General features: G+C 39.5%; 8 protein-coding genes across 11 annotated transcripts; 4 read left to right on the forward strand and 4 right to left on the reverse strand.

Annotated features, from left to right (window-relative positions):
• Positions 1–1,170: 1,170 nt before the first annotated feature.
• Positions 1,171–8,112, forward strand: rlim (ring finger protein, LIM domain interacting). Its single transcript, XM_058063804.1, has 4 exons — positions 1,171–1,340; positions 2,378–2,604; positions 5,062–5,166; positions 5,278–8,112. Exons 2-4 carry the CDS (start codon positions 2,436–2,438, stop codon positions 6,864–6,866), a joined length of 1,863 nt encoding a protein of 620 aa, XP_057919787.1. The 5' UTR covers positions 1,171–1,340; positions 2,378–2,435; the 3' UTR covers positions 6,867–8,112.
• Positions 8,113–9,103: 991 nt separating this feature from the next.
• Positions 9,104–12,785, forward strand: glod5 (glyoxalase domain containing 5). Its single transcript, XM_058063430.1, has 5 exons — positions 9,104–9,176; positions 9,314–9,406; positions 9,659–9,814; positions 12,148–12,303; positions 12,388–12,785. The coding sequence occupies exons 1-5, from the start codon at positions 9,123–9,125 to the stop codon at positions 12,514–12,516; spliced, it is 588 nt and encodes a 195-aa protein (XP_057919413.1). The 5' UTR covers positions 9,104–9,122; the 3' UTR covers positions 12,517–12,785.
• Positions 12,786–14,223: 1,438 nt separating this feature from the next.
• Positions 14,224–18,520, reverse strand: irg1l (immunoresponsive gene 1, like). Its single transcript, XM_058063520.1, has 6 exons — positions 18,409–18,520; positions 17,390–17,444; positions 17,117–17,304; positions 16,770–16,862; positions 16,290–16,495; positions 14,224–15,343 (listed from the first exon to the last, which is right to left on the reverse strand). Exons 1-6 carry the CDS (start codon positions 18,424–18,426, stop codon positions 14,413–14,415), a joined length of 1,491 nt encoding a protein of 496 aa, XP_057919503.1. The 5' UTR covers positions 18,427–18,520; the 3' UTR covers positions 14,224–14,412.
• Positions 18,521–19,126: 606 nt separating this feature from the next.
• si:ch211-153b23.3 (uncharacterized) lies at positions 19,127–24,966 on the forward strand. The gene is made up of 10 exons (XM_058063640.1): positions 19,127–19,283; positions 19,355–20,827; positions 20,900–20,992; positions 21,740–21,844; positions 21,915–22,024; positions 23,351–23,542; positions 24,037–24,199; positions 24,268–24,433; positions 24,518–24,612; positions 24,675–24,966. Exons 1-10 carry the CDS (start codon positions 19,127–19,129, stop codon positions 24,758–24,760), a joined length of 2,640 nt encoding a protein of 879 aa, XP_057919623.1. The 3' UTR covers positions 24,761–24,966.
• An 8,911-nt stretch (positions 24,967–33,877) lies between these two features.
• si:ch211-153b23.4 (uncharacterized protein LOC335392 homolog) lies at positions 33,878–42,693 on the reverse strand. Of its 2 annotated transcripts, XM_058063901.1 has the most exons (10): positions 42,377–42,693; positions 42,169–42,268; positions 40,938–41,051; positions 39,195–40,868; positions 38,210–38,309; positions 36,754–36,902; positions 35,997–36,109; positions 35,366–35,455; positions 35,156–35,278; positions 33,878–34,232 (listed from the first exon to the last, which is right to left on the reverse strand). In XM_058063901.1, the coding sequence occupies exons 1-10, from the start codon at positions 42,422–42,424 to the stop codon at positions 34,110–34,112; spliced, it is 2,634 nt and encodes an 877-aa protein (XP_057919884.1). In that variant the 5' UTR covers positions 42,425–42,693; the 3' UTR covers positions 33,878–34,109. The 2 variants fall into 2 exon arrangements, with proteins under 2 accessions (XP_057919884.1, XP_057919885.1); XM_058063902.1 differs by having other exon boundaries at positions 42,169–42,693.
• On the forward strand, positions 42,228–46,439 carry si:ch211-153b23.5 (uncharacterized protein LOC321177 homolog). Of its 2 annotated transcripts, none has more exons than XM_058063904.1 (6): positions 42,228–42,379; positions 42,715–42,780; positions 43,820–43,931; positions 44,021–44,192; positions 45,841–46,042; positions 46,121–46,439. In XM_058063904.1, exons 3-6 carry the CDS (start codon positions 43,824–43,826, stop codon positions 46,311–46,313), a joined length of 675 nt encoding a protein of 224 aa, XP_057919887.1. In that variant the 5' UTR covers positions 42,228–42,379; positions 42,715–42,780; positions 43,820–43,823; the 3' UTR covers positions 46,314–46,439. The 2 variants fall into 2 exon arrangements, with proteins under 2 accessions (XP_057919887.1, XP_057919886.1); XM_058063903.1 differs by having other exon boundaries at positions 42,231–42,379; positions 42,715–42,851.
• Positions 46,440–47,637: 1,198 nt separating this feature from the next.
• Positions 47,638–50,930, reverse strand: zgc:174917 (uncharacterized protein LOC565650 homolog). The gene is made up of 7 exons (XM_058063707.1): positions 50,703–50,930; positions 50,264–50,437; positions 49,330–49,558; positions 49,166–49,257; positions 48,050–48,189; positions 47,882–47,986; positions 47,638–47,786 (listed from the first exon to the last, which is right to left on the reverse strand). The coding sequence occupies exons 2-7, from the start codon at positions 50,391–50,393 to the stop codon at positions 47,700–47,702; spliced, it is 783 nt and encodes a 260-aa protein (XP_057919690.1). The 5' UTR covers positions 50,394–50,437; positions 50,703–50,930; the 3' UTR covers positions 47,638–47,699.
• A 3,871-nt stretch (positions 50,931–54,801) lies between these two features.
• On the reverse strand, positions 54,802–65,157 carry si:ch211-153b23.7 (TNFAIP3-interacting protein 1). Of its 2 annotated transcripts, none has more exons than XM_058063724.1 (7): positions 64,980–65,157; positions 59,952–60,093; positions 57,874–58,017; positions 57,699–57,812; positions 57,485–57,640; positions 56,138–56,233; positions 54,802–55,157 (listed from the first exon to the last, which is right to left on the reverse strand). In XM_058063724.1, exons 1-7 carry the CDS (start codon positions 65,102–65,104, stop codon positions 55,035–55,037), a joined length of 900 nt encoding a protein of 299 aa, XP_057919707.1. In that variant the 5' UTR covers positions 65,105–65,157; the 3' UTR covers positions 54,802–55,034. The 2 variants fall into 2 exon arrangements, with proteins under 2 accessions (XP_057919707.1, XP_057919708.1); XM_058063725.1 differs by having other exon boundaries at positions 59,952–60,088; positions 64,980–65,067.
• Between the last annotated feature and the right edge of the window lie 77,557 nt (positions 65,158–142,714).

Genomic DNA, 142,714 nt, shown 5'->3' on the forward strand with positions numbered 1-142,714 from the left:
CGCCAATTAACCTAGCATGTTTTTGGAATGTGGGAGGAAACCGGAGTTCCCGGAGAAAACCCACGCATGCATGGGGAGATTCATTCATTCATCATTCATTTTCTACCGCTTTTTCCTCACGAGGGTCACAGGGGGTGCTGGAGCCTATCCCAGCTATCTTCGGGTGAGAGGTGGCAGGGTCCACCCTGGACTGGTGGCCAGCCAATCACAGGGCACATATAGACAAACAACCATTCACACTCACATTCATACCTATGGACAATTTGGAGCCGCCAATTAACCTAGCACGGGGAGATGTGAAATGCAAACTCCACAACAAACAAAAAAAAAAAGACATACTGTATGGTACTTTCTTCTCACATGTTATACACAGGTCAAAGGCATAATGTTTGCTAATGCACTGCAAAAGATGATTTTGTGTTGTACAACACTAGAGTAAACAGAGCAGATCAAACAAATTAATAACAATGATCAAAACTCATTTCATAAGAAGAAATAATCAATAATTCATCAAAGGAATGACTGCATGCAGCAAAAGAATATCATAACAAAACTAAATAAATATACAAAGCTATGTTTTAAATATTCTAATACTGCAAAAATGCATTTAATTGATGTTGTGGCTGCTAGTCAATATTGTGAATTACTTCGGTTACCGGTATTGTTTATAAAATACTGATCATTACTTAGCTTTCTGTACACACCTTTGAGTTAATATGATGTACTTTGGCACACCTAAACAGCGCCACTACTTGTCGAAACCAGGAATGACAAGAGAATTCGAGGTCTGTCACCCAGTAGCACCCACTTCAGCAACCGCCGTACACACAATGTTAAAGATTAAACAGACTAAATAAGTGTAATGATGTGGGTTATACGTAACAGGGGGCAGGATATTGAGGTAATATTACCGTGTTTGGTATGGTGATTTCATAGTAAATCTGTTGGTGAATTAATGGAAACAATACATACGTGCATAACCGCATCGTGACGCTGCAGCTAAACTGTGGCGGAGTCGGTTCAAAACAAACAACATACTCCTATAACATAACCTATATAAAAATAGTTACCCCGATTTTTGACTTTCAGGTACTGCCTACCCCCCAATGTGCCAAACATTGAAGTACTCAAACAGCCTATCTGGCGTCATTCTGTCTGCCTGCAAGACAAGGTTCGGGAAAAATAGAGTTTGAACGTTTCCGGAAGATCGCTGAAGAGTTCCTCAAAGAAACAAAATGGATTCCTGAAACTACACTTAGCTGAGCAGTCGAGCGTTTTTAAAGGTTACAGGACTAACAAGTTGGCCTTGTGAGCCTATATTTCATCCCATCACCGAACAGGTAATGTAACAGTGACAATTTGTGGAGCGGATTATATTTCCTGTTTGGGATATTTTTTACCGAACTCATTTGATCCCGTTTGTTAGGTACAGGTTGAGAACGTCATTGCTAACTGGCTTATGCTTAGCTAGCGTTCGATGACACCACATTTTTGTAATTCTTAACAAATCCATGCCGTTAAGTAAGTACAGGGGTTGTGTCAGCTTGCTCAGATTCTCCTGAATATGAGTCGACGTCAATGTAAGGATGTTAAACGCTCTCGTCAAGTTAATCGCCAACATAGCGTTAATTGTCAGAAGGCCTGCTGGTAGTTTATGTGGCTAGCTGCTTCTCCGCTACTTAGCTTGGCTCGTTAGCCATTTCACCTTACCTTTCACCTAAGCGGATGCGATAATTGTTAGAAATATATTTAACTGACGATAATAGTAAGTCATACCGATTCAACACACACAGGCAGTGACAGTTCGAAGATGATATCACCCGTGGGTAATGTAAACGTATAGCTGTCTAATGTAAGCGAAGCTGCTAGATGCCATTTTGTTTTGTTTTTTATTTTATCTCGGTCATCATGACGCTCTTTCCTTTAAATCCCAAACTCCATGTAATGTGTTTTTCACATTCCATTAAATCACTTGGGCATTAGCTGCCAAACACACAGTGTGATCTAGTTTTTTTGTACGTATAGCTCAGTATTGTGGGTCGGCTAACTGATAGGTGCCATTAGCATTGTAGTTTTTGGACCGAATAGAAAGATTATTTACAGGGTTTGCGTTTATTATCGCGTCTTTGGTTTCCTCCATCACCACCATCAGCAGTGAAATAGCTTGTTTACTGCTCCATGAAAACACAGCCATTTAAAAGATCTAAAATTTCCCTCATATTTAATTTCTACTTCTGAAGCCTGTCTCTCGTACATTTACATGTAATTGTGGACTGTGTCCATGTTTTGGAATTGTACCAATTGATATTTGTCATTTTAATCAACATCAATCACTTTTTATAGCATTTTTATGAATGTAATCTTCCTTGTCCTGCAGCATCTAGATCTTATTGGAGACTGGAGCATATCCCTCGACCTCTTCCCCTTCTGAACCAATGGAAGGGTCCGACAGTTCAGAGCAGAGCAGCAGTGACCAGCCTGAGTCACAGCGCAGACGGCAGCTGGATCGTCTGGACCGAGAGGAAGCCTTCTACCAGTTTGTCAACAATCTCAGTGATGAGGACTATCGTCTCATGAGAGACAACAATCTTTTGGGAACTCCAGGTAATATATATTTTTCAGATTATAAAATCATACATTCATGATCAGGGCCTGCGACCAGTCAGCTGGGATAGGCACCAGCATGCCCCCGCCACCCTGATGAGGATTAAGCAGCACAGAAAATGAATGCGAAGTCACACATCAGTAGAACATACAGTGGATAAATAATAAAAATAGCGTATCAGGAACTAAATCAGAATTGGCTACTCACACCTGCAGTGTAAATCCAGCACTGACATAAATACAGTTGTGAAAAAAATGATTAGACCACCATTGTTTCTTCAGTTTTTCTTCCTATTTCATGCCAGGCACAACTAAAGGTACCTTTGTTTGGACAGATATAATTATGACAACAAAAATAACTCATTTGAGTTATACTTTTGGGTAGAGCAATGCTCTAGCTGTTGATGTAATAACGTGGTTATAAGTTGCTAGATATCCATTCTTAAATTAAACTCTTATGAGCTATTATTATCATTATATCTGTCCAAAGAAATATACCTGTGGTGGTACCAGGCATTAAAATGGATCAATACTGACAAAAATAGGGTGTGCTAATATTTTTTTCCATGACTGTATGTCCTAATTCATATGAGTGTGCTGTTGAATTCACGATCAGTTCCCCGTTTTAAATTGTTTGACATTTATTTCTTAGTATTTTCTTTCTCTGAATATTTTATATATTTTTTTTATGTCACAAATTGATAAATATTTTACGCTAACCTGTGGCAGATTCCAAAACATTTGACATGCAGGGTTTGCTTGAATGGTGATTTTATTGCTCAGGTTTGAGGTTGCGATTCTGTGGGATGATTTTTTTGTTCTCATCCACACACATGCTGTACATACCATGTTCAGGGCCATGTGCTTACAATCCCACTGCTTTGATTCCTCATAGTTGTATCTGCTTTAAAGAAACTTCCAATGGTCTTTGAGTTTCTTCATGGACAGTTGACTTTCTTCTTAGGAATGAATAGAAACTAGACTGCATGATGATGTGAATGGAGATTTTTTTTTGTGCAGTCCTGATAAAGAAAAATTATTTTGGCTTCTTTCCCATTATAATTAATGTTGATTATCAGTTGTAAATATACCTGTCACGATAGCATAAGTTATTGCAGACAAACAATATTATTGCCAACTGTATTTTGAGATTTATGTCATAATCTGACATAATGTGAGTACACAAATAAATAGAATTTCTGTATTTAACATTGTAATGAGGAGTTTTTGAAAATAAAATTAATTGAACAAACGTTATGTAAACAAGAGACCCAAAAAAAAGAAAATAAGTCAGTCACCAATGCAATTCAAATTGTAATGTAAGATATTTTTATGGCACCCTTATTTTGTTTGCCCAGTTGGACAGGATGCAGCTTTTATTTTGTGTTGAGAATGTCTTGACGTTTAAGATGGGAACAAGAATAAACGTGCAAAAACGAATGCAGACACCGTGAAAGGCTTACACGGTAACACGTGTAAAAGGCAACACAATATAAAAACACTCACAGAGCCTGAGTCGACACACAGCTCTACTAGCATGCTCTGCTAAACTAAGGTTACCCAGTCATCTTCCAGTCACACTCCGTAAGAGGTGTTTTCTACCAAATTTTGCCAGTGTTTCAGTCCGCCGTATTAACATGTTTAATTCGGGCGGGGATGTGGTTTGTGATGACATTTTGCCACGATTGAGCGGTCCGCCCGGGAAATGCTTCCCCACACAAATACTCGTCACAAGGACATGTTAGGTAGTGAGAGAGAGAAGGAAATCAAACATGCACACCCTTGTCAGTATATCGAGCCAGGCATAATGATTTTTTTTTCTTCCTCTTTGCCATTTGTTAAAATCTCTTCTTTTTTTCACCTGAATCGAGCTGAGAAATAAGCTCTGGAAGATTGGATTTGTCACTATGCTGAAAACGCCATAGCCTTAGCGCTTTACTGAAGATACACAATCCATTTCTGTCCCTGAACAGTAGGAAGGGGAATGTAAGTTTGGAGCATCCTTTAGTGGATCACCCTGCAAGGCGAGGGCATTGATTGGAAAGTGTCATGCCCTGGTAAGTCTGAAGGTTGTTTTTTTTTAAGTATTGTCCTGCTAAAACCTTTATGGACCACTGTCGTATAAAATATAATGTATTGACAGTGACAGTTTTTTTCCTCAGTACATCTCTTTTTTTCCCTGCACGATTCCCAGTTTAAGTGTTAACATTTTTTATTGTTGTTGGCGCTTAAACAAATAAGTTATGGTTTTGTATTGTGTTGTAATACATACATTTTTGGTAATCCAAATTGACCAGATATCTGATTTTAGTGCAAAAATGTTCACCTGGTGTCTGAGAAGCTTGTTTTGTGGAGTTGTTCATGTGACACAAAATAACCTTAAGAAAATTGTTCAAGTTCAAGTCAGACAAAACTTTGATAACATGCGCTTGTTTTGTGTTTCTGTAATGCTTTCAGGAGAAGCAACAGAGGATGAGCTGTTTAGTAGACTTCATCATATTAAAAATGGTGCAGAGCAACAGAATAACACCCCCAGGGCTGAAAATGGAGAAGATCCAGCGGGTACGTTTTCTTTGTTTTGCCCATTTTAAATTTAAGTGGAGAATATTGTTACACTCCTAAATGTAAGCATATATAGAAAATATTTGACATGTTCTTGTTTATCATTTTTAGAGCAACCTGAAACCTCAGAGGATCCTGCTAATGGAGATAGCCTCCTTGAATGGCTAAATACAGTGAGGCGCACAGGCAACACAACCAGAACTGGTCATCGTGGAAACCAGTCATGGCGGGCAGTTAGTCAAACCAACCCAAACAGTGGAGACTTCCGTTTCAGCCTGGAAATCAGCGTGAACCGCAACCTAGCTGAGCAGCAGGCCGCTACCGAAGGAGAGCAACAAACTGCTGAGTCTCGAGCAGTGGAGGAAAATGCCGAGACGCAGGTTCTCATGGAGACGGGAGTGGTAGAAGAACCAGTTGTTGAGGAGATGGCGGTGATAGTAGAACCAGAGCCCGAACGGGAAGAGGTTGTTTCAGAGGAGACACTTGCAGAAGTCCCCAGCTCACCAGCTGTTGTACCACTTCCACCCACACTTTCTCCTTCTCCACGTAGAGGGCACAGGAGAGCCCGCAGTCGCAGTTCTGAGCCATGCAGGACCAGGGCTCGTACGGCCAGGAGCCGCTCTCCCCTTCGTTTAGATGAGCTGGACGAGCTCCCAAATCCACGCTTTGCGCAAACGTCTCAAGGCCCCAGCACAGAAACCAGTGCTCCACCCGCGCCTCAAGTTGAGGGTAGTTCTCGGACTCGACAACATGTTCTTTCGAGACAAAGTGCTCCCGAGAGTGACATTCAGCAGCCCAGTGTCGAAACTGAGCAAACCCCTGAGACCCCAAACGTCACCTCTAATGAAGGAGAAACCGGAGCAGAAGGAGGCGCAGCAGGACGACGGCCGCCGACTATCATGCTTGATCTCCAGGTGCGTCGTGTGCGTCCGGGTGAATACCGCCAAAGAGACAGCATCGCCAGTCGTACGCGTTCACGTTCACAGAACTCCAACAACACGTTTCTTTACGAAAGCGAGCGTGGTGGATTTCGTAGGACTTTCTCGCGCTCGGAACGCGCCGGTGTGCGGACGTACGTCAGCACAATTCGTATCCCTATTCGCAGAATTTCAGACGCAGGTTTGGGTGAGGCGACCTCAATGGCTCTCCAGTCTATGATTCGGCAGATCATGACAGGCTTTGGTGAACTTGGCTACCTCATGGATTCAGACTCGGATTCTTCCGATTCCAACCGCGGAGCCAACGCGCCGGCGGATGTGTCTGAAACCCCCAATCACCCAGAGGGTACCACTCCTCCTGCTCCTGCTACAGACGAACCAGCCGCAGCTGCTGGTGTCAGAGTCGAGACTCTTGAGATTGATGGTGCCAGTCCCCCCCTCAGCCTCGAGGAGCCCAGCTCATTACCCCTCCTTCGACTAGCTCACTTCTTCCTGTTGAATGATGAAGATGAGGACCAGCCCCAAGGGCTGACCAAAGAACAGATTGACAACCTTGCCATGCGCAACTTTGGCGAGAGCGATGCCTTGAAGACTTGCAGCGTCTGTATAACGGAGTATGCAGAAGGAAACAAGCTCCGCAAGCTTCCCTGCTCCCATGAGTATCACGTGCACTGCATTGATCGCTGGCTATCGGAAAACTCGACTTGCCCCATCTGTCGCAGGGCTGTCCTGGTGTCTACCAATCGCGAGAGTGTCGTGTAGTTCATAACAGGCCTTAATGCCCCACCCCCACATTAATGATCGAATAACCCAAGTTTATTAACCATTTAAAGTAGAAGGATATTTGTTGAAATGTATTCCTTTCATACCATTTTGGATTTACTGTGATGTTTGATTTGGGCTGGTCCATGCTGTGCCACTGGCGGAGGCCAGTGTTGCTGTGCTTTCATTGATATAAAGGTGAGTATGAACATTGTTAGTTATGTTTTCATTTTCTTATCAGTGGAGAATCGCCACTGCACATGGCCATCTCCTTCCCGGTTAATGAGGTTTCCATGAATATCACACTTTACCCACCCCTCTAAAGCAAATGTTTCATTGTAAAAGATAATTGTAGAACAAATATAGTTATACCTTTTTGAGATGGCCATTGTGCATTGAGAATGCCACTGCAACTTTGCGTAGAACTATGCTATTCTATCTTTCCAAAGTTATACACACACACACACCATGGCTGCTGTTTGAACCAACCTTTAGTCACCATACTGATTTATGCACTGGGCCAAGTTGTGTGTAAAAGGAAGCCACTAGTATATATAAAGACAACTATGTGATTATATAAAAGCTGTGCACAGTTTGGGCAGCTCAAATCTGCACCATTCTTTTTTTTTATTGGCTCTGAAACAAAGCCTTATATACTATAAGGTGTGTATTGGTACAGTTACAACAGTACAAAGTATTAGCTGTAAATAAGCTTGTATAAATAATTTTGAATCATGCTTTGTATCAGTGGTATTATTTTTTATTGTATTGTAAATAATTTCTGTCATGATTAGGAGCATATTGGCATATTATCTTATTGTCTACCAGAGCAACCCTTAATTTACATAAAACAGCTGGTGTCAATGTGTGAGTGAATAATTTAGTGATTGTGACAGCCAAATGAGACATTGTTGGCTCGCCACTCCAAGTGACATTTATACAGCCGTATTTGTTCACTATGTGTAATTGTTTTATAAAAGTAGGTGGTTCTTCAGGCAAGTCACCTTTTGGATAATAAAACTTTTGGCCATTAAAAACACAAATTACATTGATACCACAAATTAGGGATGTCTCAATATTGGTAGTAGGTTGGTTTGATTGTGTTGTCAGCATGTTAGTCCCTGGTCCCCTTTTACCTGTTTACTACTATTAAAGAGAAATGTGCCCTATCCCTATCCTTTCATCACATGTAGAAGACAATTACATTTATCTGTAAATGAATTGCACAGTTATTTTTTTCAACGTATCTATTGCAGGTCTACTTAATTCCTACATAAACATCTTTTTTTTCTAATGGAGTTTAAATACTCAAAATGGAGGTTATTGAGCGAAATGCCTCAATTCAAGACAAAAAAAAATGCTGACCAATGTACAAATTATGACTGGCAACATTGCGTTCCTGTCTGTATCGGGTTTATTGTCATGGGTGGTCGGTGGCTAAACACCATAACAGTGTGCAATACATGCTAAAGTACACAATATGAACAATTATAGAAATAAATGCTATTATTAATAGCTTAAGTTCTAAATTAAGATTTGTTGCATTTTTTTAAATGTGTTTGAAGTTAATTTTTTGTTCATTTTAGATGTAACTTGAATTTTTATAGCACTGTTGATTGACAAGGACCTTACAGGAAGAAGATGGCATTCTGCTTCCATCCTATGTGGCATGTTTCTTGTCCCCATCCATGCCACGGTTATTAATTACTCTTGGCTTTGCAGACCAACCAACAAATGAATGCAACATTTTGTCATTGTTGAATACTATAAACTGTGTATAAACTATATAAACTTGTGTACAAACTATATGAACTATGTTCCTTTTTGGGGCCATGCTTGACATTGTTTTGTGACCCACCCAATTTGAATGGGTGAAAAAAGGAGACTAACCGCAGAATTAAACAACTTGTTATGCTACTGAAGTATTGGAGGTATCCATTCTGTGAAAATACTTTATATACTTGACATTTAATAATACTGGTTGCTGGATGGTGATCATCTATTATACGACTACATCACCCCCTACCGGTTTTATATGGGCAAACCTATTCATTGTCGCTACTGATGGCAAGATGGCGCTTCAATGAAGAATGGAAAACTCCCCACCGAAAAAAAAACATTTTTTCTTCGATTGTCCCCATCACAAATCAGCAAATCAGACATTCAAACAGGCATAGGAGCATATATGTATGTATGTCAAACCTTTCACCGAATGAAGGCTACCTGGAGCACGTGGTACAACTTGCGACGTCATCAATGACGTCACATCACCTAGCCCAAACACCCCTTAGACTATCACTAATTAGTACAGTAAGTTTGGACAGTTTATCATGGTGTTGAGTATTTAACACATTAATATGTGACCTTTGTCCCAGCAACCGAAACATTGTTAAACTAGAACTACACAGTAATGTTTTATTGCCTTTTATGTGAGCGTTTCTGTTTAGGGTTGCCCAACAAGGAAGTGGTTGTATCAGACAAAAATGGCACTGCAGAGAGCTGGTAGTCGACTTTGGTCCATCCAGAGGACCACTCTTCAGGTATATATATATATTTTTTGTAATAGCGAACATTTATTCTATTACAATGAAACAGTCAATCGTTTATAAATACGACATGAAATGCGACTAATCATTTATAGCGCTTTCGCTGAACGCACGAGCCTTCCGAAGATACGAATGGAACACATTCATTACAACTGGTTACATGCTACATTGCTAACAGGAAGCGATTATAATACATTGTGTTTCACTCATAAATGTTCCATGAATGTAATAATTGCTTCCTTTCAGACTGCCTTCTCTCAAAATCAAGGAACTGTTAAGTTCAAGGCAACGTGTCCAGTGCAAGTGAGTCATGTGGACCATTTGGTTCTGACTGTGAAAAGTGTGTCGGACACCATCGACTTCTACACATCAACTCTGGGTATGGAGGTCGTCACTTTCAAGGTATGGACGAGGAGATGCGTTAGTTGCAGTCATTTTGCTTTTAGAATACTTCAGGTGTAAGTACTCCTTTTTTGTAAAGCAATTTGGATTACCTTGTGAACAAATTGTACTCGAGAAATATTGTCTTCAAGGTCTTTCTAAGCTGACATCATTGTTGCAACATTGCTTCATTATTGCAATGCAAAGTCTAATAAAGCTGAAGTAACAGCTGTGTATACCTCCACAGTGGAGCCATACCTAACATATAAATTACTCTTTACTTTTCCCCTCCTACCTTTACTTCATAACAAGCAAAAGAAAATAAATAAATGACAGGATTCTGCCCAAAGCTCAGAGTGTATTAGAAACAGCATCCAGAGGCAACAGCTCTGTTTCTAAACAGCCAATCATAAACATGCAGAACAAAAACACCCTGCAACAGAAAAACAACAGTATGCTAAAGAAGATAGAGAACATATTTTGAGAAATGTTAAAAATACATTTGCTGTAACTATTCACTACTTTATTTCCATCCTGTGCATTAATGAGCAATACAGGAGCAGCTTTATTTGTACTTTTTGACAGAAAACATTATGGAATCGGGGCTGCACGGCGGGTGAGCGGTTAGCGTGCAGACCTCGCAGTCTTATTTTGGTTTGTCGACTGAAAAACATGTCAATTAGCATGTTGGCTACACAGTCGGGAGATCGGTTTGCATGTTTATCCGGGTACACCGTTTTTCCGTCCACATTCCAAAAACATGCATGTGAGGTTAATTGAGTGTGAATGGTTGTTTGTCGGCTGTAGTGGTTAGCACGCAGACCCAAGTTCAATTCCACACTCGGCCATCTCTGTGTGGAGTTTGCATGTTCTCCGGTTTCCTCCCACATTCCAAAAACATGCTAGGTTAATAGGTGACTCCAAATTGTCCATAGGTATGAATGTGAGTGTGAATGGTTGTTTGTCTATATGTGCCCTGTGATTGGCTGGCCGCCAGTCCAGGGTGTACCCCGCCTCTTGCCCGAAGACAGCTGGGATAGGCTCCATCAGGATAAGCGGTAGAAAATGAATGAAGATTACGGAATCACTTGACATTAACCAGCTCAGAACCTACAGGGATGATGCATGCACCTGCATTAGTGACCAACCAGATACAGAGTAGATGGTGCTGCAATTCAAATAAGTCACTGTTTGCTTCCTTAACATAACATAACATACTTACATATTACACTTACATACTAACACAACATTATCACAACCACCAGGACTGGCCTGGGAAAGAATGCCTTCAAAACAATTCATGACATGTAATTTCTTAGGTTAACTTATTTTTTAAATTGAATTAGAATCAGTGACAACGGCAGTGCTGCTATTCACACTTATGTACAATAGATAGCGAGTAAGTAATTACACAGTATGTAATAATTAGTGTGGATCTACTCTGCATTATGAATCATTTTCTTAGTAGCGGACAAGGATGTGCTGGTTCTTAGATATAAGAGAATGTCCACCAGATGGCAGAATTTGATTGCATTATCATTGACTGATTAGCATGGGGTGTCCAAGGAGAGGCCATTTACAGCCTGTGGCTGTGTTTTTATTTTTATTTAATTTTGTTTTTATTGTCCCTCTGCAAATTCAAAAGAAAAATTACACAAAAAATCACCATAAAATATGGAAAAAAGTAGAAGTTTTCCAATAATTAAAACAAAATATTAGGATAATAAAGTCAGAATTTTGAGGAAAAAAAAGAATGAAATTGAAATATTAAAGACAGAAAACATTATACCTGAAAATTTTAATATTATGAAAAACAAACAGAAGTAAACTTATACTTTTAGGAAATGTATTCATTCATTGATTTTCTACCGCTTATCCTCACGAGGGTTGCGGGGGGTGCTGGAGCCTATCCCAGCTGTCTTCGAGCGAGAGGCGGGGTACACCCTGGACTGGTCGCCAGCCAATCACAGGGCACATATAGACAAACCATTCACACTCACATTCATACCTATGGACAATTTGGAGTCGCCAGTCGCTAGCATGTGAGGTCTGCGCGCTAACCACTAGACCGCCGTGCAGCCCTTAGAATAATATTATAGTCAAAATATTATGACAATAAGAAGGAAAAAAATATATACACTAATGATTGTCAAGATGAGTTGGAGGCTGTTTTTCTTGAAATATGAAACACGTCTCAGCATATTTATGGTTTGGTTCAAAAAATTAAAACTGGCCCCCTGCATCTTTTAATTATTTTTGTTTTAGTATTTGGCTTTCAGTGGAAAAAAAAGCTCTGCTTTGATCACTTTAAGACACCTCTCTCCCCACTCATACGTCATATCTCCTACACTTAGGGAAACCGTAAGGCTCTGGGCTTTGGGAAGCAGAAGGTTAACCTTCACCAACTGGGACAGGAGTTTGAGCCTAAAGCCAAGAATCCCACCCCAGGCTCTGCCGACCTATGTTTCGTCACCAAAACCCCTCTGACGACTGTAGCTGCACACCTGAAGGTACATTTGCCTTACCTCTTGAGGCTCAATAATTTTGTATATTAGTACTAAACCACTCCCTGTATTGCTGTGTCTTGTCTGTAGGTATGTGGAGTCCAGATAGAAGAGGGCCCAGTGGAGAGGACTGGAGCAGTGGGCACAATCACCTCTCTGTACTTTAGAGATCCAGATAAAAACCTCATTGAAGTGTCCAATTATAACCAGGAAACATGAAAGAAGACTAAGGTGACCTCTTGAACATCTTTGTATTCTGAAATCTACAACCTCTGCGTTATAATGAACAATAGTAAACACATGCACTTGATTTAGAGAGTAGTAGCTGGTATTGGCAGGGTTTTTTTGCATTACTCCCTGCTACTGATAGTGTATATATATATTTATATTCTCTGGCTATTTACTCACCTACGTATGTCTGTATTATTGTCTTTTTAGTGCCTTTACATTTACTACATTTCCATTCAATAAATGTCCTTTGTCCTTTACTGGTTTCTCATATACAATATTATGATTATGAAGTCAGACACATTGCATCATTTGGAGTTCAACTAAAAACATCTTGGAAAAGCTGGCATTCAGGCCATCATCATGTGAGACGTCAGCTCAGTGAGTACCAAAAACATGATTTTCATGTGACATAAGTGTACCATAAAGGTAGAGGAAAAGAGTGATGATAACCATAGAGGTGGAATTGTAGCCTAAACACAACAAAGGAAGTGTCTGGTACAGTGGTGCCTTGGTTAATGTCATTAATTCGTTTCAGAAGGTCCGTCTCAAACCAAAACGGACTCTAGCCAAAGCAAATTTTCCCATAGATAATGATGTAAATCAAATCAGTCCACTCAAAAATGTCACAAAACACATTTTATAGACAGAAATTATCGTTTTACATGCAGAAAACGGTGAACATTAAACATCACTTTTACCTTGTTTTGTTGGCCAAAAAAAACAATACCACAAAACCATCAATTACAGAAATTACATAAAATAAACACATCCTGCTGCAAAACCGAAGATTAGCCACCTGTGAGCCATACAATGTATTGAGCGATTTGAGCAAAATTTTTGGTTGTTAACCAAAAAACATGCTAACATGGCGGACATTAACCGAGGTATCACTGTACTATGTAAAACCAACAAAAGGAAGTGTCTGGTACAGTGGTGCCTTGGTTAACGTCATTAATCCGTTTCAGAAGGTCCGTCTCAAACCAAAACGGACTCTAGCCAAAGCAAATTTTCCCATAGATAATAATGTAAATCAAATCAGTCCACTCAAAAATGTCACAAAAACACATTTTATATACAGAAATCGTTTAATGTTCACCATTTTCTGCATGTAAAATATCACTTTTACCTTGTTTTGGTAAAAACAAGGTTAAAAAAAACACAAAACCATCAATTACAAAAATTACATAAAAAACACATCTTGCTGCAAAACAGAAGATTAGCCACCTGTGAGCCGTACAATGTGTTGAGCGATTTGAGCAAAAATTTTGTTTGTTAACCAAAAAAAACGCTACCATGGCGGACATTAACCGAGGTATCACTGTACTATGTAATGTCTAAATACAAGCAATTAACCATCACAAGGCTTTCTCAATTACATCAATGTATTTCAAAGGCCACTAGGTGACATCATTGCTCTTCTCATTGTCTGTCCATTATGCGTCTGCCAGGCGTGTTTCGTTTTTAGAGTTAGCTTACTTTTATACCTATATGACAGTTAGAACTACTTGCAATGCAGTCATACACTGACCATTATATCCTATAAGAAAAAAAAATAGAATATTTCAGCAACTTGGAAGTCAACCATGTTGGTCTTTGGCGGTACCACTTTGGTGTTTTTCTCTTCTATGTAGGTGATCTCCATCAATAATTCAAGTCCAAGATCATTGTTTTGAATAATTTATTAATAGAAGCAAAGCATTTTTACGTATAAATCAGTATTTATACAGGTCATTGTTCAATAAAAAGTGCAGTAAAAATTATGGATATGTTTGATACAGCAACATTTCATGTGCATAAATGCCCCTTCACTTCATCTCCAAGTCATCTTTTGCGATGTAACAAAATAATGCATTGCTTTATTTTACTCAGTTGAACCTTGTCTTTTCACTGCAGTTGTTGGAGAAGAAGGGAGCAGTCCTTGTTAATGTCCAGTTCTTCCACTACTTCAATCAGCCTCTCTACTTTATCTGAGGGAATAACGGCACCTGCGTTATTCCGGAACTTCTTTCTCAGGCTCTCTTGGGTCAGTGGTTTGCGCCAGTGACCATAAAAGGTGTCACAGCGCCCCTTTAGGATGTCCCCCCCAACAAGTGCTACCTGGACTTCACCATACATGTGGTTGAAATTGGCTGGGTTGTCATGAGGGTGCTCCACACGGACTCGACTCAGCAGCTGGAGGAGTTCAGGACGTGCCATGGTGGCAGGGGAGAAGGACTCCACGGTCACTTCACCATCTAGGAGGGCACTACAAGCGTTGAACTGGAAAGAATGCCGGGCCTGGTGATCCGACTCTGGGAAAGGCCTGTTGATGTATTTTGATAGGGGAACTCGGAGCAGGATGTCCTGAATCTGAGCTGGAGACACAGTTCCAGGACCTAAGCCCACAAGATGCTTGTGTACTGAGGCTGCAGCATCTGCCACCCAGTGCATTCCGAGATGTGCCGGGAAGCGCTTGAAAGCCATATCCTGTTCTTCTATCAAGAACACATGGCCGTCGTTGTCGTTCGGTGACTCCAAATGATGCGGCACGTAGTCTTTGTAGAAAGCATTGAAACCGGCCACTCCTTCAACGGCGTCCAGGACGAGTTGACTTGCCTCAAGTCCCTGAGACGCCAGTATAGCAGCTTCCATCCCCAAACGGGAGGCATTGCCGATGTGGATGGGTTTGGACTGGGTGGCAGCGTTAGCCATTGGGGCTCCTGATAGAGAAGCGGCAATGGCTAAGGCGTGACTGCACTGGGATGGACTCAACGACAAGAGGCAAGCACAGGCGGCTGCGCTTCCCATGGTGCCCACAACACTGGGAGGGTGAAACCTGGTGAAGATGCACATAAATTAAATTCCATATATATTTCATAAGTGCATATAAAATTTTAGACACAGCATTTTGCACTATTATTTATTTTGTTGTTTGTTTTTATAATGGGGTTTTAGAGCCAAATAGACAAGAAAGAAATAATTCTACCATAAAATATTGCATATAAGGCAGGGGTGTCAAACTCAATTTACTTGGGGACCACTGGAGCTAGGGTCTGGGTGAGACTGGGCCGCATCAGGTTTTCCAAAAAAAAACGCATTTATTAAAAACAGAAAAATGAATAAACTTTGCTTTGGTTCCGATTTTCTACAAGAAAAGCTCTGATAAAACATTCCACTGTTGTCAAATATCTTACTTTTTATTTTTCTACACAAAATAAGATGAAAAATAAATAAATAAAATCAAGAATAAAGAAAATCAATCAATCAGTAATAAATAAATATAATAATAATAATAATAAAACGGCAAATAATAAAAACTTAAGAAACCACATATAGTTGGTGGGTAGACAAATTATTTTTTTCAGATTAAAATTAACAAAGCATTATTAGAGCCCTGTAGACAAAACACGACTATAGTCACATTTATACTTTTTTTATTTACAACATATTGCGCAACTGCAGGGTCTTGAGACACATGCTAACTCGCAAACTAGAGAGCTAGCCACCTAAACAGTAGCCTTCAAGTTACTTCCTTTAAACTTAAATAGCCAAAAACTTACCACTTCCACACGGATAGGGAGGATAACTATTAACAGTTATTTAACCTTTAACATGAACATTAATCAAACGTAATAATTTTTTCTGGGTACATGATACCATACAGCATCCATATCAAACTTGCGCGTATATCAAGGCGGGGGCCTCAAACTAGTATCCTGCGGGCCACATTTGGTCCGCGGGCTGTGTGTTTGAGACCCCTGGTATAAGGTATATACACTCACCTCTTGGGGATGTTATGGGCCTCATTAGAGAACCTCATCAGACGGCCCTGGATCTCAACTCCAACATTAAAAGCCAGCAGGAAGTCCAGGCCACTGGGTTTACCATTGGCAGGCATCATGTCGCTGAGAGCCAGCACAGCAGGAAGCACCGCTCCTGAGGGATGAGTGGCAGGATGCCACGTATCATCAAAGTCCATGGAATGAGTCTGTATCAAAGTGGGATAAAAACCAAGTGATAATTTATTGATATACATTCTTAAAAGACCGAGAAATCTTACACTTTGAGGTCCTGATGATTAATTAAGAGAGAATTCCAAGCCGCATTTCCAGGCTTAATTGTTGGAAATTTGAAGTGAGGTCACTCAGGGTTTGTCATCAACACCTTATGTAAGACTTGTTCCTTGTACGAGTGTCAACAATTCTAATGTAGTTTGTACATTAATGTCTGCTGTTTGTGCTGTTCCAGCTGTTTGTGCTCACCGCCACTCCGTTGACAAAAGCCGCCAGTGTTGGCGAGAGCTTGGTGCCCTTGCGTCCGTAGACTGAGCTGACATCATGACTGGCGTACATGAGCTGGAGAGGGAAAAGGTGGTGGCAGGTAAACACTTGGAGTCATCATTCACACCCACACACACACACACTAAAGACCTTCAAATGTTTCATCACTCATCAGTTACTGAATATGACATTCACTGAAGTCCATTTATGACGACAAATAATTTAATAAGCAGAGATTTTCCCCTTCACATCTGTCCTCATGCTGCCTAAGTTTAGATAAGACGTTAATGAAAATATTTTAATCTGTTTTAATATTCCCACAGGCTCACCTGGCAGTGCTGCAGCGCAAGTTGAAACACTTCTGTTGTGCTGCCAAGGAGACCAACACCGATACTGTCCAGCACCATCCTCTTACTGCGATCAAGGGCCATAGGGGACAAGTGCTGAGGCTTTACTTCACTGATGAACTTTCCAAAACTGGCCGTGACCGTGTCCTCGGGGGCGGGGTACTTCAAGACTTGATGGGTAAAAGAGCGGTAAGAGAAGCGTAATGAGGGAAAAAATGACGGCAAAGGGTTTTCAGACGTTGCATTGACTTGTACCTTCCACTGCAGACTTGTGCAGTCCTCTGACGGTCCAGATTGGTCTGACGGTTTTCTGCAGAGATGCATAAGATACTTGGGAGTCTGCATTGAATTGAAATAGTTCTAACTCTACCTCTACGGCTAATTGCCGTAACACTTTCCAATGAGGTTGCTTATGATTTCACAGCAGGAGCCATCGCTTTTCCTGGTTATCAATGGTTTCCTCCTTTTTAGCGGTAAGTGTTACCAAATGGGCGGCACGGGGCGGTGCATGTGTGGGTTTTCTCTGGGTACTCCGGTTTCCTCCCACATTCCCAAAAAACATGCTAGATTAATTTAGTTTAATTTAGATTAATTTAGATTAATCGGCACCTCCAAATTGTCCATAGGTATGAATGTGAGTGTGAATGGTTGTTTGTCTATATGTGCCCTGTGATTGGCTGGCCACCAGTCCAGGGTGTACCCCGCCTCTCGCCCAAAGACAGCTGGAATAGGCTCCAGCACCCCCGCGACCCTCGTGAGGAAAAAGCAGTAGAAAATGAATGAATTTAGATTAATTTAGATTAATTGCAGACTCCAAATTGTCCATAGGTATGAATGTGAGTGTGAATGGTTGTTTGTCTATATGTGCCCTGTGATTGGCTGGAGACCATTCCAGGGTGTACCCCGCCTCTTGCCCGAAGACAGCTGGGATAGGCTCCAGCACCCCCGCGACCCTCGTGAGGAAAAAGCGGTAGAAAATGAATGAATGAATGTTACCAAATGATTGTCCCTGACTACGGCTTCTTGAAGTAAATTGTAGATTCACTCGATTGTTTATGTCAGCTGAATTGAAATAGTCTACCTCTACTTCTACGACTAACACTTTTGAAAGACAGGAGTAGGAAAGAATTCCTAGCCTGAGGCGAGGGTGCTCCGACAGGTGAGTCTAATCTGTGTCCCACATGCGATCATATTATTTCATACTAAATACTGACACAAATTAATAATTATTTTGACATTACACAGATATATAGAGTAAAAAAAAAACAACGTACCTGTAAAATGGAACTCATGGTTTCAAACTGGTCCAAGTTTCTTCACTTCTTGACACCGATGGGATGCTGACGCTGCTCAAATGGAGTAGTGGACCAGCCTTATATAGTCTACGTGGAACAATGACTACACGAAGGTGGAACAAGGAAGGTTTTTTACATTTTCCATCAAGCATTGTCAGGTCAGAGGAAGGACTTTCCAAAATACGTGTGTGTGTGTCATCATTAACACTTTCAATCAACATTCTTTAGAAGTAGAGGTGGACTCTACTTTGCCACATGACATCACCTATCATGTTGCACAATGAAAAAAAGCAAGGTCATGTGGTGAATTCTCGTCAACCCCTCCCATCTGTAGTGTATTTATTATGCATGCTCAAGGTGAAAGTCAACATTTCTTACACGCATCTTCATCAGGTAGGACCTTATTTATGTTTACATTCTATGAGGAAAACAAATATAGGTTATTTTTTTATGACAATATAATAACGTGTAATAATTAACGAGGTAAAATACATTATTATTTGACAGATTCTCAAAAATAAACTGGTTTTTCAGGTGTTTGTTCAAGCTGTCATGTAAGAATGTATATAATCTGTGTATGTGTGTCGTTGTTATGAATACTTTACGAAACAATGTATATATATCTGATGTTATCAAAGAAACATATTTTTTTTTTGTTCTTTCAGTGTAAGCGATAACAACGTGGAACATCGAAGCCATGACCACAATAGATGGCTTTCCAGCCAGTTTCTACAGCGAGCCGGGGGTTTTAGGAATGTTAGCAAATGGAATCAGCGCCTTCCTCGTTCTTCTACAGAACTTTGGTAGAGCTCACACTGGAATCGAACCGCAAGGCGTGGAGAACATACTTGCAGGTCATTTGTGATTTATTTAGAAATATCATAAATTGCAAACTGATTTTTTGTTCATTTGATCATTTATTTAGGCGTCCATCTTATCCTGATTGGTGGTATCTGTCAACTGGTGGCAGGTCTTCTGTCCTTCAGAAAATACGATCATCTCAGTGCCACTGCCTTTGTCGGATATGCTGCTCTTTGGGGAAGTTTTGGCGCCACCCGAATCTACTTTGGTGCTTTGTCCAGCACCCCCACCGTGCCACCGACAATAACAACGAACATGACAACGTTGAATGCAACCACAGAATTCCCAGTCTGCTATTTATGTCTGTCCCTAAGGGAGTCCGCTATCGCTGGCCTTCTCCCGTATATCCTCCTATCGTTTCTCCTCGCCTTTTGTTCAGCCACAGTCAACTACATTATGCCTTTTGTTTTTGGCGCCATAACTGCCACTTTAATTTTTGAAGCAGTCGCTCTGGTGTCAGGTTCCTGGTCTCTCGTGGTATCCGGCGTTCTTGAATTGCTCATTCTAATGTTCGCCATCTACGGTTCAGCGGCATTGCTCGTTAAAGGTCTGACTCAACGTCTCGCCCTCAAAGGCTTCGGTACTCCTCTATTTAACGTTCTTCTGCTCGGTACTGCCAGTTCAGGCAATAATCAAAGCTCTGGAACCGAGAAGAAGAAAAACACAAAGTACGCAGAACCCATGGCGTTGGGTTATTTCTGCGACACGGTTGCACCGTTCATATTTGCGTTTTACAGCTTCGGATTCATGACGTCTTTCGGTTTAGGAGTCGCTTGGGTGTCGATCAATTCAGCCGCACAGCTTTTCTCCAGCTACTACTCCCATCTACGCCAAGATGGCTATCATACAACAAAATTTGGTTTCCATGCCACTTATTGGCTCATTAAGGCTTGGGAAGAGTTTGTAGCGTCGACTCTGATCGTGGACGACGACAACATCACCTCAGGGAGAAACCCGATGGTTGGAAACTGGTTCTTTGTGGTGGCAGCACTGGTGCTTTGCATTGGAAGCCTGAACATGGATGTTCTGGAACTTGCCCATAACATACTTTTCCTCCTCCTCACAATCTCCACAATCCCTCAGATTCCAATTAATGACTATTACATATTCTTTGGAGTCGCTTGTTCCATCTTCACCGCAGCTTCCCTGTACGGGACTTTCGCACGGCTAATCAACACCATTGCAGAGAAGTTGCTAATCCCTGTTGGACCTCAGCCTATCTCCGTTACTCGGCTGAAGAGAGTTTTTAAGTGGTCCAGAGAACCGAAACAAGAGTTAACTGTCCAAACACACCAGGCTTCAGACTCCCTGTTTTACCTCTTAAATGGAGTTGGGGCTCTGTCTGCTCTCCATGCGAGTGTGAACAGCAGGAACCCTTCATTCCTCCATCTGACGATACCCTGGGTCCTCATCTCTGGTGCAATCATCCAAGTCTATGTCAGTCGACTTAAAGCCACGGGAGCAAACCAGTTTGGCTCTGTTATCTCGTCCATCTATGCGGCATTGTGGGCAACATGGACCTGGTTTAGATTTGCAGGTACGGTATGTCGTTTCAGACAATGTTCACATTTGTTATGCAAAATTCTGATCCTTATTTTTGGATTTCTAGGTCAGCTACTTCAACTTTCCAATGAGGTTGCTTATGATTTCACAGCAGGAGCCATCGCTTTCCTGGTTATCAATGGTTTCCTCCTTTTTAGCGGTAAGTGTTACCAAATGGGCGGCACGGGCGGTCGAGTGGTTAGCGCGCAGACCTCACAGCTAGGAGGACCAGGGTTCGATTCCACCCTTGGCCATCTCTTTTACCCGGGTTTTCTCCGGGTACTCCGGTTTCCTCCCACATTCCAAAAAACCATGCTAGATTAATGTAGATTAATTTAGATACTTTAGATTAATTTAGATAATTTGTGTGGAGTTTGCATGTTCTCCGGTTTCCTCCCACATTCCAATAACATGCTAGGTTAATTGGCGACTCCAAATTGTCCATAGGTATGAATGTGAGTGTGAATGGTTGTTTGTCTATATGTGCCCTGTGATTGGCTGGCGACCAGTCCAGGGTGTACCCCGCCTCTCCCCCAAAGACAGCTGGGATAGGCTCCAGCACCCGTGACCCTCGTGAGGAAAAAGCAGTCATTTAGATCAATTTAGATCAATTTAGATCAATTTAGATCAATTTTGATTAATTGGCGACTCCAAATTGTCCATAGGTATGAATGTGAGTGTGAATGGTTGTTTGTCCGTATGTGCCCTGTGATTGGCTGGCAACCAGTCCAGGGTGTACCCCGCCTCTCGCCCCAAGACAGCTGGGATAAGCTCCAGCACTCCCGCGACCCTCGTGAGGAAAAAAGCGGTAGAAAAAGAATGAATGAATGTTACCAAATGATTGTCCTTGGAAAAATAACTACGGCTTCTTGAAGTGAATTGTGATTCACTCGATTGTTTATGTCAGCTGCATACAGGAACCTGGTCTTGGTGTTCCTCACGGCAACCATGGAGGTGATACTTGTTTGTTTTCTACTTTCAACTCTTCAGCGACTTCCATATCAACTAGAAAGTGAGTAAACAAAGTTTCAAACACTTGTGGTAGTTATACTATTAATGGTAATCAATGCTTTGTTTTATAGTGGCCATGCTTGCAATCTTCTCCATCATTTGTCTATATGGAGCTCTGGCATCATTGCTAAATGGCATCTTCTCCCAGATATTACTACCATTGGGTCCTCCTTTGTTGAAGGTAAGCAGTCAGATTTGAAATAAAGTGTTGTGTTGATACATTACATTTTAATGCATAAAAAGAAAAAGACTTTTTGACTTTGTCAGGAAACTCTATTTCAACAAAATAAAACCAAAAAATATATATTTTTACTACATTTTAAAATGGTCTGCTTGAAATTATGACCACTGTATTGTTAGGGTGGGTTTGGAGCCGGTTATAATAATATGACTATAAAGCAATATTTTGAGCCACAACTGAAATCATAAGTGTACAATTAGCCAACACAATGACAACCAGCTCCTCTTCTCATCATGTAAGCTTCAGGGGATTCTCATTTTGACCGCTTTTCCAGTATACCAGCAGAAAAACAAGGTCCAGACATGTGACGTGAAATCACTCATTTGATTGGCTGATTTCACATTTACAATTTGGATCATGGAAAGAATGGCAAGAAGTACAGTGAACCAAGATCTGGACCTGTTCTGCTTTTTCATTTCACTTTATACTAAAGTTCTGTTGCTGAAAACAATCACTTTTTCTACCTTTTCTTCACATTAATATATATGGGTCAAAATTCACCCCAACACCATAGATGTTTCTTTAGTGATTCATACTAAAATGAGAAAATAAATCAAACTCATTGATTTAAGAGATATATATAGATATATAGAGATAATTTTTATATCTGACTGCTGTGCTCCGCCCCGCTTTTTCTCATGTTTTAACTGTGTATTAACGAATGAATGTTGTATTTTGGTGTGTCTTCTACTCTGTTTACTTCGCAGTCGGGTCTGGAAACAATTAATCACGCTTTAACTCATGTTTTAACTTCGTATAAACTAATGAATGTTGTATTTTAACATATTTTTTACTCTGTTTACTTGTTTTTATTCAACTCCATTCTTCTGTGTGTCTTTGACACTCAAAGTGTCTTTGAGTATTTTGAAAAGCGCTATACAATTAAAATGTATTATTATTATTATATTATTATTATATTCTATAGCCCTCAGTAATAGCCAGGTAACAAAAGAACCTTCAACTTATTAATATGATTCTTTTGAGGTTCATATGACCATTTTTGGAAATTAAAATGGAGGGGTATAGTGACAAAAAAAGGCCTCCATGCCCACACCAAAAGTATTAAAACCAATATTTTCATGTATGAGGAAGCCTAAGAAGGTAACCAAGACATGAGAAGCAAATTTGATGGTTATTGTTTTTAGTGTATTTTATAGCTGATTTAATACATGGGTCAAAACCGACCCGTTAACATAAGACATGATACCAGAAAGCTAACACAAGAGGAACGTTAAAAGAAATATATGTGTTTTTTTCTTTCTTTAGGAGCAAGTGAAACAGAACAGTGAACCAGAGATGCCTTGCCCATTGGCAAACTCCAAACTCACCTCTGGGCTTCTGAAAATCGCCGGCATTCTGGAACAGGGGGGAGTATGCGGTATTCCCACAGACACAGTGTACGCTTTGGCCGCATCGTGCAAGAATCCGCAGGCTATTGAGAAAATCTATAATATTAAGGTATGAATTCAAAATAAGCTAATTCAAGTTCAATTAGTGGGTGGCATGAATGGTTAGCGCGCAGACCTCACAGCTAGGAGACCAGGGTTCAATTCCACCCTTGGCCATCTCTGTGTGGAGTTTGCATGTTCTCCCCGTGCATACGTGGGTTTTTCCCACATTCCAAAAACATGCTAGGTTAATTGGCGACTCCAAATTGTCCATAGGTATGTGAGTGTGAATGGTTGTTTGTCTACTGTATATGTGCCCTGTGATTGGCTGGCGACCAGTCCAGGGTGTACCCCGCCTCTCGCTCTCGAAGACAGCTGGGACCAGCACCCCCGCGACCCTCGTGAGGAAAAAGCGGTAGAAAATGAATGAATGAATGAATTTAGATTAATTTAGATTAATTGGCGACTCCAAATTGTCCATAGGTATGAATGTGAGTGTGAATGGTTGTTTGTCTATATGTGCTATGTGATTAGTCAAGTTTATGCTTTTTCGGATTGTTTTAGGAGAGACCAGCAGAGAAGCCCATTTGTATTTGCATCTCAAGTGTGAAGCAACTGGTGGAAGCCAAACCGCCCTTCAGTCCTCTACTCTGGGAGTTCATGCGGAATGTTTATCCTGGAGGTATTAGCTGCATTGTCAGCAAAGGCGATTGGCTCTCCAGATTGGGTACGTTTTCTACCTCGCTATCAACAAAATAACCACTTCCGCATTAAATAAAAGTTTATTTTGTGCAGGGGTGGGGCCGGCTTACGACCGAGTGGGCACCCGGGACAGCATCATGATCCGAGTCCCCGACCACAGCGTGACCCGCCACCTGTGCGATATCACCGGACCCCTCGCTATTACGTCAGCCAACCCCAGCGGGGAAGCAGACAGCACCCACCACAGAATGGTCATCGAGTAAGCTCCACTTGCATGATGTCCACGTATTCTTATGAAGGTCACATTCTGACCACTTCCACCGGTGTTACGTTTTTCTCTCAGCCGACTAGGATACAAGATTCAAGGTGTGCTGTGCGACGGCGAAACGAATGAAGTCGTCGCCTCAACTGTTGTCAACTGCCTCAACATTGATGAAGGTACAATGCAGATTCTTCTCACATGCTCATTTCAAGTCTAACCTGATCTTCTCTATCCACAGGCACCATCTCCATTCTCAGAGAAGGATGTGTCCCTGCAGTTAAAGTCAGAGAGATTTTCGACAGAGTGAAAAGTACAATGGCCTGATTGTTATCCACCAAGTTCATCTTCTTCATGGAGAATGTTCTTCTATCTGTCAATGTCAGGGTTGAAATATTTATGGAACGCTAGCACCATGCTCCTCAGTAGATGGATTGCTCCAGAATGTGTTACAAAAACAATAAACCTCAGAAAAGATTGCTTATATTTGTACTTATGGCGATTTGACATTTTATTAGGAATATTGTTGTGGTTGTGAGCTTCATGTAAATAGTTAATTTTTCTTGATTAATTAAAATGAATGAATTAAAATCACACACCTCCAAACATATTCCCTGTCTATAAATAAACACATGTCACCGATACATTGTTGTCTCCAGTCGATTACTTTTAGAGCATTGTCACAATCATGACATACAATTCTGCGATAATAATCTAATAACATATAATATAACATATAATAATAATAATATTAGAACATTTTATTTTGCAGTCAATTGATTGAACCATTTCTCTAGTTAAATGTGTCCAACACTTTACAATGAGGTACACAAAATGACAACCGCTACCCATTAGTTTCCCATTAGTTCCTCAGTAACTACTCTAAATGTATGTACCATAGTGTTTCAGTAACTATTCTACCCATAGGTTCCTCATCAGTTCTTCATTAGTTCCTCAATAACTGCTCTGTTTCGTGCCTTAATTACTCAGTAACTACTCATTAGTTCCGAAGTAACTACTCTAAATTTATGTGCCTTTGTGTTTCAGTAACTATTCTACCCATAGGTCCTCATTAGTTCTTTGTGAGTTCCTCAGTAACTACTCTGTTTTGTGCCTTAATTCCTCATTAACTACTCTACTCATTAGTTCTTCATTAGTTCCTCAGTAACTACTCTAAATGTATGTGCCTTAGTGTTTCAGTAACTTTTCTACCCATAGCTTCCTCATCAGTTCTTCATTCTACTGCTATGTACATCTGTGTAATACTTTGCTTTTTTCATTCAGTATAGTTACTCCAGACCCCATTCACTGTGCAATATCTGATCAACCTCCATGTGCAATATTAAGGCTCTAAATGCAATATATTAAGTTCTATGTGAAGTATTTCTATAATGCCTCATATTAACTCACTAGCAAGATCTCAGTGTATAGACTGGTCATATATATCATCTCGTCTCATATTATCTACATACTGTATTGTATATAACTCTGGGAAAAACTGTTGATTTTTGTTAATACTTGAGTCGTTATATTGTTTATTTTTCTATATTGTGTATTTTGTACTGCTTAACTGATTCTGTACTCTTGCTGCTGTGCAATACAAATTTCCCCACTGAGGGACGAATAAAGGCATATCTTAATCTTAATCTTAATCTTAGTTCCTCAGTAACTACGCTGTTTTGTGCCTTAAGTCCTCATTAACTACTCTACTCATCAGTTCTTCATTAGTTCCTCAATAACTACTCTAAATGTATGTGCCTTAGTGTTTCAGTAACTATTCTACCTATAGGTTCCTCATCAGTTCTTCATTAGTTCCTCAGTAACTACTCTGTTTTGTGCCTTAGTTACTCAGTAGCTACTCTACTCATTAGTTCCTCAGTAACTACTCTAAATGTATGTGCCTTTGTGTTTCAGTAACTATTCTACCCAAAGGTTCCTCATCAGTTCTTTATTAGTTCCTCAGTAACTACTCTGTTTTGGGCCTTAATTACTCAGTAGCTACTCTACTCATTAGTTCCTCAGTAACTACTCTAAATGTATGTGCCTTAGTGTTTCAGTAACTATTCTACCCATAGGTTCCTCATCAGTTCTTCATTGGTTCCTCAGTAACTACTCTGTTTTGGGCCTGAGTTACTCAGTAGCTACTCTACTCATTAGTTCCTCAGTAGCTACTCTAAATGTATGTGCCTTTGTGTTTCAGTAACTATTCTACCCATAGGTTCCTCATCAGTTCTTCCTGAGTTCCTACTCTGTTTTGTGCCTTAATTCCTCAGTAACTACTTTACTCATTAGTTCCTTGTTAGTTCTTCATTAGTTCCTCAATAACTACTCTAAATTTATGTGCCTTAGTTTTTTAGTAACTATTCTACCCATAGGTTCCTCATCAGTTCTTCCTTAGTTCCTCAGTAACTACTCTGTTTTGTGCCTTAATTCCTCAGTAACTACTTTACTCATTAGTTCCTCGTTAGTTCTTCATTAGTTCTTCAATAACTACTCCAAATTTATGTGCCTTAGTTTTTTAGTAACTATTCTACCCATAGGTTCCTCATCAGTTCATTAGTTCCTCAGTAACTACTCTGTTGTGTGCTTTAATTCATCATTAACTACTCTACTCATTAGTTCTTCATTAGTTCCTCAGTAACTACTCTAAATGTATGTACCTTAGTGTTTCAGTAACTATTGTACCCATAGGTTCCTCATCAGTTCTTCATTAGTTCCTCAGTAACTACTCTGTTTTGTGCCTTAATTCCTCAGTAACTACTCCACTCATTAGTTCCTCATTAGTTCTTCATTAGTTCTTCAGTAACTACTCTAAATGTATGTGCCTTAGTGTTTCAGTAACTATTCTACCCAAAGGTTCCTCATCAGTTCTTTGTTAGTTCCTCAGTAACGACTCTGTTTTGTGCCTTAATTCCTCAGTGACCACTCTACTCATTTAGTTCCTCATTAGTTCCTCAGTAACTACTCTAAATGTATGTGCCTTAGTGTTTCAGTAACTATTCTACCCATAGGTTCCTCATCAGTTCTTCATTAGTTCCTCAGTAACTACTTTGTTTTGTGCCCTAATTCCTGAGTAACTACTGTACTCATTAGTTCCTCATTAGTTCTTCATTAGTTCCTCAGTAACTACTCTAAATGTACGTGCCTTTGTGTTTCCGTAACTATTCTACCCATAGGTTCCTCATGAGTTCTTCATTAGTTCCTCATTAGTTCTTCATTAGTTCCTCAGGAACTACTCCAAAATGAAGTGCCTGAGTTCATCAGTAAATATTCCACCCATTAGTTCCTCAGCAACTACTCTGTTTTGTGTCTTAATTCCTCAATAACTACTCTACTAATTAGTTCCACATTAGTTCTTCATTAGTTCCTCAGGAACTACTCCAAAATGATGTGCCTTAGTTGTTCAATAACTACTCTACTAATTAGATCCTCATTAGTTCTTCATTGGTTCCTCAGCAACTACTCTAAATTTGTGCGCTTTATTTCCTCAGCATTCCTCTACCCATGAGTTCCTCATTAGTTCTTCATTAGTTTCTCAGTAATTACTCCAAAAATGATGTGATTTAGTTCCTCAGTAACTGTTGTACTCATTAGGTCATCATTAGTTCCTCAGGAACTACTCACCATGCACTTCAGACCTGATGGGGTGGTTTTTCTTTGTGCCAAGCCCATACAATGAGGAAACTAGACAAGATACCAATTGCTCTTACAGAGAAGGAGAAATGACAGTCAATTTTTTTTCCTCTTTGTGGTTTTTATGGGAAGGAAGTAAATTTTATTGTTTTACAGACATTTTAGAAAAACAAGCATACTTTTAGTAGAAATACATGAAAAATACAAAAAAAAGACCTCCACCAAACCATGTAGAAGGGAAAGAAAGACCCCACATTATGGTCAGGATCTGCAAAAAAAAGGGGCTAACACAGGATTTTATTATTACAGTTTCATGGCCTCAAAGGAATGTTACCCCCCCCCACCCCCACCCAAGAATTTTAATGATAAACCAGGAAGTAGCCTACTAACTAACAGGTTAACAAACATAAGTTTATCAATTCTGAGGGCATTGAACGGTGGGTCGCAAAAAGTACACAATATTTTTTTTTCTCAATGTCATGATTTTTTCCAAAAGCATTTTCCAAAAAGAATTTCAGTCCTAACTACAGATTAGCACAGGACATCATACTCCAACACTTGTGCTTTGAAGTACTTGAAGCAAAATGAAATCATGTATCAAAATTAATCAAATATTTTTGACTAATAAGCGCTGCAACTTTCTATGTTATACTCATTCATTCATTCATTCATTTTCTACCGCTTATCCTCACGAGGGTTGTGGGGGTGCTGGAGCCTATCCCAGCTGTCTTCGGGTGAGAGGCGGGGTACACCTTGGACTGGTGGCCAGCCAATCACAGGGCACATATAGACAAACAACCATTCACACTCACATTCATACCATGGTAGTATATTTATTTTAGGTAACACAGTGGCTTATAAGACGACTCTCAATAGGTTTATACCACTGCTGCCCTAAATGAACAACATTGGTAACTTCCCAAATCTTGATTTTTATGATTCTGTAATGGTTCATACACCAGCATACTCTTTTTGGTGATTTGGTAATGGTAATGGTTTTATTTCATTTGAACATGCATCAGATTACAATTGAGTGCATCCCATAATCAGTTCACAGTTCCACATGTCTAAAAGGAGTAGGAAGAAGCAAAGCTTATTAAATCTACCCATCCATCTGGTACTTTTACAAACAGTAACTGTTACATTTGTTCACTTCCTGCTTTCCATAATACAGTTTAAGGTTGTTTTTTTTTAATAATGTACCTCGTACCAAAGTACAAGGTGATATGACCATCCAATGACATAATGTGTACCATAGTAAGTGTCAATATAGTGATATATATAGCACATCATGACTGGTTCAAGACTCTTCATCCTTGTATTTAGCAAACATCAACTGCTTGTATTGTTTCTTGAATTGGCTCATCGTTGTGCATTGTTTACTTGTGTTCACAGTTCCACATGTCCAAAAGGAGTAGGAAGAAGCAAAGCTTATTAAATCCTACCCCTCCATCTGGTACTTCTACAATCAGTAACTGTTACACTTCCTGCTTTCCTAATATAATTTAAGTTTTATTTTATTTTTTTTTAATTTTATTATTTTTTATTTGTATTTATATTTTATTAATAAATTTTATTAATTAATTTAATTTATTTATTTATTAATAAATTTTTATTAATTATTAATTATTATTTTATTTATTTATTTATTTTCCATTATTTTATTTATTTATTGATTTTTTTCGGTGATTTGAGGTTATTTTACAAGCTGATATGACCATCCAATAACATAATTACTCAGTCATATATTTGGATGTAATATATGCTTTGGATCATTCCTAACCCCAAAAAGACTGAATGAAGTCGGTAAAGTGAGACAGAAATAAATCAAGTGGGGGGAAAAAAACATGTGTATTTGTATTATGCTGGAAGTTGAAGAAAAAACAAACATGTTTATACATACACTAGGTGTATTATTACAAAACACGGCTAATTAAAAATGTTCTTGGCATGGATGCACTCTGGTCATAGTGTGTCATTGTGGTAAGACGTGTCAGTGGAATAAATTGAATCCAGACACAGACAACTCTGAAGGGGGGGACGAAAAAACCTGCACTTCCTTATGGGCAGGGTGAGGTTATTAAATGCAATGAAAACAATGAGTGAGATAAAACCTTTACTTTGCATGAAGGCTGCCATTGTTTGATTGAATGAGGTGAGGTTTCACTTCCTGGTTATTTTTCTTGTTTCTTAAGTAATTACGTAACGTAACAAAGCTATTTTTATTTCCGTTAATTCATCTACATTTTTTAGACATTACACTTGGACACTACATTGACTGCGTACAGTCGTTCCTCGTCATTTCCTGGTTCCGGTTTCACAGCTTTACTTTATCAGGTTTTTTTCACAAATACACTATGAATGAATAAATTGTTATTTTTTGCGGTTAAAGGGGAAGTACACTTTTTTGCGACTATATGCCCATCATTTATGATCCTTACATATTTATTTCCCTTCCAAAAAAAATGCTGACGGCAAACGAGCATCTTGTTGAGTCTTTGTAGCGAAATTGAGAAACTAGCGATTTGTTTTTTGTTTGTTTCTTTAAGCTTTTTTATTTTTGAGTCGATTTTTCACTACAGCACTTTATATTTTCCGAGTGTCCTTCCTGACGAATACCAATGCTTACCAGTGGAGATTCGAACCCAGGTCGTTAGCTCCGAAGTCCAGATAAGATAAGCTAACCACAACACCACGGCGACTCAGATTAGCGATTAGTCTGCGATATACAAATAGTTTACAACAATACGATAATATCCTTGTAGCTTCGTGAATATACAAGTCAGTTATGTAAATAAAACACTTTTGGTGTTTTTTTTTTAGTTTTTTGTGAGGGCTAGCTCATTGCTAGCTAGCTCATATTAACTCATTTTCTCGAGTTTCAAAAAAAATTGTGAATGGTGGGCCAAATTCCCCCCAAAAAGTGCAGTTCACCTTTAAATGTTGTTATTTATCGGTGTTTTAGAATAGTCGACTGTTAGATGATTCGATGCGGAGGAGTTTGAATCGACTGTCAGTGTTAGCAGTGTTAGCCTATTTTCTGCTAACTAATTCAATCCCATCCATTTTCAAAGGACAAATTATGGCTATATAAACATGGACCAATATATAGTATGTATATACAAGTCAGTTCTGTAAATAAAACACTCTTGGTGTTTTCTTTTTAGTTTTTTTGTGAGGGCTTTTAGAGTCAAATTAGGTATTTTTGACATCCATAGCTACTAGCTAGCTCATATTAACTCATTTTCTCGATTTACCAAAAAAACGGGATTGTGAATGGTGAGCCAAATTCCCCCCAAAAAGTGCAATTCACCTTTAAATGTTGTTATTTAGCTGTGTTTTAGAATAGTCTACTGTTAGATGATTCGATGCGGAGGAGTTTGATTCGACTGTCAGTGTTAGCAGTGTTAGCCTATTTTCTGCTAACTAATTCAATCCCATCCATTTACAAAGGACAAATTATGGCTCTATAAACATGGACCAATATATAGTATGTATATACAAGTCAGTTCTGTAAATAAAACACTCTTGGTGTTTTGTTTTTAGTTTTTTTGTGAGGGCTTTAGAGTCAAAGTAGGTATTTTTGACATCCATTGCTACTAGCTAGCTCATATTAACTCATTTTCTCGATTTACAAAAAAAACGGGATTGTGAATGGTGAGCCAAATTCCCCCAAAAAAGTGCAATTCACCTTTAAATGTTGTTATTTAGCAGTGTTTTAGAATAGTCAAGTGTTAGATGATTCGATGCGGAGGAGTTTGATTCGACTGTCAGTGTTAGCAGTGTTAGCCTATTTTGGCTCTATAAACATGGACCAATATATAGTATGTATATATTGGGATGTTCCATAATTATCGGCCTGATATTAGCATACAAATGTGTTCCCTGTAGTAAAAGACGATATCGAGAATGTGGCAAAAATATTGTTGCAAAATTTATATGACACTGCTGTGTAAAGCAGTCATTATTTCTTCATGAGTTCTTTAATAACTACTGATGTTTATGTTGAATATTGTATGTTATTGTCAAGTGAGACCAGTGATCTTTTACCACACATTCGCTATTGTTTTTTTTATCGCCACTGAAAAACTTTAAACAACTGAAAAAATTAAAAAACACAGGAGGTGAACAAACTATCAGGAATGTCTGAAACACGGGAAAGGACTTGGATTACATAAGAGCCTGCTTCTTCCTGCTCCTTTTCGGTCATATTGAATTGTGCAAGTGTAAAAGTAACCTGTTTATCACGTTCTCAACAACATTGAGAAACAACCTCTCCCTTACATAATGTATTAGTAATAAAAGGAAATGATGTTAATGAAGAATTTACTGTAGTGTTCTTCCTGTCAATACCAGTTTAATATCCTCACTTATGATATGATTACAGTTCTCAAATACACAAATAACTTTGCCGACAAACAGAATAAGTGCAGACTATCATTATTTTATACAGTAAATATACATATGTGTAAACGTAAGTTACATGAGCCAAGTTCTGGCACAGCACCGTCGCAAATATTTGTTTAAAAGGGACTTCATCGTTATTGGGTTCTGTTAATCAGATGAATGATTACAAGGAAAATGTAGCTATTTCATGTCTCAACGTAGGCATTTGGGTATTTTTGCAGTCTCAGTAACGAGAAATATCATTAGAGCTGCAACAATTAATCGTAGAGTCGATGATTAATCGATGGTCCTGTTAATCAACAACTATTTGTGTATTTTTGTTGTTTTTTTATGGGTGCACAATACCAATAAATTCATTTATTCATTTTCTACCGTTTATCCTCACGAGGGTCACGGGCATGCTGGAGCCTATCCCAGCTGTCTTCGGACTGGTCGAAGAAGCCAATCACAGGGCACCTATAGACAAACAACCATTCACACTCACATTCATACCTATGGATAATTTGGAGTCGCCAATTAACCTAACATGTTTTTGGAATGTGGGAGGAAACCGGAGTACCCGGAGAAAACTCACACATGCACGGGGAGAACATGCAAACTCCACACAGAGATAGCCGAGGGTGGAATTGAACTCGGGTCTCCTAGCTGTGAGGCTTGCGCGCTAACCACTCTTCGGCCGTGCAGCCCTACCAATAAATTCATTCATTCATTCATTTTCTACCACTTTTTCCTCATGAGGGTGGCGGGGGTGCTGGAGCCTATCCCAGCTGTCTTCGGGCGAGAGGCAGGGTACACCCTGGACTGGTCGCCAGCCAATCACAGGGCACATATAGACAAACAACCATTCACACTCACATTCATACCTATGGACAATTTGGAGTCGCTAATTAACCTAGCATGTTTTCCGGAGGAAACCAGAATATCCGGAGAAAACCCACACATGCACGGGGAGAACATGCAAACTCCACACAGAGATAGCCGAGGGTGGAATTGAACTTGGGTCTCCTAGCTGTGAGGCGTTTCAGCGCTAACCACTCTTCCGCCGTGCAGCCCTACCAATAAATTCATTAATTCATTCATTTTCTACTGATTTTTCCTCATGAGAGTCGTGGTGGTGCTGGAGCCTATCCCAGCTGTCTTGCGGGGTACACCCTGGACTGGTGGCCGGCCAATCACAGGGCACATATAGACAAACAACCATTCACACTCACATTCATACCTATGGACAATTTGGAGACGCTAATTAACCGAGCATGTTTTCCGGAGGAAACCAGAGTCCCCGGAGAAAACTCACACATGCACGGGGAGAACATGCAAACTCCACACAGAGATGGCAGAGGGTGGAATTGAACTCGGGTCTCCTAGCTGTGAGACAATCATCAAATTGGTGGTTCATGGTTTTATTATACAGCGGTGCTCTTTATTCTTTATGACATCTTTGTCGTATCAGGAAATAATGTGTGGACTGATTTTTTTTTACTTTGATATAAACATTTACACAATACAACTTGGTATGAAAACATATAATATGTATTGTTTATTTACAGAATAATACATAAACAATTCTTCATCACTTCACCATAAAATTCAAGCTCTCGATGTATAATAAAAATAAATTCTGCTTCATGTCGACTTTTCAGACTCTGCTGTCCTCAGCTGAAGATGTCTCTGTTTCCGTTTCTGGCTGATCAGCTTCAAAAGCTGGGTTGGTCTGCCCCTCTGTGTGTCGCTTCTGAACCTCATTGAAAATCTGAAGAACCTTCCGAGTGGACAAACACAGACAGACAATTAGTCTGAGTGCTGGCATGTATACGGAGCTAAAGTGGTAATGGTAATGGTTCTATTTCATTTGAACATGCATCAGTACAGTAACTGTTACATTTGTTCACTTCCTGCTTTCCATAATACAGTTTTTTTTTTAATTTACATTTTTTTATTTTAATTTTTTTTTTATTTTTAATTTTTTTAACATTTAAATTTTTTTTTTTTACATTTTTAAAAAATATATATTTTTTTAAATTTTATAAATTTATTGTCATGTACCGAAGTACGAGGTGATATGACCATCCAATGACATAATGGGTACCATAGTAACTGTCAATATAGTGATATATATAGCACATCATGACTGGTTCAAGACTCTTCATCCTTGTATTTAGCAAACATCAACTGCTTGTATTGTTTCTTGAATTGGCTCATCGTTGTTTTAGCTGTTTGAAGATCAACTATATCAGCAAGTTTAAGTATTTGTGATTTTAGAAATAAGGAGTTAGTATGTTCTCTGTAGGTGGCATTATGAATTATCCTTACTGACCTTTTTTGCAGTACATTTAGCGAGTGAAGATTGCTTTTATAGTTATTAGCCCATATTTCCACACAATAAGTAAGATATGGTAGAACCAGAGAGCAATAAAGAGTGTGGAATGATTTCTGATTAAGAACAAATTTTGCTTTGTTCAATACTGAAATATTTCTTGCCACCTTATGTTGTATATTTGTAATATGAGTTTTCCAGCTTATATTTTAATCTATTGTGATCCCCAGAAATGTATTTTCGTTCACCCTTTCAATGTCCACACCGTCTATTTGTATTTGCTGGTGTGTGTCCTTTCTGCTGTTAACAAACAGCATGATTTTAGTTTTACTTAAGTTCAAGGACAATCAGTAAAGTATGTCAATTACCTTCGATTTCGGGATCAGACCCACTCTGAAGAAGCCAATGTGTCCTGTATCAATCTTAGTGCAATCTACCACAGTGGATGCAATGTTCTCTGGAGAGGGTCCATCACATAAAACACCATCCACCTCACAAAGGAAAATGCCAAAAAAGTCATTTACCGGCACGTCACTCAAAGCAGCAGTACAAATACAGTCAGGATTTACTATCTTCACCTTTTTACCCAACTTGGCATAAACTTGGTTATGATGAGTAGTGTCTGCTTCTCCTGTTGGGTTGGCTGAGGTCACAGCCACGGGCCCCACCTGAAAAAAAAAACACCCACTTTCAATCACTGGCGGAATCTAATGACATCCAATAGAAGAGCTGCAACCAATCATCAATAAAGCTTATTGTGACTTGCTGTGGCACACATCTGGCAAAATGACTCACTTTTTTAATACAACTTGGTTTTCAAATACAATTTCAGTACAAATAGCCACATAATATTGACATTAAAATCTGTGGCAGTAGGCAACCTCTTGGTATCGTAGCTGTTCTTAAACCTGAATGGAATGTTAATAGGTGCATTCATTTAAGTAGATTCCGTGGGAAAATTTGGTCTTGTATGTTGAATACTTTGAATGGGGAGACATTTTCAAGTATTTTCAAGTCATCAAACTAAAGTCTGAGTCGAACCCCCCCGAGTCATTGATGTCAAAGTCCAAGTCTAAAGGTACCAACATTATTATGACTTCAGTCCAAAACCTCTGGTGTCCATAGCTGATTATGCAGGTATTTGGTGCGTGTATGTTCTTGCAGGGGGTTTAAAGGCTTGGCTCAATGATTATTGTTTGTGTCCCTTACTAGATCAATGAGGTGGGTGGCCACCGAACAGTCTGGGTTCCTGATAGCGATGCTTTGGGGGGTCCCTATGTGTTTGGCAGCGTCTCCTAAACCAAAGGTGTCCATCCATGGGCCTAAGTGAGAGAAAACATCAGATGTAGACGAGTTTGTAATGGTAATGGTTTTATTTCATTTGAACATGCATCAGATTACAATTGAATGCATCACATAATCAGTTCACAGTTCCACATGTCCAAAAGGAGTAGGAAGAAGCAAAGCTTATTAAATCCTACCCCTCCATCTGGTACTTTTACAATCAGTAACTGTTACATTTGTTCACTTCCTGCTTTCCTGATATAGTTTAAGTTTTTAAATTTTTTTATATTTTTTTAAATCTTGAAATGTTTTAATTTTTTTAATTAAAAGAATGTATTAATTTTTATTAATTAAAAAAATTATTATTTTTTTATTAAAAAACAAATTAATTAAAAAAAAATGTTTTTTTAATTTTTTTGTCACGTACCAAAGTACGAGGTGATATGACCGTACAATAACATTTGTTCACTTCCTGCTTTCCATAATGCATTTTTTTAACCTGCATATATATATATATATATACATATATATACCTTAGAATTCACAACTACCCATAGACCCAATAAGAAATAACAAATTAATATCTGCCATTACTCTACTTCACCTATAACTCTATTTGATTACAAGATGACTGTTTTATATGAAATGTAAACTACAGAAAGACACAAAACAACACACTCACCTCGAGGTATAACCATACTGATGGATGACGGCCACGCGGCCTCCATAAAGTCCAGCAGCAGGGGGCTCAGCAGGTGTCTGACCGGGTCAAGCTGCTTGATGGAGGACAGCCACATGGACATGGGACGGTCCTGTGCCTGCTTCTTCACCCTGTAGGCAAGCACGGCAGTTAGAGAGAAACGATAACACCAGGCGGCCTCTAATAGAGAGCTCTAACAGACGCTGTGCCTCACTTCATCATGGGGGGAAATTTTAGCTGTGCCCTAAGGTGTTTTTAGTTTCCTTTACTATAGGGATGTTTACACCGAGCAGAACAGATTGTATTCATGTGGGTGCAACTTATGGTAATGGTAATGGTTTTATTTCATTTGAACATGCATCAGATTACAATTGAATGCATCCCATAATCAGTTCACAGTTCCACATGTCCAAAAGGAGGAGGAAGAAGCAAAGCTTATTAAATCCTACCCCTCCATCTGGTACGTTTACAATCAGTAACTGTTACATTTGTTCACTTCCTGCTTTCCTAATATAGTTTACGTTTTTTTTATGGCTTATGAAGCCATATCTAGGCATTCTATCGACACTGAAAAAATACATTTCATAAACAGTAATCCCTGTTTCTTGAGGTGAATTGGTTAGATTTTGTGAATATTGCTTATTTATAAATCAATAACCACCTTGTGATTGGCTGGTGACCACTCCAGGGTGTACACCGCCTCTCGCACCCCCCGCGAACCTCGTGAGGATAAGCGATAGAAAATGAATAAATCAATAAATCAATAACCTGTTCACTACCATCTAAATACGAGTTTTAATGTTATTAGAGCCCTCTTGACATGAAATAACACCCCTATAGCCACCTTTACACTCGTAATACCTAATATCGTAGGTATAACCAGAGAAAATAAGCAATTGATGACAGGAAGTGATGTCGGCGGAGGCAACTGTAACCCATATCACTATTATTATTATTATTATTATTATTATTATTATTATTATTATTATTATTATTATTATTATTATTATTATTATTATTATTATTATTATTATTATTATTATATTGTGCCTGTTGTGATGATTCAAACCATATCTGGTTTGTCTCAGATTATTACAGTAATATTACTGACACCTACTGATGAGTGTAGAATTCTGCATATCACAATTTGAATGCGTCTTCTTAATGCCTTATATTTGTATTTCAGTTCATTTATTTTATGCTTGAAAATGTCAAATTTCGGTTTTAAAAATTGCCAAACATTTGCTTTACTTTTGCATTTTAAAAAATGTATAGACTGTATCCAACCACAAAACAACTTTTGTCCAGCACCATTATTGTTACTGTAACAATATCAAAATGTTTTTTCAATATCGGAACATAATGGAAGTGTTCTGGGTCTGGAATATGCGTGTGATTTGGTTGGGAGATCAGCATAGAACAGGAAGAGCAAACTCACTTGTACGCCTTGACAACAGCATCAGGCCTGTTACAAGCTGCCACCAGCACATAGACAGTGTCAGTCGGCATGCCACATATGCCGCCATTTTTCATGATATCTGCAAAGGAGTAGAGCAGGAGAGTGGTAATGGTAATGTGTTTTATTTCATTTGAACAGATTACAATTGAGTGCATCCCATAATCAGTTCACAGTTCCACATGTCCAAAAGGAGTAGGAAGAAGCAAAGCTTATTAAATCCTACCCCTCCATCTGGTACTTTTACAATCAGTAACTGTTACATTTGTTCACTTCCTGCTTTCCTAATATAGTTTAAGGTTTTAAAATTTTTTTATTAAAATTTTTTTTTTTTTTAACATTTAAAAAAAAAATTACATTTCTAAAAAATTTTTTTTTATTTTTAAAAATGTTTTAAAATTTTATAAATTTATTGTCACGTACAAGGTGATATGACCATCCAATAACATAATGGGTACCATAGTAAGTGTCAATATAGTGATATATATAGCACATCATGACTGGTTCAAGACTCTTCATCCTTGTATTTAGCAAACATCAACTGCTTGTTTCTTGAATTGGCTCATCGTTGTGCATTGTTTGAGGTCCTTACTCAATCCATTCCATAGTTTGATTCCACATACTGAAATGCTATGGCTTTTTAACGTAGTCCTAGCATATAAGGGTTTCAAATGTAGTTCTTCCCTGAGATCATATTTCTCCTCTCTTGTAGAGAAGTATTGGATTACATTTTAAGGTAATTGGTTATTTTTTAGCCTTATGCATTATTTTAGCTGTTTGAAATTTAACTATATCAGCAAGTTTAAGTATTTGTGATTTTAGAAATAAGGAGTTAGTATGTTCTCTGTAGGTGGCATTATGAATTATCCTTACTGACCTTTTTTGCAGTAAATTTGCTGCAAAGGTCAGAGTACTTCATGAAATATGAGAGCCATATAAAAAATTTAAATATACAATATCACCTTACCTGCTATCTGCTGAACTGATGTCGCCTTTCGGGCTGGCAGATGCGGACAGACATGTGCGCCACCGCCGACCCCGCTCAGCCTTATCAAAGGTCTCCCCAAGGGAATCTGAGGGGACTGGAAGGTGCTGTTGAAAATGTGAGCCCCAAAACAATAAAAGCTAACAATGCCAAAGATGATGGTGACTCCTATATCATAACCAAAAGGCAGCGCGTCCAGCGCATCCAGCAGGAAGCTGATAATGATGAGTTGGAAGGTGAGTGCATACACAAACCAGGCGATGTTCACAAACAGAGCCGCGGCCGTCACCAAGGCGTTAAACATCAGGAAGGCGATGATCCCCACGGCTACGTTAAACCCTCTCACTTCGCCGTACAGCCCGCCATATCGTGTCAAGCCCCACACGGTCCACATCACCCCGTAGAGGGTGAAAACTGTACTCTCAAAGGTTTTTCCTCTGGAGAAAGCGACTGAGCCGCAGAGCAGCTGGAGAACCCCACCAGCGACCACCACCCATGGGAGCACCAACACGGACAACACCGCCCTGTCACTTACTGTAGCCGTGACAGCAAAAGTCGCCAGGACACTACAGGCGTGACCTAACACCTCTGCATCGGCATATTTGGAGTACCCCAGATGAGGTGCGTGAAGCTCCTTATCATGGGTGCGAAGAGTGAGCCTGCTCATCTTGGTTACTAGAGCTTTAAAAATGTCCTTCCCTGTAGGGATCATTTTGGTTGCTACTATGTTGTATGTTGTTATTATAAGCACAAATGCAGAAGCGACAAATATAGCAGCTTGTACACCTTGCGTGCCTTCCTGGAAGAAACCTTGAGGCTGAGCAGCAATGGCTATACAGTAAGCAACAAATAATAAACAGTATATTGCCTCCAGTAAGCTTTTTTGAAAGCTGAATATAGCCAGGATGAAGAACAGTATGGAGAAGACGGCCGGGAAGGGAATTGGTGAGAATGGCTGTATTGAATAAAAGGATAGTAGGGCGCTGTAGCCCTCTGCAAATCTCAGGACCGCCGTGAAGCCATAAAAGGTAGCGGAGAGCGGATCCATGGCTCGGTAGAAGAGGACACACAAGCCAATCTGGAACACACCGGCTGTCCACAGCCAGGGGACGTGACCGACAAAGAGCCGAGGAACCACACCCAACAGAGGACACGCTAACACTGACGCCGCTAACAAGTTCATCACCACACCCACTGACGCTGCGTCAGCACATTTACAGCGTGTCTCCAGCTTGTCACTGTTTTTTGTCTTTCCGGTGCCTGGGAACTCCACTTTGCCGTGCGTGATTGTGGACAACAAACGCCCCGCACCAAAGTATCCACCCACTAGACTGACGAGAAGGTAATTCGCAGCCGTGGCAGACTGGCCGAAACCTTCAGCAGACAAGCCGGCAATTTGATGCCCGCACGCTAAGCTGATGTTGATGGCGATGATGAAGAGAACCGCCTTTCTGACGAGGAGCGCTATGCTACCTATGAAAAACAGAGCCAAGGCAAACGCAGCCAAGCCAGGGACTAATGAGGATCTAAGATCTTCACGCTCAAGCACCCCCTGCCCTGTCAGGATGTAGACCAGACTGGAGCCACACCACAGGGCTGAGACTGTCAGACACAGGGAGGAGAAGAGCCGTGAACTGGACAAGCTCCGACACACACCTGGAACACAGCAGAATCCCGTTTGGTTTCATGTAACAAACACTTTGGAAGGCAAAAGTGAAAACAAACCTGCATAAGCTACGATGGCAGCCATGATGAGGAGCAGCACCCCCAGGGCAGTTGGGGGGATGAGGTCTTTTTGGGGAGTGCTACCATAGTTGTTGACCAAAAGTAGCAGGGAACCTTTAAATCCAGAAGGTATGATGCAACATATTAGTACAATATTTAATTATTTTATTTATTAAAATAGTTTACAGGCTGAAATGAATGAATGAAAATAGTTTGCAATAAATAAAAAAATAAACAAAAGAACCCAAACATCAATATAAACAATATTAGCCTACAAGTGTTTATTTTTAATAATTTATTTATTTATATAATATATGAATAATAATTTATATAATAATGTATTATTTTTATTTAAATTGGTCATTTTTAAACTTTGTACAATAACAATACGAATGGGGGCTCAACTGCAACTGTACATAATAATTATATTATATTATATTATATTATATTATATTATATTATATTATATTATATTATATTATATTATATTATATTATATTATATTATATTATATTATATTATATTATATTATATTATATTATATTATATTATATTATATTATATTATATTATATTATATTATATTATATTATATTATATTATATTATATTATATTATATTATATTATATTATATTATAGGGATCAGGAAAAGATGCAACATATTAGTACAATATTTAATTATTTTATTGAAAGGCTGAAATGAATGAATAAATGAAAATAGTTTGCAATAAACAAAAAACAAAAAAAGCATATAATATAATATAATATAATATAATATAATATTATATTATATTATATTATATTATATTATATTATATTATATTATATTATATTATATTAAAAATATACTACATTAGTGTGAATGATTCACAGCATTTAGGTGTTATTTTGGTGCATTGGTATGCTTGATTCTTGAGAAACATTAGACAAATATTATATGGATTTCCTGCCACATCAAATAATAATAATAATGGTAATATAAAAAGTAATTATAGGCATATAACAGCATTGGACTAATGTAAGTACACAGGGATCAGGAAAAGTAACGTTTTTCAGACAAATTATACAAACTATATTATTTTATATTTTACAAATAATAACACATATTTATGTCACTTTCAAGCTCCACAGTCTTTCACATGTTTTTGCAAGGTGGTTTAGCTCTTTCATCATCCATAAATATTAAGTTTTAATTCAAATATGTATGAATAACTCCTTTAAGAAGGCTTACCGCCAGAGATGCCCAGTATACCCACAGACACATGCAACGGCGCCATGGCAGAGTGAAGCTGTGAAAAAACGCTCCAGGATCCCTGCGCTTTATTCCGCCGCTTGTGACGTCATCACGCAGCACCAGGAAGTATCGGTTTACCGGAAAAAAAAAAGTACGTCAAGCGGGAAATAAAAGTGGAAACAATGACGCCCCATAAAGTATTTACCAAGTGAGTGATTATTATAAAAGAGATATTATAACATATAATTAACATCTAGAGTATGTCATTTAATATTTAATTAAACCCTTCAATAGTCGGCCCGTTAGTGCCAGTTCATTTTTTATAAAACGGTACAGCTATAAGCAGGTAAGAAGCGAGTAACCTAGAAAATAATTACAATGTTTTTTAACCTCCTCACAAAAAAATAAAAATAAAATAAAATACTGCTCACGGTAATACTTCAAATAAGACGTTTAAAACGGCTAACATGGCAAACAAGGAACTCCCTACAAGGCATGACTCCGCATTTTCTGTGTTGTAAAAAAAACTTTTCCTGTGAATAGATGACGTCATCCTGTCTAGTGGGAGGAGTCTGGAGAAACAAATAAAAAGGAGAGGGGACCTCACAGGTATCACATCTCTTCCTTCCACACACACAAACTGTGCTGCCGGGGATACCTTTTTTTGCAGACCTTTGAAGGTGAGGATTGTTATGTGTGTATTTGTTAAGATGTGATTGTTTTTGTACAGCACACTCTTAAATACAGTAGGTCTTTAGTGTACTGTTGTATGTCAAAATGGACCTAGTTGAAATACGCCTACTTGAAATACCCATCCATTCTGTTGTGACATTGACACTAACTGTTTGAAATGAAGAAGGTGTAATGTCATAACAACAATGTTGGCGCTAAGACATACTGTTGCATAGAAATACTAACGCTTTTTGGACAATATCTGCATTGTTTTTTGCCAAAAAAGCCAAAAGAAGACATCCCAAAAAAATATAAATCAATGAGAAATAAAAAAAAACCCAACAAAAGCAAAAAATTTTAAAAAATAAATAAAATAATCACTAATTTTACAAGAATGAAGTAAAAATTTAATTGAAGACAAAAAGTCCTAATGTTATGAAAATCAAACAAACAAAAAAGTTTTGAGGGAAATTTTTAAAAATATTTTACATTTTTATTTTACTTTTTTTTAAATATTATGGGAATAAGGTGAAAATATGGGAATAAAGTCAAAATATACAAGATACTCTAGAAAAAGAAAGTGAAATAGTTGGATAATTAAAAAAACAACGGTAGAAATGGAAAAAAACAGCGATCATTTTATAAGAATAAAGTCAAAATATGAAAATATAAAGGTTGTATTCTAATCAGAAAAAAACTATATCCAGTCGCACTGAAAATGTTTGGACTTTACTATTCTGTGATCAACCTAACCTGACAAGCCTCTTTAAATAATTGAATCGTGAAATAAACTCAGAAGCTGTACTGAAGTTAAGTTATGCCTCCTCTGCTATCTACTCGGGCTTTTCAAGGTCAGGCAGATGATGATGATTCCTTGTTAAACTTATTCACTGGGTTGCTGTTGGTTGTCATAAACATCAACCCGCCTGAGACTGCAGCTACGTAACTATGTGTGTGTGTGTGTGTGTTTGAGCAGTACCATGGCAAAGCGTGTCGCTGTTATTCTCTCGGGCTGTGGCGTGTACGATGGCACAGAGATCCACGAGGCCTCTGCCGTCCTGGTCCATCTGAGTCGAGCCGGAGCCAAAGTAAGCGGTAGTAAAACTAAAATGACAGTACTGTGTACTTTCCTAGCATGCAAAAGCTTTGAAATGATAACATGTAATCCTTCCCCCAGGTACAGATGTTTGCTCCAAATGCAGATCAGATGCATGTTGTCAATCATTCTGAGGGGAAGCCTACAGAGGAGAAGAGAAACATCCTACAGGAGAGCGCCCGCATCGCCAGGGGGGACATTACAGATTTGGCCAAGTTAGATGTTTCAGCTTTTGATGCTGTCATCATCCCTGGTAAGACTTGGTTACATTAGGTTTGCAGCTATTATTACTATTTATAAGTCGGGGGTTTTCACAGTGTAGCCCAGGGGTCATCTGCGGTGTGCGGCTGTCTGCACCACATTCCAGAAATATTAGGGATGTATGATAAATATCAGCATAAAAAAATCGCTTTTTGGACAATATCAATAATATAATATATAAAAAAGCCAAAAGAAGACATCCCCAAAAAATATAAATCAATGAGAAATTTACAAAAAACCCAACAAAAGCAAAAAAATTAAAATAATCACTAATTTTACAAGAATTAAGTAAAAATTTAATTGAAGACAAAAACTCCTAATATTATGAAAATCAAATAAACAAAAAAAAGTTTTGTGGGAAATTTTTTTGTGTGGTGAAGAATTTAAATATGGGAATAAGGTGAAAATATGGGAATAAAGTCAAAATATACAAGATACTCTAGAAAAAGAAAGTGAAATAGTTGGATAATTAAAAAAAACAACGGTAGAAATGGAAAAACAGCGATCATTTTATAAGAATAAAGTCAAAATATGAAAATATAAAGGTTGTATTCTAATCAGAAAAAACTATAGCATTTTAGTAGCATAGAATTTAAATATTAAAGAAAAATATGTTTTTTTTAAAGTCAATATTATGAGAGACAAAAGAAAATAAAGCTGTAATTTTTGGCAAATTATGTTTGTGTAGAAGTTCTTCATGATACTATGATTATTTAAGCCAGGGGTCTCAAACTCAATTTACCTGGGGGCCACTGGAGCTAGGGTCTGGGCAAGGCTGGGCCGCATCAGGTTTTCCAAAAAAAAACAAAACATGTAATAAAAACAGAAAAATATACAAACTTTTTCAGTGCTTTGGTTACGATTTTCTACAATAAAAGCTCTGATAAAACATTCCACTGTTCTCAAATATCTTAATTTTTATTTTTCTGCACAAAATAAGATGAAAAATAAATAAACAAATCAAGAATAAAGAAAATCAATCATTCATTCATTCATTTTCTACCGCTTTTTCCTCACGAGGGTCAATCAGTAATAAATAAATATAATAATAATAATAAAACGGCAAATAATAAAAACTTAAGAAACCACATATAGTTGGTGGGTAGACAAATTATTTTTTTCAGATTAATATTAACAAAGCATTATTAGAGCCTGTAGACATGACAAAACACGACTATAGTCACATTTATACTCTTTTTATTTACAACATATTGCACAACTGCAGGGTCTTGAGACACATGCTAACTCGCAAACTAGAGAGCTAGCGACCTAAACAGTAGCCTTCAAGTTATTTCCTTTAAACTTAAATAGCCAAAAACTTACCACTTCCACACGGATAGGGAGGATAACTATTAACAGTTATTTAACCTTTAACATGAACATTAATCAAACGTAATAATTTTTTCTGGGTACATGATACCATACAGTATCCATATCAAACTTGCGCAGGCCGCACTAACATTAAACTTTCATATCAAGGCGGGGGCCTCAAAGTAGTGTCCTGCGGGCCACATTTGGCCCACGGGCAGCGTGTTTGAGACCCCTGATTTAAGCAAAAGGTTGAAATAATTTCTAACATTTACTGTACATTTGTATCTTTTTATCTCTGACGTATTATCTCCTTGGGTTTTCTTATTCAGGTGGTTTCGGTGTAGCAAAAAACCTAAGCGACTGGGCAGTAAACAATAAGAACTTCACCATCAAACCGATTGTGGTGAAGATTCTCCAGGACTTCCACAAATCTGGAAAGCCGCTGGCCTTGTGCTGCATCTCCCCAGTCCTTGCTGCCAAAATCCTGCCCGGTTGTGAGCTCACAGTGGGTCAAGACACCGAGTGTGACATGTGAGTGATTGTACAATAATTGTCATCACATATTTTATGTAAGCAAGTTGTAATATGCCCTCTCTCGTCCCCTCTCAGGTGGCCGTACGCCCAGACAGCCTGCGCCTTAAAGGAGATGGGCTGCAAGTACGTGAATAAAGATGTGGATCAAGCACATGTTGACGTCAAAAATAAACTCGTCACCACACCCGCTTTCATGGGCAATGCCCCCATACATAAAGTTTTTGATGGAATCGGCGTCATGGTTCAAGAAACTCTTAAACTTGCTTAAGATGTCTTTATGTTGTATTGTATTTGTGTTTTCTTTCTTTGGTGTTGGGAAACAATACACCGATATGTGCATCATTACAACAGGACATCAGTTATGGAGTTTATGAATAAACATGTTGGCAAACCATTGCATTGCCTGATTCTTATGTCAGAACTTGTGAATAGTGCTGAAACAAAACAATGAATGCAAAAAAATATAATTAAACTAAACAATACAATAGATTGTCCTTGAAGTTTTGAAGTAAAACTAAAATAATGCTGTTTGTTAACAGCAGAAAGGACACGCACTAGCAAATACAAATAGACGGTGTGGCATATAATATAATTGTCCATAGTTATGAATGTGAGTGTGAATGGTTGTTTGTCTATATGTGCCCTGTGATTGGCTGGCCACCAGTCCAGGGTGTACCCCACCTCTCGCCCAAAGACAGCTGGGATAGGCTCCAGCACCCCCGCGACCCTCTTGAGAAAAAAGAGGTCGAAAATGAATGAATGAAGCACCAGATTCATTAAATGAATTAAAATTCAAATAAAAATTCATTAAAAAATTCATTAAAAAATTCATTAAAAAAATCATTGAAAAAATCATTAAAAAATCATTTAAAAATTCATTAAAAAATTCATTAAAAAAATCATTTAAAAATTCATTTAAAAATACATTAAATGAAATTAAATGTTAATTAAATTAAAATGTAAAATGCGATTGGCTGGCGACCAGTCCAGGGTGTACCCTGCCTCTCGCCCACCAAAGACAGCTGGGATAGGCTCCAGCACCCCCGCGACCCTCGTGAGGAAAAAGCGGTAGAAAATGAATGAATGAATGAATCACCAGATTCATTAAATGAATTACAATTCATTAAAATCACAATTAGAATTCATTCAAAAAATCATAAAATTTATTAAATGAAAGAAAATGTTAATTAAATTAAAATGTAAAATGCGATTGGCTGGCGACCAGTCCAGGGTGTACCCCGCCTCTCGCCCAAAGACAGCTGGGATAGGCTCCAGCACCCCCGCGACCCTCGTGAGGAAAATGATTCATGATTCATGAAATGAATTAAAATTCATTAAAATTAAAATTCATTTAAAAAAATTCATAAAATTCATTAAATTAAATTAAAATGTAAAATGCGATTGGCTGGCGACCAGTCCAGGGTGTACCCCGCCTCTTGCCCTAAGTCTGCTGGGATAGGCTCAGGCATGTTATATTCCAGTCAAAGCGATACTTTTTTGAAAATTGCTGTTTTTTTGTTCTTAGCAGTACAAATGGGACTCATAACAGAATGGTACCCTAGTGTTAAAAATGAATTCATGCTCAGGTTTGGTGATTTTAATTTTATTTATTTCAGAACTCAGTAGCTACATTGTACTCTTGAAAACAACACTTTTATTGTGTTTGGTTTGAGAAGTGCTTGAATTGGTCTGTCCCGCTAACCAACTGTGTCGCATGGAATTTCCTGGGACGGTCAGGATCCTAAAAAACAAGATTAATCTCAGTTAATACATGAAGACCATAAATGAATGCAGCACAGATTAGAATATAGTAATGTACGTATATGCTTGGCTCACCTCGGTGGGGTAAGCATAGGTGGGAACGTAACGAATCACAAAGCCGCAACGCCTCTTCTGGGATGTGTTGGCATCACTGGCGTGCACCAGCAGCCCGTCGTGGATCTGTAAAGATTGTTGACAGGATGTTTAAGAATATTCCACCCATGAAAAGTACATTCAACTTACAGACATCTGTCCAGCCAAGAGAGGGCAGAGCACAGCCTCCTCAGTTTGAAGCAGCTCCTCTGGGATCTCCTGGTTGACTGTCAGCATGTTTCCAGGCCGTATGGCTTGGTGATGGGGCAACAAGCCAGAACAGTGGCTTCCTAGGAACACGTTTGGAATGGCGACCGTGACTGAGTTGGCATATACATATGAGAGAAGTGTATATAACATTCATTCATTCATTCATTTTCTACCGCTTTTCCTTAAAAGGGTCGCGGGGGTGCTGGAGCCTATCCCAGCTGTCTTCGGGCAAGAGGCGGGGTACGCCCTGGACTGGTCCCCAGCCAATCACAGTATATTAATTAATTCATTTTTGACCGCTTATCCTCACAAGGGTCACGGGAGTGCTGGAGCATACCCCAGCTGTCTTTGGGCGAGAGGCGGACTACACCCAGGACTGGTCCCCAGCCCATCACAGTATATTCATTCATTCATTTTTGACCGCTTATCCTCACAAGGATCACAGGAGTGCTGGAGCCTACCCCAGCTGTCTTTGGGCGAGAAGTGGACTACACCCAAGACTGGTCCCCAGCCAATCACAGTATATTAATTCATTCATTTTTGACTGCTTATCCTCACAAGGGTCACGGGAGTGCTGGAGCCTATCCCAGCTGACTTTGGGCGAGAGGCTAGACTACACCCAGGACTGGTCGGCAGCCAATCGCAGTATTGCAGTATATAATATTCATTCATTCATTCATTCATTCATTTTCTACCGCTTATCCTCTAGAGGGTCACGGGGGTGCTGGAGCCTACCCCAGCTGTCTTTGGGCGAGAGGCGGGGTACACTCTGGACTGGTGGCCAGCACAGGGCACATATAGACAAACAACCATTCACACTCACATTCATACCTATGGACAATTTGGAGTCGCCGATTAACCTAGCATGTTTTTGGAATGTGGGAGGAAACCGGAGTACCCGGAGAAAACCCACGCATGCACGGGGAGAACATGCAAACTCCACACAGATAGCCGAGGGTGAAATTGAACCCTGGTCTCCTAGTTGTGACGTCTGCGTGCTAACCACTACACCTCCGTGCCGCCCAAGTATATAACAACAAAAAGCTATTCATCTACCTGGTATAACCCGAAGTGCTCCATTCTCTTTCACCGAGTCATCAAAAGCGAGCCACACAGACAGAACGGGCCCACCAGCGATACCCCAATACCTGACAACATGAATTACAATCAGAAATTTTCATTGCATGGAAAAAAAAACAACTTTTCTAAAGTTCCCGTACCTCATATCTTGATGCCAGGCCACATATGGCAGCTCCTCATCCTCATGGCCGTGAGTGCTGCTGCGTTCAGGTGTTGGATATTTGCAAATAAAGCGGGAATCCAGCAGGATGACATCAGGGCCTACAATGGCTTGCACCACTTGCAAGATCCGGGGGTGTTTGGTCAGGTCCATTACCCAAGGATACTGACGGTGAATATTATGGAGGCTGTACGCGGTGTAGTTCTCACCTGGAGGTAAGAGCACAAAATTAGGGCATGTCGACATGAGGATGAGACTCTAACCCGTGTTTTTGCTACTCTTTTAGCGCAGGCACGGATTAGCCTCCTATTTGCTTATTTTAAACTTTGAGTGGGGAAGAATGACAAAAGTAAGAAAGCAAAAAAATTACCACTTCCACACAGAATGAGCGGATGACTTTTTTTCACTTTATCAACCAATCCAGGGTGTACCCTGCCTCTAGCCCAAATACAGCTGGGATAGGCTCCAGCATATGAGCGACCCTAATCAAATCATTCATTCATTCATTCATTTCAAGAGAGGCGGGGTTCACCCTGGACTGGTGGCCAGCCAATCACAGGGCACATATAGACAAACAACCATTCACACTCACATTCAATTTGGAGTCGCTAATTAACCTAGCATGTTTTTGGAATGTGGGAGGAAACCGGAGTACCCGGAGAAAACCCACGCATGCACGGGGAGAACATGGAAACTCCACACAGGAATTGAACCCTGGTCTCCTAGCTGTGAGGTCTGCGCGCTAACCACTAGACCGCCGTGCCGCCCCCACTTGCCACATAAAAACAAGTAATGGAATAATATGTTCAAATGTGAGATAAATGTCTTAAAAACATTTGCAAAACTCGTAAAACGCAATTTCGGTTAGTCACATTTTTTAATTATTTTTTTTATTTATTTTTATTTTTTTTTACCAAATTCTTTCTCCAGTTGGGAAAATGCGAGCGTGGCCTCCCTCAGCTCGGTCTCAGTCAGCACAGGTAAGCCTGAGAGGAAGCCCTGCTGCTTGTAGGTTTCCTGGAGCTGCCCGTTGGATGTAGTCATGTCTGCTTGGACGCTTTTATTACTTCACCTTTTCTCTTTCCAGCCTGAAAATTTAAAAAAAAGACTGTTTTATGTATTTTTCATGACATGACATAAGGGTCCGCCTGACTTTATAGGAAAAAAACACACAGTTTATTTGTGGTCTCATACTACTCATACTGACCAATAGCAACTCCAATAAACATCCCTCCTTTTTTTGATAAAGACCACCCAGGGTTATATAGTCGTATAACCCCCACCCTAGTTCAAGTACCTCATACTCAGTAGCAAATAAGGCAACACCAAAAAAAGGCAACAGAGTCAACCCACCTGTTTGTGTGTCCAGTCCCTTTGCGCTCTGAGTCGTGCTCTAAAGCAGCGTATGTCAGCCATTTTATACCATGGAGGGAAATTCACACCCTCTTTCATCATGCAGATGGCAACTTCCCTTTCAGCACATTATTATTGGATGTATATCATCCCATCTCTTACAAGGAAGAGTGACATGAATACTACTCTGACGCAGGTGATGACACACCTGGCTTAGTTCATGCCTTAGATTGCCTTACCTATTTACCAGGAAGTACATTTGTGCTTCCTGGTGGCTTCCTGGTGGCTCACTCACACATTTATGCTGATTTATTAACAGAATGAGGCCATCATCACAACCTTATGAGCCTAAGGAAAAACGTTAACCTTTACAGGACTTATTAACACTAGTGAAATTAAACTTGGATATACTTTAGTTTTAAATGACACAACACAAAGACATTATAGTGAGTGAGTATGGTGGTGCATGAGTGCTGCCGACACTGAGGAGCTGCGGTTCATTTTGGGGGGAAACTTGAGCTCCGACATGTATTTTATATATTTCCATTTCAATTCTTTCCAATATATTTTATATATTATATATATTTCCAACATGATAAGGGGCCCAAAAACTAATTTTGGGAATTTTGTGATTAAATCATTTTGCAATATTATTAGAGTTATTATTTTCAGGCAATATGAATATGAAAAAAATTCTAAAAAAAAATTTTTTTTTGTATTTCAATTTTTTTATTGTGTGTATAAGTAATTATATTTCTAAACACACTTATATTACTTTTTCATATCATGTTCTAATGTAACCTGACACTAAATAATTATTCACTTATTACACTGGAAAACTAAATAAAACTAAAACTAAATAAATTGATAAAAATCTAATTAATACAGTGTAAGTCTATTCAATTGTATATTGAAATATGGAAAACATGAATATGAAAAAATTTCTAAAAAAACATAAAAATAAAAAAAACATAAAAATAAAAAAAACATAAAAATAAAAAAAACATTTCTTTTTGTATTTCAATTTTTTTATTGTGTTGAATGAGTAATTATATTTCTGAACACGCTTTGATTTCTTTTTCATACCATGTTCTAATGTAACCTGACACTAAATAAATAGTCACTTATACACTGGAAAACTAAATAAAACCAAAACTAAATAAAGTGATAAAAATCCAATTAATACAGTATAAGTCTATTCAATTGTATATTTAAATATGGCAAAACATGAATATGAAAAAAATTCATAAAAAAACATTTAGTTTTGTATTTCAATTTTTTTATTGTGTTGTATGAGTAATAATATTTCTGAACATACTTTGATTTCTTTTTCATATCATGTTCTAATGTAACCTGACACTAAATAAATATTCACTTATTACACTGGAAAACTAAATAAAACTAAAACTAAATAAATTGATAAAAATCTAATTAATACAGTCTAAGTCTATTCAATTGTATATTTAAATATGGAAAACATTAATATGAAAAAAATTCTAAAAAAACATAAAAATAAAAAAAAACATTTCTTTTTGTATTTAATTTTTTTTATTGTGTTGTATGAGTAATTATATTTCTGAACATGCTTTGATTTCTTTTTCATATCATGTTCTAATATAACCTGACACTAAATAATTATTCACTTATTACACTGGAAAACTAAATAAAACTAAAACTAAATAAATTGATAAAAATCGAGTTAATACAATCTAAGTCTATTCAATTGTATATTTAAATATGGAAAACATGAATATGAATAGAAAAAACATAAAAATAAAAAAAAACATTTTTTGGTATTTCAATTTTTTTTATTGTGTTGAATGAGTAATAGTATTTCTGAACACGCTTTGATTTATTTTTCATATCATGTTCTAATGTAACCTGACACTAAATAATTATTCACATATTACACTGGAAAATTACACTGGAAAACTAAATAAATTGATAAAAATCCAATTAATACAGTCTAAGTCTATTCAATTGTATATTTAAATATGGAAAACATGAATATGAATTAAAAAAAAACATAAAAATAAAAAAAACGTTTTTTGGTATTTCAATTTTTGTATTGTATTGTATGAGTAATAATATTTCTGAAGACGCTTTGATTTATTTTTCATACCATGTTCTAATGTAATCTGACACTAAATAAATATTCACTTATTACACTGGAAAACCAAATAAAACTAAAACTAAATAAATTGATAAAAATCCAATTAATACACATACATGCAACTACACATGTTACATGGTTTCTTACTTGCAGCTTCTTTTATGTAGTACCAATGTATGAAAAAGTGTTGAAAATGAGGTTCACCAAGCAAGTAACACGGTCGAGACCCACCATGGTCGACCCCTTCCTGTACCCCCTTCTGTGATGATGCATTGGAACAGCTTTGAAAAAGGTGGAGGAGCGCAAGGTGTCTAACGTCATCAGTCATCACAGAGGAGTGGTTTCTGGTAAAAAACCTGTGTAACTGTGATGAAATCCATGCCCAAGAGGATTAAGGCAGTGTTTGGTAACAATGGTGCACTGTGACATTCTCGGTTAGGTGTAGTCACTTGCCTTGTTGGCTATTTAGAGAAAATAATGGCGGTGACTCATTTCTTTCATTAATTACTTTAAAATTGTTGTCATAGTTACCACATTAGCATCATGGCCACTCACAACGCTCTTTTATAACTTTACTCTGCAATTTCAACATCATGTACAGTACGTATCTCCATTAGTCCTCGAAACATCAGGTTCCTCATACTTCCTGATTCGCCGACGAGGTGCATTCACGAACAGTATGAACTTTGAACCTCACAATAACATTTTTAGAATCCAATATGTGTGATCTAATTCAAGAGAAAGACAAGAAAAGTGGATATTAGTGTATACACTGAATAGGCATTTGATTCCAAATGTGAAAATTGTGAATATTTCATGGTGTTATATATGTAAATAAATTATTTTCTAGTAAAACAACCCCATTTTGTGTTGTTTAGGTAGTTGAGCTGTCACAAAAGCAAAAAATATTTGTGTCAAAGTGAAAGTTATGCTTGAAATATATCTGGTTTTCTCCATTTTTTTTAGTCGGGAGCTAATATTTTCCTGAAACTTACCTAAAGAATGGAAAATAGTAGAAACAAACTTTATTTTTGTGGTGAAAAACAGGAGTGGTGTATGGTGAATGAGTGGTTAGTCCAAGCGTGCAGGCCACACAGCTTGGAGACCCAGGTTCGATTCCCCCTCTCTGTGTCGGGTTTGCATGTTCTCCCCGTGCGTGTGTGGGTTTTGTTCGGGTACTCCGGTTTCCTCCCAGATTCCAAAAACATGCTAGGTTAATTAGCGACTCCAAATTGTCCATAGGTATGAATGTGAGTGTGAATGGTTGTTTGTCTATATGTGCCCTGTGATTGGCTGGCCACCAGTCCAGGGTGTACCCCGCCTCTCGCCCAAAGGCAGCTGGCATAGGCTCCAGCATCCCCTGCGACCCTCGTGAGGATAAGCAGTAGAAGATTTTGCTTGAAATGTATCTGGTTTTCTCCCTTTCTTAGTTGGGAGCTGATATTTTCCTGAAACTTACTTAAATAACATAAAATAGTAGAAATAAACGTTTTTTTCTGATGTGTGCCTTGAAAGATCAATCAAAATCATCTGAAATGTCCGGTACTGAAGGGGTTGTCTTTTGAAAAAATGACTGAGATTGAATGAGTTAATGTGGAAGTAATTATATGATACATTTCCCTCAAACCATTTGACAGGCCTAAAAAATAACTGCTGGTCTACATCATCTTGTTATGTATCTTCAGAGTGACGTGGTTCCATCACAATAATATGAGGCAACGTAAATTTCCTCCGAAGTAACACGAGACCGAAACCCATGATGCCGCAACTCCTGTTTAACAAAGAAGAAATAATGCCTTTTGTTGATAACTTTTAATAACAACAATGAAAAGGAAACAAGAGATAGTGGCGCAAGCACTGAAGCATTTCAATTTATTTATTCACGGTGAAACTCCATATGTAGTACATATTTAAGATTAATATACTCTAAAAAACTCTATATTTAGTACATATTTAGGATTTAGGATTGACCAGTGTCAAGGAAATTACATTCAGACAACAAAGTTAGCATATAGCAGGATATAAAAGTGTTCATTCATGTGTGAAAAATATGTTTTCGTTATCTTTTAATCTTACTTGAGTTTGATAAATAATAAATGCAAAAAATGAGTGAGTGCCACCAGTGTATATTCCCGTTTGGATGCTGGAGAAAAGAGAGGGTGGCGCTACTTCATTCTCGCTTCGTAGGGCGGCCATTTGTCTCCCTCTTGTGGCTGCAATTAGTTATTGCAGCGATGCACTCTCGCCGGTTCCCAGTTAGCAGGTGTTTTTTTCAACAGCAGCCTCTGCAGCATCTGTTTGTCAGAGCGCTCACGTCGGAAGTCTTCCTCATACACTTTGAGCTGTGATTAAACAACATAGAATTAAAATACAATTAAAAACATAATTCCAAAGTAAGATAAGAAAAATAATTTATTTAAATGTGGTCAGATTTTGAGCGAACATGAGAGTTAAAAAAAATATCACGTCTCTCCATTGTAAGTTTGGCGCCATCTGTTGGTTGGAAAGTCTACATGTCTATAAATCCCGTCCTTTTTCAGAAATTTTGGCAATGGTAATGGTTTTATTTCATTTGAACATGCATCAGATTACAATTGAGTGCATCCCATAATCAGTTCACAGTTCCACATGTCCAAAAGGAGTAGGAAGAAGCAAAGCTTATTAAATCCTACCCCTCCATCTGGTACTTTTACAATAAGTCACTGTTACATTTGTTCACTTCCTGCTTTCCATAAGTACAGTTTGTTTTTAAAATTTGTAAAGAAAAAAATAATTAAAAAAAACGTTTTTAAATTTTTAAAAAATATTTTAAAATTTAAATTTTTTTTTTATTTTTTAATTTTTTTTTTAAATTTTTTTGTCACGTACCGAAGTACAAGGTGATATGACCGTACAATGACATAATGCGTACCATACTAAGTGTCAATATAGTGATATATATAGCACTCTGTTCTCTGTAGGCGGCATTATGAATTATCCTTACTGACCTTTTTTGCAGTACATTTAGCGAGTGAAGATTGCTTTTATAGTTATTAGCCCATATTTCCACACAATAAGTAAGATATGGTAGAACCAGAGAGCAATAAAGAGTGTGGAGTGATTTCTGATTGAGAACAAATTTTGCTTTGTTCAATACTGAAATATTTCTGGCCACCTTATGTTGTATATTTGTAATATGAGGTTTCCAGCTCATATTTTCATCTATTGTGATCCCCTTTTCTTTGTGAAGTTTAATTATGAATCACATGGGAGTATAATAAGTTGCACTGTGTCATTTTGTGTAGTTTTTCTGGTAATTATAGCCACCATGTTTCAACACAACCTGCTCTTTCAGTAGTTCCACTTGTTGGCGCATCTCCTCTCTCTTCCTTCTCAGTCGGCGGTTGTCCTGCAGGGCGTATTTGTGGTTGTTCTCCATCTGATATCCATCCGCATAGATCTCAGTCAGTAATTATCATGACCAACACAATATATTAATGTAATTTCATCTCATGAGCTCCCATGTATAGAAACTGCGCACCAGAGCAGAGCAACCACTTGGTGGTGCATTTGACCGTCTAATTCTAAACACTTTCTCCATAGCAACAGTTGACTTTAGAGCAGGGGTCTCAAACTCACGGCCCACGGGACGAGCTAGTTTGAGGTCCCCGCCTTGATATGAAAGTTTAATTTGTTTAATTTGTTTAATTTGTTTAATTTGTTTAATTTGTTTAATTTGTTTAATTTGTTTAATTTGTTTAATTTGTTTAATTTGTTTTTTGATTTGCTTATTTATTTTTCCATCTTATTTTGTGTTGAAAAATAAAAACTAACATTAAACATTTATTTAATAATTTAATAATAAATAAAAATTCATTTGTTCATTTGTTTAATTTGTTTTTTGATTTGCTTATTTATTTTTCCATCTTATTTTGTGCTGAAAAATAAAATTAACATTAAACATGTATTTAATAATTTAATAATAAATAAAAATGTATTTGTTCATTTTTTTAATTTGTTTTTTTTATCTGCTTATTTATTTTTCCATCTTATTTTGTGTCGAAAAATAAAAACTAACATTCAACATTTATTTAATAATTTAATAATAAATAAAAATTAATTTATAATAATAATTATAATATAATAAAAATATAATAATATATAATTTATTATAATTTAATGCTTTATCAGAGCTTTTGCAAAGAACCAAAGCACTGAAAAAGTGGAGGGTATAGCAGAAGCATTGAAGACTATTATATTATATATATTTATTAATATTTAATATAATTAATATTTATTAATATTTTTATTATATATTTCTTCTTTATTTATTATTTATTATTTATTATTTATTATTTATTATTTATTATTTATTATTTATTATTTATTATTTATTATTTATTATTTATTATTTATTATTTATTATTTATTATTCATTATTCATTATTCATTATTTATTATTTATTATTTATTATTTATTATTTATTATTCATTTTTTATTTTTTATTTTTTATTTTTTATTTTTTATTTTTTATTTTTTATTTTTTATTTTTTATTTTTTATTTTTTATTTTTTATTTTTTTAACCTGATGCGGCCGAGCCTCACCCAGACCCTTGCTCCAGTGGCCCCCAAGTAAATTGAGTTTGAGACCCCTGCTTTAGAGCATCTTTCACCACATAAGAAACTCACCAGACACCCGTCTTTTAGATCCTGCCCCTCTTGCTGGGGGCCGCGATTGGGGTGTTTGCCCTGCAGCAGCACATCCAGCCTGGAAGACGCTGGGGGCACGTACGTTGAGGGGGAGCTTGAAGATGAGGGATCGGGGTTGTTTGCCCGGACGTTGCACTGCAATATTAAACAATAGCTGCATCATATATAAAACATCATCCAAAAGTGAAAGTACCTTTTGGATGGGTTGCTGGTCTATTCTGCTCTCCTGCAGTCTGATATATTCTTGGAGTTCTTGGTTCTTCTTCAACTCCAGCATGAATGCCTGCTCGTAGTAGGACTTTGCACTCTGGACCAAACAATCCAAACTAGTGACTACCTCCTCGTTGTGCATGTTGGTGTTTGTTTACCTTCTGGTTCTCTGCTTTAAGCAGCAGTTTGCTGTTTAGGTCTTTGAGGGTGGTGTTTTCCTGCTCCAAAGTCACCAGCCTGTGTTGCAGCCTCTGCGTGGTTCCACGGTACATCTGGTCCCACTCCTCGTTCAGCTTCATTAGCTGCAACGCAGCATTTGGTTATTAACACCATCCACAGTATCCCACAAAAGAACATCTTCTCAAGAGATGGGATGTGGATGTCAGACAACTTCTTCCTTCCACATGAGGATGCTCCACAGGTGCTCAAGTCTGGAGACATACTTGGCTACTCCATCCACCCTCAGCTTCATCTTCTTCAGTGAGGTACTTGTCATCTTAGAGGTGTGTTTGGGCTCCTTATCCTGTTGGAAAACTGCCATGCGGCACAGTTTCCCAAGGGACAGGGATAAGAATGCCGAGCTGCCGACATTGGGTGTCCGTCATGCAGTCTATGGCGTTTTTTTTTAAATGAAGGAATTCAAATATTGTGCAAAATAGATTTGATTTAGGGCGGCACGGGGTTCGAGTGGTTAGCACGCAGACCTCACAGCTAGGAGAGGGTTAGAGGGTTCAATTCCACCCTCGGCCATCTCTGTGTGGAGTTTGCATGTTCTCCCCGTGCATGCGTGGGTTTTCTCCGGGTACTCCGGTTTCCTCCCACATTCCAAAAACATGCTAGGTTAATTAGCGACTCCAAATTGTCCATAGGTATGAACGTGAGTGTGAGTGGTTGTTTGTCTATATGTGCCCTGTGATTGGCTGGCCACCAGTCCAGGGTGTACATGATCATTACGTGATCATTAACCTGGGTAATTCCGGTACCGGTACTGTTTTATCCACCATCACACCCCCTAACCCTAACCCTAAGTCAGTGAGTCTCTTAACTAGCCTTGTGTACACATAAGATCTGGAATAATGAAGACCGGATCATTAACCTGACTAATTCCGGTACTGGTACTGTTTTATCCACCATCACACCCCCTAACCCTAACCCGAACCCTAAGTCAGTGGGTCTGTTAACTAGCCTTGTGTACACATAGGATCTGGATTAATGAAGACCGGATCATTAACCTGGGTAATTCCGGTACCGGTACTGTTTTATCCACCATCACACCTCCTAACCCTAACCCTAACCCTAACCCTAACCCTAACCCTAACCCTAACCCTAACCCTAACCCTAACCCTAACCCTAACCCTAACCCTAACCCTAACCCTAACCCTAACCCCTAACCCCTAACCCTTAACCCCAAACCTAACCCTAACCCCAAGTCAGTGAGTCTGTTAACTAGCCTTATGTTCCACATAAGATCTGGATTAATGAAGACCGGATCATTAACCTGGGTAATTCTGGTACCGGTACTGTTTTATCCACCATCACATCCCCTAACCCTAACCCCAAGTCAGTGAGTCTGTTAACTAGCCTTGTGTACACATAGGATCTGGATTAATGAAGACCGGATCATTAACCTGGGTAATTCCGGTACCGGTACTGTTTTATTCACCATCACACCCCCTAACCCTAACCCTAACCCTAACCCTAAGTCAGTGAGTCTGTTAACTAGCCTTGTGTAAACACAGGATCTGGATTAATGAAGACCAGATCAAAAACCTGGGTAATTCAGGGACCGGTACTGTTTTATCCACCATCACAACCCCCTAACCCTAACCCCTAACCCCTAACCTTAACCCCAAACCCTAACCCCGACCCCGACCCCGACCCCGACCCCGACCCCAACCCCAACCCCAACCCTAACCCCTAACCCTAACCCTAACCCAAACCCTGTCATATTGGCTATTAACCAGAGGGTGAATTCAAATGAAATGACAATAAATAAAACCTAAACCGGATGACAGAATCATATTTCTTTCTTCTAAAAAAAAATCAGAGTAGCTCAAGGTTGAATGATTTGTGTGGAGGAAAAAAAAATGTCATTTCATTTAATGATTCTTCACACCTCAGCTGCAATTTTTCACACACCGCCTACGTCCCCCTCTGGTTTTTTAACAGGAAGCCGTGTCATTTCCAGCATGGACTGTACGTACGCTAAGACCACCACAGCACAGAAAAACTGTACCTCTTTGTTGACTCTACGGAGCTCTGTGTTCTTGTTGAGGAGCAGCAGCTTCTCCTGATCGGTGGAGGTGATGCTCATACTCTCAGTGACATGCTGGTCCTCGGACAGTGACCTTTCACCTTGTGGACACGCAGCGTCTGACCTCCACACACACACACACAGACAGTTCCAGTACAGATGACCTTTCCAAAGTCATAGTGGAGAACATTAGCAGAGGATTTTCCATTAATAAAAGCAAACACATATATGCACAAAAGAGCCTCGGGGTACTTTTCAACACCCACTCGCGTAGAGTGAGTGCACTTTCAGAGAATAAAACCTGAGCCATTATGTTCACCCACACACACACACACACACACACACACACATATATGTGTTCGGTCACATTAGGCACTCAAGACACGCACCATCAAAATATGTTTTCATAGAAAACGGTCAACTAAAAAGCTGCATTTCGGATAATAAAAATAATGAAAAAATTAGCAGGGATGGATTATGCAGATGAGGGCGGCACGGCGGTATAGTGGTTAGCGCGCAGACCTCACAGCTAGGAGACCAGGGTTCAATTCCACCCTCGGCCATCTCTGTGTGGAGTTTGCATGTTCTCCCCGTGCATGCATGGGTTTTTTCCGGTTTCCTCCCACATTCCAAAAACATGCTAGGTTAATTAGCGACTCCAAATTGTCCATAGGTATGAATGTGAGTGTGAATGGTTGTTTGTCTATATGTGCCCTGTGATTGGCTGGCGACCAGTCCCGGGTGTACCCCGCCTCTCGAATGAAGACAGCTGGGATAGGCTCCAGCACCCCCCACGATCCTTGTGAGGAAAAAGCGGTAGAAAATGAATGAATGAATGAATGTTTACCACCCCGGGCTGCACGTTGGTCGAGTGGTTAGCACGCAGGCCTCATAGCTAGGAGACCTGAGTTCAATTCCAACCTCGGCCATCTCTGTGTGGAGTTCTCCCCGTGCATGCGTGGGTTTTCTCCGGGTACTCCGGTTTCCTCCCACATTCCAAAACCATGCTAGGTTAATTAGCGACTAGCACGCAGGCCTCACAGCTAGGAGACCCGAGTTCAATCCCACCCTCGACTAGTTTGCAAGTTCTCCCCGTGCAGGATGTATCCCACCTCATGCCCGAAGAAAGCTGGGATAGGCTCCAGCACCCCCACAACTCCCGTGGTAGAAAATGAATGAATGAACGAGTTATCCTCCTATTTTGTGTGGAAGTGGTAACTTTTTGGCTTTTTTTGGGATAGGTTCCAGCACCACCGCGACCGAGTATTAAAAAAAAAAAACGGTATTCCAAAAACATGCTAGGTTAATTGGCGACTCCAAATTGTCCATAGGTATGAATGTGAGTGTGAATGGTTGTTTGTCTATATGTGCCCTGTGATTGGCTGGCCACCAGTCCAGGGTGTACCCCGCCTCTTGCACGAAGACAGCTGGGATAGGCTCCAGCACCTCCCGTGACCCTCGTGAGAATCAGACCTAGTAGCAGTTTTTTATTTATTTGCTGGCTTATCTTGCGGTGGATGTGTTGTGTTTTGTTTTGTTGCACCGTGAGCAAGTATGTCATAAGATAAGATAGATAAGATACGTCCTTATTAGTACTAAAGGGGAACGTTTCTACCTTACATACAGATACTATGGACAATTTAGAGTCGCCAAAAACATGTTTTTGGAATGTGGGAGGAAGTACTCCACACACAGATTCAAACCCATATCCTCCCTGTGCCCTGTGATTGGCTGGCGACCAGTCCAGGGTGTACCCCGCCTCTCGCCCAAAGACAGTTGGGATAGGCTCCAGCACCCCCGTGACCTTCGTGAGGAAAAAGCGGTAGAAAATGAATGAATGAATGATTATGCAGATCATGTAGTGGTCTTGTCTGCCCTTTTTTGGACACACACACCCACACACACACACACACACACACACACACACACACACACACACACACACACACACACACACACACACACACACACACACACACACACACACACACACACACACACATCTTCAGGAGGAACACACACATCTCTGCATGTAACACGCAACCCTGAGCATCTTCACACAAGCATGCTGTAGGACTCACTGAGATAAAGATAAAGACCAGGAGGAACTGCAACCCTCATCTCCCTTAAGGCCGAACTCCCCCGCAAATACACTTGCTTTCATCCACTTACTGCACGTGTGCACTCCACCGCTCTGTGAGAGTTGCATAGCTTTTAGGACTGCACTGTCAGGTCACGGCAGGGAAGAAAAAACATGGAGGTCTTTTAAATGCCACGTTCATATATTCAATCATTTGCCGCTTGTTAGAATGTCCTGCGGAATTTACACAGGAGTCTTAAGAATCAGTATGAAAAATGGATTCATCTCACTGAGTGGTTTGCATGTTGGAGATCGGGAGGATATGGGTTCGAATCTCTGTGTGGAGTACTTCCTCCCACATTCCAAAAACATGTTAGGTTAATTGGGGACTCTAAATTGTCCATAGTATCTGTATGTAAGGTAGAAATGTTCCCCTTGTAGTACTAATAAGGGCGTATCTTATTTATCTTATCTTATGACATACTTGCTCACGGTGCAACAAAACAAAACACAACACATCCACCGCAAGATAAGCCATCAAATAAATCAAAAACTGCTACTAGGTGTGATCCTCACAAGGGTTACGGGAAGTGCTGGAGCCTATCCCAGCTGTCTTCGCGCAAGAGGCTGGTCGCCAGCCAATCACAGGGCACATAAAGACAAACAACCATTCACACTCACATTCATACCTATGGACAATTTGGAGTCGCCAATTCACCTAGCATGTTTTTGGAATGTGGGAGGAAACCGGAGTACCCGGAGAAAACCCACGCATGCACGGGGAGAACATGCAAACTCCACACAGAGATGGCCGAGGTTGGAATTGAACTCAGGTCTCCTAGTTGTGAGGCCTGCGTGCTAACCACTTGACCACCGTGCAGCCCGGGGTGGTAAACATTCATTCATTCATTAATTTTCTACTGCTTTTTCCTCACGAGGGTCGCAGGCGGTACTGGAGCCTATCCCAGCTGTCTTCGTTCGAGAGGCGGGGTACACCCTGGACTGGTGGCCAGCCAATCACAGGGCACATATAGACAAACAACCATTCACACTCACATTCATACCTATGGACAATTTGGAGTCGTCAATTAACCTAGCATGTTTTTGGAATGTGGGAGGAAACCGGAGTACCCGGAGAAAATATGCAAAATCCACACAGATTCCCAAGAGGATATTCGAACCCAGGTCTTTCATGCTAACATGCTAGCCACTCGTTACATTTATTCCCAAATTATTCCCATTTGATTTCAAACAGTACTTACTCCCTTAATGCCCTTAATGTCCCTTTAATACACTGAGTGGTCATGGGCGTATGATGGAGCCTATCCCAGCTGACTTCGGGCAAGAGGCGGGGTTCACCCTGGACTGGTGGCCAGCCAATCACAGGGCACATCACATCACAAAAAGAGATCTGGGTTTGTTTCTCCGTTTGTGCATCCTTTTGTGGAGCTTGCATGTTCTCTTCATGTCTTTGTGGGCTTCCTCCCATTTTCCCCCAAAATATGCATGTTAGGGTAATTAAGGATTTTTTCATCAATCATCAATTTTGTGTGGGGATCTGCTGTATAAGCCATTTTGAAAGTGCATGTAGCCTACACCATTGTCCCAAGACCAAAGCCTTGCCATAGTGAGTCAGAGCTTTGTCCATCTGGGACAACACAGCACACACTGATCTAGATCTTTTTTTTTTTTCATTCCTTTCTGCTTCCTTAGACAGCTGATAAACACTGTGACCCACTTTAACAACATTTCCAATCATACGCTGTCTTGGAAGGACACCGAAACGCCACTGCCTTGCACAGCAATATGTTAAATACCCTGTCATGTGACATGATAAAGAGGGTCTAGTTTACCTCTATGACTGCATCATAAAAGCAGAACCATGGTGAGGTCATTGGAAAGTCTTCTCTTTACTTATGTTCTATGTTTTATAAACTATATGTGACTGTCCATAACAGGTGTTGGCAAATGGATACATGGATGACAAGATGGAGATAGATAGAACATAGTCATGACTCTAGCGTGTTGAATAACGTTGTAATGGTAATGGTTTTATTTCATTTGAACATGCATCACATTACAATTGAATGCATCCCATAATCAGTTCACAGTTCCACATGTCCAAAAGGAGTAGGAAGAAGCAAAGCTTATTAAATCCTACCCCTCCATCTGGTACTTTTACAATTAGTAACTGTTACATTTGTTCACTTCCTGCTTTTCATAATACAGTTTAAGTTTTTAAAATTTGTAAAAAAAATTAAAATTAAAAAATAACATTTAAAAAATTTTAAAAAATATTTTTTATTTTTTTTTAATTTTTATTTTTTTTAATTTATTTTTTGGTCACAAGGTGATATGACCATCCAATGACATAATGGGTACCATAGTAAGTGTCAATATAGTGATATATATAGCACATCATGACTGGTTCAAGACTCTTCATCCTTGTATTTAGCAAACATCAACTGCTTGTATTGTTTCTTGAATTGGCTCATCGTTGTGCATTGTTTGAGGTCCTTACTCAATCCATTCCATAGTTTGATTCCACATACTGAAATGCTATGGCTTTTTAACGTAGTCCTAGCATATAAGTGTTTCAAATGTAGTTCTTCCCTGAGATCATATTTCTCTCTCTTGTAGAGAAGTATTGGATGACACTTTTAGGTAATTGGTTGTTTTTAGCCTTATGCATTATTTTAGCTGTTTGAAGATGAACTATATCAGCAAGTTGAAGTATTTGTGATTTTAGAAATAAGGAGTTAGTATGTTCTCTGTAGGCGGCATTATGAATTATCCTTACTGACCTTTTTTGCAGCGCATTTAGCGAGTGAAGATTGCTTTTATAGTTATTAGCCCATATTTCCACACAATAAGTAAGATATGGTAGAATCAGAGAGCAATAAAGAGTGATCTATGTGGCTTATACATACCATATGACTTCAGATGATTTGGGTCCATTTGTGAAGTTATTTTCTCCTCTCATTGATGATTCTATGGGTTTGTCCGCAGCCGCTGTTGATGACGATAAAAAAGCATGCAGCTCCTCTCCATCCATGGCTGATCAAATGGTCATACCCAAATAACAAAGAGTGAGTTTTCTCCTCACACAAGCTCTCAGGGGGAAAGTAAACAGCCAGTGTCAGTATTGCTGCGTAACAAAAGAGGAAGTCGCCGAGATCGGTGGGGCCGATATGATTTAAAGTTTTGAGAAGAGGAAATGACATAGACAATGAAAAGTTGTTTCGGCACAAAACTTTGCGGTTTTCACATCGCCATGGTGACTGATTATTGGCATGTTTAAATGAGGAAGAAAATATGAAGTACAGTACACAGACACTTAATACTATTACATACAAATACAGTGCAAATTTACTTATCACAGTCGGGTATGGAACCAATTAATCGTAATAAACGAGGTATTACTAGTCCTGTTAAAAGTACACCTCTATTGCTTATAATACTATCACTTTTTTCCACATTTATGGAATGCCTTGCTATGAAAATATAGTTAACATGCATGGTTGACTTTACTTCAGATATTCCACCAAAAGCGTTGTTCTGCATGATAACATCGTTGAAGGAGCTGTACCAAACGATAATGGTGTGTCATTTATTCATGACAAATAATGAAAGGGTCTCCTCTCTGCGGCAGGTTAATTAGAAAATCACACGCTCATCCGAGGGACAATCAAGCAAATTAAAAAGATTTTTGTTAATTATTTTTCATCAGGCTAAGCTGTCTTTTATTTGCACGAGGTAAATTAATTTGCCGACATTGTTTGTCAGAATCCAGTTGATTGAAGTAAAGGAGTGGCCTAAGAAATGGCTAAAGACGAGAAGAGGCAGTGAATGTTCAGAGAGTGATAGGATATGTTTTTTTAAAGATCGGATGAAAGACAAGACAAGTAAAAACTGCCAGGAAGTACCCTTGAGCAATATGCTACGATGCAAAGAGACAGCTGTTACATACTTGGATTTTTTCTTCCATCCATCAAAGAATAGCAAAAGGCAAAGAATGGAAGCTGAAGAACAAGAACATAGAAAAACTAAGCCATCTATCTTCTACTGATGTGGGTCAAGTTGCAAGGGTCAGGAAAACCCAGAATTCCCTTTCCCCACCAACTTTGTCCCGGTCCTCCCGGCAGATCCTGAGGCATTCCAATTTCCAAGGCAAAGAATGGAAGCTGAAGAACAAGAACATAGAGAAACTAAGCGATCTATCTTGTACTGATGTGGGTCAAGTTGCAAGGGTCAGGAAAACCCAGAATTCCCTTTCCCCACCAACGTTGTCCCGGTCCTCCCGGCAGATCCTGAGGCATTCCAATTTCCAAGGCAAAGAATGGAAGCTGAAGAACAAGAACATCGAGAAACTAAGCCATCCATCTTCTACCGATGTGGGTCAAGTTGCAAGGGTCAGGAAAACCCAGAATTCCCTTTCCCCTCCAACTGTGTCCCGGTCCTCCCGGCAGATCCTGAGGCATTCCAATTTCCAAGGCAAAGAATGGAAGCTGAAGAACAAGAACATAGAGAAACTAAGCGATCTATCTTGTACTGATGTGGGTCAAGTTGCAAGGGTCAGGAAAACCCAGAATTCCCTTTCCCCACCAACTTTGTCCCGGTCCTCCCGGCAGATCCTGAGGCATTCCAATTTCCAAGGCAAAGAATGGAAGCTGAAGAACAAGAACATCGAGAAACTAAGCCATCTATCTTCTACCGATGTGGGTCAAGTTGCAAGGGTCAGGAAAACCCAGAATTCCCTTTCCCCACCAACTTTGTCCTGGTCCTCGCGGCAGATCCTGAGGCATTCCAATTTCCAAGTTGATCCGCCGTCCTGCTGAGATCGTGTCGAAGTATCCTTGGGCAAGATACTGAACCCCAGTTGGTCCTGATCATCATCAGTAGTTAAATGTAAAACAGTTCGTTCCTTGGAGATGGAAAAGTGAAAAGACCGTTTACCAGTCTTCTGGGTCTTCCCCGAGGCCTCCTCCCGGTCGGACATGCCTGAAACACCTCCCCACGGATATGCCCTAGTCACCTCATCTGGCTTTGAGTTTCTCCTGGATGCTTTTCACCGTTTCTCTAATGCTAAGAGTCTACTGGGTCGGTGCCAGTTGGTGCCAGTTCGCACCAATGCAATTTGCTGTGGCGCCTATTGTCGCCAATAAGGTGCCTAGTGGCATGTGGCTCAAACTGGCTCGTGGTGGCCCGTAAGGGTGGCAAGAAATGAGTTTGGTGGCAAAAAATGTCAAAATGTCAGAATGTTCGTGGTAAGGGGTCTACCAAGTGGAACCAAATGTTACAAAGAATCCGCCTATTGGAATCCACAGGAATGTAATGGCACAAACGATCCGTCTATTGGAATCCACTGGAATGTAATTGCGCAAACTATCCGCCTATTGGAATCCACTGTAATGTAATGGTGCAAACTATCCGCCTATTGGAATCCACTGGAATTTAATGGTGAAAACTATCCGCCTATTGGAATCCACTGGAATGTAATGGTGCCAACAATCCGCCCATTGGAATCTACTGGAATTTAATCGCGCAAACAATCCACCTATTGGAATCCACTGGAATGTAATGGCGCAAACGATCCGCCTATTGGGATCCACTGGAATGTAATAGCGCAAGACAAGTTGCGCCAATGATGCTAGGAGTCCACTGGGCCAGTTGGTGCCAGTTGGTGCCAGTTGATGCCAGTTGGTGCCAGTTGGTGCCAGTTGGTGCCAGTTGTTGACTATGTGATTGGCGCGTAGTGGGGCGTAGTGGCTCGTTGTGGCGCCAATCACATAATCTTTGGCGCGTACTGGCACCAACTGGCGCCAGACGGGCCCAGTGGACACCTAGCATAAAAGAGACCCCAGAAGTAAACTCATTTAAGCTGCTTGTACCCACAATCTTTCAGTCACTAACCAAAGCCTGTGACCATGGGTGAGGGTGCACAAGAGTTTTGTATTTTGTAGACTTGGAGAAGGCATTCGACCGTGTTCCTCAAGGAATCCTGTGGGGAGTACTCTGGGAGTATGGCGTACCGTACCACCTAATGCAGGGGGTTAGGTGTCAGAGCTTGGTCCGCATTGCTGGCAATAAGTTGGACTCCAGTTTCTAGTGAGGGTTGGACTCTGTTCATTATTTTTGTAGACAGTATTTCCAGGCACAGGAAGGTCACAGAGGTAATCTGGTTTGGTGTCTGCAGGGTTGGATCTTTGCTTTTTGTAGATGATGTGGTACTGCTTGCTTCATTGGGCCGTGACTTTAAACTCACACTGGATCAATTCACAGCTGAATATGAAGCGGCTGTGATGGGAATCCGCACCTTCAAGTCTGAGTCAATGGTTCTCACATGAAAATGGGTGGACTACCATCTCTCTGGGTTGGAAATGAGATCCTGCCCCAAAGTGGAGGAGTTTAAGTACCTCACAGAAACTAAGCCTCCACAATGTTAGCCTTCAACTAACATCAAGCAGGGAAACATAACATACTTTTGTGGTGTTAAACACACAAAAGCCTCTTTTACACTGCTTTAGCTGGGATTGTAAAGCTTTTCTGTTTTGCATAAACAACAGAGAATGAGTGACAGAGAATTTAGAGATTAAGTGTTCTGCCATTATTCAGTTCTATAAAGTAGATTTTTACAATGAAAAGGGTGCCAAAATATCCAACTGGTAACCATGTCTTTGAAACTACAGAACTAAATGGTTAGCTTCTCTGATTTACTTATTCTAAACTTAAGAAGGCATGTGGAAGAAGGACAACGTAAGACGCCAAGAACTTAAAAGCACAATAGAGTAACGGAACGATGTTTTAACCACAATGCAGCGAGGTACGATTCTACCGAACTGGTAATCGGTTCAGTGTTGCTCAATCCTTGTGAGGGACGTTGGTGCCAAGTAATGGTAATGGTAATGGTTGAATTTCATTTGAACATGCATCAGATTACAATTGAATGCATCCCATAATCAGTTCACAGTTCCACATTTTTTTTAATTTTTAAAAACATTTTTTTTCATTTTTTTTTATTTTTAATTTTTACAAAATTTTTTAAAATTTAAATAGAGAAGTATTGGATGACATTTTTAGCTAATTGGTTATTTTTAGCCTTATGCATTATTTTAGCTGTTTGAAGATGAACTATATCAGCAAGTTGAAGTATTTGTGATTTTAGAAATAAGGAGTTAGTATGTTCTCTGTAGGCGGCATTATGAATTATCCTTACTGACCTTTTTTGCAGTACATTTAGGGAGTGGGTTGATTGACAATTGGGCAGATTGGGGAGTCTGCTGCCTTGGAGCATATTGAAAATAGGTATATAGTCAGTCCTCACGGTTAATCGGTTCCAGACCCAATCGCGATTTCGGTTTACGGTTACGGTTTAGAAGCTGATGGGGCCTCACAGATTGGCAGAATAATAGGGTGCCATGGTTTAAGTCCAAGTCCCCACATCCGAACATCACATGCCTGTATACATGCACATTGTTGACATATCTGTGTGGACCTCCTGTACCACTATAAGACTGACTGCTGGGCAGAAACACAGGAGAAACACTACCAATTGACTATGACTCCATATTGACGAATATCGTTCTCTTAGTTCAACAAGTTTGCATCAGTTTCACCATCTTCTATCTCGAATTGTTACACTTATCTATCTAAAACCTGATCAGCAATTCCGTAGTCAAAACCAAAAATAACTGTAAAATAACCAGACACAATATGGTGAAATATGCCAACATCAGTTTTTACTACTACTCCATGTTCAGCCATATAATAATGTGTTCATTAATATTATCCAGTAGCTTGGTCTTGCTCTGCTGATTCCATTCTCTCGTATCTTCCATCTATCTTGGACGCCAGTCAGCGTATTGCTGTGCCAAGCAAAGGCTTTACTGGACGGCCCCCCCAAACTGCACTGCAGTACCTTTATTGACCCAAGACTCCGTCACAGCCAAGGACAAATGGTCTGCTGCTTCAGAGGGGATTAAGAGGGAGCATAACACAGAAGTAGATAGTTCATTTATCTGTCTGAACTTCAGCAGCAGTTAAAAAGACATTGGAGTTTGGGATTTTGACCGCATGGGGACAAATTAGCCCTTCGACAGATCTGCTCCGGTAACAGTTGAATGAAGTGTGCGTTTGTATGAGGAGCTCATCCAGGGTCAGTGATTTAAAATGACAGCTGTTAGAGATTCTGACAGAATGCATCTGTGTTGGTCCCAAATAGCATCGATTCAAACAGGTCAGCTGTAGCGTGAGGGAAGTCTGAGATTTCAGGGAAACGTCAACAACACATTCATCTCTCCCTTCGTGCTTTTCTGTCAAGAGGAGTGACTTGTATGCTCGCTATTTACCCCAAACACGCAATCCAAATGGGCTTGTGTAAGGCCTGCTTGGGGACCTGCTGGATGGAGTAGCTTAAATATTCACAAGCATGTCAAAATGACATGTTTTAATGCAGTTATTATCATATGCATGCATGAGAAAAGCCTTACATCCTAAATCAGGGGTCTCAAACTCAATTTACCTGGGGGCCACTGGAGCTAGGGTCTGGGCAAGGCTGGGCCGCATCAGGTTTTCCAAAAAAAAAAAACTGCATTTATTAAAAACAGAAAAATATACAAACTTTTTCAGTGCTTTGGTTCCGATTTTCTACAATAAAAGCTCTGATAAAACATTCCACTGTTCTTAAATATCTTAATTTTCATTTTTCTACACAAAATAAGATGAAAAATAAATAAACAAATCAAGAATGAAGAAACTCAATCAATCCGTAATAAATAAATATAATAATAATAATAAAACGGCAAATAATAAAAACTTAAGAAACCACATATAGTTGGTGGGTAGACAAATTATTTTTTCAGATTAAAATGAACAAAGCATTATTAGAGCCCTGTAGACATGACAAAACACGACTATAGTCACATTTATACTCTTTTTATTTACAACATATTGTGCAACTGCAGGGTCTTGAGACACATGCTAACTCACAAACTAGAGAGCTAGCGACCTAAACGGTAGCCTTCAAGTTATTTCCTTTAAACTTAAATAGCCAAAAACTTACCACTTCCACACAGATAGGGAGGATAACTATTAACAGTTATTTAACCTTTAACATGAACATTAATCAAACGTAATAATTTTTTCTGGGTACATGATACCATACAGCATCCATATCAAACTTGCGTGGGCCGCACTAACATTAAACTTTCATATCAAGGCGGGGGCCTCAACCAAGTGTCCTGTGGGCCACATTTGGCCCGCGGGCCGCGTGTTTGTACAACTTGAAATTTGACAATAAAAAACAGTGAATCATCATTGTGTATGACATAATATAAGAACGTGCGTTGCTTTTTATTGTCTCAGGTTTTTTTTGTGGTTTAGACAATTTTGTACAGTAACAGTATACAAAAACTGCATAACAAAGCAAGTAATACTGATGGAGAAAATGGAAGTATGATATTTCAGACCTCCAACACAGGGAATGTGTACCGTAAAGTCCGACGTATAAGCCGCTAAAATTCTAATCTTGTGACATCTCCGTTACTTCAGAACTACTGCTAATTGCTTAAATACTGTGCCACTTGCACGTCCTTGGCAGTACACTCAAAACGAGCTTGTCAAACCATTGGAAATTTACAGGAGCTCATTATAGATAGCAGTATAACAACATAACAGTCGAACGGTGCCATCTTTCAAATAACACTAAATTCATCACACAACACCTTAACGATCAAAAGATGTATCTCAAAAAAAATAATAATGAGGCACTGCAATGACATCAGCCTCTTTCTAGACTTTGGGCTATGGGTCACTTGGCTCCATTTGGTGGACACAGGCAGCATTGCTACACCATCCACCATTTTTTTATGCTTTTGATGAAATGGTTTTCTCAAACTAAATGCATTATGGGAAAACAACTTCTCTTGGTACATGTTTGTATGTTTCTGAGGTTCCGAGGTTGTTAAGTTGCTGTTTGATGAATGTATTGTTATTTGTAAGATGATACACTTAGTCAGAGTCTTATACTGAGTGATAACCTCCCGTCCTGCAATTTCCAGTGGGTTGATAAGCTTTTTTGTTTTGTCAAAAGTCATGATTGGCACCTGCCAGATCAAGAGCTGACTGGTCCTAATAAACATGTGCGAGCCATTTTATGAAGTGCAGCCTCAAATCTAGTTTTTCATCTAAATTTTGCGAGTGTTGACTATAGACCGTCTACAGACTGCTCAAGACCATATTAATTGAAATCCTTTTTCACATTACAACTAAACACTATATTTGTTTTCACAAGCACATCTCCATAATTGCATAATTAGTCTCTCTATGTGAAAAAGACAGCTTTTTCTCCAATTAACCTGTCCAGTGGAAAGAAATGCAGCAACACCATCCAGTCAGTTATTTGCAGGTAAAAAAAAATAATGATTTCGTTTTTATTCCCTCAGGTCCACTAGCATTAAAGCTTTTACGAGGAAGTCAGACAGGCCACAGATAATGGTTCTGTGAGACTAATTCCCGCTGTCATAGCACACAGGCATTGTTTCTTTGGGGTGCGGAGAGCTGAAAGTGGCGTTTGCCTGCTTGCTTATTTATTACAAAACCAATACAAGTATTTATGTCAGGAGCTGGGAAATAATAAATTAGGGCACTCTAGCTTATAAATATGAAATCCCTGGGAATTTTTTGCTGGATTTGATTGGAGAGGAAAGCACATAATCAGACCACGGATGCACGTATTGGAGTAAAGGAGTCATCGGTATCATTACATCATCTCATCTCAAAAAGAGTTAGCAACAGAGAGAGGTCAGAAATGATTCATGCAGAAATGGACAGTGAGCAGGTTGCAGCCGTTGCATCATGGCATCGAACATTCAAATAGAGCTTTATTAATAGCGATGTTGGTGGATAGGAAGTGGAAATGTGTGGAAAAAAATCTCAAAGAAAAATTTGATGTAATTTTTTTCAAAAATCCTGAGAAGAGGTTCCATTAGATGGCACAAGGCAGGGAAAGTCAACCAACAGAGAACACTGCTGACATGTCGCTCAATGTGTTTAATCAAGCAAAGAACCACAAAGGGGAAAAGACTGTATAAAGAGTACTGATTCATTGATTTAGCTAACCTCCAGGCATAACAGGCATTCCCGGCTTTCCTGACCCTGACACTCATACCCATGGGTATCCGAACTGTCCAATTCAGGAGTCTTTCTTCCCATAGTTTAACTTACAATTCTATTATTAAATCTCTGAAATTCCTGGTAGAGTATTGAACAAAATAACAAAATGGAAACGAGCCAATTTTGTTCATCATTGTTTTAATCAAGTCTAACTATTATGTGTGATCTGGAAAAAAGTTGAATCTCTCAAAGCTTTTTAAGACAGACTGTAAATCTCCCCTCATCTGCTAATACCCGTGCAGCTTTTTTCCGAAGCTCTTCACAAAAGCATAAAGATGAGGTATTAGCTCCACCACTCCTTCGCTTCCATCGCACACTTCCATCGACATAAAAGTAGGCAATATAAGATGTCATTGTCTTTCATGGGACAGTAACTTTTCAAAGAGACGCTTCCTTTAAGCAATAAAAGAGCTGAAATCTCTTAAGGTTGAGTGTATGACTAAGATGTTGATCATATGCCCAATGACTGATATTAACGTTCTGACCCAAACATAATATTCGAGACCTGTTTTGGGGATTTTTCTTAAAATCCCGTTTTCAATATGAGTGAACTAACAAGTAGATAACTGGATAAACAAATCCATTATTCTACATTAGGATCACAACTCTGTGTCACAGCTCCATGCCTGAAGGGTGCTGGCATCATCTGTGAGTGACAGGATAAAAAAAAGCTCTGACTTGTTTGGGTAGAAGTCATTTAGCATCATCCGTTGGTTTTCCTGTATAGCTCGCTACAATTCAGGACGACACATGTTTTTGAGACTCAATATGTAATTTCCAAAAATCGAACAATGTGGCCGTGATGAATCAAGGCAAATGTTTGTTAGAATAAAATGTAGAACTTTTTTTTAGTCCAACATTTAATATTTTTAATGTTTACGTTTTACTGCACATTCCCCATTGACTATTTCGTTTGATTATAGCGGTACATGTAGACAGGAGATTGGAATATTCCTTTCCATGTATACACTGTTTCCTGCCTCCTCCTTTAGAGGATAAATACACTGATTCTTGCACCAAGTTATCAAACCAGAGCTGTACTATCTAGACCAGGGGTCTCAAACATGCGGCCCGCGGGCCAAATGTGGCCCGCAGGACACTAGTTTGAGGCCCCCCGCCTTGATATGAAAGTTTATGTTAGTGCGGCCCGCGCAAGTTTGATATGGATGCTGTATGGTATCATGTACCCAGAAAAAATTATTACGTTTGATTAATGTTCATGTTAAAGGTTAAATAACTGTTAATAGTTATCCTCCCTATCCGTGTGGAAGTGGTAAGTTTTTGTCTATTTAAGTTCAAAGGAAATAACTTGAAGGCTACCGTTTAGGTCGCTAGCGCTCTAGTTTGCGAGTTAGCATGTGTCTCAAGACCCTGCAGTTGCGCAATATGTTGTAAATAAAAAGAGTATAAATGTGACTATAGTCGTGTTTTGTCATGTCTACAGGGCTCTAATAATGCTTTGTTCATTTTAATCTGAAAAAAATAATTTGTCTACCCACCAACTATATGTGGTTTCTTAAGTTTTTAATTATTTGCCGTTTTATTATTATTATATTTATTTATTACTGATTGATTGATTTTCTTTATTCTTGATTTGTTTATTTATTTTTCATCTTATTTTGTGCAGAAAAATAAAAACAGTGGAATGTTTTATCAGAGCTTTTATTGTAGAAAATCGGAACCAAAGCACTGAAAAAGTTTGTATATTTTTCTGTTTTTAATATTTTTTTGGAAAACCTGATGTGGCCCAGCCTTGCCCAGACCCGAGCTCCAGTGGCCCCCAGGTAAATTGAGTTTGAGACCCCTGATCTAGACTGACTAGTGTTTGTTCCACCTAGCCTTTGACCATGAACTGATGAAGCCTGCTCAGATGAGAAGCAAAACGTCTTCTAAGACAACCTGATGGATGCCCGGAGAATACAATGGTCTGGATTAATGGGAATATTCACCGGCACACTGAATCCAATTCATTCATACACCATGCCTCATGGCAGTCAGTGGCATTAGTGCCGTGTCTTCCATCTGCTCCGTGTCCTCCCTGTCCGAAAAAAGGGAGTAGACGGAGTCACTAATGCAAGCCTGGAGCTTTTCCTTATTTGTCTTATTGCCCCGTGACCGGAGCCAGAAGCATTAGCTCACCACAGGCTCTAATTGGGATGTGTCTAATAACTGAGGTCCCCAGGGTGTGCTCTAATGAATAGAGAATATCATTAAAGCCACCGTGACGGATATTGGCTCGCAGAGCTCCAGGATTTGACTCCCCCTATCTGTGTCTCTCCACCACATTGCGGTCATGCACAAACTCAACTGTAAACAATCCACGGATGCGTTCTCACTATCTTGATCCATTATTTACTCTGTTAAGAGATACCTGGTGCTGTGTCAGCGTCCGTGTCACCAGGTGTATGGATCAAAGATGGAGGAGGGAACAGCTGCTGTGCTCCTCAGTGAGGGGCACCTACAGGCATCTACTGTATCTCGCTGTCTGCCATTCTGTCATGGCTCACATGGAGATGCCGATGGAGTCACCTCTGCTCCTGCCCTCTCCTCGCTCTCCATCTGTCTGCTGCATGCTGTTAACTGCCCTTCAAAACTACGATGTAAATTGCATGCGGCACCATCTGCATGGAAATATGTTTGTATGAACTTCATTCAGTTCAATTTTGCCGTAATGTTTTCCAGGTAGGCATTGTTGCCTCCCAGCATTTCTTTATGGAATTAGCTTGTTGTGTCCCTCGCTTGTGTGGATTCCATCGTAGCAATGTGGCGCCTTTTATAGTCAAACACATCACTTCAGGACTCTTGATGTGTGTCATTGTTGGCCTTGCCAACTTGCAAGTTTCAATGACATGCACCAGACAGGCATAATAATAATAATAATAATAATAATAATAATAATAATAATAATAATAATAATAATAATAATAATAATAATAATAATAATGACAATAATAATAATAGCAATAATAATAATAATAACAATAATAATAATAGTAATATAACAATATTATATATATTAATACATACATACATATATATATATATATATATATATATATATATACATATAATTAATAATAATAATGATAATAGCAATAATAATAATAATAACAATAATAATAATAATAACAATAACAATGGTATTAATAATAATAACAACAACAACAACAACAACAATAATAATAATAATGATAATAATGACAATAATAATAATAATAGTAATAATAATAATAATAATAACAATGATATTATTATTATTATTATTATTAATAATAATAATAATAATTGTCCATAGGTATGAATGTGAGTGTGAATGGTTGTTTGTCTATATGTGCCCTGTGATTGGCTGGCCACCAGTCCAGGGTGTACCCCGCCTCTCGCCCAAAGACAGCTGGGATAGGCTCCAGCACCGCCGCGACCCTCGTGAGGAAAAAGCGGTAGAAAATGAATGAATTAATGGCAAATTTCCACTGATTATATCACTGAAGATGACTATAGGGGTGTTATGTCATGTCTATATTCTCTAATTCCAAAGATTTTCTATTTATAAAGAAGTAATCCTACTTAACAGAAATTCACATCCATGGTCAGGTGTCGTACTTCGGTACGAGGTACATTATTAAAAAAAAACAAACAAACAAAAAAAACCCTTAAACTGTATTATGGAAAGCAGGAAGTGAACAAATGTAACAGTTACTGATTGTAAAAGTACCAGATGGAGGGGTAGGATTGAATAAGCTTTGCTTCTTCCTACTCCTTTTGGACATGTGGAACTGTGAACTGATTATGGGATGCACTCAGTTGTAATCTGATGCATGTTCAAATGAAATAAAACCATTACCATTACCATTACCAGGTCTGGAATCAATTAACATAGGTGAGGGTGGGAACATAGATCAACTGCTACATGGATCTTCACCAGGACAGTCCGCTCCGACAATCTTTCAAAAACCTTGAGATACTTGAACTCCTCTACCTGGGGTAAAGGTTCCAATGTATAACTTAATATTGTTAAAAAAATAAGTATCTGCAAAGAAAAACTGTCCAAATGTGTTGTTTATCTGGTGTGGCATGTTTGTGGCATTCTTGAGAAAATGGCAGAGTCGCTTATATTTATGCTCAGAATCTAGTGAGATATAATATGATAAACAAATGTGACTGACAGAGGGTGTGACCAGCAATGGCAGGCTCTAACAAGGAGAGGATTCTTGAGGAGAATGAGGAAGAATGAGAGAGAAAAGACAATTAGGCAGAAGCAAAGTTGGACTTAAACCGGGATGCTCTGGTGGGATTAGAGGATGAAATAGCATGTGTGCACCAGAGAGTTTAATGACCATGCAGGGGTGACCTAACCTTCAAAGCTTTAGTGAGTGTTTCTGTATTTGCTTGTGCATTTTTGCATGTGTTTTTTTTTTTTGCATCATGTCAATGTGGTCTAAGGGTTTTCTGTCATGGTCATGCTTCAGGGTGACTGACAGCTCATCCATAAACATGGCAACCTTGCTTATTTACCAAGTAAACAGCAGTAAATACCACCGCATGGTTTTAGCCACTAAGTATTCTGTGAAGTGAAACTCAAGGCATCCAAGGCTCTCTGGTTCTACCATATCTTACTTATTGTGTGGAAATATGGGCTAATAACTATAAAAGCAATCTTCACTCGCTAAATGTACTGCAAAAAAGGTCAGTAAGGATAATTCATAATGCCGCCTACAGAGAACATACTAACTCCTTATTTCTAAAATCACAAATACTTAAACTTGCTGATATAGTTCATCTTCAAACAGCTAAAATAATGCATGACGCTAAAAACAACCAATTACCTAAAAATGACAATAAATAAAAAAAAATAATAAAAAATTAAAAAATGCAAAAAAATTAATAAAAATTAAAATTGTTTTTTCTTTATTAAAATTTTTTTTAAATATAAAAAAATTGTAATAAAAATGTAAAAAATTAAAATTTCAAAAAAAATGACAAATTCAAAAAATATTAAAAAAAAATAAAACCTTAAGCTATATTAGGAAAGCAGGAAGTGAACAAATGTAACAGTCACTGATTGTAAAAGTGGTACCCATTATGTCATTGTATGGACATATCTCCTCGTACTTTGGTACAAGGTGCATTATTAAAAAAAAATATATATAACTGTATTATGGAAAGCAGGAAGTGAACAAATGTAACAGTTACTGATTGTAAAAGTACCAGATGGAGGGGTAGGATTTAATAAGCTTTGCTTCTTCCTACTCCTTTTGGACATGTGGAACTGTGAACTGATTACGTGATGCATTCAATTGTAATCTGATGCATGTTCAAATGAAATAAAACCATTACCATTACCATAGTTTAAATGAAAGGAGAAATATTTTAGCAGTATATGCATTCAGGGCATAATAGTTGTTATAAAAGCCATCATTGAACATTTGGACATCACAGGACGCTACACTGCAGTGCACTGACCTTGGCTGTAATTGCAGCAGCACCTATTCTTTTATGCATTGGTCACCAGCATAGAGAATTCAAATGTCAAGCAGGCCTGAGGGGGAAGAAGCAGCGGTACCTCACTGTACTTTATCAGCTTGGAAGACGTCCAAAATGTCTGACATTCAGTCTCACTGCTGATAAGAATCCTTTGTTCACACACACACACACACACACACACACATGCACACGCTGACCCAGACCCCCTTGCTTTTCGTTCCCAACTGGGACTCTCGTCATGGTGACTGGTTAAAAATAAGTCACGACGCACAAAGTTGACCCGAGTTGCACTTCGTCAAGTCTTGTCAGACATCACCCGTAAAATGTTCTTGACTGTCGTTCTTTCTTTTTCAACACGATATATAGCTTGTTGTGTTTGGAACACGTCAACACGTTCACATAGACGTAAAAACACGAGTGAAACCCAACAGGCACACATGCACACACACGCAAACGCTTGTCACTGGAGGGGAAACATCGCACACGGTGAAAGGAGAGTTGATGGCGATACCCACAGGGAGTTACTGATGTGCAGCAGTGAGGAACAACTGAGACGTTTCAAGGTTTGACATGAAGAGGAACGCGACAGGGTGAGTTTTCTAACTAATTTACTGGAGCCTATCCCAGCTGATTTCGGACGAGAGATTGGGTACAAACTGGACTGGTCACCAGCCAATTGCAGGGCACATATAAACAAACTTCCGAAATTTCCGAAATAGATGCTATAGTATCTCATGTTTTGAAAGAAATCATATGCAACAATTGTGTTTCGATCTCACAAACCTTAGGTAAGTTTAATCAAATGTAGAATTACTACAAATCACACTGGGAACACACGGCGCAAGTTGGACTGCAAGGTTTATAGAGTGCGTAAAGCGCTTCATGCACAGTTTCTGCCTCTGTGGTGTTTTTATGGGATGCTAGAATTGTATTTCTCCAGAAAAATGTGGTACACCTGCACGGCGAACGAGTGGTTAGCACACAAGCCTCACAGCTAGGAGACCCGAGTTCAATTCCACCCTCGACTATCCCTGTGTGGAGTTTGCATGTTCTCCACGTGCATATAAGGGTTTTTTCCGGGTATTCCGGTTTCCTCCCACAGTCCAAAAACATGCTAGGTTAATTACTGACTCCAAATTGTCCATAGGTATGAATGTGAGTGTGAATGGTTGTTTGTCTATATGTGCCCTGTGATTGGCTGGCCACCAGTCCAGGGTGTATGAGATTGCTTATGATTTCACAGCAGGAGCCATCGCTTTCCTGGTTATCAATGGTTTCCTCCTTTTTAGCGGTAAGTGTTACCAAATGGGCGGCATGGGTGCTTGAGTGGTTAGCGCGCAGACCTCACAGCTAGGAGGACCAGGGTTCGATTCCACCCTCGGCCATCTCTGTGTGGAGTTGGCATGTTCTCCCCGTGCATGCGTGGGTTTTCTCTGGGTACTCCGGTTTCCTCCCACATTCCAAAAAACATGCTAGATTAATTTTGATTAATTTAGATTAATTGGCGACTCCAAATTGTCCATAGGTATGAATGTGAGTGTGAATGGTTGTTTGTCTATATGTGCCCTGTGATTAGCTGGCCACCAGTCCAGGGTGTACCCCACCTCTCGCCTGAAGACAGCTGGGATAGGCTCCAGCACCCCCGCGACCCTTGTGAGGATAAGCGATAGAAAATTAATGAATGAATTAATTAATGTAAATGAATTAGGGCTGCACGGTGGACGAGTGGCTAGCATGTTGGCCAAAACCGTCAGGAGATCCGGAAGGCCGGGATTCGAATATCCTCCTGGGAATCTGTGTGGATTTTGCATATTTTCTCCGGGTACTCCGGTTTCCTCCCACATTCCAAAAACATGCTAGGCTAATTAATGACTCCAAATTGTCCATAGGTATGAATGTGAGTGTGAATGGTTGTTTGTCTATATGTGCCCTGTGATTGGCTGGTGACCAGTCCAGGTTGTACCCCGCCTCTCGCCTGAAGACAGCTGGGATAGGTTCCAGCACACTTGTGAGGATAAGCGGTAGAAAATGAATGAATGAATGAACATAGGCCCCTTACACGCAAAGGAAAAAGCAATGTAGGATCAAAATTCCCATGAAAATGAATGAAACCAGGACAATTTCGGAAGTGAAGCAGACAAAGATGACTCTTTTTTTTATATTCGCCATCAACCATCTCTGTTTTTTTTTTGCTTCTATTTCCTTTCTTTTCCTGCCACAACATCCTGTATTGTTCGAGACTTTGACTTGACAAGCGTCACATGATTATATTTGCTTTTTCTTTGGCTTTTGGTATGAAAAACATTGAAAACCACAACATTTTCATCACTTTTAAGACAGGATGTGTCATGGGAGAACAGGACATTTGGTCACCCAGCATGGACATCATTGCTATGTGACATCCACAGAGCATTCGGGTAACTGTGTTGCTTCCAGTCACATTTCAGATATGCGATGTACTATTCATTAGGAGAATGTAGCACCGCTTTTAATGAATAAGGAAGTTGCTCTCTGCCTACCGGATATCAAGACGGGTTTAGTGAACATGTCAACTTCACACTTAATGATACAGTATGTTGGTCTTGTGTTTACTACTTGCTTCTTCTGTTCCCACATGTCTTATTACCACTGACTTTTAAATTCAAATAAACAATATACACAGTAGAAGTATCACAGACTCATTAATTCTGATGCAGAAGGTCTAAACAAGATACAAAACAAGGTATCATCTGCAAATAATACCTGCTTTAAATCTTAAATGTAACTTTGGAGATATCATTGATGTACAAGTTGAACAATTTTGGCCCCAGTGTTGATCCCTGGGGAACCCCTCATGTAATATATGAACTTGCAGATATGTATTTTCCTAGCTGTACGTATTGATTCCTGTCAGTTAAGTAGCTTTTGACCCATTTCAGAATTAATCGTCTTATTCCGTACTTATTGTAATTTAGTTATTAGGATGTCATGATAGCGTTAGTGATTTCCTGCGTAATTTTAATCAGTGGCATGGAGGTAGAAATATTAGCTCTGTATCCATATTGACTTTCTGATAATTATCTAATTAGTTCGCATTAATAATAATATTCCAACCTGTTGTTAAATAGCGTCTCAATAATTTTGGAGAATTGTTTTTCATTTCTTGGGGGAAATCTTCCGGTCTGAAAAGATAAATTGCTGATATACATCAGCGGTTCTATGATCTCGTTAACTACCGTTTTTATAGTGTCCATTTCCATTCCATTATAATCAGCTGATTTTTTTGCTTTACAATTTTTTACAATGTCGATGATTTCCTTTTTTGTTACATCTGTCAGAAACATAGAATTAGGATTCCTTTCTAATGTTTCATTCCTTTCCTCGCTTGTTATTTGTTTTTGGAATCCCTTGACAAAGTAATTACTGAACTTTTCAACCATCACATCCATATCATCATTATAGGTGTTTCCGACCATGAAATAATTAGTGTAGTCTGTCTTCTTGTTACTTTTCCTGATAATACTATTTAGTATGCCCCAGGTTGCTCGAATCTGATGCATGTTGAAATAAAATAAAACCATCACCATTACAAGGCAGATTCAATATGTAGTTTATTTGCAAATCAAATAACGCGGCACATTTCCAGCTGAGCTACAATTGTTGTTGTGGAGTGACTGGGGAGGGTCCGCGGCATGGCAACCTAATCATATAGCCTGTCATGGATCATAGATTACAAATAATTGTTTTCCTGTATAATGGGAATGGGGAAAATTAGCCGTGATTAAAGTGAGTAGGTATGCTAGTAGGACGCAGCACTTTGTATAATGTCTAAATTATGCTTGACTGAAGCTGTGAATGGGGCTGTGAAGAAGAAGGAAAAGCCTGGCTTTGTAGAAGGAAAAGCCTGGCTTTGAAGGAAAAGCCTGGCTTTGGACCTGCTGGCTTCCACACAACTGGAAGCGTGGAATTGTCCTTAATGAGTTCTTGGCTCTACGAGACATATGTGTCGTCTCTTACTAGTAACCAAGTGACTACTGAGCCAGCAAGGCCAAGTCGACATGCCATGGCTCCTCTCATTCCGTGTGGAAGTGGTAAGTTTTGGGCTTCTTTTTTCTTCTTCCTCAGCCAGTTTGAAACAGATTCTTAATCAGAATCAGAATCACAATCACAATCACAATCAGGAGTAACCAACTGACTACTGAGCCAGCAAGGCCAGGTCGACATGCCATGGCTCCTCTCATTCCGTGTGGAAGTGGTAAGTTTTGGGCTTCTTTTTTCTTCTTCCTCGCCCAGTTTGAAACAGTTTCTTAATCAGAATCAGAATCACGAGTAACCAACTGACTACTGAGCCAGCAAGGCCAAGTCGACATGCCATGGCTCCTCTCATTCCGTGTGGAAGTGGTAAGTTTTGGACTTCTTTTTTCTTCTTCCTCACCCAGCTTGAAACAGTTTCTTAATCAGAATCAGATCAGAATCAGAATCAGAATCAGAATCAGAATCAGAATCAGAATCAGAAATGGTTTATTGCCATGTATGATGAAACACATACTCGGAATTTGTTTTGGTGAAGTAGGTACAGACACATCTATTAAAAAATGAAAATACAAAATATACAGAATAAACAGTATAAATATATGTACACAGTTTGTTTTAAGTTTAGTATAAGTAAATTGGAGAGGCTAACTTACTAATTGCTAATTGGAGAAGCAATCTTCTGTTATGTCGCTGCAGTGATCTCATAGTCTGGCATTGTGATTTTAAAAAAAATTGCTTGAAAATGCTTAATTTAGGCAGAAAATACTACAAATAAACTACGTATATTGCAACACAAAACAGCATGATTTATTGATATATTATATATTAATAAATATTATTATATTTTTGGAAAACCATGAGCGTGAAACTGCTAAATTAAAAAATGTTATTTATTTAGTAAACAGTGCTTACAGTAATAAAATATTAGAAGAAATGTGAGGGTGTTGTCACTTTTGTAAGGTACTGTTATGAGAGCCAAATAGGAGAGAAGCAATATTCTTTCCAAGTGGTTAGCACGCAGGCCTCACAGCTAGGAGACCCGAGTTCGATTCCACCATTGGAGTTTGCATGTTCTCCCCGTGCATGCTTGGGTTTTCTCCGGGTACTCCGGTTTCCTCCCACATTCCAAAAACATGCTAAGTTAATTAGCGACTCCAAATTGTCCATAGGTATGAATGTGAGTGTGAATGGTTGTTTGTCTATATGTGCCCTGTGATTGGCTGGCCACCAGTCCAGGGTGTACCCTGCCTCTGCATGCCCACAACCCTTGAGGATAAGCGGTAGAAAATGAATGAATGAATTAATGTTCTTTCCTTCCTTTTCATTAGCGTTTTGGTCAAAGCGGTGAATGATTGACAGCTCCTGCAGCGTAATGACATGAATCCTGTCAGATCATGACTACTGTTGCTTTCCTCACAATTTACTTCCTGTATTAACACAGGTCAAGTTGACTGCGTGCGGCACATAACGACTTAGTGGCTATCAAACAACGTCAACGCTACTGGCAGGCTGTTGCAGACTGAAGAATAATGTTCAACTTATATTCATGATATGTCTTTAAACAAGAGGAATAACCTTTTTGTTTTACTTTTTCGGAGCTAAGATCAATATTCATTTCTAGGAATGAAATGAAGGCTGAGTTGCCCGTGATGAGAAATGATGTGAAAACGATATTGAGCAGACAGCACTGATATGCAGATACGGGACCTCTAAAGTTGCTACATTTTACGGCTACAGTTACGGCAGCTCCGTATCTTCTGTTGCGTTTTTAGTGTTTAATAGTGCTCTATTTATTACTTCCTATTTATTACTATTTATTATTATTATTATTATTATTATTATTATTATTATTATTATTATTATTATTATTATTATTATTATTATTATTATTATTATTATTATTATTATTATTATTATTATTATTATTATTATTATTATTATTATTATTATTATTATTTTGTGCCATACCGAACCCTTAAGCAAGTGTGCAGCCGTGGATGTTCATCTTGTTACATTTGTTTGTTTTTTTTCTTCCTTATTTAAAAATTGAACATTTTCATAGTCTGACCTTAGAAAACCTTTTTACGATCTTCAATATGTGGGTTTTTATAGGGATTATTGTGGCTGTTGTGAGATCGTTAAAACCCCGCGATACAAGCTTTTTGTTCTGGTGATCAAGTCTGGTGCTTGTGTGTCTCACCCAACATTACTGACACCTACTGACTAGTGTAGACTGCTACATACCAGCATGTGTTTTCTGAAGGCCTTATATTTGTATTTAACTATCCATTTTTATACTTTTTTTTTTTTTACATTTGTAGCTGTTAGCTTTGAGCACCCCTTCACTATGTGGTGCGATCCTAGATCCCCGCGGAGATACAAAGGAGGAGAGGCTGCATAGCTGGGAGTGAACAGCGAAAAAGACGGTATAAAGGTTGCTGTATACCATGCTTACCGTCTGTCGTCATGGGGAACACAAAATGGAAGAGCTAACGGCTAACTCAGCTACAGAGAGACTATGGTAAGGCATCATGATTGAACATTTTGTAAATTGATATTCAAGCTAATATATCGGGATATGAGGTCCAGTCGTAACATCTCCTTTATTATTTTCTATGATATTTTGTGTTTTATGTTTCTGTTTCATTGTCTTTCTTTGTGCCCGTGTGTTCGATGCCTTTAGTGACTTTAGTGTTTAGCCTTGGCAGTCCCTCTTAGACTTTCTTTTGCTTTGGTACTTTGCACTTTTTGTGTATCATGTCGCTCCTTGTGAGCTTATCTTTTGTTCAATAGAACACTATATTGACACAGTAGCAGGGGAGGCATCCGCCATATTGACTTTTCTGAGGGGACGCTCACTATGGCTGTGTCCGAAACCGCATACTTACTACTACATACTTCCAAGCCCATACTATCCACACTCCATACTGCATACCCAATCCATCAGACAGTAAGTAAAGCGTTTACACTACAGCGTACTACATGATAACCCACAATGCATTGCGCTCCTACTTGAGCCGAAATTTCACTTTCACTTTAAACTCTTTAAATACATCACTTTATTGAGATTTTTTTTGTAATCAGGCGAGGAAGTGGCCGTTTAGATCCAGAGTGTGCCATTTATTTGTCCAAATACCAACCGTTTACAATTTCGTTCAGATGAATTTGGCAAAATTTAAGCTAGCCAAAGTGAACAACGCACTTTCGGTTATTTTCACAAAATAAAAACACCCCCTTACTTTTCTCATACAAAAAACCATAGTGATAAATCACTACTTTTACTTTGAATACAAGAAGCGAACCTACTTGCAATAGTTCCTGTTTGACACCGCTTGACATCCTGCTGCTCGGTGTTCAGACAACATTTTTTTTTTTTCGCGGTGATGTCACGTCGAGTTGCATCCTGGGTAATTTGGGTGTGAGTAGTAAGCTGATGATACATACTCAACATTTCTTGCCAATGCAGTACACATCCGGGAACTTCTCGCATACTCAAAAATGGCATACTACCAGTGTAGACACACTGCATACTCAAAAGAGTTAGTATGAGTAGTAGGTAAGTATGTGGTTTCGAACACAGCCTATTTCACACTTTAAATGATCATCATAGTAGTACCAGGATCCTTTATGGTAATGGTAATGGTTTTATTTCATTTGAACATGCATCAGATTACAATTGAATGCATCACATAATCAGTTCACAGTTCCACATGTCCAAAAGGAGTAGGAAGAAGCAAAGCTTATTAAATCCTACCCCTCCATCTGGTATTTTTACAATCAGTAACTATTACATTTGTTCACTTCCTGCTTTCCAGAATACATTTTAAGTTTTTTTTTACTGTTTTTTTTATAATGTACCTTGTACCAAAGTACAAGGTGATATGACCATCCAATGACATAATGGGTACCATAGTAAGTGTCAATATAGTGATATATATAGCACATCATGACTGGTTCAAGACTCTTCATCCTTGTATTTAGCAAACATCAACTGCTTGTATTGTTTCTTGAATTGGCTCATCGTTGTGCATTGTTTGAGGTCCTTACTCAATCCATTGATTCCACATACTGAAATGCTAAATGCTGAATTATCCTTACTGACCTTTTTTGCATACATTTAGCGAGTGAAGATTGCTTTTATAGTTATTAGCGCATATTTCCACACAATAAGTAAGATATGGTAGAACCAGAGAGCAATAAAGAGTGTGGAGTGATTTCTGATTGAGAATAAATTTTGCTTTGTTCAATACTGAAATATTTCTGGCCACCTTACATTAGAAACAGCAATCCATGTCAAAATGTAACCAGTGTATGAATCATTTTGAGCTTCATTTATGCAAACATAAACATACTTTCAATGACAGTCATGACTTCAATATTTTGCTATGTGACCCACCAACATACGGGCCAAAACAAGATAGATAGGGTGGTTCTAGTTGTTCTAGGAATGTGTTTAGAAGACCGTTCAGAGAGGACTACGTCGTTGATTTTAGGAATGCCTTCACACTGCTGCTGAACAAGGAGGTGCTCATTAATCAACGTCAAACCCCTACAGGATGCTGGAGAAGATAAACAAACCTGGCGGGCATACAAAAACAACATTTAAATTAGTGTACAGCGGGGGCTCGATCTTCAAACGCTCCAGTTATTTTCACCAAGTTTTTGTACACTGTCTTGGTTATCATACAATATAGCGCTTTTCATTCATTCATTCATTTTCTACCGCTTTTTCCTCACGAGGGTCGCGTGGGTGCTGGAGCCTATCCCAGCTGTCTTCGGGCCAGAGAGGCGGGGTACACCCTGGACTGGTCGCCAGCCAATCACAGGGCACATATAGACAAACAACCATTCACACTCACATTCATACCTATGGACAATTTGGAGTGGCCAATTAACCTAGCATGTTTTTGGAATGTGGGAGGAAACCGGAGTACCCGGAGAAAACCCACGCATACACGGGGAGAACATGCAAACTCCACACAGAGATGGCCGAGGGTGGAATCGAACCCCTGTCCTCCTAGCTGTGAGGTCCGCGTGCTAACCACGAGACCACCAATATAGCGCTTGATAAAGAAATATTCTACTTTGAATTGTCTGGTATTAACTCATTCAATCCCAAATTTTTCAAGTGACAAACCCTGCAGTATCAGCCATTTTAGACAAGTTCCACAGAATATTGTGTTCTATTCTACCTTTTCTGTTCTTTAGTAATCATCCATAGAACAGGATAACCAGCTTTTTGTGAAAACATTTCAAGCAAAACTTTCACTTTGACACAAATAGTTTTTGCTTTTGTGACAAATCAAATATTTACCAAATGGCTGCACGGTAGTCAAGTGGTTAGTGTGCAGGCCTCACAGCTAGGAGACCCGAGTTCAATTCCACCCTCGGGCATCTCTGTGTGGAGTTTGCATGTTCTCCCCGTGCATGTGTGGGTTTTCTCCGGGTACTCCGGTTTCCTCCCACATTCCAAAAACATGCTAGGTTAATTGGCGACTCCAAATTGTCCATAGGTATGAATGTGAGTGTGAATGGTTGTTTGTCTATATGTGCCCTGTGATTGGCTGGCCACCAGTCCAGGGTGTATGCTGCCTCTCGTCCGTGCCGCACTGATTAGTATTGTATTGTATTTATAAATTTTTGGTGCACAAATATATTTTGTACTCTTTCGTTGTCTTATTCTTAGGTTGTATTTTATGAAAAAAAACATACTTTAGGTTCTTTTGTTACCTGGCTATTACTGAGGGCTATAGAACATACGTATCTCTTAAATCAATGAGTTTGATTTATTTTCTCATTTTAGTATGAATCACTAAAGAAACATCTATGGTGTTGGGGTGAATTTTGACCCATATATATTAATGTGAAGAAAAGGTAGAAAAAGTGATTGTTTTCAGCAACAGAACTTTAGTATAAAGTGAAATGAAAAAGCAGAACAGGTCCAGATCTTGGTTCACTGTACTTCTTGCCATTCTTTCCATGATCCAAATTGTAAATGTGAAATCAGCCATCAGTCAAATGAGTGAATTCACCTCACATGTCTGGACCTTGTTTTTCTGCTGGTATACTGGAAAAGCGGTCAAAATGAGAATCCCCTGAAGCTTACATGATGAGAAGAGGAGCTGGTTGTCATTGTGTTGGCTAATTGTACACTTATGATTTCAGTTGGGGCTCAAAATATTGCTTTATAGTCATATTATTATAACCGGCTCCAAACCCACCCTAACAGTTGTAGAAATCCTCCCCCTGAGGACTCTAAGTGGGTTTCGAATAGAGGATAAAGGAATCTTAAAGAACCAAATTATAGAATGAGAACCAGATTATTTATTCCTGACAACAATACCTAATATCAGGGGTCCGGGCTTATCTGCAGTCCCTGTATGCCTACAAGTAAGCGGGTCTTATTACAGCGCAGCTGCAAAAAGCACCCTTCCTTTCCCTGCCCGGTCTTTTATACACTCAGGGCTGGAGTCCTGGACCAATCGGCTTTCGCCACTGCCCTTGCTATTTGTGAGACTATGTGTTTGCTTTTATGTTTAGCTAGCAAAATTGAGCAAATACCTTCACAATACAGTGGTCATAATCTCAACCAGACCATTTTAAAATGTAGTAAAAATTATTTTTTTGGTTTTATTTTGTTGAAATAGAGTTTCCTGACAAAGTCATAAAGCCTTGATGCAATAAACAAATGTTATGTGATAATTTTTAAGCATTAAAATGTAAAAAACACAAGAGGACGGCTAGTGGTTGAAAATCAGTGGTTTAGATAACAATATGATTTTTTAAAGGTGATTTCTATTGCTATCGCTGGAACATCATGTTGTGAGTCGATCTGTGTCTCTATTGCTCAAAACATCATCTGACATCAACCTTTAGTGATTAGGTGTACCAGCGTGTGGTACAAGCAACACAACAGTGAAGTGAAAGGAGCGCCAGATGTAACACGGTCCAATGCCTTCTCACCGGAGGATAAAGAGAACACATTTTTGTGCCGTCTCTCTTTCATTTACAGAAGCTCTCTCAAGGTCTCTACTGCGACCAGAGAACATCATCATTTTTCTTCTTCTGTGCGCTTAATTGGCTGTTTGTGTGAAGTCGTGTACACATGAAGGTACGTATGTACTGACTGAGTCACACTTGATGGACTTTAAGGCTTAGAGATGCAAAGCATACAAGGTCACCACTAAAGCTGGATATGGACCAGGATCTGGATTATTTCTTCCATCACATAAGAGAAAAATACACTTAAGGAGGAAAAAAGACTCTATAAGACACGGTAGACACCAAGAAGGGACGGCGTCCATCAGTCATAATTGAAGTGTCTAATCACATCAGGCTCAGTCATGTCCCACTTATCTCCTACTTGGCTGCAGATCAATAAAATGTCACTTGAAGCATGGTCGCTCATAGTAACCCCCACTCCAGGCGTGTGGCTTGAATATTGTCCACAAATAGCTATTATTATTTTAATTCTCATAGTATTATTACCATTAAAAATGGAGATATCGACAAAAACAACACGACAGCAGCAGCCTACCAAATAAAGTCTAGACCAGGGGTCTCAAACTCAATTTACTTGGGGGCCACTGGAGCTCGGGTCTGGGTGAGATTGGGCCTTCAAAAAAAAGGTTTTCAAAAAAAACACAAAAAACGCATTTATTAAAAACAAAAACGTTTAAAAAACTTCGCTTTGGTTCCAATTTTCTACAAGAAAAGCTCTGATAAAACATTCCACTGTTCTCAAATATCTTACTTTTTATTTTTCTACACAAAATAAGATGAAAAATAAATAAAAAAATCAAGAATAAAGAAAATCAATCAATCAGTAATAAATAAATAAATATAATAATAATAATAATAATGTGTCTTGAGACACATGCTAATTCGCAAACTAGAGAGCTAGCGACCTAAACGGTAGCCTTCAAGTTATTTCCTTTAAACTTAAATAGCCAAAAACTTACCACTTCCACACGGATAGGGAGGATAACTATTAACAGTTATTTAACCTTTAACATGAACATTAATCAAACGTAATAATTTTTTCTGGGTACATGATACCATACAGCATCCATATCAAACTTGCACGGGCCGCACTAACATTAAACTTTCATATCAAGGCGGGGGGCCTCAAACTAGTGTCCTGTGGGCCACATTTGGCCCGCGGGCCGCATGTTTGAGACCCCTGGTCTTGAGACACATGCTAACTCGTAAACTAGAGAACTAGCAACCTAAACGGTAGCCTTCAAGTTATTTCCTTTAAACTTAAAAACATGAACATTAATCAAACGTAATAATTTTTTCTGGGTACATGATACCATACAGCAGGGGTCTCAAACTCAATTTACTTGGGGGCCACTGGAGCTAGGGTCTGGGCGAGACTGGGCCGCATCAGGTTTTCAAAAAAAAAGAAAAACTTTATTAAAAACAGAAAAATGAATAAACTTTTTCAGTGCTTTGGTTTCGATTTTCTACAATAAAAGCTCTGATAAAACATTCCACTGTTCTCAAATATCTTATTTTTTATTTTTCTACACAAAATAAGATGAAAAATAAATAAACAAATCAAGAATAAAGAAAATCAATCAATCAGTAATAAATATAATAATAATAATGAAAAGGCAAATAATAAAAACTTAAGAAACCACATATAGTTGGTGGGTAGGATTATTTTTTTCAGATTAAAATGAACAAAGCATTATTAGAGCCCTGTAGACATGACAAAACACGACTATAGTCACATTTATACTCTTTTTATTTACAACATATTGCGCAACTGCAGGGTCTTGAGACACATGCTAACTCGCAAACTAGAGAGCTAGCGACCTAAACGGTAGCCTTCAAGTTATTTCCTTTAAACTTAAATAGCCAAAAACTTACCACTTCCACACGGATAGGGAGGATACATAACTATTAACAGTTATTTAACCTTTAACATGAACATGAATCAAACGTAATAATTTTTTCTGGGTACATGATACCATACAGCATCCATATCAAACTTGTGCGGACCGCACTAACATTAAACTTTCATATCAAGGTGGGGGCCTCAAACTAGTGTCCTGCGGGCCACATTTGGCCCGCGGGCCGCGTGTTTGAGACCCCTGGTCTAGACTGGAAAAAAAAGTACCTCCATTTTAAAACATTCAAGAAGTGCTTCAAGGCCTTTAAATTGGACAGAAGGGAAGAATGCACCTTATCCTCTCATGGCACCCTGCCACTCTCTTGTGCTGCTTTCATTTGGCCTCTGAAAGAAAATGGCTTTTCTGATAATGGCGCTCAGTGTCAGATGCTTTCCCCTCCATTTAAAAGAGAATTACTAGCTCTCAGAGGTTTGCTCGAAGAGAGAGCCATCCTGCTTATATATGAAGCTCTGCTTCTGTCACTCACTGGAAGGTACAGATAAAACCAGGAACAATAATTAAACCAGTACTTCAGTTTATGTTTTTACACCACTTCCTGTATTACTTTGATTGTTAATAATGTTTACAAATACATTTCATGATTTTTGTTGTCCCAGTTATTCTAGAAAATCTGCAATAACAGTGAAGGTTAATGTTCTAATACATTTTGTATCTCCATAACAAGTCAGGAAACTCCAAGGTGAATATTTATGTCTCATGAGAATAAGATCACAGTGAAGTAAAAACACTGGCACACGTTTGGGGGTTTAATAACCCCCTAGCAAGGTTGTACACTTCTACATGCTTGGTTTGTATCGTATGTGAGAACAGTTTGTAGAATTCTTTTCATTTTCTTTATGGTTTGTTCTCATTCGGGTCAAAGGTCAGTCGGAACCTCGACCCGGGGGCGATGACTATAGTGATTAGGCAGCCATAATCAAACGAAAATATACTACAAAGAAATTGAATAATCAGGAGAAATAGTGATTACTGTCTTTGTGCCAGTTGTGTATAAAATACAATATACTTTTATATATACTCAACAAAAATATGAACGCAACACTCTTGTTTTTGATCTAACATTGTTAGAATAAAGTGTAGATAGAATGAATATAGTATTAGTTATCACCCTTATATCCATTTGCTTAGACAATAGAAAGTGTGAAAAATAGAAAGAGGGAAGGTTCCCGTGACCCTGATCAGAGGCCCCCAGCGACCCCCAGGGCCTGGAGGTGCCTGGATGCGCCAACAGCAACCCTGCAGATGTTCATGTTAATCCTGTAAGAATGTGTCAAGATAAGAACTCATAAAACAATAAAAGTAATGACTCTCACATATACACACACACATAGACAAACAAATACAGCTTGTGCAACTGCCCCCCCCCCCCCCCCCCAAAGAGTTGCACGACCATGTAGTAGGGACCCCCAGAAAGAGAGGAGTGTGAACTGTATATTCACTGTCACTGGGTATGTGGTTTCACTCTACTTGCTGCGAGTAACTTTGAATATTGTTGTCTTTCTCTTCTGTATTTTCTGTATTTAAGTGTTTTGAAAAGTGTCACAGGAGTTTGAACCTGACAAACATTCTTCATTCATTCATTCATTCATTTTCTACCGCTTTTTCCTCACGAGGGTAGCGGGGGTGCTGGAGCCTACCCCAGCTATCTTCAGGCAAGAGGCGGGGTACACCCTGGACTGGTCGCCAGCCAATCACAGGGCACATATAGACAAACAACCATTCACACTCACGTTCATACCTAGGGAAGAAAACCGGAGTACCCAGAGAAAACCCACAGGGAGAACATGCAAACTCCACACAGAGATGGCCGAGGGTGGAATTGAATCCAGGTTTCCTAGGTGTGAGGCGCTAACCACACGACCGCCGTGCAGCCTATTTTTGTTATTGGACATTCATTCATTTTCTACCACTTTTTCCTCACGAGGGTCACGGGGGTGCTGGAGCCTATCCCAGCTGTCTTCGGGTGAGAGGCGGGGTACACCTTGGACTGGTGGCCAGCCAATCACAGGGCACATATAGACAAACAACCATTCACACTCACATTCATACCTATGGACAATTTGGTGTCGCTAATTAACCTAGCATGTTTTTGGAATGAGGGAGGAAACCGGAGTACCCGGAGAAAACCCACACATGCACGGGGAAATCATGCAAACTCCAATGGTGGGTTGGAATCGAACTCGGGTCTCCAAGCTGTGAGGTCTGCGCGCTAACCACTCGACCGCCATGCCGCCACAAACATTCTTTCCAGATAAAAAATATTACAATTTCTCTCAAACGTTGTTCACAAATCTGTCCCAATGTTTGATAGTAATCACTTCTACTTTGCTAAGATAATCCATCCCACTTTACAGGTGTGCCACATCAAGATACTGATCTGACGTCATGATTGGTGCACAGGTGTGCCTTAGACTGTCCACAATTAAAGGCCACTCAGAAAAATGCTACAGATGTCACAAGCATTGAGGGAGCGTGTAATTGGCATGCTGACAGCATGAATGTCAACCAGATCTGTTGGTCGTGTATTGAATTTTAATTTTTCCAACATAAGCCAATGGACGCAGAACACAAGTGCATTTTATTGATGGCATTTTGAATGCACAGAGACACCGTGATGAGATCCTGAGGCCCATTAGTGTGCCATACATCCATGAACATCACTTCATGTTTCAGCAAGATAAGGCACGGCCCCATGTTGCAGGGATCTGTACACAATTCTCGGAAGGTGAAAATGTCCCAGTTCTTGCATGGCTAGTATACTCACCGGATATATCACCCATTGAGCATGTTTGGGATGTGCATGACCAGCGTATACGACAGTGTGTACCAGTTCCCACTGATATCCAGCAACTTTGCACACCCATTAAATAATTGACAATCTGATAAACTCAAAGATACCATGAAATATACCAAAATGTGATATTTTTATTTTCAGGTTTTTCTTCATAAACTGAAACAGAACAAGTGATACATTATTTTAATATGCAAATTTGTTAGAAAATTTCAACTTAAATTTTTGCTTGCTTCATCACGCTTTAAGGAGACTGAGCCTTGGGCAAAGCATTCATATTCAGTATCAGCCAAACATGTTTTGGGATGTGGGAAACTGGAGTACCTGGAGAACTCCACACAGAAATGCCCATACAGAGATTCAAACCCTCAACCTCCTGATGTGAGGCCATCATGCCAACAACTTTAGAATATTCAGAAGTTAATTCTAGTCCTAAATGATAATACTCTTGTTTGCCAGGGGACAAATAAGTCACTTTCATATAGGTGACTTTAAAGGACATGTATTTAAAAATGCAATCAGCAGTTCAATATGTCAGTACAGGCTAGACATTTTCATTACTGCTACCCAACTATAATTAAAGGAAGCAGCCAAGCTATCGCTACTCAATCCATGAAGACACAATCCAAACATTTGCAATACAGTAATCCCTTGTTTATCATAGTTAATTGGTTCAAGACCCGGTTGGGATAAGTCATGTAAATGATTTCAGCATAAAAAACCTTTTTTTATAATCTTTTAAATACATTTTAATCATTATTAGAGCCCTCTAGACATGAAATAACACCCCTATAGTCACTTTTGTATTTGTATTACCCAATATACTATAAGGATTAATCAGAGATAATAAGCCATTTTAGATGTAAATAAGACATGCTTGGAAGTGATGGGAAGTGATGTTGAGTTGAGTCTTAGCTGGATTATGGCCATTTGTTTATTGCTCTCTGGTTCTACCATATCTTACTTATTGTGTGGAAATATGGGCTAATAACTATAAAAGCAATCTTCACTCGCTAAATGTACTGCAAAAAAGGTCAGTAAGGAAGGTATTTTCTGCTCTTCGTCTTCAGTTTTTAACTCCAGTGTTATGTTTTATCTTTTAGTCCTATTTTATGCTCTTAGTCTTTAGCTTCTAACTCCAGTGTTTCCTCAGGGGGGGTCCTCCACACTGGGGGCTGTTCGGGTATGCTGAGGGGGTGCCATCCTTGGGTCCCTTCGACACGGCCGGCTGGGGGTTCTTCCCTTTAATGTGGGGGTCCGCCCGTCTAACGGAGTCGGGGGGCTCGGGTGCTGGTCCTCCGATGGCACGGCCTGCAGCTCCTCCCAGTGTGGACGGCCCCAAAGGTGGCGTTTCCTTGTTCCTCAGTACCATGCCATGTCTCCCTACTGTGTGTGATTGTGTGCTTGCGTGTGTGTGTGCTTGTGTGGGTCTAGTATGGAGGGTGGGAAGGAGGGGCTTTCTTTTTGCTTCATTGTTTTCTTTTTTAATTGTGGAAATTGTTTTAATTCTGGAAAGCACTTTGTGTTGCATCTCCTTGCAGGAAAAGTGCTATATAAATAAAGTTGATTTGATTTGATTTGATTTGAAATGTACTGCAAAAAAGGTCAGTAAGGATGCCGCCTACAGAGAACATACTAACTCCTTATTTCTAAAATCACAAATACTTCAACTTGCTGATATAGTTCATCTTCGTGTGCTATACATATCACTATATTGACACTTACTATGGTACCCATTATGTTATTGGATGGTCATATCACCTTGTAATTCGGTACGAGGTGCATTATTAAAAAACAAAAAAAAAACCCTTAAACTGTATTATGGAAAGCAGGAAGTGAACAAATGTAACAGTTACTGATTGTAAAAGTACCAGATGGAGGGGTAGGATTTAATAAGCTTTGCTTCTTCCTACTCCTTTTGGACATGTGGAACTGTGAACTGATTATGGGATGCATTCAATTGTAATCTGATGCATGTTCAAATGAAATAAAACCATTACCATTACCAATAATAGGGCATTATCAACCCCAAAACAGCATGATTTATCAATGAATATATATATAAAATTCAAAGACTCCAGACTTAGAATTAGACATCATCCAGCATCAGCAGCAGGTGGAGTCTAAAGTCTTTGTAATGAGTATGATTAATGGTTGTTCTTCCTTGCTGTAAGTGCACATTTAGCCAGAAAATGAAGTCACAAATTTGACAATATGGAACAATGACATATTAAGTGCTTTTACCGCAGGCCTAAAGGTTAATCAAAACATCTTACGAAACACCAACATATTGTCGTGGGTGTCATTCCTTGGTTTTTAATGACAGACCAGGTGACAGGTCAAAAAAAGACATTTGCAGCTCCTGTTTTGGAGAGTGTACACCTACCTTTGTGTTCTGTGCTCCTAGCTTGGGTTGACTGGCAAGGAAATGAGATTTTCAGGAACATGTATAACAAGAGTATGTTATAAAACCTACGCATGCACGGGGAGAACATGCAAACTCCACACAGTGATGGCCGAGGGTGGAATTGAACCCACGTCTGCTAGCTGTGAGGTCTGCGCGCTAACCACTCAACCGCCGTGCCGCCGCTTATTATAATGTTCATTCATTCATTTTCTACCGCTTCTCCTCACGAGGGTCGCCGCGGTGCTGGAGACTAGCTGTCTTTGGGTGAGAGGCGGGGTACACCTTGGACTGGTGGCCAGCCAATCACAGGGCACATATAGACAAACAACCATTCACACTCACATTCATACCTATGGACAATTTGGAGTCGCTAATTAACCTAGCATGTTTTTGGAATGTGGGAGGAAACCGGAGTAGCCGGAGAAAACCCACGCATGCACGGGGAGAACATGCAAACTCCACACAGAGATGGCCGAGGGTGGAATTGAACCCAGGTCTCCTAGGTGTGAGGTATGCGCGCTAACCACACGACCACCGTGCAACCTATTTTTGTTATTGGTCATTCATTCATTTTCTACCGCTTTTTCCTCACGAGGGTCATGGGGGGTGCTGGAGCCTATCCCAGCTGTCTTCGGGCAAGAGGCGGGGTACACCCTGGACTGGTCGCCAGCCAATCACAGGGCACATATAGACAAACAACCATTCACACTCAAATTCATACCTATGGACAATTTGGAGTTTCCAATTAACCTAGCATGTTTTTTTGGAATGTGGGAAGAAACCGGATACCCTGAAGAAAACCCACACATGCACGGGGAAATCATGCAAACTCCAATGGTGAGTGGAATCGAACTCGGGTCTCCTAGCTGTGCAGCCTATTTTTTTGTTATTGGACAATGAAAACTAAAATCTAAAATGCTTGGAAGCTTTTGTTGATCCAAGAAATCTGTTGACTGAAGAATGGGCTGAGAGCCAGACAAGAAAGACAAAGTCAAGTCCGATCAATAAGTGCAGAATTTTTGGAAAAAAAGGCAAGCAAATGATTCTGTGGCTCAGGGAGACAAGGATTAATTTAACACTACAGCTAATACATGAATACAAAACACCGCTGGAAGGGTTTCTTTTTTTAAACCAACAATGGCTGTATGATGAGTGGGTGAATTAGTGATGATGGCTTAGAGATGGCTGATGAATTGATGGCTGGTGGGTGCACGAGGCTGTGAGCGTGTGAGCTGAGCAAACAGCAACCCGCCGGTGGTCGAAGGAGACCTGACGGGTTCACGGCTAACAGACTAACACACAAGCACAAAAAGAAAACAAAAAAAAACATGACAGGCATCGTAACGACTATGACTTTGCTAGGGAATTTATCTTCCTATACCCAACACACAAGATTGCTTGTATAATAAATGACTTGACATTTAAAATTCTATTTGAAAAGCAAACTCAAATTTACACAGTAAGTTCGATGAATGGTGCGAAGATATTACATAGGCACTTTGAGAATATTGGAGTATTTCTGTGTCCACATTTCAAGGTCTTCTAAAACAATGACACAGCTTGCGTAACCATTTCCACTGTGAATTACCAAACGCTTCGGATCTGTGTGTTTTTTATACTTGGGAATTTATCGTACAGTTTAAGCAAACCAAGGGAATAACGTGTAAAATATACTTCTGCATATTTATACAATGCAATTAGTCTGCAAAGAATGCCTGCCGCCCCTTTGGGGGAGGTAAAACAGGACAGTGTCTTTTTGTCCACCTAGCTGCCTGGTTAAATATTGATGACCCTTGAGCGTTTTTCCACGGTTGTTTTTTGGCCGGTTGGAATGTTGCCACTGACTGGCGGCATCGCTGCGGTGGGAGCTTGATGAAAAGCCCCGGAGGTCTCAACCAGCTCACTTACATGACGGCTGACGGAGCCTGTTGTTTGATGGCTGGGGGGTTTATGCACTTGTCAGTCACAAAACCTACAAGGCGTATTGGAAGTGCGAAAAGTCAAGACATGTCTTCCTGCAATTTATACTTTCGGCACTCATGTTGGAATGTCTTATAAGCGCTGAATCCAATTAGAAACTAGCTGTCCTATTTTGTCATTTGTTTATGTTAGCATTTCCGTTAGCCATACTTTGTCATAAGGATAAGTTGCATTAGTCACTTCTATCCGACATGATTGTGTAGTTGGCATAGTAACAGAACCATCCATCCATCTTTGACGGCTTATCCCAGGGGTCAGCAACCCACGGCTCCAGAGCCGCATGTGGCCTTCCAACCTCTTTGTTGTGGCTCCCTTCGCAATACTCGAACATTTTGGCATAAACATTTAATTTACACTGATATTTATGTACATTTATCTTCAATATTAGCAAGTTCTGATACTAGCAGTAGTACTCAATCAACTCCTTTTAACTACTTTGATACCCCACTACTTTGACGAAAGGTCAAAATGGTCACACTAAAAAGATGCTTTGATGATAATAGATTGTCCTTGAACCTAAGTAAAACTAAAATAATGCTGTTTGTTAACAGCAGAAAGGACACATACCAGCAAATACAAATAGATGGTGTAGACATTAAAAGGGTGAAGGAAAATAAATTTCTGGGAATCACAATAGATGAAAATACGAGCTGGAAACCTCATATTACAAATATACAACATAAGGTGGCAAGAAATATTTCGATATCGAACAAAGCAAAATTTGTTCTCAATCAGAAATCACTCCACACTCTTTATTGCTCTCTGGTTCTACCATATCTTACTTATTGTGTGGAAATATGGGCTAATAACTATAAAAGCAATCTTCACTCGCTAAATGTACTGCAAAAAAGGCCAGTAAGGATAATTCACAATGCCGCCTACAGAGAACATACTAACTCCTTATTTCTAAAATCACAAATACTTCAACTTGCTGATATAGTTCATCTTCAAACAGCTAAAATAATGCATAAGGCTAAAAATAACCAATTAGCTAAAAATGTCATCCAATACTTCTCTACAAGAGAGGAGAAATATGATCTCAGGGAAGAACTACATTTGAAACACTTATATGCTAGGACTACGTTAAAAAGCCATAGCATTTCAGTATGTGGAATCAAACTATGGAATGGATTGAGTAAGGACCTCAAACAATGCACAACGATGAGCCAATTCAAGAAACAATACAAGCAGTTGATGTTTGCTAAATACAAGGATGAAGAGTCTTGAACCAGTCATGATGTGCTATATATATCACTATATTGACACTTACTATGGTACCCATTATGTCATTGGATGGTCATATCATTATTAAAACAAAACAAAAAAAAAAAAAACCTTAAACTGTATTATGGAAAGCAGGAAGTGAACAAATGTAACAGTTACTGATTGTAAAAGTACCAGATGGAGGGGTAGGATTTAATAAGCTTTGCTTCTTCCTACTCCTTTTGGACATGTGGAACTGTGAACTGATTATGTGATGCATTCAATTGTAATCTGATGCATGTTCAAATGAAATAAAACCATTACCATTACCATACCCCAAAATTCCCTCCAAATCTGGCAGTCAATCTAAATTATTGGAGACTCACAATTCGTTCTGGATGTGAGTACGTCGCTAGGGGTCAGGTATTGAGGTTTAACCAAGATGATACTGTCATTACCCTATGAGTTGGCTTCCATTACACTTCTATTTATTGCATTCTGATGTTAAAACTGGTAAAATTAAGAAAGATTCAAACTTTCAAACGTTTACAAGATATTGTTATGTTTTGCGGCTCCAGTCTATTTTCCTTTAGTGAGCGTGGGGGTAAAATGGCTCTTTTGATAGGAAAGGTTGCCGTCCCCTGGCTTATCCGGTAGAGTCGTGGAGTCAGCAGCCTAAGCCACCCTCTATGGTTATTTCGTCCAACTCCTGTCAGCGGATCCCTGAGGTGTTCCCAGGATGGTTGAGAGACAGAGTCACTCTAACGTGACCTGGGTTTTCCTTGAAGTCTTCGACTGACCGGACATGCCCTGAAGATCTCACCTTATCTGGCTCCTCTCAATTCGGAGGAGCAGTGGTCCCTACTGGGAACCACAGTGCAACTCGGTCAATACTGTGGAACACAAGACAAATGTTCCTAGCAAGAGTCTAAATTCAGTAAAGACATAATTTGCTGGAAAATTAGGGAAGTGGATCAGCCATTTATAAATCCGTATTTCTCATTGAATATATTTTGTACTTTGTACCCAGGCGCAGTTTTTTTCTTCAAGTCTGACAGTTTTTTTTAATGGACTCATTCAAGATAAAGAAAGCATAAAAGATGAAGACTGCGTAACCGTGCAATGAACTTCTCTACTTCCTGCTCAGTACAATTCAAGAATCACCCAGTTCGAGAAGCACTAACAACTAAGCCTCCAAACTTTTTAAAAAAGTTGACTTAGTTTCTCAATGACACCTCGCCAAACAGTGTCTAAATGTAACTGTGGGACTTTGATTATGGTAATGGTAATGGTTTTATTTCATTTGAACATGCATCAGATTACAATTGAATGCATCACATAATCAGTTCACAGTTCCACATGTCCAAAAGGAGTAGGGAGAAGCAAAGCTTATTAAATCCTACCCCTCCATCTGGTACTTTTACAATCAGTAACTGTTACATTTGTTCACTTCCTGCTTTCCATAATACAGTTTAAGTTTTTTTTTTTTTAATAATGCACCTCGTACCGAAGTACAATGTGATATGACCATCCAATGACATAATGGGTACCATAGTAAGTGTCAATATAGTGATATATATAGCACATCATGACTGGTTCAAGACTCTTCATCCTTGTATTTAGCAAACATCAACTGCTTGTATTGTTTCTTGAATTGGCTCATCGTTGTGCATTGTTTGAGGTCCTTACTCAATCCATTCCATAGTTTGATTCCACATACTGAAATGCTATGGCTTTTTAACGTAGTCCTAGCATATAAGTGTTTCAAATGTAGTTCTTCCCTGAGATCATATTTCTCCTCTCTTGTAGAGAAGTATTGGATGACATTTTTAGGTAATTGGTTATTTTTAGCCTTATGCATTATTTTAGTTGTTTGAAGATGAACTATATCAGCAAGTTGAAGTATTTGTGATTTTAGAAATAAGGAGTTAGTATGTTCCCTGTAGGCGGCATTATGAATTATCCTTACTGACCTTTTTTGCAGTACATTTAGCGAGTGAAGATTGCTTTTATAGTTATTACCCCGTATTTCCACACAATACATATTTCTGCAAAGATAAACATTTGGACATGCATACTGCAAGTTGGGATGCATCAATGGAGTTTTGTAAGCGGGATTCAGAAGAGACAAGAGTTTATTCTCTCTTTGTGCACGTGAAATGTGACAGGAACATTTTCTTAGATCGCAACTCCATGAAACTGAATGAATAAACATTAATAGAGGTGTATTGGTTAACCATATGAAAAGGTATATGCAGGCACGCTATACATTTATATATGTGAGACGTTCACTGAACTTGCTTTCAATCACCATGACAAAAACGTGTAAAAAGGATAACTGACAATATTAAGTTCATGTATGTCAGTTTTCAATAATAAATTGGCTGCTCAATTGTTTTTTCTCCCGTTCCTTCATTTTGCATTCCAAAGCTCCACTTAGAACGTTCTTCACATCCAACAGTGCATAATGCACATTCACGCCTTAAGACCTGATCTATGCTTCATGAGCCACGATTTATTCTTTTCATGCATGCCCTTGTATCTTTCTCGAAAAAAAAGATTGCCAGTTTTAGTAATTGTTGATATTTCCGCACTTCACTGTGAGAACTGTTCCTCTCCCACTTGTCAATACCCCAAGTATACCAGGATAAAACCAATGCAATTCAAAGCAGCACCCGAGCAATAAATCCTTTCTTCAGGAAGATTAGTCTATTCAATGTTTTGTTTTGTTTTCAATTTGCAAGCGTTGATTTATTCAGGTCTTTTATGTAAAATAGATATTTGCAGTGCTGATGACCTGGAGAATATTATGTGCTTAAAACGCTGTCAAAAAACACGATCAATGATTCAGATAATCAATTCTGACCATCAGGGACCAATGGGACTGCAGTGTGTGATGAAAGTCGTTATCGTTAAAGGTCCAGCATACATATTGTCCATGTTTGGACTTAACGGACAATGACACCATATACAAAACCAATATTAATAGCTTGCTAACCAATAAATGACTTTTAAATGACAATAAATGACATGGATATGTTTATGGATATGTTCGAATCTTGTGACGTCTTTACTTTGGAACGCTTGTGAGTCAATGAGGAAAAACAGTAGCTCTTTCTTTGACAGGAGCTTGTCAACCTGCTAGAAATCACAAGAGGTCATTACTCAATATAAAAATCAATATAAAAATCTATAAAAAAATCAATATAAAAATCAATATAAAAATCTGACACCCGATGTCATCTTACACAGAACACTAAACTCATCACACAGCAACTTAACACTCAAAAGGTAGCTAAGAAATATACAATACAGGTACCAATAGGTCCCAGAAAAGCTGAAAAGTTTTCTCATAGATGTTCTTATAGCCCCTGTCAAATAATGAGCTGACTGGTCCTGTTTTTCTCTCTACACCGAAATTATGACTTTTAAATCCCTTACTTTTCATTTTTACAGGAGTAGCTTTTTAGATCTGTACTTTTACTTGAATAGAATCGCAGCAAAGTAACTGTAACTAAGTTTTGACCCCCTAGAAAGAGTACCTGCTATACCTACTTTGGAAAGGAGTGTTAAAAATGTGATACATTTTAAGGAAACAACAAAAGTAATGCTTAACTACATAACTTCAGTACCTAATTTTGAATGGCTATCAAAAATCGATCATAATGATTTTCCATTGTTCATTCAGTCAGGAGGAATGCGCAGTATGGAGTACAACTATGCATAAGTGGGCATGATTAGTTGGGCATGATAAGTTGCCGTACTTAAGTCTCCTGAGACTTCATAGACTTTACATTTGTTAAGATGGATGAAGATGTATGGACCAAAGCTCATATGGATAATCCAGCTGAACAATTTTTCCAGAGGTGAGAAGAATGCTGTTTTTTTTTCCATCTCTCTTTTTGGCAAAGGAATCCAAAGGATTCTATTTTTATGCTGAGCACAGAACCTGACGCTTCTAAACGAGAGGTGACATTTCTGACTGCCAATTACTTCAAACTGCAGAGGTCCGGTATAACAGCCAATATCTGCCGGCTCAGCCACCTCGCTTTCTGTAAATGACCGCAGGGAACATGAACGGACTTCGCCGAACTTTAGACCCAAGTAGAAATGTGAATCACTGGATTATGGCCATCAGGACCTCATATGCAGTTCTCATAACGTGTGTATTATTTAATGATGTACAAATGTACTCATATCAGGCTGGGTTCAAAACGAGGAATGGATATCGAAACGTTGACGCCAATTGGGGCAGCCTGACCACATTTTTTTCCATGAAATTTCCATGAAATGAAACAGGAATGCTACCCACAATATAATAATTTTGTTAATTTACAGTTGGCAGTACACAGACAGTAGTAACGGTAACCTGCATTGACTGGCTACAATATTAGCAAAATTTGCACAGGAGCACAAAACGGCATCAAGCATTCAAGCATCAAGCAAGCATGGCTGACATAAGCGTGCTAAAATACATCAATACGTTGCAGTATGCACCTTGCAATCTTAAACTTGTTTCATAATGTAAATGGAGCATTTTTTAAAAAAAAGATGGAGAACGATTGTGCATCAGTCAGTGACGGCATCAAGCATTCAAGCATCAAGCAAGCATTGCTGACATAAGCGTGCTAAAATACATCAATACGTTGCAGTATGCACCATGCAATCTTAAACTTGTTTCATAATGTAAATGGAGCATTTTTTTTAAAGATAGAGAACGATTGTGCATCAGTCAGTGACGGCATCAAGCATTCAAGCATCAAGCAAGCATGGCTGACATAAGCGTGCTAAAATACATCAATACGTTGCAGTATGCACCTTGCAATCTTAAAAGTGTTTCATAATGTAAATGGAGCATTTTTTTAAAAGATGGAGAACGATTGTGCATCAGTCAGTGATGGCATCAAGCATTCAAGCATCAAGCAAGCATTGCTGACATAAGTGTGCTAAAATATATCAATACGTTGCAGTATGCACCTTGCAATCTTAAACTTGTTCCATAATGTAAATGGAGCATTTTTTTAAAGATGGAGAACGATTGTGCATCAGTCAGTGACGGCATCAAGCATTCAAGCAAGCATTGCTGACATAAGCGTGCTAAAATACATCAATACATTGCAGTATGCACCTTGCAATCTTAAACTTGTTTCATAATGTAAATGGAGCATTTTTTTTAAAAGATGGAGAACGATTGTGCATCAGTCAGTGACGGCATCAAGCATTCAAGCATCAAGCAAGCATGGCTGACATATGTAAGCGTGCTAAAATACATCAATACATTGCAGTATGCACCTTGCAATCTTAAACTTGTTTCATAATGTAAATGGAGCATTTTTTTAAAAGATGGAGAACGATTGTGCATCAGTCAGTGACGGCATCAAGCATTCAAGCATCAAGCAAGCATGGCTGACATATGTAAGCGTGCTAAAATACATCAATACGTTGCAGTATGCACCTTGCAATCTTAAACTTGTTTCATAATGTAAATGTGGCATTTTTTTAAAAAGATGGAGAACGATTGTGCATCAGTCAGTGACGGCATCAAGCATTCAAGCATCAAGCAAGCATGGCTGACATAAGCGTGCTAAAATACATCAATACGTTGCAGTATGCACCTTGCAATCTTAAACTTGTTTCATAATGTAAATGGAGCATTTTTAAAAAAAATGATGGAGAACGATTGTGCATCAGTCAGTGACGGCATCAAGCATTCAAGCATCAAGCAAGCATGGCTGACATAAGCGTGCTAAAATACATCAATACGTTGCAGTATGCACCTTGCAATCTTAAACTTGTTTCATAACGTAAATGGAGCATTTTTTAAAGATAGAGAACGATTGTGCATCAGTCAGTGACGGCATCAAGCATTCAAGCATCAAGCAAGCATGGCTGACATATGTAAGCGTGCTAAAATACATCAATACGTTGCAGTATGCACCTTGCAATCTTAAACTTGTTTCATAATGTAAATGGAGCATTTTTTTTAAAAGATGGAGAACGATTGTGCATCAGTCAGTGACGGCATCAAGCATTCAAGCATCAAGCAAGCATTGCTGACATAAGCTTGCTAAAATACATCAATACGTTGCAGTATGCACCTTGCAATCTTAAACTTGTTTCATAATGTAAATGGAGCATTTAAAAAAAATGGAGAACGATTGTGCATCAGTCAGTGACGGCATCAAGCATTTAAGCATCAAGCAAGCATTGCTGACGTAAGTGTGCTAAAATACATCAATACGTTGCAGTATGCACCTTGCAATCTTAAACTTGTTTCATAATGTAAATGGAGCATTTTTTTAAAAGATGGAGAACGATTGTGCATCAGTCAGTGACGGCATCAAGCATTCAAGCATCAAGTAAGCATGGCTGACATAAGCGTGCTAAAATACATCAATACGTTGCAGTATGCACCTTGCAATCTTAAACTTGTTTCATAACATAAATGGAGCATTTTTTTAAAGATGGAGAACGATTGTGCATCAGTCAATGACGGTGTTTGTTTTTTTTGTTCGCCTTTTTGCCCATTTTTCTTCTAGCCCAGTAGCAGGTTGTTTTCAGTTTTTTAGTGTCTTTTCTATTTCAAGTTTAACATTTTGTCACGGTGCTTCATTGAGTATTTTTTTTTCAGCATTTTAGTCTTTTGTTCCTACATTCCCTGTTTCATCATTAAAGACTTTACTTGATTGAATGCCTCTGCATTCATTCATTCATTCATTTTCTACCGCTTCTCCTCACAAGGGTCGCGGGGGTGCTGGAGCCTATCCCAGCTGTCTTCGGGGGAGAGGCGGGGTATACCCTGGACTGGTCGCCAGCCAATCACAGTGCAAAGAAATTGCCTCGAATCCCAATGTCAGAGCGGTGGAACTGTGGGCCAATCTGGCTAACCTAGGAGTGGTGTATATTTTTGGCTGTGTTTGGTACTGATGGTGTTTTAGCCTGGGGGTCTGCCATAGGGTTAAATCTGGCGATGGGGGCTTAACAGGGGTTGTTACTGAATTTCCTTGAGGTGGAAATACTTTATTTTACTATACTTGCAGACATGCATCACAAATCACTTGAGCATATTATTGCTAGGAAATTTTAATCCTTAAATTCTACATAAATTTTCTTTTCCTCGTAATGTTATGACATTGTTGCTTTTTCCCCAACCTAATTTTCTGAAATTTGTAACTTCATTATTTGTTAAGTTTTGTCTGTGATTATATTATATGACTTTATGTATTTTTTACTAGAATATGCCAACTTTATGCTTAAACAAATTTTCCTCAGACTTTTGCGACATTATTCTCATAAAATAGTGACTTTTTTTTAACCTGGAAGGAAGTCACTTAATATTATGATTTTAGAAAAAATATTTTTTCTTTAATATTTTAACTTTACACTTCTAAAAAATAAATTTGTCTGAATAACATTAGAAGAAGAAATGTTCCTGTGACCCTGATCAGAGACCCCCAGGTCCTGGAGGTGCCTGGAACAGCAACCCTGCAGATGTTCATGTTAATCCTGCAAGAATGTGTCAAGATAAGAACTCATAAAACAATAAAAGTAATTACTCTCACATATACACACACGCATAGACAAACAAATACAGCTCCTGCAACCTCCCCCCCCCCCAAAGAGTTGCACGACCATGTAGTAGGGACCCCCGAAAGAGAATAAAAAGAGAGGAGTGTGAACTGCATATTCAGAGTGGAGCGCCATGTCACTGGGTATGTGGTTTCACTCTCCTCGCTGCGAGTAACTTTGAATATTGTCTGTCTCTTCTGTATTTCTGTATTTAAGTGTTTTTAAAAGAAGTTTGAACCTGACACCCCGGTCCAAAAACACCCACGTTAGGTTAATTGTCGCTCATACAGGTGTAAAGGTGTAAATGTTGTTTGTCTTTACACAATTGACAGATGCTCACTTCAGGGTGGACCAGCTGGGATCCAACCCCTGTGACCCTGAAGTGGATGTGCAGTATCGAAAATGAATGAGGGATGTGTGCATTGCGAGATCACAGGAGAACACTATGCAAGCCAACATGCTAGTAATATTGTAGATCAGAGGTCTCAAACACGTGGCCCGTGGGCCAAATGTGGCCCGCAGGTCACTAGTTTGAGGCCCTCGCCTTGTTAAATGTACCCAGAAAAAATTATTACATTTGATTAATGTTCATGTTAAAGGTTAAATAACTGTTAATAGTTATCCTCCCTATCCGTGTGGAAGTGGTAAGGTTTTGGCTATTTAAGTTTAAAGGAAATAACTTGAAGGCTACCGTTTAGGTCGCTAGCTCTCTAGTTTGCGAGTTAGCATGTGTCTTATTTTTCATCTTATTTTGTGCAGAAAAATAAAAATTAAGATATTTGAGAACAGTGGAATGTTTTATCAGAGCTTTTATTGTAGAAAATCGGAACCAAAGCACTGAAAAAGTTTGTATATTTTTCTGTTTTTAATAAATGCGTTTTGTTTTTTTTTGGAAAACCTGATGCGGCCCAGCCTTGCCCAGACCCTAGCTCCAGTGGCCCCCAGGTAAATTGAGTTTGAGACCCCTGTAGTAGATGGAATATTTGATAAGCACCTCATTTAAAAAACTCATCATAATGGAAATGTACTCTTTGGAATAAAGCCAACAGTGAGGTTATTGCTAACCATGTAAACATAGCCGGTGTGTATAAAGTGCACGTACACATGGGGCCTATTCAAATGTGTGCAGTGTACTGGTGTCTGGTGTCTCCTGGTGACCATTATGCATTACACCTCTGACTTTTAATGAAAGAAAGCGTGACGCCGCACTTTTGACTTAAGTGAAAAGGTCAGCTGGGGACCAAGATGGAGCAAAATGTCCGCGTGATGACCAAGCAGGGCTTAGGAAGGGAAAGATGCCAAAGCGGTAAGCTTTGGGAAAGGGCAGGGAATGCCTTCAGGATATGTGGTCTGCGGGCTCATTTTGTGATTATGCTGTTCTTCTTATGATGGCCCGAAAAGCTACCTCAGTAGCAGGCTTCCAGGCACCTCATGGAACATTGCTTCCTCTAATTTATTATATTTTGACAAGGGAGAACAATGGTGTTGTTTTCCTGGCCACAGACACGAAATCACCTTCTGAAAATATGATACTTGCTCTTGGCTCAGCAAGGAATGAAAACTGCTCAGACATTTTTGGAACAAAAGTTTGTCCGTCCATATATCACTTAGCAGGTACCTGAATGCAGCATGATGTCAAATGATTTTGTGGTGGGAGGGCCCCGATTCCATTGTGCCATATTTGTGTTTATTTGTTTATTAATTACCAAGATAACAATGAATGTGGTAGAGTACCACTGTTGGTGCATCATCTCCAGAACGTTCAGGTGTGTCCAAAGTGCGGCCCTGGGGGGATTTACCCAAACAAAACAAAACAAAAAAATAGCCAATAAGGAAAAATCCGCAGTCAAATTTTTTTTAAGAAATTAAGAAAAATAACATTGTAATAACCGGCATGGCGGTTGAGTGGTTAGCGGGTTAGCGCACAGAACTCACAGCTAGGAGACTAGGGTTCAATTCCACCGTCGGCCATCTCTGTGTGGAGTTTGCATGTTCTCGTGAATAAGTGTTTTTTTTTCTCCGGGTACTCCGGTTTCCTCCCACATTCCAAAAACATGCTAGGTTAATTAGCGACTCCAAATTGTCCATAGGTATGAATGTGAGTGTGAATGGTTGTTTGTCTATATGTGCCCTGTGATTGGCTGGCCACCAGTCCAAGGTGTACCCCGCCTCTCACCCGAAGACAGCTGGGATAGGCTCCAGCACCCCTGTGACCCTTGTGAGGAAAAAGTGGTAGAAAATGAATGAATGTCCAATAACAAAAATAGGCTGCACGGTGGTCGTGTGGTTAGCGCCTCACACCTAGGAAACCTGGATTCAATTCCACCCTCGGCCATCTCTGTGTGGAGTTTGCATGTTCTCCCGTGGGTTTTTTCTGGGTACTCGGTACCAAAAACATGCTAGGTTATTAGCGACTCCAAATTGTCCATAGGTATGAATGTGAGTGTGAATGGTTGTTTGTCTATATGTGCCCTGTGATTGGCTGGCCACCAGTCCAGGGTGGACCCCGCCGCCTCTCACCCGAAGATAGCTGGGATAGGCTCCAGCACCCCCGCGACCCTTGTGAGGAAAAAGCGGTAGAAAATGAATGAATGAATGAACATTATAATAACTCATTTATTATGAGTAAAAATAACTAGAAACTGGAGATAAGACTTTGGGATTTACAAGTTGATTTTAAGGCGTAACTTGGTAGTAATTAGTGTCCATTCTGAGCGGCATTACCATTTAAAAAGGGTGAAAAGTTCTCCCTGGTCTCGTCACAGGCAAGCACGCTTGCTACATCGGCCACATTCATCTTGTCATTGCAATTGGTCATGCCGGGCTGTATGATAGATGATGTGACAGAGACACAACAGGTCTTACGTCCCTCCATTAATCACCACGCTGATATTTACACCCCAGGAAAGCAGCAGAGGAGCCAGCAAGAACGTTACTGCAAGAGTACTTTTCTACTTAAAAATAGACTTCATGTATGTTCATGCAATTACGGAATATTGCAGGGAGCACGTTGTAATCCGTTGTAATGTGCAACCATACAAACCATTGACGCTTGTTAAATCCCGACGAATGAGGGAGGGATTCTGTGCCTCACCAGGTCACTGATGGAACATTATTGTTTTAACCCATTGTTATGTTTCTTAGAACCTTACATGGCCCCAACATGAGCAAACAGCAATAGTTATAGCCGTTCCTTCAGGTCAGTCAGGGTTTGTTGCAAAATTTACTTTTCTAAGCTGCAGCTGGCACTTCCTGTTCAAGCCAGGAAGGTCAAGTAAAGGTTGCAGCCCTGACCACAGGATCTGACCTGTCATAAAAATAGCACCATTTGCATTTTTGGCAGTTTGTCATTTTTGTGAAGGTGTAAAGAAATTGCCTTGGGACATTGAAAGGTGGGGGAAAAAATAACCTTGACGGTCCTGATGGCTTCCAACGTTACTGGCATGACGAGAAGATCCCACCCTGAGATGTTTTCCTTATGGCACAGTCGAAGGGGCACCATCATGAGGTTAGGGTGCTTTTAGATAGATAGACTCCCTTTATTGTCATTGCACAAAAACACAGCAGTGAAATTGCCAACGAAATGTCGTTGCCTGGCTCCCATATAATAACAGACACAAAAGAAGATAAGTAATAATAAATAATAATAATAATAATAATAATAATAATAATGTGGAGAATAAATATATAGAATAGACACCAAATATGAACAACATAATGTAAAGTGCAGCGTGAACAGTAAATTGCCCAAATAATTTAAAAAATTTAAATAAATAATAATAATGTGATTAAAGGTAGAGGGGCTTATTTGGCATTGAGCAGTCTGATGGCCAGGGGGAAGTAGCTGTCTCTGAACCTGGTCGTCCTACAGCGGATGCTGCAGAGCCTTCTCCCCGATGCCAGGCGAGAGAACAGTCCATGCTGGGGGTGTGTGGGGTCAGAGCAGATCCGATGGGCTCTAGATACACACCGGCTGTTTGCTATGTCCTTAATGGGGGGGAGCTGGGTCCCGATGATCTTCTCCGCTGTCCTCACCACTCTCTGCAGTAACGTCCAGTCCGAGGCCTTGCAGCTCCCAGACCAGACGGAGATGCAGTTGGTCAGCAGGCTCTCGATGGTCCTTCTGTAGAAGGTGGTAAGGATAGGAGGGGAGAGGGAGGCTCTTCTCATCCGCCGCAGGAAGTGCAGTCGCTGCTGTGCCTTCTTCGCCAGAGCGGAGGTGTGGAGTGACCAGCCGAGGTTGTCCGTGATATGCACCCCCAAGTACTTGGTTGTGTTCACAACTTTTTTCCTTCAATTGAACAATGAATCAATAGACATTAATCAATAGACATTACACAGCGTGTACAACAGAGATCTCCAATCGGTAGCTCAAGAGCTGCCAGCATTTTGAGTCACTTCCTGTTGCTATTTGCTTCAACTATAAGTTTTTTTTGGAACTGTTCAATACATAGTGCTGAAGCGGGGTCTGTACTTGATTGCTTGTATCCTTGTGCTTGTCAGAGTTCATTTATATCAGACCAATATCAATATTGAACAGCCCTACTAATTAGTATTTCCAACATACTATAATACCAGTAAATGCATCATTTTTAGTATAGATCTTAAAAACATATGCATCAAGAAGAAGGGTGACAAACAAATAGACGGAACATTCATTCATTCATTCATTTTCTACCGCTTATCCTCACGAGGGTCGCGGGGGGTACTGGAGCCTATCCCAGCTGTCTTTGAGCGAGAGGCGGGGTACACCCTGGACTGGTGGCCAGCCAATCACAGGGCACATATAGACAAACAACCATTCACACTCACATTCATACCTATGGACAATTTGGAGTCGCTAATTAACCTAGCATGTTTTTGGAATGTGGGAGGAAACCGGAGTACCCGGAGAAAACATGATAGACGGAACATCAACAGCAAAAAGAGACAGATTGGAGATGTTTTCTTTCCATCTGTTCTCTAACCACACCATTTGATCATTTAATGTGTCTCTCCGCAGAGCCATCCATCATTGCAAGCGTTTATCGTCAAGTCTTGGACTGCTGTGGCCATTAGTTGAAAGGCTGAGACAGTTCATTGTAACACAGCTGAAAATGTGCACCATATGTTTTGTCCCAAAATAATACACCTCGTTGGCCTGAGGAATCAACCAACATCTTTACCGTCCTCAGAGCCACAGTGAAATCTAGAATCATTTGACTTCTACTTGTGCTGTCCATGACTCTGAAGTAACAATAGGAGAGTCTTAGTTTTAGATGTGAGGGTAACAACCTGGAAAACCGCTATTGACTTCTAAATAAGTTACAGTCAAACTCCTCCTATCGAGCAGAAAAAGAGGATGCCTCCGCTAATTTCCATCTCCACCCAACATCTAAAATATTCTTGGCATTTGACATTCATCCAGGCATCAAATAACCTCGCTAATAGTGCATTAAACTATTATTAAATTTTTTACGTGCACTTCCAGACATCGGGCTATAATTTTGTAGACCAAGCGCAGCGTACTGGCCCTGTGCCGCGCCAGCGGGGTGTGGCCAGGGCCCTTTGCAATTTTCTTGAGCAGTGCGGCACACCCACGCCTCCGCACTTCCCACCATTGCAAGTGAGAAACAGGGAGGAGAGAAGGTGTGAGAGGGTTTAATACAGCTGAGTTTAAGTGTAACCAATCAAATGAACGCTTATCATTGCCTTTAAATGCGCAGGACTGGACTGCGCATCAGAGGGCGCAATGCGCATCATGCACCACGTACGCCACCTCGTGGGACACGTCATCTGTTCCTAACAGTTACATTAAACACAGCATCAGGCTAATCCAGGCATTGTTTTCCACCAGCATTCCTGCTCTACATCGCCCAGTAGTTGGCTCATTTGCATACTAACAGTGATTGGATGGTTACCTTGGATCTGAGCTATGAAAAAGTATCCAGCACAGCCACAGAGAGGAGCGATGAGTTTTCCCTTCGAAAATGTTGATCTGACATCAGATGTGATGGGACAATAAATACAAAAATGTACATGCTGGTTCAGACGCTTACATTAAAATAGTGCTTGCTGGTTGCATTGAAATGTGCCTGACAGTCTGAAGAACCTGGCTGTGAGGTTTTTGTGACGTGTCTGCACTGTGCCAATTTACCACTGCGCCGGGTGCACTTCGCCTGCGCCAAGAATAGACCAGGTCGAAGCTGGCGAGCTTTCAGCGCACCTTTGGTGTGCTGTTTTTGTCACAAAATTGTCACTGCGCCAAGCTGAAAATGTGGACACCTCCCCTGGTGCACCGCCACGCCCTTCTCGGTGCAGTCCAGTCCACCAAATTGGCTGCGCACAGTGGTGTGCTGGACGGAATCCAGACTCCAAATTAAAGCAGTTTTTGTGATGAATACATAATGCAGAAATGATTTCCGTAACATCCTAAACAAGTTGCAGGGAATCATCCAAGTGAGACTCACATGCATCTTATATACATAGGTAGGATGTGATAAGATGTAAATCCAAAATTCAATCCAGCCAACATGTTGCTGTTTCAATCAGCAGAAAGGTCAGACTCCGCATTGTTCTCCATAATCAGAACACCCGTCTGGAATTATAAGCATTTCTTTCTGAGGTATGCATGTTGCATCTGAGGGAAGCGGGAAATTGGATCTTAAGGCATTCTAAGGTCAGACCAGGCCCCGATTGTGAATTTCAACCTTTGCATAGCCGTCCTAGCTAAATTGTAATTTTATAGGAAATTACGTCATAATCCTCAGCTATGTCTGTGTGGAGTTTGCATGTTCTCCCCGTGCATGCGTGGGTTTTCTCCGGGTACTCCGGTTTCCTCCCACATTCCAAAAACATGCTAGGTTAATTAGCGACTCCAAATTGTCCATAGGTATGAATGTGAGTGTGAATGGTTGTTTGTCTATATGTGCCCTGTGATTGGCTGGCGACCAGTCCAGGGTGTACCCAAGTCAGCTGGGGATAGGCGCCAGCATACCCCCGCGACCCCAGTGACAATAAGTAGCATAGAAAATGGACGAATTAATGAATAAGCTCATAATGTATTTTTTAGAAGTGTAAAGTTAAAATATTAAAGACAAAATATTTTTTCTGAAATCATAATATTAAGAGACTTCCTTCCAGGTTAAAAAAAGTCACTATATTATGAGAATAATCTCACAAAAATCTGAGGGAAAAAAGTAATTTTTTTTAAGCATAAAGTTGGCATATTGAAGTAAAAAATACATAATTTTCCAAAGTTATTAAGTTATTATTAAGTTATTATGACAGACAAAACTAAACAAATATTGAAGTTACAAATTTCCGAAAATTAGGTTGGGGAAAAAGTAATAATGTCATAACATTATGAGGAAAAGAAAATGTATGGAGAATTTAACAAGTAAAAGTTCCTTGCAATAATACTCTCAAGTGATTTGTGATACATGACTGCAAGTATAGTAAAGTAAAGTACTTCTACCTCAAGGAAATTCAGTAACAACCCCTGGTAAGCCCCCATCGCCACATTTAACCATATGAAGAGGTTTAAAATGACTTACTGTGTCCATACTCATACTCAATATCTTCTATTTACATTTTGAAGGTCTACTTAAAACCTTCTTAAGGTCCAACTGTGCTCGGTCTCCCCAGTCCTGAACCTCACCGCACATCACAGGATGTAATAGATATTAAAAGTGAAGGTTCAAATAACCTAAATGCCACGTTGTCCGTATGATGAATAGTTTGGAAAATCTCTTTATTCATTTGTGTCACAACAATTGCCATTGATGAGCTCCAGATTATTGTGGTGTCTTCTTTGTCAGCATTAGTCTTCATCCGTATCGTCCCTCTACCCCTTAACCATCCTTCTTTTTCTTAGTTTCTTTTTCTTTTTGTTTTTTGTTTTTTTACAAAATCAATAATTTCTAATAGATTCAGGACATGATTGAGTGTAGACATCAGCTTTCTACAAGCTGGAAGAAAAGTGTATTAATCACTGAAAATGTCTTTTTTATTATTTTTCAGCATACAATGCTTTTGGTTAGCCTCCAGCATAAGCAAGCCAGACTGTGTGTTCCAATGTTCATGCATGAAAGACAGAACAACACACGTATGTTCATTGTAGCTTCCTGCTTTGTTTTTCACTGTATTTGCCAAGGTAACATTTCTACAACGCAATATTTTATCATAAGGAAATCCTCCCAAAAGAAACAATATCGGTGGCACGGCGGTCGAGTGGTTAGTGCGCAGACCTCACAGCTAGGAGACCAGGGTTCAATTCCACTCTCGGCCATCTCTGTGTGGAGTTTGCATGTTCTCCCCGTGCATGCGTGGGTTTTCTCCGGGTACTCCGGTTTCCTCCCACATTCCAAAAACTAGGAATGCTAGGTTAATTGTCCATAGGTATGAATGTGAGTGTGAATGGTTGTTTGTCTATATGTGCCCTGTGATTGGCTGGCCACCAGTCCAGGGTGTACCCCGCCTCCCGCCCGAAGACAGCTGGGATAGGCTCCAGATCGTGAGGCAAAAGTGGGTGGGAATGAATGAATGAATGAATGCATGAATGAATGCATGAATGAATGAATGAATGAATGAATGCATGAATGCATGAATGAATGCATGAATGAATGAATGCATGAATGAATGAATGAATGAATGAATGAATGAATGAATGCATGAATGAATGAATGCATGAATGAATGCATGAATGAATGAGTGCATGAATGAATGAATGCATGAATGCATGAATGCATGAATGCATGAATGCATGAATGAATGAATGCATGAATGAATGCATGAATGCATGAATGCATGAATGAATGAATGCATGAATGAATGAATGATTGCATGAATGCATGAATGAATGCATGAATGAATGAATGAATGAATGAATGAATGAATGAATGAATGAATGAATGCATGAAGGAATGAATGAATGAATGCATGAATGAATGAATGCATGAATGAATGCATGAATGAATGCATGAATTAATGAGTGCATGAATGCATGAATGCATGAATGCATGAATGAATGAATGCATGAATGCATGAATGCATGAATGCATGAATGAATGAATGCATGAATGAATGCATGAATGCATGAATGCATGAATGAATGAATGAATGCATGAATGCATGAATGAATGAATGAATGATTGCATGAATGCATGAATGAGTGAATGAATGAATGAATGAATGCATGAATGCATGAATGCGTGAATGAGTGAATGAGTAAATGAGTGAATGAATGAATGAATGAATGAATGAATGAAATCCTAGCCCACAATCATACCAGACCACTGTGCTGCCTGCCCCCTTCAGTTACTGACCGAAGGTAAAAAAATGCACTCATTTTTTTTATCTACCGCAACCTTGCTTCAATATCAGTTTGTACTTGTGTATACTGCTGAAACAGTCGGCTCACGTCCTGCGTCCACATTCTCAGTCACCTCAGGAGTCACAGATGCTTTTCCACACAAAAATTCAATGCATTCACTTCAGTCACTGTTTCCAACATAAACTGCCTTTTATGACCAAAGCTCCTGTCATCTCTGCCCTATCGATAAACCCTCTCTTAGACTCACATCTGTTCTTCACGCCACAGCAGAGATGGACTGTGCATGATACAGCATAGATTTACATAAATGTATTCAGATTAAGGCCTAAACCGAAACTGATACTTGTTTTTTGGTCTTTTTGTGTGAAGGAAGTGCAAGCCATCCCCAACAAGATCAAGATAAGACTATAAAAAAACACAACATGAAAGTACAGACATTTGTCCTTCCTAGGGGGCTTTCAGTATCTCACAGACAATAACCAGATCCTGGACCATGATATAACACACCTCTTCTACTGACACCAAGCCCTCAGTAATAAAAGCTATCTGAGGGGGTCTAATTGCGAGGACAGTAAATGACCCGGACCACTAGTACTAGACTCACATGTTGCATCATAGTACAGAATCTGCTTGAGCTGCAGTCATTCATTCATTCATTTTCTACCGTTTATCCTCACGAGGGTCGCAGGGGGTGCTGAAGCCTATCCCAGCTGTCTTCAGGCGAGAGGGCGGGGTACACCTTGGACTGGTTGCCAACCAATCACAGGGCACATATAGATAAACAACCATTCACACTCACATTCATACCTATGGATATATCCATACATTAATTGTCATACTATATGTCCCAAAATCAAGCATGGATGAAGTTCTTTTCGTAAGCCCTACAGGGGACACACTGTTTGTGTCTGTAGCTTTAATGCTAATTAGCTCAGTTTATCCGAGCCCGTGTCCAGCAAAGTGTGTAGCACCAAGAAACAGTTTATCTTAGGGGGACCAAACCAGTTTTTCCAAGACACGTCCTGTTTTCAGGATCCCTGAAGGCAGGTTTTTGAATGAGTGTTGTCAAAAAGTCAAAGAAAAAGCAAAGCATTTTTGCAGAGTTAATCGCCTGGCACTTGCTGAGTTTCCATTATAATGCTAATGAAATTCAGAGGGCCCATTTGCCCCAAAATATTGGTTACAATAAAAAACCTTCCTAGTATTTGACCTTAGGTTTCTGTCTCATTCTGTTTTTGCAATAATTTTCGTTTTTGAAGGTCTTTGGAATTTGTGTCTATGGTATTTTGTGTTTTTTTTATCCATAAATGCACAAACAGTATTAATGCCCTGAAATTCTAAGGCATCTTGGAGTAAACTTTGAGTGTCATCTGAGTATTTCACTGCCGAGCTGAGTATCCTGGTTTTCCGGTATCTGGTTTTCAAAATATGGTCACTCTAGTTTATCGTTAGCTTTGTCTACTTTTTACATATACTGTGCATGGTAACTGTATACTTGTTGAACGTAATAAATACCATCTATCCCATATAGTACAGAGTATGAGGGGACACAAATGTTAACACGAGCATAGATAGCTACAGTGTGTGAGCTACCGTGCTAACATCACAGTCACATTTTAACAGTAATATCATTTTAGTTTAACTTATTCACTGAAAAAAAACCCTAAAACAAATTAACTTACAGCTCTCATGTTTGTGACTGATGGATAGATGGCTGAACCCCAGGTTTGATTTTAGTTTTCTCACTTTGTATTGAGTTGTGTACTCCTATAGAGCAGCTACACACAATAACTCGCACACAAAACTTTTTAGATTTTGCAGAATCTGCACCTATTTCAGCTGTATTTCCACTTCCCACTTCGCTGTGATTGGTCACAAGCTCAAAGTGCCTTCTAACTATGAACCATATAAGGAAGCCCGTCCCTCTGTGACATCACAAAGGGTCGGTTTTACCACGCCTTTTGAAACAGAGCGTTTTGAGCCATCCTAAACTTCTTTTAGGGCTCACTTTCAAATCATTTTGTCTTCCTCATTTAGTGCTTGAGGTATGTTAACTGGCTTATTATCTCTGGGGGGGGGGCATACAAGTGTACACATTAGTCCACTATCACACAAAACACTGTGTACACAAAAAGCTGACACTGCCAGAACCTCACACTGTTCATGGACATGCACGAGTGCACCCATGTATTAGATTTGATTTTGATAAATGTCAGTGCATGGAGTGGGCGTTCAGCCATTTCCATCCACGACATCCGTTTGCAAAGTCAGGACAGAAAGCATGCAAATTTATCCGTGTGTGGTAAAGGAATAGAAAGACGGATAGAGTCGCAGCATGCATGTAAACAACTCTATTAGCGAGCTGTCCTTGCATGATGGAGAGAGTCTCTGTGGGATGTTGTTCTCCTGTGTTCTGCCAACTCTTCCCCTTTTCTTCCACTCCTCATTCAGGCGGCACATTATGAAATACTTAATGGGCTGTGAGAGCTTGTGTTCTTCCTTTCACCTCTCCTGAATCTGCTAGCAGTCTCTGCACAGTGCAGAATGAACTTCTGCTTCAAATATAGTCTTCTTTAGATAATATTGTATTACTCAATACCCATAATATATCACTTTTTTTGCATTGGTTTTAAAAGGAATCTGCCATTTTCAGTGTGAAGGTGAATGAAGACAATAAACACAACAATGGAGTTGAAATTAGAAGGTAAGTTCACACCAGGTGTTTAATCTGTGTCATTCTCACACAAATTACAAATTGCATGCGAGAGGTGGGGTACACCCTGGACTGGTCGCCAGCCAATCACAGGGCACATATAGACAAACAACCATTCACACTCACATTTATACCTATGGACAATTTGGATTCGCTAATTAACCTAGCATGTTTTTGGAATGTGGGAGGAAACCGGAGTACCCGGAGAAAACCCACAAATGCATGGAGAGAACATGCAAACTCAACACAGAGATGGCCGAGGGTGGAATTGAACCCTGGTCTCCTAGCTGTGAGCCCTGTGTGCTAACCACTCCACCACCGTGCAGCCCGCAACCTTTCAATCTCTATAATGCAAACACTACTTTGCTTAGTTATCACTGTCGCTTTCATAGGATCAGATCCTTTTATATGTTCAAGGATACGATCTACCTATGGACAATTTGGAGTGGCTAATTAACCTAGCATGTTTTTGGAATGTGGGAGGAAACCGGAGTACCCGTAGAAAACCCACGCATGCACGGAGAGAACATGCAAAGTCCACACAGAGATGGCAGAGGGTGGAATTGAACCCTGGTCTCCTAGCTGTGAGGCCCGTGTGCTAACCACTTGTCCACCGTGCAGCCCGCAACCTTTCAATCTCTATAATGCAAACACTACTTTGTTTAGTTATCACTGTCGCTTTCATAGGATCAGATCCTTTTACATGTTCAAGGATACGATCTTTACCTATGGACAATTTGGAGTCGCTAATTAACCTAGCATGTTTTTGGAATGTGGGAGGAAACCGGAGAAAACTCCAATGGTGAGTGGATTTGAACCCTGATCTCCTAGCTGTGAAGTCTGCACGCTAACCACTCGACCGCTGTGCCGCCCCCAATGAGAGTTTCCTCTACAGAAAAAAAATCAAATAAATAGTCAATAATCAAATAGTCTTCTTTAGATAATATTGTATTACTCAATACCCATAATGTACTTTTTTGCACTGCTTTTAAAGGAAGCTGCCATTTTCAGTGTGAAGGTGAATGAAGACAATAAACACAACAATGGAGTTAAAATTAGAAGGTAAGTTCACACCAGGTGTTTAATCTGTGTCATTCTCACACAAATTGCAAATGCTAATGGTGCCGGAACTCTTGTTATCATTAGCATAAATGTGACGCTGCAGAGCATGCACCGGAATGCAAACGTTCAACCTTGGAGCCGCCTTTGGTTAGCATATTGTATCATTATCTGACACTGCAGTACAATAAAAAGACAGGTGATGTCAGTCGATGTATGCATGTGTTTTTTTTCCTCGTACTGCATAAGCCTTTGCATGTAATAAACGGGAATGCCGCACTCTAACCAGCTTGTTGTATCGGACATCAGCAATTTGTTATCCTTGGCTTTTATTGTACAATGACAAGAACATAGACAGAACACACACACACACACACACACAAACACACACAGCTGTATGAACACCCTGAGGCACAAGCAGGGAAACATCCAGACAGGCAGATTCATGCTCCTTTAAGAAACGACATGTGGTATCTTTGTTATCATCCTTTCCAGATAGGCCCTGGAAACCGCATTAACACCATCAAAACAATCAATGCATTTCCACCTATAGACAAACAACCATTCACACTCACATTCATACCTATGGACAATTTGGAGTCGCCAATTAACCTAGCATGTTTTTGGAATGTGGGAGGAAACCGGAGTACCCGGAGAAAACCCACACATGCACGGGGAGAACATGCAAACTCCACACAGAGATGGCCATGGGTGGAATCAAACTCGGGTCTCCGAGCTGTGAGGCCTGTGTGCTAACCACTCGCCCACTGTGCAGCCCGCAACCTTTCAATCTCTAGAATGCCAACACTACTTTGCTTAGTTATCACTGTCGCTTTCATAGGATCAGATCCTTTTACATGTTCAAGGATACGATCTTTACCTATGGACAATTTGGAGTCGCTAATTAACCTAGCATGTTTTTGGAATGTGGGAGGAAACCGGAGAAAACCCACACATGCACGGGGAGAACATGCAAACTCCACAGAGATGGCCAAGGGTGGAATCGAACTCGGGTCTCCTAGTTGTGAGGCCGGTGTGTTAACCACTCGACCACTGTGCAGCCCGCAACCTTTCAATCTCTATAATGCAAACACTACTTTGCTTAGTTATCACTGTCGCTTTCATAGGATCAGATCCTTTTACATGTTCAAGGATACGATCTTTACCTATGGACAATTTGGAGTCGCTAATTAGCCTAGCATGTTTTTGGAATGTGGGAGGAAACCGGAGTACCCGGAGAAAACCCACACATGCGCGGAGAGAACATGCAAACTCCACAAAGAGATGGCCGAGGGTGGAAGGAAAAATTCATTGTTATTTAATCTTTCAGAAGATGCATGTCAAAAACGCATGCCGTATTGTATTGTATTTTACAGAAACTTATTGTAAATAACCAGAAATATTCTGTAGGTTGACATAAATATAGTGTGTGTGTGTGTGTGTGTGTGTGTGCACGCTTAGTGAGTGGCCAAGGGACTGTTCTGTATCCTGCTCTTTATGGCTTTCATGATTAAAGCAGTGAAGACTCTTTTAATCTCTGTATTTTCTCCACTTCTTAGTTTTCTCCAGAGTCTTCTCTCTTCCTCGTCCACCCCCATCTTTGACAAAAGCCTCTTTCAACCCACCCCGATGGATCATCCCAGGAGATTGTAGAGTTTGTTATTTTGGAGACATAAAAATAGTAAGAAATAGTAATTGTGAATTTAGAAATCTCTTGCAAAATTTTACAATGTGTGTATAGTCTTACTTTGAGTGTAGCACAAGAATTGTATGTTGCCTTAATTAAAATACAGTGAAGTCATCATTACATTGGCCAATTACAGTGGAATAGTTTAAATATACATGTAGTTAAACAATGGAATCAACGGTAATCAAATCATCACAGAATCCCAGAGGATAAGAAAAGGTCTGTAATTAGGTTGAAATAGTGCGGTTGAAAATAATTACCTTATTTAATTACAATGCTGTTGCACAGTATTCCCATGGTTCTTAAAGAGTAACTGCAGGCTAAACATATAACTTCAACCTCCAAGAAATATGTATCCTTGAGTCGCATGATTTCCTGTCTGTACAGGAAATCCACCTTCTCAAACATTTGCAATAAAAGTGACTTAGAAAATACAATAAAAGAGAGTTTCATTCATTCATTCATTCATTTTCTACCGCTTTTCCTCACGAGGGTCGCGGGGGGTGCTGGAGCCTATCCCAGCTGTCTTCATGCGAGAGGCGGGGTACACCCTGGACTGGTTGCCAGCCAATCACAGGGCACATATAGACAAACAACCATTCACACTCACATTCATACCTATGGACAATTTGGAGTCGCTAATTAACCTAGCATGTTTTTGGAATGTGGGAGGAAACCGGAGTAACCGTAGAAAACCCCCGCATGCTTGGGGAGAACATGCAAACTCCACACAGAAATGGCCGAGGGTGGAATTGAACCCTGGTCTCCTAGCTGTGAGGCCTGTGCGCTAACCACTCGACCACCGTGCAGCCCGCAACCTTTCAATCTCTATAATGCAAACACTACTTTTCTTAGTTATCACTGTTGCTTTCATAGGAGCAGATCCTTTTACATGTTCAAGGATACGATCTTTACCTATGGACTATTTGGAGTCGCTAATTAACCTAGCCTGTTTTTGGAATGTGGGAGGAAACCGGAGTACCCGTAGAAAACCCACACATGCACGGGGAGAACATGCAAACTCCACACAGAGATGGCCGAGGGTGGATTTGAAGACTGGTCTCCTAGCTGTGAGGTCTGCACGCTAACCACTCGACCGCCGTGCCGCCCCCAATGAGAGTTTCCTCTACAGAAAAAAAAACATCACACACTAAACTCTTAAGAAGAGCTAAAAGGATGTAAAAAAAAGGGATAAAGACGACATCGATGGGGACGGTGTAGTGACTACACAGAAGCATAATCCAGGCTTTAGTCTGTCAATACTGCTGCAACTGCGCAAATTTGGCACCCCCAAAGTGGTTGCTTTTTAGGTAACGCATTGACCGGCACTACATATTGGGACCACAGATGGAAAATTAATACATAAATAAATAAACTCCCCTAAAATAGAAATAAAATCATCAAAAAAAAGGAGCCATCTTGTTAATCACCTCAAAACTTGCCAGTGGGGATGTTGCTCCTTTTTTGACACTTTGAAAATCGACTTAGTACCTCCTTAAGATGCATCCACCCATACATTTTCTGTACTGCTTATCCTCACGAGGGTCATGAGGGTGCTGGAGCCTATCCCAGCTGTCTTCAAGCGAGAGGCGGGGTACACCCTGGACTGGTGGCCAGCCAATCACAGGGCACAAATAGACAAACAACCATTCACACTCACATTCATACCTATGGACAATTTGGAGTCGCCAATTAACCGAGCATGTTTTTTTTGGGAATGCGGGAGGAAACCGGAGTACCCGGAGAAAACCCACGCATGCACGGGGAGAACATGCAAACTCCACACAGAGAAGAGAATTATATAATAATCATTACTATATTATTAATTAGCCCTTTATTATTACTAACATCATTATTATTCTTCTGATTATTACTAGTATTAGCCTAGTTTTGCCCTATTATATGAAATTTGTCAGAGATTAATAATAAAAAATAATAATAATAATGACTCCATAATGACACCACTGGTACAGGATGTACTGTACAGTAGTACATTTCAATGCTATCACCCCATTGCAGTATTTACCCATAGCAGACACCTTTAATGTGTATTTATACTGCTGCTTAAAGAGCTGCTGTAACTTTATAGAGCTCTAGGAACTAAAAATTTATTGTTATTGCCCCCCCCCCAAAAAAGATGGTACATTCCCATACGAAATTTGAAACAAGCCAACCTTGTACGACTTTGGTGTTTATCTCAAAACTCCCCTTGGGACTTGTGAGAGTGCCCCCTCCCATTTTTCTTGAATATACTTTCCCTTAGAGTATAAACAGTATTATATTAATATTATATTATATAACAATGCAAATGAAAAAAATGTGTGAAGAAAGAAACCCCTCCCATGTTGAAACTTGCTGTTTACTGTAATGAAACATGACGCTTCATTCAAGGTGATACTGGATGCTTTTGTGGACTCTCCATGTCAACAATCAGTCGAGAGGCCTGTTCTGCGTGTTCACTGCATGTTCACATCTGCACATTAGTAAACCCACGATGGAGTTCGGTCTTTGATTAAGTTGCCAAGACAGTAGCAGAGTTATCAAGGTTGAGCCTTCGGGGAAAAGACAGCAGTGATGATGTAAAAGGTCTTATTCTCGAAGGTGTTCAACCTTTAACTTTTTTTCTTTCCCTGTCCTGAATCTCTGTCCTGATATCATAGTCTATTTTGTTCTATTAAAAAACGTTTTTGAACACGTGTGTACAGCGGCTCGATTATAGCTCCCTCGTTATATTGCGATTTAAAAAAAATTTAATCACTACATGATCAATGTTTTGTGGTAGACTATGGTCTATCATTAGACAAATGACGAAGTGGGAGTCGGCTGCATTTGTGGTTCAGAAGGAAGCGGATGCAGTTGGAGGGACCCAGCAGAGGAGGGCAAACCTGCTTTTCATTCAAGTTGTCATTTAATAATGTGAGAAGACTAGAAATAAATTGATTGTTAAATACAAAAGGTGAGTTGTGGGCACCAGCATTTTGTTCATTCATTCATTCGGGGTGCACCCTGGACTGGTCGCCAGCCAATCACAGGGCACATATAGACAAACAACCATTCACACTCACATTCATATCTATGGACAATTTGGAGTCGCTAATTAACCTAGCATGTTTTTGGAATGTGGGAGGAAACCGGAACATGCTAACTCCACAGAGATGGCCAAGGGTGGAATTGAACTCGGGTCTCCTAGTTGTGAGGCCTGCCCGCATTTTGTTCATGTTTTGGTAAAACAAACATTTTGGGTTTGTTTATTTTTGCTAAACCCTGTGTCATGATCTGCACTTGTTTTGCTCTGCTATCCCTGTTGTCTCTTTTCAGTCCTGCAGCGGACTCCTGCCTTGTTCCCCTGGCCTGCACACCTGTTGCCCATCAGCCATTAGGCCTTCTAATACCATTCCACTTCCATTGTTCCTCTGTCAGATCGTTTGCCTTGTCATACCTCGTCCTGCCCGCACCTTCCATGCTTCATTTTTGCTCCTGACCTTTTGTCTTTTGTATTTTGCTGCCTTCTGTCTATAAGTAGTTACATACATAAAGTACAAACTTTTGTTTGTACTTTTAGCTTCCCAGTGACCTTCTGTCACTGGTGTCTTTTGTTGTATTTTGTCGTTTGTCCTCTGTGAGTGCCCTTTGTTTATTATTAAAGACTTTTTTCTACAGTCGCCTCGGTCTTTGCTCTGGGGTCCTCAACACCTGGCACAAGTGCGACCCAGGGTCAGAACATCAGAACATTTAGCAAATGATTCGGATTAACTTCTATTATCTTATCAAAAAAAATCATTGATACTTTATTTTGCACATCTTTTGCAATCTGTCATCTGTCAATTGTCAAACTTTTTATACCTGACTGCTGTGCCCCGCTTTTAGCCTTGATTTTAGCTGTGAATGAATGTACGGATGTAATATTTTAATGCATCTTTTACTGTTTTTACTCAACTATTATTTTACTCATATTTTGAAAAGCGCTATACAAATAAAATGTATTATTATTATTATTATTATTATTATTATTATTATTATTATTATTATTATTATTATTATTATTATTATTATTATTATTATTATTATTATTATTATTATTATTATTATTATTATTATTATTATTATATTATTATTATTATATAGTCTGCCCCCCTCCCCCGTCAATTTTGTTAAATCAATGTGGCCCGTGAGTCAAAAAGTTTGCTCACCCCTGCTGTAGAACGTTATGATGTGCACTGTTTGAACCCATCCATCAGCCTCAGAATCTAAATTCTATCTAAACTCCCCAGACTTCAGACCTCTATTTTTCCTCACCAGCCGAGTCCTTGTATGTTTACCTCAGGGTTACGAAACTTCCTCCTCCTGGCATCCAACATGGATGTCACTTGACCTTTTATTACTGCGTCTCTATCCTTGAATTACTTGGCAGCCTTGTAGAATATTCCCCTCCGGATGATGTTGCTCTAACTGTGACCGTATTAATTCCGGATCACTGGACTGTCCCACGATTCAAATCCGGTCATCTATGAATGAGTCACAAAAACTCGCCCCCACCCTTTACGGTGCATTTTTGAGGAATTTGTTTATGTGTTTTCTGATGCACTCCAATAGCACCACTATTTGGAGGAGGATAAGCAGGAGTGTATTTTCATCACTTCCAATCTAGCTGCCATTACCCCCATTTTACACTCTTTTCCTATTGTGCCTTGAACTCTTTTCCTTCTCCTCGCGTCCTCTCTCCTCATTAGCTGGGGACAGTATCAACTCTGTGTGTACATTTGTGTATGTTTGTCCCTGGAGTCACTGTGCTTGGCAGGGTTGTCTTTAAAAGCAGCTCATTAGCAAGTCCATTCGGACCCCAGAACCTCCTTCTTCTCCCTCTCTTGTATCCGGCTATGGACACATTAGACCAATGATGCTCTCTGCCTCTAATGGAGCAGAACCAGCGCATCAGCATTGAGCTGCTCTTGTTTGCTCTTCTATTAATTACCCTTCCCCTGCCAACTTAAACTACTCCGGTCCCAGGGTTTCTTTACCGTTTCACCTTGGCACAACACATAGCTCTGATCATCAGAATACGCTGACTGCAGGAGTTTTTTTTTTTTTTTTTTTCAAGGGGTGCTCTATTTAACTGGTGCAAAACGTGCCGTTCATTGCCTCAGCCTGTCGCATGGTTGCTCACACCTGTGTGTTGGCAAAATGTGCTAAGCGCTCGGGGAAAAGGTAAACATCAATGCCTTTGTATCGTTGGTTGGAGTTTTATCCGTTCATGACTTTGAGGTCTTTATGAAAGTTATTGAAGTGTAGCCCATGAAACTCTCTCTGATGGGAGTTCACGGCAAGTACAATGTAGCAGAAATGACAGATTTTGGCAAAACAGCTAAATAGATAAGCATTTTTTACCAAGTAAGTGATACAAACCCAAATAGAGGCGAGCTGAAGAAAACCTAATAAAGTGGCGGCAGTGTGATCTACCTGTTTTCACTGGACCAATAGTGCAATGTTTTTCATAACGCTATACCCTATACCCTAAACCATATACCCTAAACCATATACCCTATACCCTAAACCATATACCCTAAACCATATACCCTATACCCTAAACCATATACCCTATAACCTAAACCATATACCCTATACCCTATACCCTAAACCATATACCCTACAACCTAAACCATATACCCTAAACCATATACCCTATACCATATACCCTACACCCTACACCCTACACCCTATACCCTACACCCTAAACCATATGCCCTATACCTTAAACCATACACCCCATACCCTAAACCATATACCCTATACCATATACCCTACAACCTAAACCATATACCCTATACCCCAAACCATATACCCTATACCCTAAACCATATACCCTAAACCATATACCCGATACCATATACCCTACACCCTATACCCTAAACCATATACCCTACACCCTAAACCATATGCCCTATACCTTAAACCATACACCCCATACCCTAGACCCTACACCCTATACCCTATACCCTATACCCTATACCCTACACCCGACACCCTATACCTTATACCCTATACCTTATACCCTATACCCGATATTAGGGATGGGCAAATATTTTGACTCGTGGGCCGCATTGAGTGATACAAACCCAAATAGAGGCGAGCTGAAGAAAAACTATGTGGCGGCAGTGTGATCTACCTGTTTTCACAGGACCAATAGTGCAATGTTTTTCATAACCCTATACCCTATACCAGGGGTGGGCAAACTACGGCCCGGGGACCACATGCGGCCCGCCAAGTGTTTGAATACGGCCCAAAGTATTTCATTGAAACTTAACATACAACCTGGCATCATAGTACGACCTTGGTACACCATGGTACAAGTACATATAGCTGATTGCACTACATTTTTACAGATACAATAATTCCAGGTGGACTGTTACGTGTAGAATATATAGTATGCCCCCCCCCCCCGTCAATTTTGTTAAATCAATGCGGCCCGCGAGTCAAAAAGTTTGCCCACCCCTGCCCTATACCCTATACCCAAAACCCTAAACCATATACCATATAAGTGTTATACTATCAGCTGTATGTTCTCATGTCACTTTTTTCAGGAGCACTTTAAACATCAGATCACATCAAACTATGTCATTTAATTTTGCATTTTTCTAAATAAGACATCCGACTTGCAAGTCATGTTGCCAGTTTGTATGTTAAAACTTGTAATATTTAGAAAGCAACTGGTGGGCCAGATTCAAATGCTTAGTGGGCTGCATGTGGCCCCCGGGCCGTAGTTTGCTCACCCCTGCCTTATACCCTATACCCTATATATATATATATATATATATACCCTAACCGCTAACCCCTAATCCCTAACCCCAACCCTAACCCCTAACTGTTTTCTAGATGTAGTCCACTATTCGACGATTCGATTCAAAGGAATCTGATTGGACTATCAACCTCAGCATTTCTTTGAACAAGTACTATCATTCAAGTTGTGAATGTAGGCCAGGGTTTCTTAGACTTGGACATTATTGATCTACTTGGTTACAGTAGCTCAACGGCAGAAAAAAGCTATGCAATATGAATACAATATAGTCAAATAAAAAAACAGATAAATAAATGGATGAAAAGAATAGAATAGTATGTAGAAATATGGTAAATACAAGTAAATGTACACTTTATACATGGGAGGGAAGACAGTACAGTACAATAATGTGGTATTTTCCACACAGATGAGGTATTGTAGATGTAGGAATGAATGAAGTCATGAAGCGTTTACTGTGTGAACGGAACTGCAGGAGTCTGTTAGAAAATGAGCTCCGCTGCTTCTCTATTCTCAGATGGAGTAACCGGGTGGCATCATCCATGATGGTAAGCAGTTTATCTATCCAGTGTTCTTTCTGTCTCTCTCCGTTCCAAACGCCTCCAAGTGAGCGCCTACAGCTTCTTCGTCTTTCTGAATCCCCACAAAACCACAGCAAAGTACAGGACGCTGGTAACCACAGACTGGTAGAAGATCTACAGCAGGAGAGGAGATGTTGGCTCTAATGGCACACCAATGAAAAATATATCAAACAGATGAATAATTAAGTAAAAGAAGAACCTTAGGCACAGTGGAAACAGCTGGCCATGAAGAATAGAACATTTGATCCTGGAGCCTGAATGGAGATGTTAGTGGCAAAACAGCTAGAGCTTGCTAGTACTGCCTTTGTTCAAAGTTTCAACTTGATTAGCTGGAAAGGATGGAAAATTGGGAAAAAAATAATAAACTTGTGCATTAAATTAGAGTTTGAATGCTACGCTACTTTTGGAAACATTTTTTTTTTAATTTGGGCAAATATATGAAACATTACAGTGCATTTCTTACATCAATCAAAATATAATTTTACATTATTTACATTTGTATTCAGCTATCTGATCACAAGCCGAAAAGGAGTAGGCTGAAGCAAAAGTTTATAAATGCCTACCCCTTTTTGCAAGATATAATCATAATCATGTTCATGCCACAGTCTCGTTTTCCCCTGTTATTATTATCATTCATTCATTCATTCATTTTCAACCATCTCGTTTTCCCCTGTTATTATTATCATTCATTCATTCATTCATTTTCAACCGCTTTTTCCTCACGAGGGTCGCGGGGGGTGCTGGAGCCTATCCCAGCTGTCTTCGGGCGTAAGGCGGGGTACACCCTGGACTGGTCGCCAGCCAATCACAGGGCACATATAGACAAACAACCATTCACACCTATGGACAATTTGGAGTCGCCAATTAACCTAGCATGAACATGCAAACTCCACACAGAGATGCCCAAGGGTGGGATTGAACCCAGGTCTCCTAGCTATGAGGTCTGCGCGCTAACCCCTAGATCATTACTATTGTTATAATTATCACCATTATTATAATCATTATTAATATGATCATTTTCATCATTATAGTTGTAACAATTTTTGGATTTATTTTTTCTTTTTCTTTTTAGGCTGAAGCTAAAGTTTATAAATGCCTACCCGTTTTTGCAAGATATAATCATGTTCATGCCACAGTCTTGTTTTCCCCTGTTATTATTATCATTGTAATTACTGTTATTATCATTATTATCATTATTGTTATCTTTATAATTATTACCATTATTATTCTTATTATTATCACCATTATTATAATCATCATTAATATTATCATTTTCATCATTATAGTTGTAACAATTTTTGGATTTTTTTTTAATTTTTATTATTTAATTTAATACAGACTTCATTGCTTCTTATAGAGTGCTGTATCATTCCATCTGTTTTTTAAATTTTATTTCTGAAATCCGCAGTATTTATGCTTTTATTGTGAATGTATTAGCCCACTTTTCCACCCTAAGTGTAACATTAATATATAATTTTCTGGATTGCATGTGTCTAATCTTGTGCATTAGTTTATTTTATCTGAGCAGTGACAGGTTGAATTATGCAAAACATGGCTAGCATGAGAATGCTGTTCCCCCAGCACGTTATGTTCTTATAGCGTGATATAAAGGATATAAAGGAATTCTTATAAGCATCTGTGCACTGAGGAATGGATTCGGAAAATGCTTGAGTAAAAAAAAAAAAAAAAAAAAACTCTATTAGTCTGAGACACCCCTTAATTACATTGGATAATTGTTTGTTTTTAATGAAGGCCCTCGGCTGTGAAGTCAAATTATCGATTGTGTCTAACTTTTAAAGGTTAAGTAATAGAAGCACCTTTTGACAAGTGCAAATTATTTAATGACACCTGAAAACCTTTCACTCCGCAGTTATTTTTAGCAAAGGAAGAGACAAAAATTCATTTTTTATGGCACTATTTGATTTGCACATTTGGCTTTCAAGGTTCCTCTGTGACATGTGAAAAGTCAGAGTGTATGTGAAAGCTCAGCATGAATAAGTCAACAGTGTCATAATGTTTATTTATTCATTTATGAGCGTCTCCTCGCCGATGCCCCTCAGCGGCATCCCGCTTGAGGATACAAGATACTGGATGCTCTTTTTCAACTTCGTGCGCGTTACAAAACAGGCGATTAGTAAATTATCTAAAAGGTTTTCTGTTTGGGTTTTTCAATTCCAACTCCTGTGTTTTGCATTACTTAATAATTTTGCCATCTTTTATTATTTGGTTGAGATTTATATTCCGCTACACACGATAACCCGCACAGAAAGCTTCCTAGATCTTCCAGATTCTGCACCTACTCCACCTACCTAACTGTCTTTTTGATTTACTCCATCCCCGGCCCTCCTTTAGGTACGCCCACTGAGGAAGTCCGGAACTTTGTCATCATTTAACACGAGAATACAACATTGTAACAATATTTATAGGTCAGAAAAGTGGAAAAAAAGGTCCTTTAAAGTCCATTTTAGATTATAAGGTATACTTTTCACGGTCTGTGGTAATGATTTACTGCAGCAGATGGTCTTGAGCATCATCAAATTGGGTTTGTACGATCATTTTCTTCAAAATATGGTAATTCTAAGCTTCCCGGCATGATAATTTGTTATTATTTCTCCGGGTACTCCGGTTTCCTCCCACATTCCAAAAACATGCTAGGTTAATTAGCGATCCAAATTGTCCATAGGTAAAGATCGTATCCTTGAACATGTAAAAGGATCTGCTCCTATGAAAGCGACAGTGATAACTAAGCAATGTAGTGTTTGCATTATAGAGATTGAAAGGTTGCAGGCTGCACAGTGATCGAGTGGTTAGCGCACAGGCGTCACAGCTAGGAGACCAGGGTTCAATTCCACCCTCGGCCATCTCTGCATGTTCTCCCCATGCATGCGTGGATTTTTAGCGACTCCAAATTGTCCATAGGTATGAATGTGAGTGTGAATGGTTGTTTGTCTATATGTGCCCTGTGATTGGCTGGCCACCAGTCCAGGGTGTACCCCGCCCGTAGACAGCTGGGATAGGCTCCAGCACACCCCGAGAAAATGAATGAATGAATGAATGAATGTATGAATATTTTTCTGTGGGGGCTGCACGGCGGTTGAGTGGTTGGCGCGCATACCTCACAGCTAGGAGACCAGGGTTCAATTCCACCCTTGGTCATCTCTGAGATCCTGTTCTCCACAATCTACAAGCTCCTTAAACCCAATGACAATTAATTAGCGACTCCAAATTGTCCATAGGTATGAATGTGAGTGTGAATGGTTGTTTGTCTATATGTGCCCTGTGATTGGCTGGCCACCCCGCCTCTCACCCGAAGACAGCTGGGATAGGCTCCAGCACCCCCCGCAACCCTCGTGAGGAAAAAGCAGTAGAAAATGAATGAATGAACATGCATATAGGCCTGAGTAGTGTAAGTGAAAGAGGAGACCCGGGGTGGCACTTCAAAAAGGTACGGGAGAAACAGTTTCAAGTGTGAATGTGGTCTAAATGTCCTGCACATAATCCCAAACACACAGTTAGTAAACGTAGCTTTTTGAACAAGCTTTTAATCCTTTTTGTAATTGAAGTGATTTGTTTCCTCACCGCTGCTCAAGCAGGTTGGTCCCCTGGTATTAAATAAAAACGCTTTAAATAGGAAATAAGTGCTTTGCTGAATAAGAAATATAGAATAACAGCGAGTGTGGTGGAAATACACCTTAGCTCGGCCAAGTCAGCACTTTTTGGAAAGCAATATACTTGATTCAGACAAAGAAATACATTCCAGCAAAAATCCATTATTCATTCTCATATGTAGTTACCTGGGGAAAGGCCAGCAGACAGCTAATTTATGAGAAGAGAGAATAGGAACAAAAAAAACAAAGCAAAATAGTTACTCATGTGAATAAGCCATCTGTGTCTTGTAATATGCTTTCTGTCAGGAGAAAAGTAATCCGTTACTAACATGGTACAGTAAGAGTGTCTCTGAATGATAAAGATAATAATAAAAAGTAATAATACATTTTATTTGTATAGCACTTTTCAAAATATGAGTAAAATAAAACAGTAGATGATGCATTAAAATATTACATCCATACATTCATTCACAGTTAAAATCAAGGCTAAAAGCCATTGCAAAATAGTAAATAGAAAATAAAATAAGAAATAAAAACAGCACAATGGAAAAAGTTCTATAATTTTAGAAGAATAAATTAAAATGATATAATGAAACTTTTACAATAATAAACAAGAATGAAATACTATGAAAAAAATATTTTAGTGTTATAAATATTAAAGAAAAAAATATTTTTTTAAGTTGTAAGTTGTAATATTATGGAATTTTTTTTTATTAGGTTAAGGAAAAAGTTGTAAATTGAAAATCAAATCAAGTCTTTATCATGAACTGTTGCTTGATGCAAGGCATCTCTGGACCAAACAACATGGCTGTTGGAAAATATTTCCACATTGCAAAATAGTAAATAGAAAATAAAATAAGAAATAAAAACAGCACAATGGAAAAAGTTCTATAATTTTAGAAGAATAAGTTAAAATGTTATAATGAAACTTTTACAATAATAAACAAGAATGAAATACTATGAAAAAAATATTTTAGTGTTATAAATATTAAAGAAAAAAATATTTTTAAAGTTGTAAGTTGTAATATTATGGGAAACATTTTTTTTTTATTAGGTTAAGGAAAAAGTTGTAAATTGAAAATCAAGTCAGGTCTTTATCATGAACTGTTGCTTTATGCAAGGCATCTGTGGACCAAACAACATCGTTGTTGGAAAATAGTTCCACATTGCAAAATAGTAAATAAAAAATAAAATAAGAAATAAAAACAGAACAATGGAAAAAGTGCGATAATTTTAGAAGAATAAAGTCAAAACGTTAAAATGAAACTTTTACAAGAATAAACTTGAAATACTATGAAAAAAATATTTTAGTGTTATAAATATTAAAGAAAAAAATATTTTTGTTAAGTTTTAAGTTGTAATATTATGGGAAACATTTTTTTATTAGGTTAGGGAAAAAGTTATAAATAAATATAATTTTAGAAGAATAAAGTCAAAATGTTAAAATGAAACTTTTACAAGAATAAACAAGAATGAAATACTATGAAAAAATATTTTAGTGTTATAAATATTAAAGAAAACATATTTTTTTAAGTTGTAAGTTGTAATATTATGGGAATTTTTTTTTATTAGGTTAGGGAAAAAGTTGAAAATTGAAAATCAAGTCAAGTCTTTATCATGAACTGTTGCTTGATGCAAGGCATCTCTGGACCAAACAACATGGCTGGTGTCACCTTTGTTCTCTGTCTCCATTATCGTCCAATATGATGTGTTTGCCTTCCGATTGTGTAGTTTTTTTAGTCACTGCATTCTTCTGGTCTGTGTTTTTTTTTTTTTTATTTGCAGATGTCATTGCTCCGGCTGGAGGCGGGACAGTCGAGCGCACCCGAGGCTGATTGTTTTCCTCCCCATTTAAGCTGACGGCTTGCGGCTGGGAGACGCTAGTTTATTGTTCGACGCCTCCTTGCCACAACTCACATGGACTTCCTTCCTCTGCCTCGTGGTTTAGTTGTTGCTTGTGTGTTTTCTTCGCTTGCAACCTTTTCCCTGCAACTACACTTGTTAGGTGTCACAAGTTTAGCCCACTTGCTTGCCTGCCTGCCCTTCAGCCAGCTTATCTGCTTTGTTGACCTTTGCTTCCATTGTGTTTTTTTCTCTTATTTGCCCTTTTTTTAGTGTACTTAAATTTTCTGACATTTTATTAAAATACGTGAACTGTTTTCCCAAAATCCTGACTGTGCCAGCGAGGAGACCAGGGTTCAATTCCACCCTCGGCCATCTCTGTGTGGAGTTTGCATGTTCTCCCCGTGCATGCGTGGGTTTTCTCCGGGTACTCCGGTTTCCTCCCACATTCCAAAAACATGCTAGGTTAATTAGCGACTCCAAATTGTCCATAGGTATGAATGTGAGTGTGAATGGTTGTTTGTCTATATGTGCCCTGTGATTGGCTGGCCACCAGTCCAGGGTGTACCCAAGTCAGCTGGGATAGGCTCCAGCATACCAGATCAAAATAACTAGTTTTTCTTTTGTGAACAGAATGAATGAGGTCGGGCTGCACGGCGGACAAGTGGTTAGCATGCAAGACTCACAGCTAGTTCAATTCCACCCTCGGCCATCTCTGTGTGGAGTTTGCATGTTCTCCGCATGTGTGGGTTTTCTCCGGGTATTCCGGTTTCCTCCCACATTCCAAAAACATGCTAGGTTAATTAGCGACTCCAAATTGTCCATAGGTATGAATGTGAGTGTGAATGGTTGTTTGTCTATATGTGCCCTGTGATTGGCTGGCGACCAGTCCAGGGTATACCCCACCTCTCGCCCGAAGACAGCTGGGATAGGCTCCAGCACCCCCGCGACCCTCGTGAGGATAAGCAGTAAATGAATGAAGGCTATGATTAAAAACTCTTATTGCTAAATAAGACAGTCACTTGTAATATATTACATTTTTAAAGTAAATTGACCAACAAAAGTACAACAAAAGGATATACAAAAAAATGCACAGACTTAAATAACAAGACTTATATAATAAGCTTGTTAAATGAACCACATCCACAATGCCAGGAATTATACTTTGTCCTTTAACCAGCTTTCCATTCAAGGCCTACATGGAATAAATATGTTTTGTTCGGGAACAGCACACTGTCCAGTTTATTCAGCCTAATCCTTCAAATGTATCCGCCTAATCCCAGGAGATCAAAACAACTGTTTGAGGTTAAACCAATTGTGCCGCCCTAAAGCAATAAAAGCGTACTATATTCTTTGACAAAAAAAAAAAAAAAAAACACAGCTCATTCTTGTTGTCCACATTTTCAGATACTACTAGATAGTCGTTATAGATCTCTGTCCAAGCATATCAAGGACTTGGCTGGTATCGTCAAGGGAATGAGAGCGAACATAGCCTGTGGGAGTCCAAGCAGTCAAAGCGCATTACATTACAGAGGCAGACGCTACAACCATGTTAGTACAACACATCCTAGAGCAGGGGTCTCAAACTCAATTTACCTGGGGGCCACTGGAGCTAGGGTCTGGGTGAGACTGGGCCTCATCAGGTTTTCCAAAAAAAATATATATATATTTTCTACAAGGAAAGCTCTGATAAAATATTCCACTGTTCTCAAATATCTTAATTTTTATTTTTCTACACAAAATAAGATCAGGAATAAAGAAAATCAATCAATCAGTAATAAATTAATATAATAATAATAATAAAACGGCAAATAATAAAAACTTAAGAAACCACATATAGTTGGTGGGTAGACAAATTATTTTTTTTTCAGATTAAAATGAACAAAGCATTATTAGAGCCCTGTAGACATGACAAAACACGACTATAGTCACATTTATACTCTTTTTATTTACAACATATTGCGCAACTGCAGGGTCTTGAGACACATGCTAACTCACAAACTAGAGAGCTAGCAACCTAAACGGTAGCCTTCAAGTTATTTCCTTTAAACTTGAATAGCCAAAAACTTACCACTTCCACACGGATAGGGAGGATAACTATTAACAGTTATTTAACCTTTAACATGAACATTAATCAAACGTAATAATTTTTTCTGGGTACATGATACCATACAGCATCCATATCAAACTTGCGTGGGCCGCACTAACATTAAACTTTCATATCAAGGCGGGGGCCTCAAACTAGTGTCCCGCGGGCCAAATGTGGCCCGCGGGCTGCGTGTTTGAGACCCCTGTCCTAGCGCTCCTGGGACTCGAAATCGATTTGTGGTGCTTTTTGAACCTTATGGGAAACAATCAGCTTACTAATTACAAGTAGCATAGCGTGATTCTTAATCTTCACGTTAAACAATAAAATAGTGGAGTCTCATACTTAACATATTAAAAAGTTAGTACAGAATGAATTATGTTATTAGAAGACATATTATATATATAATGAGTTGAGTTATGAGTCTGGCCTGTGATTTAATCCCATATGTCAGAGTAAAAATAACTATATAAAAATTTTAAAAAAGAGGCCCCAGGGTGTGTTTTCTTCACTAGAACAAATTAAAGTTCATTGGGAGGTTTGAGTATCTTTACATCACATTTGGCTCGACTTCATTATTGCTTCCGTGCACTTTTAGAAGCAATTTAAGACCTGTCATTTACTTTTTAAATGGATGCTGTGTTCTCTTTTTCTCATTTCTGTTATAATGCGTAACGTTATGCAAGACCTTGGTGTACCTTGTGAGACCTCAGTCCAGAAAGGGATTAACTTTGTCTCATCGAGGAGGTGGTGAGAGGAAAAGAGAATGAGAAGAAAAAATATATATATACATGGTATTACAGTAGTACCACCACAAGTGGGCATAATATAAAATATATACACACATTCATTCATTCATTCCTTTTCTACCGCTTATCCTCACAAGGGACGCGGAGGGTGCTGGAGCCTATCCCAGCTGTCTTCGGGCAAGAGGCGGGGTACACCCTGGACTGGTGGCCAGCCAATCACAGGGCACATATAGACAAACAACCATTCACACCCACAATCTGCCGCCCAACTGGCTCATGGTGGCCTGTAATTGCGGCAAAAATTTAGTTTAAAATTTCAAAATGTATAAAAATCTTCATTGCGCCACTTCAATCAAGCATCAAGCAATCGATGTGAAGTGTTCACCAAGTGGAACCAAATGTCACAAACAATCCGCTTATTGGAATCCACTGGAATGTACTGGCGCGAGCCAAGTTGTGCCAATAATGCTAGGAGTCCACTGGGCTGGCGCCAGTTGGTGCCAGTTCACGCCAATGCAATTTGCTGTGGCTGCTAGTGTCAATAATGTGCCTAGTGGCGTGCAAACTGCCTCCCAACTGGCTCGTGGTGGCCTGTAACTGCGGCAAAAATTTTGTTTGGCGGCAATAAAATTTCAAAATGTATAAAAATCTTCATTGTGCCATTTACATCAAGCAATCAACAGTGTTCACCAAGTGGAACCAAATGTCACAAACAATCCACCTATTGGAATCCACTGGAATGTACTGGCGCGAGCCAAGTTGCGCCAATAATGCTAGGAGTCCACTGGGCTGGCGCCAGTTGGTGCCAGTTCACGCCAATGCAATTTGCTGTGGCGGCTAGTGTCAATAATGTGCCTAGTGGCGTGCAAACTGCCTCCCAATTGGCTCGTGGCGGCCTGTAATTGCGGCAAAAATTGAGTTTGGCGGCAAGAAAATTTCAAAATGTATAAAAATCTTTGTTGTGCCACTTGTATCAAGCAATTGACATAAAGTGTTCACCAAGTGGAACCAAATGTCACAAACAATCCGCTTATTGGAATCCACTGGAATGTACTGGCGCGAGCCAAATTGCGCCAATAATGTTAGGAGTCCACTGGGCTGGCGCCAGTTGGTGCCAGTTCACGCCAATGCAATTTGCTGTGGCGGCTCGTGTCAATAAGGTGCCTAGTGGCGTGCAAACTGCCTCCCAATTGGCTCGTGGCGGCCTGTAACTACGCCAAAAATTGAGTTTGGCGGCAAGAAAATTTCAAAATGTATAAAAATCTTTGTTGCGCCACTTCAATCAGGCATCAAGGAATCGACGTGAAGTGTTCATCAAGTGGAACCAAATGTCACAAACCATCCGCCTATTCGAATCCACTGGAATGTACTGGCACGAGCCAAGTTGCGCCAATAATGCTAGGAGTCCATTGGGCTGGCGCCAGTTGGTGCCAGTTGGTGCCAATGCAATTTGCTGTGGCGCCGAGTGTCAATAAGGTGCTTAGTGGTGTGCAAACTGCCGCCCAACTCGCTCGTGATGGCCTGTAATTGCGGCAAAAATTTAGTTTGGCGGCAAGAAAATTTCTTGCATCAAGCAATCGACGTGACGTGTTCACCAAGTGGAACCAAATGTCACAAACAATCCGCTTATTGGAATCCACTGGAATGTACTGGCGCGAGCCAAATTGCGCCAATAATGCTAGGAGTCCACTGGGTCGGCGCCAGTCGGTGCCAGTTTGTGCCAAAGATTATGTGATAGCCATATAGTAGCTCGCAAACAATCCACCTATTGGAATCCACTGATTCCGTACACGCCGGTCAAGCACATCCCAAACATGCTCAATGGGTGATGGCCATGCAAGAACTGGGACATTTTTGTGTACAGATCCTTGCCAACATGAGGTGATGTTCATGGATGTATGACACAACAATGGGCCTCAGGGCCTCTCATCACGGTATCTCTGTGCATTCAAAATGCCATCAATAAAATGCACCTGTGTTATTCGTCCATCGGCTTATGTTGGAAAAATGAACATTCAATGAATGACCAACAGATCTGGTTGACATTCCTGCTGTCAGCATGCCAATTACTCCCTCGATGCTTGCGACATCTGTGGCATTTTGCTGAGTGGCCTTTAATTGTGGACAGTCTAAGGCACACCTGTGCACCAATCATGACGTCAGATCAGCATCTTGATGTGGCACACCTGTAAGGTGGGATGGATTATCTTAGCAAAGTAGAAGTGATTACTATCAAACATTGAAGCAGATTTGTGAACAATGTTTGAGAGAAATGGTAATATTTTTTATCTGGAAAGAATGTTAGATCAGGCGGCACGGCGGTCAAGTGGTTAGCGTGCAGACCTCACAGCTAGGAGACCAGGGTTCAATTCCACCCTCGGCCATCTCTGTGTGGAGTTTGCATGTTCTCCCTGTGCATGTGTGGGTTTTCTCCGGGTACTCCGGTTTCCTCCCACATTCCAAAAACATGCTAGGTTAATTAGCGACTCCAAATTGTCCATAGGTATGAATGTGAGTGTGAATGGTTGTTTGCCTATTCCCTTTAACAGCTTCACATGGTCCCCCCTCTCCCTATTTATTGTATGTTCTTATTTATTGTTTGTTGTCTTTTATCTTGTATTTTATATTGGTGTTTTTATCTCCTGTACAGCGACCTTGGGTGTCCTGAAAGGCGCTTTTAAATAAAATGTATTATTATTATTTTTATTGTCTATATGTGCCCTGTGATTGGCTGGCCACCAGTCCAGAGTGTACCCCGCCTCTCGCCCGAAGACAGCTGGGATAGGCTCCAGCACCACCCGCGACCCTCGTGAGGATAAGCGGTAGAAAATGAATGAATGTTAGATCTTTGAGTCCATCTCGTGAAAAATAGGAGCAAAAACAAAAGTGTTGCGTTTATATTTTTATTGAGCATTTATATATACATATTTTTTACAATTACAAATTCAACTGAATACAAATTGTCATTCAGCTCAAATAAAGTGACGCCCGTTCACAGCTGTCACTCACGGCTGTCCCGTACACACACACAAAAACGGTCCCAGAGAAGTGATATTGCTTTGTAATGTAAGGTGGGAGTCAAGTGCTCCGGGGCACTGAGTTTCATGAGTGGCTGCACAGTGAAAACGCAAAGACAAATAAAAACATTAGATTGAAGAAACATCACAGCAGTCAATGTTTTTATTAGGTCATAATGGTCAAATTAATCTGCTTGTTATTTATATGCTTTTGAAACAGCAGCTAGTCGGTTCATACTAATTACCAGTGACAGAAATAAGAAAAGAAAACACAAGCATCACCCAGCTATAATAAGAGCGATAATAACCCAACTGTGATTGAAGATATCAGTATAATTAGTCTTCAACTTGGGATTTTTATAGTGGAATCTGATTCCTCACATTTTGTGCATATTTGATTAATCAGATAAGTGTTAAAAAAAAGACTAAAGACTGAGATAAACAACCAAACGTGGTACCTTCATTTATTTATGCTAGGAGTCCGCCGAATTAACAGCAACATGGCAACATGGCAACATGGCAACATGGCAACATGGCAACATGGCAACATGGCAACATGGCAACAATCACATAATCTTTGGCGTGAACTGGCACCAACTGGTGCCGGCCCAGTGGACTCCTAGCATTATTGGCGCAACTTGGCTCGCGCCAGTACATTCCAGTGGATTCCAATAGGCGGATTGTTTGTGACATTTGGTTCCACTTGATGAACACTTCACGTCGATTCCTTGATGCAACAAAGATTTTTATACATTTTGAAATTTTATTGCCGCCAAACTCAATTTTTGCCGCAGTTACAAGCCAGCACAAGCCAGTTGGGAGGCAGTTTGCGCGCCACTAGGCACCTTATTGACACTAGCCGCCACAGCAAATTGCATTGGCGCGAACTGGCACCAACTGGCACCAGCTATCTCATGAAAAATGGGAGCAAAAACAAAAGTGTTGCGTTTATATTTTTGTTGAGTATATTTTTCTGTGGGGGATGCACGGCGGACGAGTGGTTAGCGCGCAGACCTCACAGCTAGGAGACCAGGGTTCAATTCCACCCTCGGCCATCTCTGTGTGGAGTTTGCATGTTCTCCCCGTGCATGCGTGGGTTTTCTCCAGGTACTCCGGTTTCCTCCCACATTCCAAAAACATGCTAGGTTAATTGGCGACTCCAAATTGTCCATAGGTATGAATGTGAGTGTGAATGGTTGTTTGTCTATATGTGCCCTGTGATTGGCTGGCGACCAGTCCAGGGTGTACCCTGCTCATAGACAGCTGGGATAGGCTCCGGCACCCCCGCGACCCTCATGAGGAAAAGCGGTAGAAAAGCTAGGAGACCAGGGTTCAATTCCACCCTCGGCCATCTCTAAGATCCTGTTCTCCACAATCTACAAGCTCCTTAAACCCAATGACAATTAAACCCAATTCACTTAATCCACCCAAGTGGATTTGTTTCACCAGGAGCCTCATAGTGACCTATCATATGGAACTGATGGTATCTCCATCCTTCTTATAGATCCTGTGGGTGCATGCAGGTTCTAGGATTGATATCCAAACCACCCCTTGCACAGCCTTGCACCATATGAGATCAACCATGGCCTTGGGTCACACCAGGGGTCTCAAACATGCGGCCCGTGGGCCAAATGTAGCCCGCAGGACACTAGTTTGAGGCCCCTGCCTTGATATGAAAGTTT

The sequence above is a fragment of the Doryrhamphus excisus genome, chromosome 23 (genome assembly GCF_030265055.1).
Source record: "Doryrhamphus excisus isolate RoL2022-K1 chromosome 23, RoL_Dexc_1.0, whole genome shotgun sequence".
Classification (NCBI taxonomy): Eukaryota; Metazoa; Chordata; class Actinopteri; order Syngnathiformes; family Syngnathidae; genus Doryrhamphus; species Doryrhamphus excisus.

Coding starts and splice junctions, on each gene's coding strand:
- rlim (XM_058063804.1), top strand. CDS start 2,436: ATGGAAGGGTCCGACAGTTCAGAGCAGAGCAGCAGTGACCAGCCTGAG. Junction 2,605..5,061: donor CAATCTTTTGGGAACTCCAG/GTAATATATATT, acceptor TAATGCTTTCAG/GAGAAGCAACAGAGGATGAG. Junction 5,167..5,277: donor AAATGGAGAAGATCCAGCGG/GTACGTTTTCTT, acceptor TATCATTTTTAG/AGCAACCTGAAACCTCAGAG.
- si:ch211-153b23.4 (XM_058063901.1), bottom strand. CDS start 42,424: ATGTTAATTATATGTTATAATATCTCTTTTATAATAATCACTCACTTG. Junction 42,269..42,376: donor TTATAATAATCACTCACTTG/GTAAATACTTTA, acceptor TGACGTCACAAG/CGGCGGAATAAAGCGCAGGG. Junction 34,233..35,155: donor GTCTGATCCCGAAATCGAAG/GTAATTGACATA, acceptor TCCACTCGGAAG/GTTCTTCAGATTTTCAATGA.
- glod5 (XM_058063430.1), top strand. CDS start 9,123: ATGACGTCACATCACCTAGCCCAAACACCCCTTAGACTATCACTAATT. Junction 9,407..9,658: donor TCCAGAGGACCACTCTTCAG/GTATATATATAT, acceptor GCTTCCTTTCAG/ACTGCCTTCTCTCAAAATCA. Junction 12,304..12,387: donor CTGTAGCTGCACACCTGAAG/GTACATTTGCCT, acceptor TCTTGTCTGTAG/GTATGTGGAGTCCAGATAGA.
- si:ch211-153b23.3 (XM_058063640.1), top strand. CDS start 19,127: ATGACCACAATAGATGGCTTTCCAGCCAGTTTCTACAGCGAGCCGGGG. Junction 19,284..19,354: donor CGTGGAGAACATACTTGCAG/GTCATTTGTGAT, acceptor TCATTTATTTAG/GCGTCCATCTTATCCTGATT. Junction 22,025..23,350: donor TGGGTCCTCCTTTGTTGAAG/GTAAGCAGTCAG, acceptor TTCTTTCTTTAG/GAGCAAGTGAAACAGAACAG.
- si:ch211-153b23.7 (XM_058063724.1), bottom strand. CDS start 65,104: ATGGATGGAGAGGAGCTGCATGCTTTTTTATCGTCATCAACAGCGGCT. Junction 60,094..64,979: donor AAATCATCTGAAGTCATATG/GTATGTATAAGC, acceptor GTGTGTGTGGAG/GTCAGACGCTGCGTGTCCAC. Junction 58,018..59,951: donor TCCGTAGAGTCAACAAAGAG/GTACAGTTTTTC, acceptor GCTGCGTTGCAG/CTAATGAAGCTGAACGAGGA.
- zgc:174917 (XM_058063707.1), bottom strand. CDS start 50,393: ATGACTACATCCAACGGGCAGCTCCAGGAAACCTACAAGCAGCAGGGC. Junction 48,190..49,165: donor AGCACTTCGGGTTATACCAG/GTAGATGAATAG, acceptor ACGTGTTCCTAG/GAAGCCACTGTTCTGGCTTG. Junction 47,987..48,049: donor TCTTGGCTGGACAGATGTCT/GTAAGTTGAATG, acceptor CAATCTTTACAG/ATCCACGACGGGCTGCTGGT.
- irg1l (XM_058063520.1), bottom strand. Junction 16,863..17,116: donor TTGCGCTGCAGCACTGCCAG/GTGAGCCTGTGG, acceptor TTCCCTCTCCAG/CTCATGTACGCCAGTCATGA. Junction 16,496..16,769: donor CTTTTGTCAACGGAGTGGCG/GTGAGCACAAAC, acceptor ACTTTGATACAG/ACTCATTCCATGGACTTTGA.
- si:ch211-153b23.5 (XM_058063904.1), top strand. CDS start 43,824: ATGGCAAAGCGTGTCGCTGTTATTCTCTCGGGCTGTGGCGTGTACGAT. Junction 44,193..45,840: donor TGATGCTGTCATCATCCCTG/GTAAGACTTGGT, acceptor TTTCTTATTCAG/GTGGTTTCGGTGTAGCAAAA. Junction 46,043..46,120: donor CAAGACACCGAGTGTGACAT/GTGAGTGATTGT, acceptor GTCCCCTCTCAG/GTGGCCGTACGCCCAGACAG.